Source organism: Miniopterus natalensis, chromosome 9 (assembly GCF_054644295.1).
Source record: "Miniopterus natalensis isolate mMinNat1 chromosome 9, mMinNat1.hap1, whole genome shotgun sequence".
Classification (NCBI taxonomy): Eukaryota; Metazoa; Chordata; class Mammalia; order Chiroptera; family Miniopteridae; genus Miniopterus; species Miniopterus natalensis.
The window spans coordinates 53,019,687-53,149,198 of record NC_142089.1 but is presented as its reverse complement, the minus strand read 5'-3'; the positions used below and the strand labels follow the sequence as shown (position 1 = coordinate 53,149,198).

Sequence of the window (129,512 nt, the reverse complement as noted above, 5' to 3'; positions counted from 1 at the left end):
ACTTTGTTCCAGTTAGGATTCTGTGTGCAAACATCTCACATCTAATTGTTCTGGAGGCAATAATCAGAAGCTTGCACTTAACTGTGGAGGAGCAGCATGGACATGAGCAGCCTAAGTACCCTGTCATTAGGGGCAAAGCTGTCAGTCCTGATGGGAGGGTTAAGGTCTCCAGGGCGCACAAGTTGTCAAAACCCCAGTTCTTCACCCTGGCAAGATCCTCCATTCTCTACTAGAAACCCACTGCCTTAACCAAATCTGAGATAGTAAATGAAAAAGGGTGAGAGAGGGTGCTCAGGAAAACCTCTTCATGGGCTTCTAGTCACCACTCTCCAACCCTCCTGAGAGCCAGTATCTTAACAGTAGGCATGCCTGACCCAGTGGAGGCCGAGGCGCAGAATCTCAGGGTTAGGAAAAGCACAGCAGCCCAGTCTTTCAATCTAGGGGCAAATAGCCTGTCACCCTCTAGTGCCTGAGGGCCTCCCCATAAAAGAAGCCCAGCACTGTTGAAATTCAGGGGGTCCTACAGCCATTGGGGAAGTATGTTCAATGAAATGCTACGATGGCCTTGGCCACAGATCACTCCTGTCAATATAAAGAGCTGTGATGCGTAAAGATATGATTCCATTTGGGTGGTGAACACACAATGCAATATATAGACCATGTGTCATAGAAATGTACACTTGAAACCTATGTGATCCTATTAATGTTACCCCAATAAATTCAATTAAAAAAGATATGATTCCAAATATCTGAACAATTAACTTGTGGCTACTACTTACTCTAGTAAAATTAGATGACTGGGCCCCATTTTACTGCTAAATGTTTTCCCCTATTTTCATATAACTTGAGCAAATTTTATTTTGCTACCCCTGACTTGAAATTTGAACATCTCAAGCACAGTTTTCCAGTAACGCTGAGTCTTTCTCTACCGAACATCTAGAATTTCACACTACTTGTAAAAAAATGCATGAAGTCGCTCTTCTGAGGCAGGTGACTGAGGCCCTCACACATGAAACCCCTAAGCACCCCATTCAGATTTCAGGATGTAAGGAAGACAGTGACCTATAGGCATGGGGATAGGAAACAGGTGATTCGACATGTTGGAATAAATACACCATTTTTCTCACAAATAAGTTGCTGTGGAGTTACTGTGGAGCTGCTGCTTATCTCACAAAGTTGGAGATATTGGTCAATATTGTTTCCATGTGGCACACATGGGGAGGTTGCAGGCTGGGAGGCTCACCTTTTCCCCTGTGTCCTACCCCACAGTATCACTTTCTGGTTTTCTATTTAATGTTTTTCCCTTGACAGAGAATCAGCTACAGGTGGTTCATCTCCTAAACTCAAGCATGTTTGCCCAGTTGCCATGTGACCTGCGACCTTGCACGGTGAAGTCCTTGGGGGCCTGCTCCACACACTGCACATTCCAGCGCTGTCTCCCAGCTCTCTGCAGACATTTGCTTTCAGCATGAAAGGCCGGCCTTTGAGTGGGAACCTGTAGAATTGCTCAACATGCTGTGTATTGGAGAAAATAGTGGATTAACGCTGGGAGACTTCAAATCAACCAGATCTCAAAACAGACACTCAAGTTGTTCGGGAAAGCAATACGATTCACGGCTGTCCGACCATGGGCTCATTTACAGCAAATGCTGCTGCAAACCAGTGGGTAAAAGTAATGGCAAATGTTTCTCCTGCCATCTGTCTGTGCCAGAGAACCAGGGAGAGAATGAGCAGTTAAATGAGTTACATACAAACATTTGCTCTCCACCTCACATAACAACGGCAGCAAAACTCTGACTTTTTAAAGACCCCTGGGAGCTATTGACCGTGGTGAATGGGAGAGACAGTTTATTAGTGTGATGTATGTTTCTTAGTTTCTAATGATACGTAAATTATCCCATGAGCCATGATACATATGGTTTAAAGAGAATTTTAAATGAAAGCAATTTTTTTCCCCCAGCAACACTAATTGCCTAGCAGCAGTAAGTTACTCATCCCCCGCCGCCTGTGGGCTGCGGTCATTACTCTCTCCTGGAGGTTGAGTGGATGTCCCCCAAGAGGAATGTTTGCTCTGACAAAGTGAATTTACATCCTCACTGTGAGCCCGCCGTGCTAGGTCTACGAGGGAGAGGGAGCTAATAATGCCTGTCAGACCCAGCACCTTGCGTTCGTGCCACCTTGCGAGTGTCGTCTGTGGTAACAGGACAGGGAGCTGGGTCTTCGCTCTCGGTTGCCTTTGGGAGGAATTAGCTCCTGCCTGCCTGGAGTATAAATTGAGGCCTCTCGAAGAGAACCAGACAATGCTAGAAATAAGATTTGAATAAGATATTGTATTTGACCAGATGACCAAGGTGTGGGTGGGGGCAGGGCTTTCTGGATAAAGGGAACACTGTGGCAAAGGCTTGGACATCCGAGAGAGAACCGGGTCAGTTAAGAAGACGATGCTTTGGGATGGTTACAATACAGATTGTTATAATTTGGGGAAATGATAGAAAACTAGAGAAATGACCAAGGCAGGCCACAAGGACTGTGAATACCGTGGGAGGGCTTTAGACCTGGGAGCTACATGACCAGAAAAGGCAGAACTGTGAAGGGTGGATGGGGTGGAATGAGCTAAACACAGGAGCATCAGTTACAAAGCTGCTGCAATCATCCAGATTAAAAAAAAAAAAAAAAAAGACCGATGTTACAGCTCTGTAAGTAAATACAATAACAAACAATGAAAAATTTGCCTGAAAACTCTCTCTAAGGAGTGTACCAGATCTGACATATATGTTTTATCTATCTGCACATACATATTTTTTCTTTATCAAAAGATTTTTCTTCTAAATACCCTGTCATTTTCTTGGGAGTTCATACTTTTGGACTATGCATTGGGGGGGGAGGGGTGTCTCTTTTCATCAGTTTTATTAATGAGAATTATATGTATTAGGATGAATGGAGTAAATGCGTATTTCTATCGCACGAGCAGTTCTCCATCCCACATATTTCAAAGAAGCTTATCCAAAACTTTCTGCTTCTGCAGCATCCCTCCCCACCTACCCTACCCATGCACATATTCTGAAGAACTGGCGTTGGCCAAAGTCATGCAATAGCAACCACCAGAGCTGGGGCTCAGGCCCAAGCAGTCCATCTTTAGAACTGGACAGTTCACAAGGTTGATGTAATGTCCAGGGGATGATGGATGTAAGTAAACTCTGAAAGTTATAAACTGGAAGTACTGGTGAATGGAGATGAAGTTATAAGCCTGGGTTTTTTTAATGGGAGAATTGTGAAAGCCAGAGGTTGATAGGGGCGTCTCAGATGTCTGGGTATGTCCTCCTTGACCTACTATCTGGTTTTAATTTCTATAGCTTAAAATGTGTACTAGCAGATTCCTTTTGCCCCCTTTGTGTAAGCCAGCCTGGTAGTGCTGATTAATAAATCAAAGTCAACATGCCCACAATTAAAATCTTATCTAGTCTGCTTCTTAAGAAAGGGAAAGGAAAATAAACCCAGATAATTGCATCCACTGGGGTGGAGTTTCTGGCATGTGCAATAATGAATCACCAAATGGTTGTGATTGAAGAAAGATAGCCACCCCATAAAACTTCAGCCCAGCACCTCTTTCAGCTCACTGGCTAGAAGCCAGGAGAGTGGGTGTTAATAATGTGTTTTAATATTGCTCATGTACTTTTCATGCCTCAGTGCAGTATTTGATCATTGACAAAGTCAGCAATTGTATGCGCATCTCAATTAGTGCACCTTTTGGAAAATGCCCTTCGTATTCTGTTTCTCTAATGTATTTACTTTATTTTTCTGAACCATTTGAAAGTAGGTTGAATATATTTTACCCCTTTATGCCTTACTACTTCAGTTTGTTATTTCCTAAGATCAAGAATAGTCTTATAAAATCACAGTGCAATAATCAAATTTAGGGAATTTAACATTGATTCAATGCCTATTTATTTATTTATTTATTTATTTATTTATTTTTTAATCAAATCTACAGCCCGGAATCCAATTTCATCAATTGTCTCAATAATTCCCTTTGTAGCATTCTTTCCTCTCTGGTACAGGACCCAATTCAGGGCCACTGCTCAATTTAGTTGTCACGCCTCCTTCGTTTCCTTTCGTCTGGAATACTTCCTCAGCCTTTCTTTGTCTTTTCACCCTGAGATTTTTGACTCAGGTAATGCATTTCTGGCCAGAATCCCACAGAAACCTTGTGGTGTCCTTCTCAGGGTATCATATCCAGAGGCACATGACATTGGTGCCCCTCATGGGTGATATTTCTTCTGATTGCCCAGTCAAGATCTTGTCTGGTTTTTCCATCATTGTGGTGTCCATGAAAGCGCATGGCTCCGATTTCCTGCAGGGAGAAGCATGACTGCTGGCTGCCCAGCTGCTGTGCTCTAATCCTGCGTGGAGAGCCCACTCCCACTGGCTGCTCTCAGCCAGCAAGTGACGCAACAGCCGTCCTAAGGCAGGCCCGCGATGGACTCCCCATCAATCTGGCTGAATCCTTCTGAGCACTGTGCTGCATCTAAGACTCTCCTACCCAGTGCTTCATCTTTTACTCTTTCCTTTGTAATCAGATCTGCATCGCAGTCTGACAGCCCTCCCTGCCTCCCCTGCTCACTCCCCTTTTTCCCTCACGGGTCCCCCCCAAAAAATTCTCTTGCATTTCCAATCCTGTCTTGGCATTTGTTTCTTGGAGGGTCTGAACCAAAAGAGGGAGGAGGAAACAAGTGGTAAAACAGAAACTTGGGACTGGTTTACTCGTTGCTGGTGGGCAAAGAGGATGCCGTCCTGAGTGGCAGGTGCTGTACAGATACAAGGTGGTGGCCCAGTTGCCAAAGATTTCACTGGCGGTGACCTGGGAAAGTGTCCTTGTGGTAGGAGTGCCAGTGCAGTTCTGATGATCCTGGATGATTCCGGCATTTAGAAGATATGGGTAAAGGGATGCGTACAAAGACAGGAGAGTTGGCTCATTACTTGTAAGGTGATTGACATTCTGCGGAGGTCTGAGAAACTGAGGGCTGGGAACAAGTAGTTATAGGTGAAGTGTGAGAACCAGAGGCCGCAGTGGTAGCTTACAAGGAGGTCCTGACCTCCTGCAGTGCCAGAGCGGACAGACCGAGCAGGAGACTGAAGACTCCGGTTAGTAGACTTTCTTACCTGTATTTCATAGATGGGAAGATGGAGGCTCCGAGGGATGAAGGAACTTGCCTTTATTCACTCAGCTTTCTGACAGGTCTGCCCACCTCCAGAGCCCTTGCTCTTTCTGCAGATACATTTGCGTGGGGCCATGGATTCTCCAGGCGAAGGAGGCCATGGCCTTGGAGCGAGCGTTGCTGTATCAGGTTCACTGCATATTCTTTTTCATCCCCTTTACACTGCAATTTTGACTTATTTTTTTTTCCAGATTCATTGTCTCCATCTCAAGAATTCAGGGTTACCTAAATAAGAGTAATGGATCACACTGTAGCAAAGTATGGCAAGACTTTCTAGTCATCTTTACAAAAGCTAGAAAAGCCATTACTAAGAAAATACATTTCTTTAAGCTAAACACTGAAATGAGTTTCCTCCGCTTTGGTCATATATACAGCTTTCGTCATGTGTGTGTCCCATGAGAGAAAGGCGAATGGTGAGAGCTGTTTTACTGGGCCGTGATTTGCTAATATTTGTGTAAATATATAAAATGGGAATAATTTTACTTTGAAGATTAGATAAAGCACAATAACAGGTAATTGAGATTTTGCAGGCTTGTTCAAGAAATGGTGGGGAAAGCTTTTTAATACTAACAGTTCATCGTATGACCATGGATGCATAATACCTTACATCTGATGGTACTAAAAAGTTTGCAAAGGGCTTTCACATGCATTATTTTGTTTTATTCTCACAATAATCCTGCACTAGATAGAGCAAGTTTTATTGCCTCTATTTTATATATAGTGAAATTATATTCTTTCACAAACAGAAAAACTAAAGTTAATTGTATTGTACGTGCATTATAAGAAATGTATCTGAAACCTGGCATAGAGGAATGCAGTTTCTGAAACAACCTACTGTTCTGCCTGGAAACGTCCATTTTATAATAGTTAATATTTAATATAATTGCTAATACGCTGGAATCAGTGTTCCCAACCTGCAAACAACCCCCACTTAAATCTATAATTCCTTTTGCTGCTCTTTGCAATCGAATTTAATAACTAGAATAACACGAGCACTCAACATGGATCCGTTTCCTTTGACACTGTTAACATTTTCAAGTGTCCTTAAACCCTTTCGATGGCCGTGGGGTTAATGAAAAAGGAGAGATGAAAGAACCACACCTAGTAATTCTAGAGGTGATCTATTTGGGAGGTGGGATAGGAAGGTGTTATTATCTTTTTCTAGTAGGGCTACTTCTTTGAAGGGTGCAATTGAAGTTTGGAGAAAAGCTTTATAGACAAAACTCTGCTTTTTAGCAAAATAGCTTCTTAGAGAATTATTTCTTTTATATATATGTTGTGATTCTCTTTATCCCAAATAGCGCTTTTTGCCTTAAGGGTCTCTTTGGTTTGATATTAATAGAGTTACACAGGCTTTCTTTTGGTATTTGCTTAGTCTTTATTTCTTGTCATTATGATTTAAATATATCTCATGCACATGGTATGGAGCTGGATTTGTTGGTTCAATTACAGTACAGTATCTCTTTTGGAATAGAATCATTTATTTTGTTTACATTGTTGTGATAACAGATATATGGACTTATTTCTACAGTCCTAATTTGTGTTTTCCATGTATCATGCTCTTTTTTTCTTGTCTCTTTCTCTACTTTCTTCCTTCTATTGGGTTAATACAGTTTTTCTTTATTCCCTAAATTTGAAAAAAACCAAAGTTAATAAAGAACCTTAGATCTTCTGCCTCAGGTCATCCTCATTCTCGATTTATTGTCTGTCTTACACGTTTTTGTCTAGTATTTTAGTTCCTTTTTTGCATCTCCTTTTCCTCATAAGTTGTTGTTTTTACTCAGTGTCTGGTATGGGTAATGTTTATTTAGATGTACTCGTGTTTTTACCACTTTAGTCAAAATGCTTTTTGCAAACCACTTCTTCTTTGTGGGTTCAATTTCCTTCTTTCTTTAGTAGCTCTTTTATTGAGCCTCAGTCTCAATCTGAAAAAGAGTTTATTTCACCCTCAGGTTTCAGCAATTTTTTAGCTAAAAATTAAATCCTGGGCTGCCTACTATTTTCCTCCATCGCTTCGGTAATGGCACTTCATCCCTGTTGGGCTCCGCTGTCGTCGAGGAGTGTTATCAGTCGAGCGACCTGTCTGTTCTTGCCGGTTGCTTTTCAGATTTATTCATTTTTAATACTTCATCGTGGGTGTGTGTATATTTTGAAAATTTAATTGTTCGAGGTCATTGTAGTTCTTGAATCAAAAAATTCATGTCTTTCTTCAATTCTGAAAAATACTGTCATTTGTTTTTTAAAAAATATTATTTCCTTCTGCCCATTCTCTCGTCTTGATTTCTGAAAGGGATTCAAACATGTTGAATGGTCTCACTCCCTTGTCCCTATCTTGTACTCTTTCATATTTGCAATTCCCTTTTCTCTTTCTGCTACAGTTTAATGAATTCTTTAGCTATATCTTTCAGCTCATTCATTTTCTCTTCAGTTTCTGTTTTTAAATTTTTGTGTAAAAGGTTCATTGAGGTTTTTTTGTTTTTTTAATTTCAATGACAATCTTTTATTTCTAGACGTTCTTTTTGGTTCTCTTTTTGTGCTAACCTCTTTCCCTTTTAAAGTGTCTTACTTATATTTTCAACTTTTTGCATGAGCTGGACTCACTAAGATGTAAACAGAATATAAATTTAATTTTCCCCCCCCAATTGCCCATTTAAACTTGATATATGATTGGCCTTTTTCCTGCCTTTTGGGTGAAAGCTTAGCCAAGTCACAAATGCTCTAGCTAGTGTTAGATAGTTAAGTATCTTGTGATGACTTTTAGACACACAAACAGCTCTGTTTCATTAACTCTAATTTCCTACCTGGTACATTCATTAAATTTCTGAATTTCATTCGAAATTAAAATTTTTCTCCTTCCAAGGCTTGAGTGTTTCCAGCTGGAAAACCCGAAGTGGGAGGATGGAGCCTGGTTGTCACTGGTGTTTCTTTTCCTTCCCGTGCCCCTCTCTTCAGCTGTCCCTGCTCCTGACCTCTCGGGAGAGGTAAAGAAGGGTCACGTGTGTATGGCTGTACCATCTTCATCTGGCGTTGGGACCCTCTGCACAGCAAATGTTCAATAGCAGCCTCTTTCCCTCATAGGATGCTTTTCTGGGGTTTTCAGAGATTACCCACCCCCCGCCCCCAAACACCTTTAGGGAATTATAGCTGCAGCTACCATGAGTGGGCAAAGCCTCACCTGCAGCCAAGTCTTCCTTCTCCTGGTTTTCATAACGTTTTATTATATGTTTATTCCTACACACATGGACCATTATTTTTTTTACTGATACTCATACCTTTTCCCCCTCATTGTCATTTGCCTCCACAACATCTGTTCCCACCACAGCAACATAAAGTAAGCCACGTCCCCGTCATTAAACGGAAACTGAGATTGGAGCCTCCTAGATAATCTTCTACTGTATTTATTAATGTTTGCAACACATATAAAATTATCTGATGTAATTATTACAATATGCTTCTTTCATAAAATTATAGAATCTTATTTTAGTTTATATTATTTTTTGGTTTCAAATTTTAGTACATTAAAAAGAAGGCTGAAAACTCAGCTCTTGGTCTTCCCTTTTAAAGGAATCAACCTTCTGGTTTATGTAGACTAAAGGTTAAGAGCTCAGATTGTTTTTATCTCCCATTTGTGTCTTAGTCTACTGTGTTAGTATCCAAAATACAATATCCATTAAATATTAATCTGGTCAGTATTCATCAAATCCAATTGAAAAAATCAATCTGGGAGATGAGATGTTAGTGTCCTATGATAGCTTTCTTTTGCAAAACAAGGAAAAAAGTTTAGTGCATACAATGCAGAAAATTCTAACATGATTTATTTACAACTCCTTCCTTTCTTTATCAGGTTTACCAGAATAAATATTTGTACAGCTGAAAGTGTTGCTCATAGCGGGTTGTTGGTGGCTGCCTCAGGCAAGGCAGACATCTAGGCATAGTTGGAGCATCAGGCTTCGGAGAAGTTGGCCTATTCCACGAGGAAATCAATGGAAAAATATATAAAAATAATTTAGTTACCATTGTCCACAGGCGGCTCTAGCTAGGCCTCTGTGGACCCTCAGCGCCCACATGGTTGACTATATGTAACCTCCGTGACACTCTCTTAAAGTTTGCTGGTCTAGTATGTACACATTTCTCAGGCTGCAAACTTTGCTAGCAAACATAGAGTAGCTATTTATCTAAAAATGGGCCTAAATTCTATCTTGAACCCCCTATTTCTATCACTGACCAACAATTTAACTGTTTTACTTTCCAGGTAAGCTCATGCAAGTTCAGCATGAGTCTTGGTCACTTGTTGTTTACACTTAGCCTTCTGCCACCCGTGTTTTCTCTGCTGTGAGATCTGAGTACTGAATGGACGTGGTCGTGCTCAGGTGTTGGGGTGGGGTGGGTAGGCGATTCACTCCTGCTCCACCACATCCTTTTGAGAAGTGACCCCCCCTCCTAATCATGCTGACCTCTGTTCCTGCTGCATCCACAGCCAATACGGCCTTTTAGGTACTTTTTCACAGGGAACTGACTTTAGTGCTGTTCTCACTACTTTGGGGCCCAAAGAAAAGTCAGGATTCAGTTCCTCCTATGTCTAGCTATGCCCTGTCACCACTTCAATATTGCTGTTCCCATAGCACCGTGGCATGGAGCACTTCCGCGTGAATGTTTCCCATCAGACCGACAGCCTGGTACAGTACTTTTTGTTTGTTTATTTTTATATATTTTTCCATTGATTTTAAGAGAGAGTGGGGGGGGAGGGAGAGAGAGAGAGAGAAACGTCAATGTGAGAGAGGCACATCTTTTGGTTGTCTCTTGCACCAGCCCCAAACTGTAACCCAGGTATATGTCGTGACAGGGAATCGAACCCATGACCCTTTGGTGCTCGGGCTGACACTCTAACCACTGAGTCACGGGCTATGGTACATTTTTGTTTTGGCTAGAATAGGCTAAGTTCTGCTGTGGTGACAAATGCTCCCCAAATCTCAGAGGCTTCGAAGAACAAAGGTTTACTTGTCGCTTGCATGTCATTCCTGGGTCAGCCATGGTGCCGTTCCATGCCCTCCTTATTCCTGGAACCAGGCTGGTGGAGCCGCCTCCATCTGGGACATTGCTGATATCAGGGTAGAGGGAAAGAGAACAGAGTAAACTTTGTGCTGGATAGTACAGCCCACACTTTTTGGCCAAAGGAAGTCAAATGGACAAGCAGAGAAGTATAATTCTCCCTGAGGGAGGGGCAGCTTATATTTTCAAATAACACAGTCCTCCACACTGTTTCTGGGTTTCTAGCCTGAGGGAGGGTGCATGTTTCTCTAGGAACAGCCTGAGGAGTGGTGAGGGGTCAGAAACCTCTTGCCCGTGTCTGTTGTTTCTTCTCTAGATCCAATTCTCCTGCGTAGTCGGGAAACCTTATCTGGTCTTCAGGGAAGGTGGTCTGGTTCTTCATCTGTTTTCTTCTGGTTGATTGTTTATGGGAAAATAAAGTGTGTTCAGCTTCTTTCAGCATTTAGACATTTAGAGCTCCAGAGAACTCACCTTTTGGAAATCACAAACCTTGGTGTTTAGATAATTTTTGTGTGTGTTTTGTTTTGTTTTGTTTTTTAACTGCTATGAGCTTCAGAAAATCTATAAGAACCCAGGAGCTGAAAACTGTTTTACTTTTTTGGGATTTTTTTCTCTTAAAGATTTGTTGTTTGTTTGGTTTGTGTCTTCCTTTATTAAATGCTCCCCAGAACAATGAATGCTGAGGGATCAGAGGGGTAAAATAAGAAAAAGTAGTACAAGAAAACTGCAATTATTATCTCCAAATGCAATTCTATCCCGGTTGTAAAGAAAGTGAAATGGTTGCTAAAATAAAGCCTGCTTGGGAGAGGAGAGATTGTGTGAATATCTAAAGCGTGCTTTCCTTGGTGGTGGCAGATTACCATTTCCCACCCATCATCTCCAAGGCTCATTGTCAAAGGTGTTTGTAAGCGATGTACAGGGCTAGCTTCCTAGCTTTTGCTTGGGGTCTTTCCTCTGAGAAGCACAAATGTTGTGCCTGTGGTAGGAAGCTAATCCTCTCCACATGGATTCTGGTTTCTTGGACCATCTAAAATTGAACAAACTCTCAAATCTCAATTTGACTGTATACATTTTTTTTATAATTATTTGTTTGGAAAGTCATGTGATCCAATAATAAAAGTATTATTTTTAGAAAATTTGGGGTATAAATGTTATACATGTTCATTGTTGAAAAATTTGAAATTATGGAAAGTATATGAAAAATAAAAATATGATAATCCCACCTTCTCATAATATCTACAGTTAACATATATAGGGGTATTTATTTGTGGTATTTTTTTTCTTTTATACAAAGACATGTTTTGTTTTGTTTTAAATACGTCTTTATTGATTTCAAAAAGAGGAAGGGAGAGAGAGAGACAGAAACATCAATGATGAGAGAGTCATTGATCAGCTGCCTCCTGCACGCCACTGGCTGGGGATGGAACCCGAAACCCGGGCATGTGCCCTGACAGGAAATGGAACTGGGATCTCCTGGGTCTTAGGTCGGTGCTCAACCGCTGAGCCACACAGGCAGGGGCAAAGACATGTTTTTTTAATTAGAAAAAAAAAAGGAAACAGATTTAGTTATATACTTTTGTATTCTACTTTATATAAAAATTTAATATGAAATCAGTTTGTTCCTATCATTATATATTTTTTGAAAACATGACTGTTAAGGCTGCAAGACATCCAATCCTATAGATGTATAATAATTTATTTGATCTATTTCTTATTGGATTTTTAGGTTATACTTATAAGTTTTCAATTTGTATAAATAATACTGAAATATTGATATTTATATTAAAATCTTTGTATACCTTCAGTGGCATCTCTAGGATAACTTTCTAGATGTGAATTTACTTGGTCAAATGGTATGAACATTTTTAAGGCTCTTGATATTTCACAGTACATTATGCCCAAGATCTCATACATTGTAAGGTGCACCAATATTTTATGTAACACTAAGAAAGAAAATGATGCCAATTAAACATAATACTATCTTATCACATATACCTTTTATTTTATAATTATTGAAAGAGGTTTGGGACTTACATAAACATATGATCAACTTATATTTTATTCTTCTGTATCCACAAAGGAGAAGCAAAAACGATGGCTACGGTATTCACCCCTGAACTTTCTCATTTTTTGGAGTCACCTTTTGACTCTATGTGGTCCTTGACCTGAGTGCCATCAGGAGCATTTGGACTTGGCATTTAAAAAAAAAAAAAAAAAAAAGTGCTCTACTTTTTGCTCCACGATTTTCTACCAGAAGCCAACACCCATTCTTTAAATATCAGTATATGTGGGCAGGCAATGACAACTAAATCACAACTGCTGCCTGGTTGACAGTGATCACAAAATGTACCTCAACTTAGATATTAGCATGTAATAAATTTTTTAAAAAGTACTTCTGAGAATGAATGAAAGCTGCTATACTGCAAATTGCCCACCAGGGAATTTTACCAACGTGTATTCCCACCAGCACCACATGAAATTACCCATTTCCCTTAAACTTTAGTCAGTTTTGGGAATTTCTATAATCAGACACCTTTGCCAATTTCATAGGTGACAAGTAGTATCTCATTTTAATTTACACTTGTTTTTACCAACTTACACTTGTATTTCTTCTTTTGCTAATTCTTTATATACTTATTTTTCTGTTTTGATGTTAATCTTTTAAATATTAAGAGGTCTCTACATGCCTCTCAATAAGTAATGTAGGACAGGTGTTCATCTTTTACCTATTATATGCTGCAAATAGTTTTCTCCCCTAGATTTTAGTTTTTTTATTTTATTTAAATTTGCATTATGTACAGAAATATCTAATTGACATACAGTCAAGAAACTAACATTTTTTCCCTTGCTCTTATGTTAAAACTGTTCACCCTCAAATTTAAATAAATATTCATCTTTATTTTCTTCTAATTGTTTTATGTTTTTTTTTTCTCTTTTTAAACAAATTAACTCTTTAATGCATATGAAAATTACTTTGGTAAGAATCTAACCTTATTTCTCCCTAAAAGTAAAGGAATTGGACTGAATAAGCCTTCCTGTTCCTACTGATTTAAGATGCCAACTTATTTAAATATAAACATTTTTATACTCACTATATAATTTATCAACCAAACTAGGATGCTTTTGCAAGTGAATTATGCCTGAATGACAGGCACAAATCTGGGCCCTGGGTCCCCTAGTTATTATGGTTTTATAATAAATTGTTATACTGGCTACAATAAGAGTTCCATCATGACTTTTATTTTCAAAATTGGTCACTCTTTTCTCAAGCACAAAATACGCAGAATTAAGTAGTGATGGGATGAATATCTCAGAAGTATTGTTGAATGATTTATGCATGTCATTTGTGATGTTTGTTCAATGTAAATGAAATTAAGCTTGTTTTTATTTTTCATTTTTTGGTATTTGCTGACTCTTTCTGTGACTTCCCGCTGCTTTCCACTTGAAGTTACATGCAATTGAAACATACTCTACAGGCCGTCACCTGGCTTAATATCATCTCTTTTTCTCTGATTTTTATAGTTAACCTTTTGCTCTGTCTTTCCTCAGAACCTTCTAGCGCAACAATTTTCAACCTTTTTCATCTCATGGCACACATAAACTAATTATTAAAATGCTGAGGCACACCAAAAAATATATTTTTTGCCAATCTGACCAAAAAAGGGCATAATTTTGATTCATTCACACTGGACAGCTATTGTTGTGTTGGCTCTTGTCATTTTTTTGTTTGAAGATCTAAGGGAAAAGAGGTCAGTGCCTCGACCAAATAGTCAGGCATTGCATGTTTTAAAAACTCTTGCAGCACACTGGTTGAAAATCGCTGTTCTAGTTGTCATTTCAGGTGCCACTTACATCTCTCACTTAATAGTTGCCATTCCACTTTCTCACATTATTCACCTGCTGTAGGCATCCTCATGGCTAATTGGTACAGATGAACAAAATGTAACAGTTTTATAACATTTCAGTTCAGATATTACAGTTCAGTTATTTCCCAAAGTTAAGAATGCAAAAATCTATGAATTCCCGTCCATGTGATCAGCGGTCCAAGCCAAGCTGGGGGGGCAGAGGAACATGGGCCTCTTTCCACAAACCCAGAAAGGAAGAAGTTGCCTGTGTCCCACAGTGCTTCTCCCTGTGGCAGGAGGCAGGCCTGTTTTTAATTTAATTTAATTTGTTTGTTTATTTATTTATCGCGCTGCATTTATTCCCTGCCAAGTAAAATGCTGGCTGACACTGGGTCTCCAAGGCCATCACAGTTCTTTTCCATCAAGCACTGTGGAATGCTCCCTTTTTCCCTTATAGAAACAATGTTATAATCTGTATCCCCAAGAGCACAGAACACAGCACTATGCAGGGAGCTGATCCCCAAATATTAGTTGAAAAATTTTTGAATGACTTTCCAGCCAGTGAACTTTAAGGCGAAGTATACCCTTGGACTTTGAGTTTGCCATTTTTGATATTAATTTTAACTTAGTTTTACTACTGAAAACTGGTAGAGTAAGACCCTACAATGACTTAAAGAAGGTTCTGGTGGGTTACAGGCATTAATCCTTCAGCCTTTCTTTAATAACTAGGATTTGCGGGTCACACCTTTATTCGTACTTATCTTCTGCCTCTTATCTTTTTCCTGTCCTTGCCTGTAGACCTATGTGGAAGCCTGGTGTCCTCCCTGCCCTCTTCCCTCTACATCTTTTTCCTAGATCACTTCCTTGCCTTCTGCTCAGGTATGACCCACATTTATTTAAAAAAACCTGCCTTTGTCTTTTTGCAGCACAGCTCCTCATATTCCCTTCTCCTTTCTCCCCTTTTTAAGGATTCACATGTTAAAGGCAGTGACATCCGGCTTTATAGACTCCCTGTTCTACTTCGCAGTGCTCAGGCGCAGGAAGTTCCCAAGCTACAATGATGTGTTTCCAAACTGCCTTTGCTAATGAGTTGTTTGAAACTTGGAACACATTTTTCCAGCAAAAGTAGTCTCTAACTGGGGCTTACAGTTCCCAGTCCAGCCTGCAACAGCTTACTCCACATAGGACACATTTGTCAAGTCAGGCATTTGCTGAGCGCCCGCAGTTGAGACTTTTTTGTGTTTACCAGGTTGCCCTTCAGCACCTTGCTATTGGTTGAGCGTTCACTCCCCTGCCCTCGTTCTCACAGGTCCTCTGCAAGGTTTTTGCTTGTTCTGCTAAACACGATCTTTCTTTAGTACTTGCTTTGCAAGTTGTAGCCCTCTGCACACAGTTCATCTGTAAGACACCACAGTAATTTTCTGAACACTCAGGGGAAGCAACAATAATTTGTACATGTTAATCAAAATGAAGCCACATCACTGTGAAGGTCTGAGGCGCACCAGGCTGTCATGGCCTCTGGGATGAGGTCCACTGCATTATCCAAACACGATCTTCAGAGACAGCAGAATTCCTTCGATGGTAGGGGCAGGCGATCATTTCAGGTTGTTTCCTGGAATATGGTTCCTCCACGGCATATAAAAGTTGAATGAAGAATGAATGACTGAATGGCAAAGGGTTACAGGCAGTCACCTGAGCATATGCACTCAGTGTTGCCCAAGGTTTTGAAGCCGGAGTAAGAAGGACCTCACATTACAGCACTTCCCTTCCGTGCGGTCACCAGGGAGGCCCAATTTCTAGCACTTCTGTGATCTCATTTTGCTTTCTTCAGAGAGAACAGTCTTCATGACATTGTTTTACTTTGCATCTTTCTTCTTTACCAAAGATGGGTCAGTGGAGACTTTATATTTCAGCTTTAAAAAACAAAGTATCCAGGACTATTTACCCCAGGAGGCCAAGAAGCCTCTCATAACTTTAAATATTTTTTGTTTCCTGTTTCAATCAAAAGGTGCTTAGGACCATCCTCAGACTCTGGGGCTGCCTGCACCCTCGGGTTTGAATTTTAGAACAAATGTTCCCGCTTGGCAGTGAGCCTGCTCCCCACGGGGTTGAATGGGTGTGGGCTGCACTTCTCAGAAGCCTCTTCAAACAGATCTGAAGGACAGAGGGGCAGCACTTAATACGCAACTCCGAGGTACGGCTCTGCAAGGCCTGTGGGTGCTCGCGGTCCTTTAGTGGGCTCCTTCTCCAGGCGCGCCACCCTCCTGGGGACAGTCCCAGGTAGGGGAGCCTGGGCAGAAGAACCTGATCCGTGCCTCGCCGGTGGGGGGCGCTCTCCCGTGGGAACGGTAGGGCTCCTCGAGCAGGGCGGGGCAGGGCGGGGACGCGGCCCCTCCGCCCCCTCGGCGCCACCCCTAGCTCCGCCAAACTTTCCTTGGGCTGCGGACGCGTCGCAGCGGCTGCTGGAGAGGAGGCGCGCCGCCGCCACCCGCCGAGTCCTCCGCTGCTTCTCGCGCCCGGCGGGAGCCTGGCGCCCGGTCGCCCCGTCGCGCACGGCCCGAGGGCATGCGGCAGCCGCAGGGGCCCCCGCTCCCGGGCTCGGCGGTGCGGGCGAGCGTGAGTGGTGAGTGGGGCGCCTGGCACCGGGAGGGTTCCCGGAGCCTCAGCCGGCCGGGGCGCGCGCGGGGAGGCTGGCATGCAGGGGCCTCCGCAGGGCCCGACGTTTCGGGGATGTCTGACGGCCAGCCCCGAACCCGAACCCGCTCCGTGCACCTGGGACAGGCCCCTCGGGGCGGTGCGTGGCGCATCTTGCGCTTTCTCACTTTTTCTCCCCGAGGAGTAAAAAGCAATCCGGACGCCAAAGCCGCCGCTGCGGTGGGCTGGTGGGCTGGGCGCAGGGCGCCTAGAGCGCAGCGAGGCCCCGCTTTGCTTTGGCACAGCCCTGCTTTGGCACAGCTCCGCTTTTGCACGGCTCCGCTTTGGCACAGGTGCTTCTTACCGGGAATCAAACTCCGTCTTACCGCCGTCGGTGGGGAACGTAGGTTCTCCCGCGGAGCCCGGGGAAATAACATTTTACAGCCTCCAGTTCCTCCTGGTACAATGGTGTGTCAGGGAACAGCTTGAACCATGCAAGGCATCTATAAGTTCGGGAAATAGTTATTATTAAGTAGTAACACTGTTGGGGGGTTGTGCTTTGTAAGTGAAGGTCCCCGTGGTAGACAAAAGTGCTTTGTTCTGCAGCAATGTTACTTTATTGCTTTCCCCCAGCAAGCCGCGACTACTCAAAACTGCTTAGAAATTTCTCAAGCATGTAATTTGAGGAGTGACAGTGAATATTGCAAACAATTTAATCTTCTTAAGGTAATCATTCAGACGCTCTGCCAAAGCATTTGTAGGTGAGTTGTTTTTATTTTTTGTTAATCCTTACCCTAGGATATTTTTTCCCATTGATTTTTAGAGAGAGTGGTAGGGAGGGAGGAGGAGGAGAGATAAGCCTGATGTGAGAACATCATTTGGTTGCCTCCGGAAGGCGCCCCCCACTGGGCGGGATCCAACCTGCAACCCAAGTACATGCCCTTGACCCTGAATCAAACCTGAGACCCTTTGGTCCACACGCGGATGCTCTAACCACTGAGCAAAAACAGCCAGGGCTGTAGGTCAACTTTTAAGAGAGTAATTTCCACGAAATGCCTCCCCCCCCCCAATTTGTTGTCATTGCAACATATTTACTTCCTCACTCCTTTGCCACCCAGAGTATTACTTAGAAGTTAAGGGCCCCCTAGCTTCTCATGGTTCCTACTTGTTTTTGTTTTTATAAATTGGAGAATAAAGTAAATGTTAGCCACAAACAGATTATTCCTTTATAAGTAGGTTATTATTCCATGCACTGCACCACATTTCATTAATGCATGAACTTTCATATTGCTCAGGTTGCTGGTTTTTCCAGTGAACTCTCTATCAGTAGTTGCTAACCCTGCTTCCCATGAGTCAGTGGATCCCCTTTTGTGAGGTCCCTCCAGTGAGTAGAATTTTCCTCACCACCAACCACCCCACCCCCACCCCCACAGAAGTGATACAGTTAGAAGCACACAACCTTGGCTCTGTTAACACCATGCTTGTCTAAACAAACTGGGCTATTCTAAAAAAAACAGCAAGCAAACCCTGCCAGTGAGGCTTATAGATTTGAGATAAGCTTCCAGAGTTGTCTTTTGTGCCTTAAGTATGGGACCCAGTACCATGACCCAGTATCTGGACATCTAACCATCTGGACATAACTTACATCAATTGTCACTACCATATAACTAGAAAAATAGATCATTTGGACACATTTTTCTTGTTTTATTTTTGTCTTTAGAATTCAAAACGTTGTAGCTTTGATTTGACTACAAATGGCATATCCTCTCTTCTAAATCTGACAAATGCGTAAATCAACTATCAGACTATCAAATCAGATGTATTTTAGGTATCTGGCTATTTTACAAGATGTTTGATACAACAGATCTGTATATGTTTTCTATGAATGAAGGCTGAAACAAGTACACTAAACTACATGATTGTTTTTCATGTATGTTCATCAGAACCTGTTTGAGAGTCTACAACATGTTCATTCTCTAATTTTTCCAAAACACACATGCACACAGGAACAAATGCGCACACAGCATTGTAGCCAAGGCACACACTCTCAAAGTCACGTCCACGTGCCTAGGGCTGGCTAGTTCTCTCCCAGGTTTTCCATCTTCCTGCTGAGGAGCAGAAATCCACCATAACTTAAGCCTAACCTCTTATTTCTTTGGACTGGAGCAAAGGGAATCACTGTAACTGGAATGGGAATTACTATAGCTCAAATGACCCATTAGCCATTCTCCTGGGAGTATACATTAGTTCAAAATGCTTTCTGGCCTGTGATTATACCCAACAGCGTGGTTAAGTCTGATTGCAAGCTTCTAAATGGCAGAGCCCAGGGCATTATGCATGTGGTGCAAAGGGAAGGGAAGGGCTTTGCAGTCAGACCAGCCTTTGTTCCAGGCCAGGCTTTGTGACCTGGGATACATTGATTCACTTCTCTAAGCCTTCATTTCCTTGTCTGCAAAAATGAAGATTATACCCACCTCCCAAGATTAAAAAAGAAAAGCACCTAGCAGGCTCTCTGGTACACAGGAAGTATTCCTTAAATGCCCGTTGCCTTCTCTTCCTTCTAGATAAACATTAAAGTATTGACATTTCTGGAAACATGGACACAAGTGTACATTGTTCCGGAAAAGTGCAAAGGTAGATCCCCAAGCTGTAGGTGACTTTGAAAAATTCTGCACACTTTCCTTGCTTGGTTCCCCCCTTCCTGGCTGTGGTCCTTTGCTCTTTCCTTCGTCACCCCTCCTGCAGGTACTGAGCCGCCTCCTCTCTGACCTTGCAGAGCCTAGGTTCCTCGTACAGGATTCTGTATGTATATGGAGGAGTCCCCTGGAACTTAGTCCTGCTGTGGATGAGAGAGGTGTCTGCAGAAGCCCTGAGAGTTTAGAGGGTTCGAGGGGCAGCTGCAGTCCAGGAGCCTGGGTTCTAATCCCAGCCCCACTTTTGTGAGTTCTTGTGGTCTTGACTAAACGGCTTGTTATCCTTGAATTAATTTTCTCATTTACACAATGGGGATAATAATTCCTTTCCTACCTACCTGTGTGGATGGTTGTTGGGTCTCAATAAGTCATGTATGTGAAAGAGTTTTGTACATACAAAGGGCCATATAAACATTGGAATGAAAGAGACAGGGCCTCCATGTGTGGGACACCCCAGGCAGGCTGTATGGGGTGGTAGGATCTCCATGTGGGTGTCAGGTGTGCTGAGTGGCCATGGCTGTAGTCCCCCCACACCCCTCTCTCATACTCTGATGTCAAATGAGACATCAAGGATAAAATCCTGCCGAAGGTTGAGAAATTGTTCTACAGGGAATACAAGAGGAAGATAAATTTCAGGATTGAGATTATCTGATACTGTGCAATCGAAGACACAGGGCAACATTCCAAAAAAGCTTTATTTCCTTCTTAGAATTACCTGCACTGTCTACTCATCTCAGATCTTAGTGGACAAAGCAAAGTGCTAACCAGCCAATATGCCAGAGGAGGGGGTGAAGGCAGGCCTCAGACTCTGCAGTGGGACGCCCTAGGCTGTTCTCACTGCCCTGGGCCTTCTTGCTAACTTGGGTCTCTGAGGGTCGCTCTGCAAAGCACTAAACTGACTCAAGGCATTTCCCCTTCTCAAACAAACTAATAATGCCATTCAGTGTGAAAGGTGTGTATTGCCGTCTGCCTGACCTGCCTGGTAAGCCAGGTGAGTAGTAGCCAGCGAGAGGAAGGTTCTGATTTACTGAGTTGTAGCTCCCCCTTTTTACTCCCTGGGCCAATGTCCTCCTCACTCCCCTTCTCTCCTGGCCTGAGCTCTGCAGCACCTGGCCCCTAGCCTCCTGCTCTGTTTGCCTACTGCCTTGAACTCCTCCCTTGCCTGTGATCCTGACACAGTCTGAGCCCCATGGACCTTGCCTTGTCTCAGATGTGAATCATTCATATACTTCAGGCTGGGCCAGATTGGGTGTCACTCTGGAAAACAACCCCCCCCCCCCGAGTACAGCCTACCTCACCCCTTCCAAAGGATATTCGTCAGTCCCCCCTCCCCCCCTATTACTCATCAGCTAGTCCTGTGTCTTCATTGTTTCCTGGGACTTTAGGTTGCAGTGTTACTAGCCCTGGCCTCGACTCGGCCATGTGCAAATTCAGTAGTATCATCAAGGGATGGCTTGGCAGGTGGCAGAGCTGGGTTGGAGGGCATTTTAGCCCCTCCATAAGCTGTACTGGTTTGCCCAAAGGCCCTCCAAACAAACGTGAGATCTAAAAGGCAGTATGCTTGCTTTGTAAACGCAGCTTTAAGGCAGCCACCTAGGGCCCCTTTCTCTAAGACTGCTCCAAAGCCCCTCCTCTACAGAGATTCTGGAGCTGCCCCAAGATGAACTCAGGCTAGGTTAGTCAAAGGTGGGCTGAGAAGTTGGTCAGAGTCTTTCACTCCCCAAGGAGAGCTAGAAATCCAAACATAAGGCTCAGAGTCCTTGGGAGTAACTAGTAATGGAAGACCCAAGCAAGGGATCAGGTATAGAACATCATTGTATCATTTGCCTCCTGCCTTGGTTGATTTTTAATAGGTCAATCCTTGGATGGGTTTTTTCCCCCCATCCTGGACTAGGCTGTCACATGGATCTAGCAAAAAGAAAATAAATATAATCTTTTTCTGTATCCCCGTGGCATTTAGATTAGTTGGTGTTCATCAAAGAAACAGAACCAATAGAATATACATATAAGGAGATTTATTATAGAAATTGGCTCCTGAGATCATGGAAGCCAAGAAGTCCCATAATCTGTCATCTGCCAGCTGCAGACCCAGGAAAGCCGGTTATGTAGTTTAGTCTGAGCCTGAAGGCCTGAGAACCAAGCACTGATGTCCAAGGGCAGGGGAAGATAGACTTCCCAGCTCAAGCCACAGGGCAAATTTGCCCGGCTCCTTTTGCTCTGTTCTGGCCCTCAGTGTATCACGTGAGGCCCACCCACATTGGGGAGGGTGATCTTCTTTGTCTACTGCTAATTAGACAGATAGGAGTGATAGAAATAAATATCACTATTTGGCAGCCTTCATAGAGGTGGCTGATTCAGTAATTAGATTCAAATGCTAATCTCCTCTAGAAACACCCTCAGACACACCCAGATAATGTTTTACCATCTACCTGGGCATCCCTTAGCCTAGCCAAGTTGACATAAAATTAATCATTGCACTAGTAAATCAGGAAGTTGAGTTGGTACAACACTATCACCCAATCCACAGAGCCCATTCCTGTTTCATCAGTTGTCCCCCAAATGTCTTTTTTCATGTCTGATCTAGGATCCATGTTAAATCTGTCACGTCTCTTCTGAATAGTTCCCCAGACTTTCCCTGTTCCTAAAGTCCTTGCAGCTCTTACATTCTGTAGGATGACTCAACCTGCGTCTAGCAGGTATTTCTTCAGAACCTGACTCTGGTCGTGGGTTCTTGGCAGGAATACAGACTCTGCTCTTCTCAAAGCATAGCATTAGATGGTACAAAATGCCAGCTGGTCCCACCACTGGAATATTGGCCTCGGTCACCTGGCTATGTTGGTGTCTGCCAGATCTTCTCACTTTAAATTCACCATTTTTCCCTTTGAAATGTATCGGTGGGGAAGTATTCTATCTAAGGTTATGCCAACAGTCTGTTCCTCATTAAATCTCCACCTGCAGCCTTATCATATTGATGACTTTTGCCTGAATCAGCCAGTTCTATGAAGGCTGCCAAATAGTGATACTTATGTCTATCAGCCCTACATTTATTAGTTGGCATTCTACTATAAGGAAGAACTTTTTTCTCCCTAATTTATTTATTAATTTATATTAGGAAGAATTCATGGATTTCCTTTGTATGTAATATGTTGAAATCTGTTACTATCATTTTGATGCTATCATTACTCTCTGTCTTGATGCCCAAATGGTCCTCGGTTTTGGACTCCCTTTGAACTGGCCTTTTGAGTCCTGTATCCTTTTGACATCCTTACCATTCATGGAGCACTTAAACAATTTCTGCCACTATGTGATATTCCAGGCTCATCTTGTACTTTCTCTGACTTAGTTATTCATCCTTTTTGGTAGAGAATGATATTTAGAAACCAAGGTTGGGAAGGTTGATGTGCCCATTGTTACTGGGGTGTCATTGCTTTAGGTCTTTGAGAGAACAGAACTAGGAAATATAAACGGAAACATTTATAAATTTTTCTACATTAGGCCATGCATTATAAAATCATTCATTCATAGTAATACCTCCAATTCCAGTCCAACACCCAAGGATCTTTCTATTCTTTCCCCTTTATATCTTTGTACATATCTTCTCTGGCAGTTAGAAACTTAATCCCATGATCTTTAATATTGGTACTTATTTGCTCAAAGTAGCCCACCCTCCAATCACAAAGGCCATCCTGTCTGCTCCACCTCCCTTCCCCCTGCCTCTTGTCTTTGCCAGGCCTGGGAGCCCTTGTGACTCGGCAGCTTCATTATCAGCCTCCAGTCCCTCCAGCTCCCTGCTCTATGTGGCTTCCCAGCCAAGTTGCCCAAGCCCGTGTGCAATTCCCCAAATACCCTCTCATCGTATTGCATCAGGCTTATCCCTCAGTCCTGGGGAGGGAAGGAAAGAGAAGGCAAAGGAAGAGAGAAGATGGGAATGAAAAGGAAGCAAAGATAGAAATAGTATATATCTACATGTTTAAAACTTTTAATACATATCGCCACATTGCCCTCCCCCAAAGTTGTATCAATTTCCCTGCTCACCAACATATTATGAGAGTGCCATTTTCCCTGTACCCTTTCCAACGCTGAATTTTATTCACCTGTTTAAATGTTGTCAATCTGATGGCACTTTACTTTTGTCTCTATTACAGCTCATGCCATACTCAACCCTGATAGGATGGCCTTCATTCTATGTCTCATCTTACCTTTAGATCAGGGTTGCTCAGCCTTGGCACCACTGGCAGTAGGCTGGATGATTCTTTGTTGTGGGGCTGTCCTGTGCTTTGTAGCATGTGTGGCAACATCCCTGGCCTCTACCCTCCACGTGCAGTAGCATCCCTCAGTCATGTTTACCACAAATATCTCCAGATATTGGGAGATGTCCCTGGGGAGGGTGGAAGCTTAGCCCTGGCTGAATATCTGCTGCTCAAGATTACGATCTTGCTGAGTGCATTTTACGTCTGTAAACATGTTTGTGTGTATCTGTCTTTCCCCTGCATCTGGTGAACAGTGGGGAAATGTGAACTGCACAGGGATGAGAGGAACCAGTGGTTGGGGAGAATCCACTATTCATGGCACCAATGGATCTTGCCCACGGCATGTATGCAACTCTCCACATATGCAGATCTATGAACATCTGACAGGGAAAGGACAGGGAATGTCAGCAAGGATGCTACCAGGTCATTACTGGTCTTTCTTAGTTAATTTCCATCTAATTTCTTATAGGCAGATCATTAAAGTCTGTGGCCTAGTTCAACTGGTAGACTGTTTGTTTGATGGGAAAGTAACATGCTTTAAGAGAAGGTGTTTCTTAGATAACATCATTCGACATGTTAGAAGTAAACCGGTTACTTGCTCTTCTGAGCTTTCTCTGAAACAGGAAAACTGACCGATCATTGTTATTTCCTATCATGTATTTAGAGTTTTGTTCTGTCGTTTTCATTTGATTATATGAACTTTTCCCCATAAACGTCTGTCAGAAATTCTAAGTAGAGATACACTTACAAATTTTTATTGATGTTTACCATAATCATAATGCATTTCTTCTAGAATCAGTAAATGTTTGTAAAAAGCATTAATGTTGTTATAGAGGACAAATCTGCATATTTTATCTCTCAGGGGGGCGTAGAATTAACCACTGAAAAAATGCCGCAGTGGTTGGTGTGACACGAACGATGGCAGCTGGTGAGAGTGAATCGTCTCCCAGGTTTGGTTTTCTTCTCTGTAGAACAGAGAAGGCTACACTGCCCGTCTCGCCACAGAGCAGATGGGAAAAGAGGTGTGCATTCACTTTGAAATTCATTCAGTGGATATCGTTGAAAATATTTGGATGGATTACTCTAAGATCTAGATTGAGTGAGTGGTCTAGAAGTAAAATAATAATAGAATCAGAAGGTTAAACATGAGGCTTTCAACCCAGCTGGCTGGCTAGCCCTCTCTTGCACATATTCATCTAGTACTAAGTGTTTTCCGTCATAGTGAGAAACTCCAGCTGATGGCTCTGGACTGGGTGGTAGAGGAAGAAAGGTCCTAGCTTTGGGGTGGTCATGTCAGGGACCCACCCAGCCTGAGGGAGGGGGTTTCCCTCTTTGATCTCCCTCCCTGGTAACTCTGTCGGGACCCTTTCTTCTGTACCTCTTGAGAACAGGTTTGCTCTGTTGCTTACCGGACTTGGCTGACTGCCCTGGACCCAGAAGTGAGCCGGGGTCTTACGTTGGTTTTGTCATTCACTTTGTCCCAATAACCCAACAAGTTAGTCCATCTCCCTTTTGCAACAGCGGAAATTGAGTCTCAAAGAGGTTAAGTAACTTTCCTCAGTCCCCACTGATAAATAGCAGTAAGGAAATTAATACTATGTGTCAGAAGGCACTGTTGTTCTTCCCATTTTATAGATGAGGAAATTAAGGCACAGAGAGGTTCACTGACCTGCTGGTAGGCAAGGATTCAGACTCAGGCCACCTGTCTTCAGAGGTCGTGCGCTTTTGCATGTGGATAGCTAGTTCTCCCCAAACCATTTGTTCAAGAGACTGTCTTTTCCCTGTCGTGTATTCCTGGCACCCTTGCTGAAGATCAGTTGACTGTCCATGCGTGGGTTTATTTCTGGGCTGTCTGTTCTGTTTCATTGGCCTATATGTCTCTCTTTATGCCAGGACCATATTATTTTGATTACTGTAGCTTCGTAATAATACATTTTAAAATTAGGAAGTATGAAGCCTCCAAATTTCTCCTTTCTCAAAATTGTTTTGGCCCTTTGGGATCCTTTGTAGTTTTATATTAAGTTTAGGATTGTTTTTTTTCTATTTCCGTAAAAGATTTTGTTATTTAACTTTCTTGGGAAATATTAGCTACTATTTATTGAGTCCTTCCTAGGTGCTGTGCATCTTGCTGGACACTTTATAAACATACATTTAATTTGATCCTTTCGACGATCCCATGTGGTAAGGGTAGTTATTATGCCATTTTTAGAGAGGGAGGAAAGGGCTCTGGCTGGATCAGCAATGTGCCAAGTTGGAGTCATTGCTGAAAGTGATGAACCTACATCTGATTCAGGCCCAGCTGATGCAAAGCATCTGCTCCCTTCCCCTCACCACCCTGCCCTCTTATGTGTTACAGGCCACCAGGCTTTCCTTGGGAGGGTTTAGTTTACCAGAACGCCTTTCCTTCTCTAATGCTTTAAATACCCATGTTCATTATTTCTTTATTCTGACTGAGAAACATCCATTATACAACGGAGGAATAGAAACAAGAAAACCACAAAAACAAAAACAAAATACACCCATTTAGAAGAACGGGAGATAGGTGTGTAGCAGCCACAGGCGCCTAAAAATGATGAAGGCCCCTGAGCAGGAATTACTCAGACCTCTCCGTCCTGGCTGTGGAGTCTGTTTTGTGGTTGATCCCTGCTTCTGCCCTCGGGGAGAAGCCTGTCAGGGTCCCTGGCTTTGACTGTGTCCCCTGGGAAGTTCTTCCTTGTTCATTACCCTCTGTGGCCGTATCTGAAATTGCTGTTGGAAAGTGTGTGCTTCTTGGGGGAGAATGAACACGGACCTTTCCAAGCCAAGCCGTGGCTTCCATGGCAATATAATTCCGTAGAAATGTCACAGGCTTCTTTCTGGTCTATTTGCATCCAGCCCATTCCTCTTGCCAGGTACCACATCCAAATTCTTAGTGGCCTCTGCTTTGAGGTCCTCTAAAACAGGGACTAGGGCTGGGAGCTTGATCTTGACATAGGCCTGTGTTTCTTTTGTTCCACGGCAGCATCTCACTGAGAGGCCCGTGAGAGCTGTCAGGGCTGATACTGTTTCCTGCTCTTTGGATTTACAGAAGCAGTTAACTTCTCTAATCTCCCGGGCCCCCCAGCTCCTGGATGCTGTCTGTTCGTTTCCACCTTTGCATACAAAACTTACAAACAGCTCTGGCCCGAGCTCATTGCTTCCTTGAAATGCCTCGCTAACAGCCGCACCGAGCCGCCAACACACCCACACTGTTTCTTTCCAACACCTTCACTGAGAGCTACCGGCTTCTTAGGCAGAGGGGCCCCAAAACACTGTGGCTTGAGAAAAACAAAAACAAAAGTTGATTTTTCTCTCGTTAACCGTCCTGAGGTTAAGTGGCTCAGGTTCCAAGGGTCCCTTGCCTCTTGTTTCTCCATGGCAAGGGCCGTGCATCTAAACTCCCATGTTTAAAGACTGGTTTCCTTATTTTCAGTGTGTCTAAGACCCATACTTCTGGTTTATACTCCACGGATCATCCACTTGTATTTTAAAGTAATGTCAAGGTGCTGTAAACATTTATAAGTGCTTATGAACGATTTCTGTACTTATCGCCTCGTTGGTGGAAACTAGTTTGTGCACTCCTTTGAGTCATGCACTGGGCTTTGCCTGGGCTGAGCGATCCATGCCCGACCACGGGCCTGTCTGTGTTCCAGCTTGCAGGAGCGCCAAAGAGCTCGGGGGAACGCACACTCAGTGTTTGAGCGCTCGCCTGGAAGTGGCACACTTCAATTATGCTCACCTTCAGGGCCGCAGGACTTAGTCACGTGCCACCCTAGCTATGAAGTCTGGAAAATGGAGTTTATTGCGCTATAAGAAAAGGAAAACACAATTTAGCAGTCTGTGCCATAGAACATAAAGCTAAATGATACAAAAAATAATGACAAGAGAAGTTGCAAGGCAATATACAATATACAATTATTAATGAGTTAGAAGAAGAGCTGAGCTTGGTGTCACACCACCCAGAGCAGGATTCCTTAGAAGAGGGAATCTGGGTTCCTGCTGGACCTTCTGTTTGGCCTGAAGTCCCAGAGGCTGGTGGTGTGGTGAGGTTAACAAAGGGAAGTTCACATGAAGAGAGACTGAGAGCCACTGGGCGGGGGGAGTCCAGACACCACACACCCGGGTTTGGAACTGAGTTAGAACCCACAAGAGTGCTGGGGCAGGAGCGTCTCTGCAGGCCTCGAGCACTCCAGTAGTCAGGCCCTGGTGGGGCATCAGAGAAGCGAGCCCCATGCTCTGCCCTGAGCCCAAGCAAAGCACCAGGAAGAGGGAGACTGAAAGGTTCCGACCAGGTGAGAGGGATGGAGCCTCTCCAGTTCCAAACCTCTGTGCCCACTTGTGGATGCTGTACTGCAGACACCTGCTGAGGCCTGAGGCCAGCATCCTCTCAGTCTCCTGCATTAAAAACCTGCTGTTTAAACTTGCAACTTTATTCCTTATTGTGGCCTTTTCATCTCTGACGGCAGAGCTGAGGGAGACGGAGAGTTCTAATCTGCATACCTGCTACCCTCAGGGCGACTTTCTTCTTGTTTATCTTGAAGGCAGTTTGGGAGCTTAGCCTGAGAGGAAGAGGACCTGAGATAGTTATTTGGGAGTCATCACGTAGAGGCCATAATTGAAGCAATAGTAGTTCTAGTGGAAGAAAGTTTAAAGGAAAAAAGAGAGGGCTGAGATCCGAGTCCAGGATATGCATACCCCAAGGCCATGGAAGGACTGGAGACGGAATTGCTGAGCAGAGTGGGACGAAGTCCAGGAGGGGACAGAGCCACACAGGCTTGGGAGGGGAGTTTCAAGAAGGAACTAACTATTTGTCAATTTCCACAGTGAAACCAAAGAAAAAGAGGACTGGACACTGGGTTTGGGAATTAGTCAATCAAATTGAACCCATGTTTATTCTGTGCCAATTACAAGCAAGATTCTGCGTTTGAACAGGGAGACAGAAGGATACCAGTTCTGCTCCTGACAGGTTCAGAAGTGAGGTTAAGACAAATAAATATTTAATAAAGTAAGTTGAATACCATAGGAGAGGTTCCAAGAATTTATCAGATTTCTTGAAAGAATAGCCTATACTTTCTTCCTACTTCCGTCTCACCCAAGCGTTACCCAGTACAGTGTGATCAGGTTTCCGTCTCCTCTGCTTCCAACCAGCTAACTGAAACTAACCACCATGTGCACCGAGCACTCGTTGGGCATCGACTGCATGCCCCTCTGTTGGGCATTGGTTGCACAAATGTAAGAGACTCTTCTGGCCCTTAAGAAGCTCAGCTGACACTGAGGTAAAGAACCCTTCTGCAGTGCACGGTCAGGGGATTTCCCTTCTCCCAGTGGTTGAGAGAGAGTCTGAATTTAGTAAATAAAAAGCCACTTTAGGGAAATCAGTGGATGCATGTGTGAAAGGTCCAATTGTATAGCCTTGTATAGGACCCGGGTTCATCCAGGTCTTGTATCGCCCCTCATGTTTGTATTCCCACTGTAAGGCTCCGGTGGAAGAGCAGAGGTGAAAATGCTAGAATAAAATGAGGCTATGGATGGAAGAGGGATGAGCTATTCCTGAGCCCCTGAGCTTTTTTGTCCACTCAGGGACTATGCCTGGCTTGTGTTCCCAGCATCTAAAGACCTGCTGCGTTTATAGCATCTCCACCAGGGCTGCAGACTACAGAGCTCCCGGGAGAGCGGCACTTGCCCAGCATCCCCCACGGCTAGTCCTGCCACTGGAAGTGCCACTCAGGAGGATGCATCAGTAGTGCCACCCAAATGCAACCCTTGTAGCTAAATCTGTGTTGGGTTTGCTTCGCTCCAGGCTGCAGGGCCCCCTTGGCTCAGATTGTCGGTTACCCCCACCCCCACCCCCCTTGCCCTCCTCACAGGCCTCTTAAGGAAAAGTCTACTTCTTCCTTCTCTGCAGTGTCTTGTTTTGAGCCTGGCTAATCCTTAGGCCCAAATTAACATTTAAATCCATGTCACTTATTTCCATGGTACACAAGACTAGGAACACAGAGAATTGGAACTGATCCTGGCTTGCTCTGGGCTTTGGAGGTGGACTGCACTGTGCAGGGATCTGCTGGAATCCAATGTAGTCATCTTTGTTTTATGTAACCCCTATAAGTCACTCATTTAGTGAATCACTATGTATAGAGATATTTGCTAGGGTTCTGGTATGTGTAAGGGGACATGGAGGACATCAGAAGAATTGTGCTACTGGTGCATGCCAGACAGAGGATTTCTTCCACTTTCCTTCTCTGAGAGTTGCTATGTTTATAACCAGAAAATGTTATGTGTTTTAGATCTTAGTGAAAGATTTAAGAAAATCCATAACATATTAAAACCTTGCAAATAACGCTTTTTGTTGTATTACTATGTGCTTTAAATGACATCTGTATTACCCAGAGTTCCACAGGAAAGAGATGATCCAGTCAAACTGGTCATTGGAGTGGGGGATGGTGACTCGGTAACTGAGGGAGGGCAGATTCATGTAAACCAGCAAGAGAAGATGCAGTTGCAGCGCCCCAGAGCTAGAAACAGTTAAGAGCGAACTCCCCTTAACCTGAAAGACTGGGGAATGGAGTAGGAGAGGCTACCTGACAGGAGCTAACCCAGCCAACCTACAGCAACCAGGCGGGGAGGGAGCCGGGGAAATCATTATCTCAGCCTCCGCCCTCCAGATCTCTAGCTATACCTCTCACTGGTACCTCTCATTGGTAGGAGCTGGAAGGCGAAGAAGCCTGCAGGGTAAAGAGCGGATGGAAAGATGGAGAGTGGAGCTGGAGGGGCCAACAGTGAGATCAGACACAGCACTCACATGCCTTTTACATGCGTTTCCATGACCTGGCTGTCTTTACACACATGTGCTATTTTGCTACCAGTCTGGCCCAGGGTGAGAGAGGGAGGCAAGAGGCTGTGAGCCCCCTGCTCTAGTGATGAACCTGCGTTCTGGCCAGTGCAGAATTCCTGCCCGGACCCTGACTCGCTTGTTTAGCAATAGCACCACTCTCCTTTCCAACCTCTGAAGCCTTGATTAAAACAACGGTTTCCCATTACAGCCACACGCTTCGGAAATATGATTCCCCTTCCTGTGCAGAGCTTCGGGATTTAGTGAGGCACTAACCTGGGCTGGTGTGGTGTCCAGAAGCATGGAGGGGTCACTGCAGATCACTACTGACCTGTCGCTGGTAACGGGGGGGTTATTTGGAACAAACCACGTAGAGCGAGAGACTCTTGAACGTTGTCAGAGCTGGAGGCAGGAGGTGAAATGGAGTGAGCAAGGGGATGCGGTGCCACAGTTAGGTTAGCACAAACAGCTTGGAGCAACATTTTGCCTGTTGTCAGTTTTGCAACATGAAGAAATCTAATTGTCTTCTCATGGGGAGTTATTTGCTGTGAGCAAGCACTTTGAAATTTCCCAAAATGCAGTTTCATTGAGTGACAACATTCTTTGTACAAGAAGACCATCTCTATAAATTTTGGCATTTTGCCTTCCTTCAAAACTACTGGCATATGATTACACAACAGTCTAAGGATATTATAGAGCCTATGCAGTTATGTTATTATGCATATTAATTTTGAGCATTTTGATTAGCAACTTTACTTTTAAGAGGGTCAGAGGACAAAAATGTACCTGTCATCTTTCTAGCCTAATGAATTAGATGACATTAAAATTGTATAATTGGGGTGATGAACACGCAAGACAATATACAGAAACCTGTATAATTTTATTAACTGTTACCCCAATAAATTCAATGAAAAAGTAAGAGAAATTGTATAATAGAGAAAGCAAACAATGAAAGATTTACGTTACATTTGGATAAACTAAGCCAGGAATTTGCTCACTCATATAAAATCTTGGTCTCACCTCTTTTATTTGGTTTAGTTCTCTGTGTTTTCAAGTTTGCTTTCCTGTTTAATCAAGGGGTTTAAGGCAGCCCTTAGTCATCAGTGACATCCAGGGAACAATAAACTTGATTATAGTTGTTTATTAAACAAGTCCCAGGGTGGAAGTTGTGCGCGTACACCGTGGCCTCCTGTAGATCCACCCACTCAGTGGAAAGAAGCAGCAGCGGTTGAACCAGCTGACACACGGCGGGCTGTCCTCCCCACTTAAAGGGCTCGCCAACGTGCGCTGACACAGAACCTGTTTATTCCGAGAAGCTCAGGTGCAGTTTGCCTGTGTGTCGCCACTTCTGAGCTGAAGATGACTTGAGGCATGGAAGTTTCTTGTTTCTCAAGCACGCCCCACGTGTGTCTGCCTCTCTGTGTGGCTGCTGTGCTTACCGTCAGGTGGAGTGTGCTGTGGAGACCTGTTTTTCTGTAGAGAACAGAGGATCTAAATCAGAACAGTTTTGTGCCTGAGACGACCATTTGTTCTTAAGAAACAAAGTAATGCAACTTTCACAACGTTGAGTTTGGCTTTCTTAAGAGAAATGATCTAGCATGTTAAGATAGGGGAGCGGATTTGTAACACCCCTACACTAAACACGCCATCCCCAAAGTGAAAATGTGAGCTTTACCCAGTCATGTCAGAGGCTTCCAATGCTCTGATTATAGACAATATCCTTTTCAACTGAATCTCAAACAAATTGCTACCCCTCTGTGTATTTTACCAAAGCAAAGAGTAAAGTAACTGCTTATGAGACATACGGGCTTTATTTATTTTAAAATTACCGGAGTATGGTAGAGTTGATAATATCTTCTTCCCCAACCCCATCTTTTTAAAAAAAGTTTAAAAATTATTTATTTATAGAACAGTTTTGTATTTATAGAAAAATTGAGCAAATAGTATAGAGTTCCCACATTACACCCCCACTTCTGCACACAATTTCTCCTATTATTAACATCTTACATGAATGTACGTTTGTTACAATTAATGAACCAATGTGGATACATTATTATTAACTTACATCCATACTTCATTCAGATTTCCTTGGTTTTTACCTAATGTCCCTTTTCTGGTCCAGGATCTAGGATACATATTGTATTTAGATGTCTTGTCTCCTTAGGTTCCTCTGAGCTGCTACAGTACCACAGATTTTACTTAATTTTGATGACTGATGGGTTTTGAGGAGTCCAGGTCAGGAATTTTGTAGGTTGTCTCCGAATTGGGATTTGTCTGAGGTTTTTCTCACGATCCGGCCAGGGTTACGGGTTTGGGGAGGAAGATAACAGAGTAAAGTGCCGTTCTTAACATATTCTATTAAGATGACAGACTAGCAACATGACTTACCATTGTTGATGTTGACCTTGAGCACCTTGCTGACGTCGTGTTTGCCAAGTTTCTCCACTGAAAAGTGACTCTCTCCTCCCCCCCCTTTTCATACTGCCCTCCTTGGGGGGAAGTCACTGTGCACAGACCACACTTAAGGAGTGGGAGTTACGCTCCCCTCCTTTAGAGTGCAGTAGCTACATCATTTATTTGGAGTTTTTCTGCAGGGGAGATTTGCCTCTCCTTTCTCACTTACTTGTTATTATTATTGTTATTTTAAAATATGTTTTGATTGATTTCAGAGAGGGGGGGAGAGAGAGATAGAAACATCAGTGATGAGAGAGAGTCATTGATGGGCTGCCTCTTGCATGCCCCCTACTGGGGACCGAGCCCGCAACCCGGGCATGTGCCCTGACTGGGAATTGAACCTCGATCTCCTGGATCATAGGTTGATGCTCAACCTCTGAGCCACGCCGGCCAGGCTCACTTATTTATTATTTTATTCATTCATTTACTTATATTACTATGGACTCTTGGATGTTTATTTTATACTTTGGCTTATAATGCTTTGATTTTGTTGCCTAAATTGTTCTAGTTTTAGCCATTGGGTCCCCCTCTCTTTTGAAGTTTTGTTCCAAAGAGGAGCCATAGTTTCTGATGTGTGTACTGACAAGGGAGGGGTCTCACTGTGGCACTGCCCTTCAGATCACCCTGTCTTGTTTGCTCTGATGAAGCCACTGTTCAAGGGTGGCAAATGCCCCTCCTCACCCATCTCAGCCAGCAGGGCTTGGCGCCAAGTCTCTAGAGGGAAATGAAAGAGTTGTAAGACCCAAATTAGAAAGTGTGCAGTAGAAGAAAGTAATATTGCTCAGTGTGGGTAAACGGTTGGGGTGCACGTGGGCACATGTACACAGGACTTTTCATTTTATTCTACATTTAACAATTGTTTACTGAGTGCCTGCTCTGTGCTGGGCATCATTCCAGGTACAGAGGATGTGTCATAACAACACAATATCCCTGATGTCCTCAGCACCCAGGGAGATGGACCTTTACCCCGAGTAGACAGGGTCAGGTAGTGAGAAATGCTGTGAGGACAATAAAGCACTAAAGGGCAAAAGCGCAGGAAGGTGGGGTGAGGCGCTCTTTTAGAGAGTGGAAGGGAAGGGATCTCTGATAAAGTGACATTTGAGCAGGAATGAGGTGGAGACACATGCCCTTTGGGTATCTTGGGAAGAGGCTTCTGGGAAGAGGGACCAGTAAGACCAAAGGCCCTGAGATTAATGGCTGAAATGAACCTCAGGGGTCATGTGGGTTTAAATCTCCCATGCTATCCTGGATTTTGCCATTAGCATGAATTATTAAAAAGAATTCAGTGAGCAGACATGGCTGCTTTTATGCAGGAGTGGTCTCTTTCCTGGCTGTGAGCATGCCCACTAACCTAGCCTTCAACTCCCGTGTGGCTGGGGTTTCCAGAACGGAGAGGACTAGTCTACATTTGTGGACCACAAGGAAAAAAAATATGCCTAGCACCGAGTGACCTTGTTGGGCTGCACCCCCATTCTTCCTAGGAGGAAGAGGAGAGTGGCAGTGAAAGCCAGCTGAAGGGCCAGCAGCCACTTGTCTCGTAAGATGTAGCTAGAAATAAAAGCTGTTTGAGTGGTTTTCAAATGTCTTAATTTTCATAATTGTTTCCACATTATGGGCTGGCTGGACATTTTTTTAGAGAATCAAGTTTGGGAGAGTCTAAATGAAAGCTTTGCTCATGAAGTTTTCATTTGGATTCCACATATAGACTTTCCAAACCTTCATTTTATGAAGTCTTAAATTACTGAAGTTTAAAGTTGTGGTAATAGCTCCAGAGTTTAACATCTCTTGTTTCTGGATCAGAACAATTCAAGTCCTTTATACTATTAGTATAAAAGAAAAGAAAAACCAACACAGCTTGGGATTTGGCAGAATAAAAGTTTAGCAAAGTTAAAGTTGTCTTGATATTGACCATTTTGTGTGGCCTATTATAAAACTTGAAAATATATTTACAGAAAAGTGACTTTTCTGTGCTTCTTAGGGCTATTCAAACAAAACAAACAAACAAACGAAAACCCCAAAGACCATTAAACTTCCTCTAAGTCAGGCTTTATTCTAAGCAATCTACATATATTAATCTATTAATTTCTTTTATTTTTATTTTTAATTTAAAAAAAATATATCCTTATTGATCTCAGAGAGAAGAAAGGAGAGGGAGAGAGATAGAAACATCAATAATGAGAGAGTCATTGATCGGCTAGCCCGAAACCTGGGCATGTGCCCTGGCCAGGAATCAAACCCTGATCGCCTGGATCCTAAGTTGATGCTCAACCGCTGAGCCATGCCCGGCCAGGCTATTTTTAATTTTTTTATTATCATTGTTGTTGAAAGTATTACAGGTGTAGTCCCCTCCCCTCCTTATTTCTCCCATATTGTCCAATTTTTAAAAAATAATGCAAGACAGTCTTTGAATGTCATTTGATTGGGTCATTCTGTTTTGGTAATTCTATAGTTATTTTAAGTATGACGCTTGGTCTGTCTGATGTTTTGTCTGTGGAGAGATGGTGTTGTGTTGTAGAAAAACATGTGTGCCTGGGAGCACAGCTACCTGAGTAGAATCGGGTCTTCCACGCACTAGTTGTGTGACCTCAGGGAAGGCCGCATCAGTTTTTCCATCTGCGAAGTGACTGTGCTAAGAGCATCTACGTCACTGCTGGGGGAATTAAATGAGATGACCTATGCAACATGCTTAGTCCAGCACCAGGCACGAAATAATCACTCAAATATTAGCAATTAAAAATACAGTGGTAATAACGAAGTAGAGATAGTAAATAACTGACCCAAGAAAGCGTAGTTAATAGGTAAGGAGTTCACTCGTTGGCGTATTTAGTGGGTGACGTGTAAGTCAGCTAAGGCATTTAATTGAACCCTTTCATTTTAGTGGGGGAAGAGATAGTGCAGGATGCAGATTCATTCATTCATTCCACAAATCTTGATGCTCTCCACAGGAGCATAAAAGGCATGGTGCCCGCTCCCCTGGAGCAGACTGGTCTAGGGTGAGGATGGACTATAAGTGCATAAACACAAAAGAAAATATGGAACAGACAATAGGTGCTCTGGTGAAGATATAACAGGGCTCTCTGGTCGTGAGAGCTGTGGGTTACTTTTCACCCTCTCCCTTTTGTCCACCATGAGCTTGTTCTCAATATCTATGCATTTGTTTTGATTTTTTAGATTCTGCATATAATTTGTCTTCCTCTGTCTGACTTATTTCACTTAGCACTATACCCTCTACGTCCGTCCATGTTGTCGTGAATGGTAAGATTTCATTCTTTTTTATCGCTGAATAAGTTCCATTCTATTTATACAGGGTGAAGCAAAAGTAGGTTTATAATTGTTCATATGGAAAATATTATAATTAATAAATTATTAAAGAATAAACTCTGTGTCTTGCATATTCACAACTGTAAACCTGCTTCTTTATTTATTCATCTACTGATGGATATCTAGGTTGCTTCCATATCTTGACTATTACTAGCAATGTTGCAATGAATACAGGGGTGCATATATCATTTTGAATTAGTGTTTTTCTTTTCTTTTCTTTTTTTGGGTAAATACCCAGAAATGGAATTGTTAGATTGTGTGGCAGCTCTATTTTTAATTTTTTGAGGCATCTCTGTACTGTTTTCCATAGTGGCTGCACCCATTTATAACTCCAGCAACAGTGCACAAGGGTTCCCCTCTCCACATCCTCATCAGCACTTGTTATTTATTGATTTATCGATGATAGCCATTCTGACAGATGTGAGGTGATATATCATTGTGGTTTGAATTTCCCTGATGATTAGTGATGCTGAGTATCTTTTCATATGTCCGTTGGCCATGTGCATGTCCTCTTTAGAGAAATATCTCTTCAGGTTCTCTGCCCATTTTTTATTTGAATTGTTTGGGTTTTTTGGTGTTAAGTTGTATGAGTTCCTTATATATTTTGGTTATTGATTCCTTATTAGATATTTATCATTTGTGAATATCTCCTCTCATTTTGTAGATTGTCTTTTCATTTTGTTTATACTTTTCTTTGCTGTACAAGCCTTTTTATTTTGATGTAGTCACAATTATTTAATTTTTCTTTTATTGACCTTGCCCGAGGAGACATGTCCAAAAAGATATTGCTAAGAGAAATGTCAAAGAGTTTACTGCCTGTGTTTTCTTTTAGGAGTTTTATAGCTTTGAAGTGGTCAGAGAAGGTATCTCTCTGAAGGGGATGTTTAGGCTAGGATCACGAGTCATATTTTAAAGTTTGGGAGGGGTCAAGAGATGATAAATCCATTTGTTATGAGTTCACCAAAGTTTTTGGTAATTTCCAGGTAAGAAAATACGGTGATCTGTAGTTGGAGTATACTGAGGACCGTCAGCAAGTTTAGCAGCATATGGCAGAGAGAAAATAATCGAAAGTACTAATTCACAAAACTTCCAGTTATTAATTTTTGGAGCTCTGGGGTGATCTTGTTAGGAAATGTTTAATAGGAGAGTTGGGGGAAATGATATCCTGATTTGGTTAGTTGTCAGCATATAAGGTTTTCTGGTTACGTGAAACTTTAAACAGAAAACCATTTTATTTTCATTATTACTGAAAAACTCTAAAGTGTGCTTTGCTGATAAATGTAGTAATAATGAACTGTGTGAGGTTTTCCTTTGGACATTAATTTTAATGTTTCAGACTGTAGTTGTCAAAGAAAGGTATTCATTAAGTAGTATGTGTGCTTCTTAGACAGAATTTGTAAAGTAGCATTTAAAAGTCTATTTATTTATTACAGAAAATGTGGAACAGAAAACTCTGGAAAGAATTTTTTTAAAATGACCCACAATCCCACCATCTTAATATTACACTTCAAGATTTTTTTCTTATCTTTATTCTGCATCTTTAAAAAATAGTTAAGACATCACACATATTTATGTGTGTATATGTGTCTATATATGTATACAAATATATGTATACAGGTATATACATGTGTAATTATTTGTAATTAAAATAATGGCATATGTTTTTTCTTATATAACCACAACTTCATGGTAAATGTAATTTTTAATGGCTGCATAATTTCTATCCTGTGGAATATTTTTTACAAATTCCCTATGTGAACATTTTTTGCTCTTCTTTATTTCGCCCTAAAGTAGAATTCGAGGCTGAGAAGTAGGGAGCTGTGTGGTGGAAGTGCTGGCTAATCATGATTTCTCTACTTTGTAGGACAAAACTACTCAGTCTCAAGACAATTTTTGTTAAAATATGTCTAAGAATGTGCCATTTTACTTTTTATGGGGGAAAGTTAAATTTGAAGATTTTTTAAGTAAAAATCATTGAGGTTTTAAGACATCATATAATTACAAATTCAATCAAATTTATGAACCAAAACTGTAATGTTAACACTCTTTAGAAAGGAAATTAAGAAATCTTAACTTTTTTTGGTAGTATTATAATGCCAACAACTTTCTGACATATTACTCTTGATATTGCAGGTGAATTAATCAAGGATAATATAATTTTAAATTAGAAATGTGTTTCTCTTAGGTATCTAGAGCATATAGCAAAATAAAATGTTATTTTTCATTAGTGAAAGGACACATATTAATTGTATCATTAAAATTTCTCGTGTGATTTCTTTTTTAATGTTTGTCTTGAATTTCTATATACTTTTGATATTGTTGAAAGCTGAATTTTCTCCTTGGATATTTAAATTGAATTTTACTATATTAGTATCTTTTATTCAGCTCTAATTCACTGCTAGTAAGATTAGAAATACAATCTCTCTCAAGGGCAGTTCTACAATATGTATCAGAAACCTTTAAATAAATTTACATCCTTTACTTCATCAACTTGAAGTCTATAGATTAATCTCAAGGAAATAATTGGCCAAGTATGTAAAGATTAATGCACAGAAATGTAACCTTGCTTACAAAAGCAAAATATTGGAAACAACCTAAGTGTCCAGCATTTAAAGATTGGTTAAATAGTGTGGTATATTCATATACTGGAATATTAGGAAGCTATTAAAATAATCAAATATGCCTATATTTTTAATTTGGGAAAATTATCACAAGAAAGTGTAGTTATATTGGCCTGTTGTATGGAGTTATCTGATATTGGCAATTAAATACTGGTGAATTCTGTGAAAGAGAGTAATTTTTGTTTTGTTATTATTAAAATTGAGACCCCTTTCCTTGTAATTGAAAGGCACTAGAACTATTTGTCTCTTGAGACCACTCTCAGTTGTTTATTTTAAGCGTAGAAAGTGATATTCTTACCTTCCATTTGCTATGACAGAGAGGCATGTGTCTAATTCACTTAAAAATATCATGTCATTAAAACGTAAATAAAAAAGAAGACTGCCTAAGATACATTTCTGTTTTGTATTACTTCAAATTGATATCTGATATGCTTGTCCTGATTCTGTATGTGGTATTGGATTACAGAATTTAGAAGAACCTTCAAAGCTGGGGATTTCTATTAAGCTTTTGCTGTTAGAGCCACTCGTTCCCAGCACTGAACTGCTCAGGGCCTGAGTTTACTGGATCTCCAGCATAAAATGCAGCCTCACCCCTTGTGAGGGAGCTAGGTTTCCTGGCCTTCGACCCCTGGCCCCTTTAATAGGACCTTTCATGCTGTACCCAGACCCTGTGAGGCAGAACACCTGGTCATCCCACCACGCATAGATGTGCCCACCCCTCCTTGGCCACAATCCCTCATTTTGGGGGTCCGAGAGATCTTGTCCTGAGATTAGTATCTTCCTTGTCTGCCTGATGCCCACTTTGGGATCTACTTTCAGGCATGTGTCCTGAGGACTTGCCCTTGCTTGGCAGGTATGTTCTCGTATCCTTGGATGTCTGCCCAAACTCCAGAGCTCAGTCTTGCCCATGGAGGCCTGTTCTTCCACTACTTAGTGCACTGAAGAGAGTCTGGGAAAGGAAACTGACCCGAAGTGATTGAGTTAGAAAATCCAATAAACAAATTCAATTGGTACGATTTGGATTAGGGGAATAATAAAGAAGTAAACAAAAGAGGTTAGGAAGGAGTATTGAGACCCGTCTCCAGCCCTGCACCCCATGCCTAACAAGTGGGTGTTGTCACTGTAGCTTGAAACCAAAAGATGGCAAAAGCAGGATCAGGAGTGGAATCAGAGTGGAGGAAACTTGATCTCTTGGGGAAGCCATTTGGTCATGTGAAAAGTAACTCAGCACCCGTTATCTTGGCAAGAATATGCCTGGCATTGCCAACCTACCTTTGATTAATGAACAGAACCCATAAATAAGAAATTAGCTGGAAACCACCAGGAGAAAGCATTAATATGTTGTGCTGTAGTCATTACCAGTGCAGAGTGGATATTGCAGGGCTCAGAATGTTTTACTTACTGCTGCCTCCATGATCGTTTTTTCATTGATTTATTCAGCCAGTCGGCCAGCCAGCATTCACCAAAGACCTGCCATGAGGCAGCCAGGGCAAATGGGTCCAGAGGTTATAATGATGACACATACCCTCCCTCACTGAGCTCCCACCTAGCCTGGGAAACAGACGACAATTACCAATGTGAGATAAATGCTATGATAGGAGGAGATCAGGGCTAGGGTCCTGGAGCAAGGGATCAGAAAGATTGATAGGAGCTGGCCAGACAAGGGGGTTGCAGTGGCAATTTGTGGTTTATTGATTGATTATGCAAAGAGTGATATTTGTTTCTTCTTTAATTTTCCAGGATGTTCAGCTCTTCTCCACAATGAATGAGTGTCACTATGATAAGCAGATGGACTTTTTTTATAACAGGAGCAACACTGACACGGCCGATGACTGGACAGGAACGAAGCTTGTGATTGTGTTATGCGTTGGAACATTTTTCTGCCTGTTTATTTTCTTTTCTAATTCTCTGGTCATCGCAGCCGTGATTAAAAACAGAAAGTTTCATTTCCCCTTCTACTACCTGCTGGCTAACCTAGCCGCTGCTGATTTCTTTGCTGGAATTGCCTATGTCTTCCTGATGTTCAACACTGGCCCCGTTTCAAGAACTTTGACCGTCAACCGCTGGTTTCTCCGCCAGGGCCTTCTGGACACCAGCTTGACCGCCTCCCTGACCAATTTGCTGGTGATTGCGGTGGAGAGGCACATGTCAATCATGAGGATGCGGGTCCACAGCAACCTGACCAAAAAGAGGGTGACGTTGCTCATTTTGTTTGTCTGGGCCATTGCCATTTTTATGGGGGCAGTCCCCACACTAGGCTGGAATTGCCTCTGTGACATCTCCGCCTGCTCTTCCCTGGCCCCCATTTACAGCAGGAGTTACCTCATTTTCTGGACTGTGTCCAACCTCGTGGCCTTCTTCATCATGGTCGTGGTGTACCTGCGCATCTACATGTACGTCAAGAGGAAAACTAACGTCTTGTCTCCACACACCAGTGGCTCCATCAGCCGCCGAAGGACACCCATGAAGCTCATGAAGACAGTGATGACTGTTTTAGGTAAGAGGAGCCAAGTGAGCCATTATTCCCATTCACTCGGCAAGTATTTATTGAGCTTCTGTTATATACAAAGCACTTACTAGGTGGTAGGGATGCAGTAGTAAACAATAGACATAAATCCCCACCCGCCTCCAGCTTATACTCTGGTAGGGGAGGAAGACAAAATAATTTGAAAATAAAGTATTCTAATAGGGAGAAACAAAGTAATTCTATAATACATTTTATTATAAAATTTATAAAATACGAAGTTGATGAATCTTATTGGAAAAAATAAAGCAAGGAAGGGAGATGAATGCTAGGCAGGTATACTTTGCAGTTTTAAAAAGTGCTGTGAGGAATAGCTTTAGCTAGGGGATGACTTTTTTTGTTTAATACATCTTTATTGATTTCAAGAGAGGAACTGAGAGGGAGACAGAGAGATAGAAACATCAATGATGAGAGAGTCATTGATCGGCTTCTTCTTGCACTCCCCCGACTGGGGATCTAGCCCACAGCCCGGGCATGTGCCCTGACCGGGAATCGAACCTCGATCTCCTGGATCCTAGGTCGACGCTCAACCACTGAGCCACGCCCGGCTGGGCTAGAGGATGAGTTTTGAGCAGAGATGTGAAGGTGGCAAGAGAACCAAGCACATGGGTGTCTGGGGAAAGGTGTTCCAGGCAGAAGATGCAATAACCTCAGGGGCCCTGAACAGAAGGAGCCAGTGTGGCTGGAGTGGAGTGAGCAGGGGGAGAGCAGGAGGAGATGAGGTCAGAGATCTGAGGGTAGGATGAGATAACTCAGATTATGGAGGGTTATGCACTTATCATAAAGACTTTGGCTTCTCTGAGTGAAATGAGAAACCATTGGAAGTTTTTGAACAAAGGAGTGGCATGATCCAACTTAGGTTTTAATGGCCTCTCTCTGGCTGCTGTTTTGAGAAAATACTATAGTGGGGCAAGGGCGAGAGGGAGAGAATTTCTTGCAAGGGTATTTCAGTACTTAGGAAGGATGACAGTGCTGGGGACCAGAGGGCAGTTTGGAGATGATGAAGTGTGGTCATATTCTGGATGTTTCTAACGGTAGAGTTGATAAGATTTGCTAACTGGTAGGTGTGAAGGAAAGTGCAAGGAAGAGGGGTGGTGGGGAGTGTTATTTACTGAGATGGGGAAGACAGAAGAGGGGGGCTTGGGGTTAAGGTCAGGAGTTTGGTTTTGGACAAGCTAAGTTTAGGATCCTATTAGACATTTCAGTGGAATCACTGAGTAGGCAGTTCCATGTATGAATTAGGAGTTAGGAGGAGGTATGGGCTGGAGATCTATATTTGAGAGTCACTGAGGGAAGAAATGGTATTTTAAGCCACAAAAACAGATGAGCTCGTCATGGAGAAGAGAAGAGGACCCAGGAATGAGTCTTAGGACACTGACGCGAGGAGGAGGGGAAGGCAGGGAACAGCCAGCAAAGGAGCCCAGAAGGAGTAGCCAGAAATCCCAGGAGAGTGTGGTGGCCCAGAAGCCAAGAGCTGGGAGCCCTGGAGGAAAGGCAGTGTGGGCAGTGGTAATCCTGAGAGACGGCATCCGATGAGCCTATGGGGTCTGTAGAGCGGTCGGTCGGATTTTAGTGACCTTGAGGAGACTGAATTTAGTGTAGCCAAGAGCCCAAGCCGAGCAAAATGAAGAAGGAAAGTGAAGAGAGGCTTGAGGACAGCTTCTGAGAAGTTTGCTTTGCCCCCGTGAGCCCTGTACCAAGAAGACACATTTGATGCAAAGAATGTTCTCTTCATTTTGTTTTCTCTATGGTAGGGGGTCTGCTGTCCCCCAATTCCAGTCCTGGGTCACAGGTAGAATTTGTAATGTGTGTGCAGGCAGGAACTTTTGTGGTTTCACAGGCCTTGTCTTCGACGTCCAGAGACCTTTCCTCCCCATGTGTGGCGGCTACAGCAGTGGGGACTGTTAGTGAGAGACCCAGGAGAGACCAGGAGTATATTCTGTTCAAGCCGCAATGTAAAGGAACTATAAAATGAATTCTCGAGAAACAGTCCACATTAGGGGATGTAGGCTGTCTGCGGTGTGGTATGGGAGAACCATCACGATGTCTCTAAATCCTGAAACTGCTGATAAGATTTGCAGATAAGCAGACACACAGCATGATTGTTAAAATAATTTCCAACTCAGGATTCATTTTAGTTAGCAGATATTTATGTATTGTTTCATATGTGTCAAACATTGTCCTAAGTATTTTACGTATGTTAGTTAATGCTCATGGCAGCCCTGTGAGGTAGGTACTACTGTTCCCCCCATTTACCAGATGGAGAAACTGAGTAGAGTTCAAGCAGGATGCCCAGGGTCACTCTGCTGTTACTGGTGGAACCAAGACTGGCCAGTTGGCCTTTGGAGTCCACATGTTTAACACCATACCCTGTAGCTACTTGGATTGGTTTGGATTTTTCGCTGGTCTCATCTTTTTCCTATCTCCTGCTTTGACCACCCACCTCATTTTTCTCTGAGTGCCTTGACAAGAGCATAGACAAGAATAAGACAAGGAGGGTCAGTAACCAATGTTTCTGCTCTTGAGCTAGAGACTATATTTTTGGTAAAGAGTAGTTTGTTATTTATTGGTAGTGTGAATGATTTCTGCTACTTTCCCTGCTTAACTTGCAAACATAATTGTCTGCTTGGCTATGTGTCTTGAGAAATTACTTGCCTGATGAAGGAGAAAACTTTCTTTTTTTCAGCATATTATATTCACACATAGCATGAGATAGAGAAGGCTTCTGTAACCCCAGGTGGAGAGAATCGGACTCTGTGAGGCAGTCATGGTCACTAGCTTCGGTTTCGTATGTAACTATGTCTGGACCATATGGAAGGATTTAAAATAAAGCAGCTGTGTGGTTTGGGTAGGTGAGGTATTGGATAAGGGAAGAACTGGAATAAACAATGAAATGCCAGGTAGGATAAGAGAAGTTGTGGCATTGAGATGGAACAACATCAGGGAACTGATTGATGAGAGGAAGACAGTTTGGTGTTGAGGATGTGGGGAAGCTGCTCAGTGGTGAGCCAGAGGGATCTCCTGGAAGACAGGAAGTTTGGGGACAGGGGAAATGAAACTGAAAAGCTAGGTGGTCTGAGGTTTTTAGACTTCTAGTTCCTGATTTCTTTGGATAACAGAAGATTTGGGGTTTTAGCCCCAACTCTGTCACTTTCTACAAGGGTGATCTGAGGCACATTAGCTCACGTTTTTTTTGTTTTGTTAAATAGATAATCTTTAAGCTCTTTCAAAGTTATAAAATTCAATGATCCTATTATAACAAAAAGTAACCAAAGCCAGCACAGTCTCCGTGGATTGACTGTGCATCAAAGCACAGAGTCCGTTTCCATGAGAACATCTACCATAGTATTGGCTCAGGGAGGAAGCCCCTTAGTTGCTCTGTCTGATACATGTAAGAATTCAGTTGCCTGAGACAGGTATCTCCCATGTGATAATATATCAGAAAAATCAACAGTGCTGGCATCTACCATCATTGTTGTCACTGGTTCTGAGTATATGGAAATTAATAGCTTAATGCTTATTTCTATAATGATTTTTTGATTTAAATATCTTCATAACAAAATTCTAAACCTTTCTATTTATTCCTTGCTATGTATGTTGTAAGAAAAGTTAGTTTAAGATTAAAGATTCTTTTAAACACACCTTTTAAATATTAGAAAGTCAATGACTATATATTAACTGTTTGTCAAACAGCATCTAAGAGGCAAAGGTTGCATGAATTCAGTGAGCTGAATCTCATTTCAGAGAAGGAGAAAGGGATAGATAGGTCTGTAGAGTTTGGGAAAGGCTTCTTAGAGAGCTTGGGTTGTGATCTGAAAGAATGTGTGGGATTTGTATGGGCAGGAGGGAGAAACATTCTAAGTAGGAGAAAAAGTATAATTAAAAGTGTGATGGTAGAAACATCGAAAGCTTTTGCAGTACCACGAGGAAAGCCCTGTGGAGCACAGATGCATGTTGTGGCACAAAGGGAAATAGTTCGGCTGTGAGCTGGAAAAATTTAGTTGGCTGTCCTCTTTGGGAGGCGAGAGGTAGACCAGGTGACCTTTGTGTTTCTTTCCAGCTTTAGGATTTTGGTTGGACACAGAAGCATGCAGAGCTGGATGGGGTGCAGATTCTTTCCTTGCTGATGGAGGTGGTAGTAGTGATGACGGTGCTGTGAATTTTAAATCTGTGCATGATTGGAAAGGCATATAGTCATCATGTTCCCATTTCAGCAGCCCTGAGGCAGAGTGCTTGCTCACACCGGGTTATGATGCGTGATGGGCCTTTTACGTGAAAGAAGCGCTTATTGAATATTCTCATCGAAAAGATACTGGGGACATATGATCTTACTTTCCACAGGGCACTAAAGCCCTGCCAGGAGAGAGTCCTGTGTTTTGAAATTCTATTTGTCAACATGCTTAATCATCTGCAGCAACCAAACACACAAGAAACCCCATGTGGAAACCTCTCATTTACCGTCAGACAACACACCATTCAAACTGTGCACACAGGGATGTCTTGTTTCCCAGAAAATGGGCTTGACTTGCTTCTATTTTGCAATGTCTTGAAATACAAAAGAAAAGAAAGGTTGAAGGGATTTGTGAACCATACTTATGAAATCTTCCATGAACCTTCCTGTCTCCTGGGGTGGTGTTTTTCAGACTGCAGGTTGTGACCTGCTAGCAAGTACTGAAATCAATTAGGAGACCGTAACTGACACTTTTTAAAATGACATAAAATAAAAGAGAAAATATCTGAATGCATTGCATGTAGTAGGTATTAAGTACTGTTTTATAACGTGTGTGTGTGTGTGTAATGGATTATGGTATAAAGCATATTTCTTACTATGGGTTATGGTCAAGAAGATTTAAAAAGTCATGGTTTTAGGGTCAAGGTTTCTTTTTTGCCAATAAGAACTGAACCCTTTTAAAATATGAGGGACATTATAGTTAAGGGACTTTCTAAAGGTTTGTGGTAATTGAAACAAAGAGCTGGATGTTTTTCTTCTCATTCTTCCCTCCCACCTCTCCACTTAGATGAACCCTAAATCCTGTCTGCCTTCTCCCAGGGGAGAGAGGAAGGAGGCAAGGCGGTGGCCACAGAAGAAACAATACTCGGAGTTCTCATGCTAGGAAATGGGTGAAATTAGTACCATAATGAGCCTTGCTAGAGCACTCCTAACAATCATACATGACATTTCTGCAACACCGTGTCCTTCTCAGTGTCTTAATACATTGTTCTCATCTGGTCTCATGGAAATCCTGCAAGGTAAGTGGGGGTGATGTTTTCCTATTTTCCTGCCACTCCCCTAGATGCACCCTGTACTCAGCTATAATTAATTATTTACAGTTCTTCGTCTTGCATCCCTAAGCCTTTGTACTTGCTGGAATATTTTCCCCCTGATCTGCAGGGAAACTCCCATTCATCTCGTAAGATTCAACTCCAGGGCCTGTCTACTCTGACTCTTTCCCTGTCCTACGTAGGTAAATCTGATGGCTGCCTCCTTGGGGCCACCTCTATCTAGTCCTTACCTTAATCAATGCACTTAATTGTTTACATGCCTTTGTTTTGAACTAGCATGTGCATTCTTTGAAGTCAGGGACTTTACCTTATCTACCTTTGCTTATCTGCTCTGTAACACATTGGTTGAGACTATAATAGAATAAATAAAAAATGAAATGGAGGTTTAGGGAGGTTAAGTGCCTTTTCAAAAGCTGGAGCTATAAGTAGGACCCAGGTTTCCTCACCTCCAGCCTGGCCTTTGGCACGCTCTGATTGTGACCTGCCGAGGAGGTCGCAGTGGCTGGGGAATGAGTGGCTATCTCACTTTATAATATGGAAGACTGAGGTCTCAGAAGAATAAGTGATAGTGCTCCATTGGAAAGAGGAAAACAAATGAACATTTTTGAGTGCCTACTACGAGGGGGTCTGCATGGGACATGCTTTTAGGGTTTTATTTCACCTAATCCTCATAACAGTTCTGCAGGTCTGTTTTATAGATGAGGAAACCCAAGTGGACTAAAGCATCTTGACCATAGACCACACTGGTACAAATAATTATAGTCAGTACTCATTGTGGGCCAAATGTGGCTCTGAGCATTTTACATGTTTCATTTCACTTAATCTTCATGACAGCCCTATGAGGAGGTTCTGTTATTGCTGAGATTAAAGTCCAAGCAGATTGGCTCCAGGACCCCACTTTTCAAGGTTAGTTAGCAGCCTCTTGTAAGTGATGGGGCTGGAACAGCACCAACCCGAGTGATGAGGTATATAGCCTGTATATCCCTCGATTTCTCGTTGAGTTTATTTCTGTAAAGTCACTTGATCTCTCAAAGTTTAGCTTGCTCTTGATTAGTTTTAAAGAGTTTGTAGCATGTTAGCCATGGTAGTAACAGTTATGACAATATCTCCCAGAATGATATCTTCACAGTCTTCAAATTCTATGTCCATTAAAGTAAATGGCAAGGGTAGGGGCTTGGGAATAGGAAGGGAACCAGATTTAAATTCTGGCTTTGCTACTTCCCAGTGGTATGACCCCAAGCAATGTAGCTAACTGCTCTGTGACTTAGTTTCCCCACCCATAAGGTGCTGTTGATATCAGTACTGCTGGCATGGCCAGGTTTTGAGGATGCAATGAGATAATGCATTCATAATATCTAGCGCCGTGCTTGGCACATAGTACTAAGCAACTTTTTTAATAAGCACTAAGTACTAAGGAGAGTAAACTACTCTTCTCAGGCCTTACTTTGACCCTGAAGAGCCTTGTCCAGTGTATTCCAGCAGAGTGCCCTTTCCCCCCAGTAATGTCACAGGTACTGTAGAGATGGGGACTGGAAACCTGTTGGTGCCATCATGATGGCAGGTTTTATAATGTGGACAAGTAGCCGGGAGGAAGCTAACTGGGTATGCTTTGCAGAGGCTACGTGACAGCTGGTGAATGGCACTAGCTTGGTTCCAGGGGACCAGGGCCAGTCTGAACATGTGCTCAAGACAGAACTGCAAAGCTCTGCCCTTGCATTGCTAGTCCTTATACCCTCCCCCTGCCCTGGTGAAATTCTGTTAATGATTCCTGTCTCTGACAGATGATCTTTGCATTAATAATTCATTTTACTTTTGCAACATTTATGAATAAAACATTATAAGTGAGACCCTGACCATCAAACGTTAGCTTAATAAGAATCCTGTAATACAGCACCAACATCTTGTGTGTAGATCTTCAAGACAGTCCTCAGAGGAGACTGTCCTCATCTTGCTAACGCATCCTCCCAGGTGCCTGGTTAGTCAGGTACTATGACCATCTTTGCTAGGATTGGAAATTTGCCCTTTGTCTGGAAAGAATGGGGACCAGAACCCAGACCTTTGATACTGTTTCTGTTTCTGGCCTTCATCAATGAACTGTCCTTGCTCCATTTAAAAAAGGGGGCCACACACACACACACACACACACACACACACACACACACACACACTCACACCTGCCCACACGTGCTCCCCCCCACATATGAAGAAACTAGGAGTCCAAAGTAGCTAACAAGAGCCCCTGGGAATTCTGAAGCATTTGTTTTCAGCTTCTGTGGCCTTATAGTGGCTTCTGTATCACAAAAGCCTGCTCTCAGTGTTTGCTGCCTTGCATGCCTTAATAATGAAATATCTGTTTTTAAAAAAAAAGAAAAAGTTAAAGCTCTGCCTTAAAAAGTGCTGAGTGAAACGATCAGGTCGTTGCCCCGCAGGAGCTCTGCTGCTGTGCAGTCATGTCAGAATGCCTCATTCTTGTCGCCGCCAAGCCACCAGGCACCCATACTGAGGACACTGAGTCCAGGTGTTCATACTTCTGTCTTGAAACAGCGAATTCAAGAAGCACCTTTGTGCAGATGCTATTCCTATGTGCTCCAGGACATTGCAACAGGGTTCTGCAGGGAGAGGCCTTTATTCCAGGGCAAACTGTCAGTGAGCGAGTGCAAAGTATAATCTCCTCCCAGCTGTGCTCCCGGTGCCGATGGCCAGGCCCCTCCCTTCCGAGGGGGAGGGTGGTGACTGAGAAGCCTCAGTGTCTGACGTTAGAAGGAAGACAGCTTCAACTTAACAAACAAAACCCCATGGCTAAACGCTGCTCCATCCCACCTTTCACGTTGTCTCCACGTCTTGACACCTGTTCCGCCACCCGGTCTTCCTTCTGTCCCTCGCCCTCTCAGCTGCTGTCTGAGGCCTTTGCTGTCTCACGTGTGGCTCTTGTTCCCTCAGTTTCCTCCTGTGTCGCTGCCGCCGGTGCCCCCTGAGTCGGGGCAGAGGTCCTTTTTCCGAATTCTGTCTTGTCCGGCGTAGTCACTGCTCTGCCGTCCCCCACCTCCTCCGCGTGCCCCTCCCCTCCTGCTCATCTCAGTCCACTCGGCTCTTTCACTCCCCACCACACTGCCTCCTTCAGAACTTTTTTCTGGTTTTTCTTCTTTTTGGAAACCCAAAACCCTCCTTTTCAGCTGGAACCAACAGTTATTGAACATTTCCCGAGTGCAGGGTACAGGAACACTTCTCAAATTCTACCTCTTTTCCCCCCAGCATTACAGAAATAATTGACAAATTAAATTGTACATATTTAAAGTGTACAATGTGGTGATTTGATGTACATGTGCATTGTGGAATGACGACCGAGATGAAGATAATTAACACATCCATCACCTCACATAGTTAATTCTGTGTGTGGGGTGTGTGTGTGTGTGTGGGTGGTGAGAATACTTAATTTGTACTCTCACTAGCTTGCAAGTAAACAATATCATAATTAACTATGGTCCTCATGTCGTACATTAGATCCTCAGAATTTATAACTGAAATTTTGTGCCTTTTGGCCTACATGTCCGTTTCCCATCCCTAACAACCACCACTCTGTTCTCGAAAACTCTACTCTGCATTTAGCAGCTCCCACCTTCCTCTCAGTACCCTCAAGACCCTCAAGGTGCTCTCATTCCGTTTTTTTTTAATTGGCTTTTTTTTTTTTTAAACTCCACATATAAGCGATAGCATAACAGTAGTTGTCTTTCTCTGGCTATGTCACTTAGCAGAGACATTCCATGACCCAACTACATCTAAACCTTCTGCCAACAGCCAGCCTCCTGGGAGGCTTAGAGCTCCAAGACTCTGGAATGGCCTCTTTTAGGGCTTCGATTTCTGCCAGAGGAGAATGTGATTATCACTTGTCACACCTCCAGACTAACACCTAGAATAGCAAGGTGTGTGCTTGCCTGTGCTAGAATTTTATGAAATCCGTGCTAATGTTGTTTGTACTTTTAAAATCTCCACTGGGCACTGTTTCATCTAGTGTGTAGCTAAAGCAAACAGGTTGGGTGTGAACAGGGAGTAAAGGGTGTTTGCTGGAATCCCAGCCTGTCACAGACCTAGGGATCCACATAGAAGCTGGGAGAAAGGGCAGGTGAACCTGTAGTATTGCCTGGGGACGCCCTTCCCCCTGTTCTGACAGTTGTCCCTCCAGTCCAGACACCCATTCTCCCTCCCCACCAGATGCCTATTATAACTCTGCAGAGTGTGAGAAGGAAGGATCCCATTACCTTGAGGGATCAATAGCTGTTGAGAGATTTGCCCAAGTTCACCTTGTAAATCATTGCTAGTGTCGTGGCCAGAGCTCTGCTTTTCCTAGTTCCTGCTGCTTCTAGTGGCTCTCCCCTCCAGCCTCATGAAACACACCTGGCCTCGGATGCTGCGTGACAGTGATACACAACAGGGGCTGTTTGTTTCCATCAAGTCAGAGTTTACTGCCCACCGGCGGGCCTGTTTTAGACTTTATGTTTTACCAACAAGAAGAGATTTCTGTTTTTTATGAAAACTCATCATAAACATTTATTGAGTACCTACCAGGTTTTAGGCAGTATGCACACTAAAGATGTGGCCTCTGCCCCAAAGGCACTGTGAATCTGGGCTTGCTCTGATGTTTGACGTCTCTCGGGAGATGACTGAGATCCGTGAGTCAGTGGTTGGCTCATGTGCCAGATAGATTACCCGGTGTCGGAGCTGCTCTGGGTGGCTTTTCATATGTGCAACTATGAGGGATCCTTTTTATAGGCTTATCTGAGGAAATAAAAAAGGTAACAGAGAAATTTACACAAGGATCAAGTGATGGGGTGTCCACGCACAACATGCTGTGGATGGTCTATAGAGGCCTCCTTGAAGGGGTAGGATTTGAGCCGGATCTCAGTATGACATGTGGAGAGGAGACGACACTGCAGATAGGAGGAGAGGCAGGGCGGGAGACAGGCATGCACATATCTAGGGAGACCCGACCAGGGCCAGGAGTGGGAAGGGGAGACGGCAGACTGATTTCTGGAATAAGGGATTTGCATAGTAATAGCAATCTGGTTTGAGAAGCATCCTGGAGCCAGAGAATAGATGACCTTGAGTCCTAAGATTGTGTGGATTTTATTGTCAAACACCTGTGGAGAGCAGGTAGATATCATGGGTGTGTGAACTGGGCCTGGGGTGGGTATGATGCAATAGGGAAGAGTGGCACCTATGGCTAACCGGATAGACTCAATTTTTGTTCAAACACTATGCAGGCCAAATTCAATAGGTCCGTGGCCAGTCTTCAGCCCACAACTAGATTGCCCCATCTCAGTCCTGGGGCTCCTTATAGTTAGCCCTGATGTTCCATCGAAGGCTCCGGGCTCCAGAGGAATTATACTTAGTTTATTTCTGAGGGTTTGGACACTGGAAAGCATGTAGCGAAGTTCCCAGGATCTGTGTGGCCACTTGTATGTCTCTGCATGCTGTCTCAGAGTGGAGTTCAGTGTCTTCTACTGGGCCTGGGAATCATGAGGATGCTGAGGTGCACAGCAGACCTGAGTCATTCTGGACATGCTGATTCAATCTTTATGCAGCTTAGAAGCTAAAACTGTGGCTCTTCAGTAGCGTGGGATGGACCCTCAGGAGGACATAGAGGTGGTCCTACCAGAGGTTAAAATTAATTTCTGGGACAGTAACTGGACTCTCCTCCATGTTCTAGCTTGGAGGAAAAATATCGTTCCTCTGCTTTGAGGCCATGGGCAGTTCAGGGAGGAAGGAACCTGGAGAATCCTCGGGTGTCCTGATTCTTCCTTACCTGCTTCTGTGTAATGAGGGATGGTGCAGCCCCTCCTGACTCAGGGACCCTTTCTGAATGTGATCCCCAGGGACAGTGCCAGGAACCAGCCTCTGGATTCTGGACTCTTGTCATCTGGGAAGGGACAGCGGGTAGCCTGGGACCCCACAGGGACAGTCTGGAAGTTCTTAAATTGAAGGCTTTCTTGGATTTCCTCAAGCTCAGGAATGGGGTAATGAGGAGAGTACTCTGCTGAGGGGAGGGGAAGAATCAGGTCTGAGCCCGCCCCAGATGGAAACTCGACGGTCAGGCTCAGCCTGAGGGGCTGCACTGATTGTGGAGTGGATGGGCCATGGTCTTCAGCATCTGGCAAAGAAGGATGGGATCTCTAAATTGAAGAATTCACTGGGACCTGGCTCTGCAGCCCTATGAAGGCTCTAGGGTTAGGCTCTGGGGACCTGGGGATTTAAGGACAACCGCAGGAGGCCTCAGGGCCTCAGGAGAGAGGAGACTTCATGGACCATTTGGAGACTGGTTTCACTAGGCACCAGACATTCAGAGAACACAGCTGAGCCAGGTGCATGGGGCTCATCAGCCAGAGTCAGCCTCGGACAAAGGAAAAGAGAGTGGACTAAGGTCGGAGGATTCTGTAAGGCCTCATTCTCTTAAGGTCCTTAAAGATGTATTGGAGCACAGTGATGCCTGTTTTATGTTTATCAGTTAGGGAGCAGGTAGGCTGAGACAGCTTTTCATAAGCTGAGCAAGAAAGGTTAGATGCAAAGCTCACAGCAATCATGTCTCCAGAGGAGATACGTTCTCTAGCATCCTGGGCTCCTCTTGAGTTTCCTAGAAAGCTCTCTGAGTATTCCCTTGGCATGTGAGGTCATTCTCTGACCTCTCACAAAGGCTTGTGCCTGCTGTTTAAGGTGGTGCTGGGGGAGTGCCCCAGACATATCACTGTAAAGTGGCAGATCCTAGAATAGTGCCCAAGAACCACCAAGGAAGGATTGGGGTCCAGGCAGGAGATCTGGGGACAACAGATGCCACTTCCTCTAACAACCAAGTATAGGAGGCCACCTTGAGATCATCCAGAAGTCAGGGTCAGGGGAGCCTGGCTGGAGGTAGTAGGAACCTGGTTACTGACCTGGGCTAGGCTGGGGATCAGGATGTGCGGATGCATCCTCTGAAGGGCCAGCAGGTCCCTAAGAGAATGACAGGAGCTGGGGAGAGGCCCAGCCTCAGCAGACCTGGAGTGCCAAGGGGGTTACCATGAAGACCCAATTAGCAGAGTGAAGAGGGAGCAGACACCAGTGTTAGAGCTAAACTGAGGCTTGGGGCTCCTTGGATTCCTCCGATCACAGATGCGCTCTTGCTGGCTCCAAGGGCTTGGTTTGGAGGGCTGCGGAACGAGGGCCCAGACAGTTCATTACAGAAGTGTGGTTTCTGGAGGTGGTGTGGCGCTTTGTGTCAGGATCCCCGGGCAGCATTTTCAACATGTGCTTGAGTTCTTACCCCTCGGTACGCACAGACCAGTTCCTAAGTCAGAAGTCTGCTGGGAGAACCCTAACGTGCTGTTTTGAAGAAACCACCAAGGTATTCTGAACACCGTCCTCCATGTGGAAACCCTTGAGAGGCAAGAGTTACTGTGAAAACAGAAAGGGAAAGGAAAAATGGATTTAAAAGACATTGAAACGATAGATGCCTCAGGAGCTGGAGACACACTGAGCATGAATCCAGCTTCAGACTTTTATACTTGGATGACTGGAAGAAGGAAGAAAATTATGGTTTAGAAACAGAAGAAGTTCGATGAAATAGAGAGACCCCAAGCAGAATCTCTGATCTTCCTAGAGAACATAAGATACCATTTCTTTCAAAACCTTTGGAAAATACTCCCCCAGCCCCAATCTCTAGGAGAATAAAACACAGGGTAGCCCCTCAAAACTCTCAGCACATTGAAACTCCTAATTGCTCTGATAGGGCCCATCTGTTTAATACATGTCCTCTCTTCTGCCTGTCTATCATAAATAGACTTAACACATTTTTGTCATCGCCTTGTTCTTTCAGTTATTAGGAATATACTATTTTGTTAGGTTGGAATGAGCCAGTTTGAATTTGTTTCACATCTCATTTGCTCTGACACCGATAATTCCTTTGTGGGTAATGAAAACAATTTAATGGTGTGGTCTGAAGGAGAAAACAATATTACTCAAGCTATTAACACCAGGGGACTTTCTCGCTGACCTCTCACAATGACCCGCAAATTGTGCTTCCAGTATTATTGCCCTCTTGAGGAAGCAGGGAATGAAATCTTGCCCAAAAATATGTTAGAGAATGCTTAATATGGAAAAGCCATTAAAAGAGAAGGCAGAGAAATGTAAGTTGCTATAAATGAGAGGGGAGAAGGGACTTCTAAAATTAACCTGATGACAAGGTTTACTTATATTTTGAGCAGCATATCTGCAGCACCAGTGTGTCTGAATGGGGCACAGGAGCCTGCAGTTATAGCATCTGGAAAATAAAAATTGCATGGGGACTAGAACTTTCAAAGAAGTGCAAATGAGGCCTATCTTTTCTAACTTTAATGCTCTGTGTTAGGTGAACTTTTTTGAGTCAGGGAGTAGTACATCTCGTTTATCTTCATATTGTACAATGGGCTCCAGCAATGTTTGTTGAATTGAATTATCTAAGCAAAGAAGTCTTTAAGAAGACAGTCGTTGGCACTCCCAAGGAAGAGAGAATAATAATTATCACTTAAGAAATATGTCTAGGGGCAGGGTAATTGGTAGTGGCCTACTGTTTCAGCTACATACCTGCAACATCTTTAAAATGGCTTTTTCAATACTAGGAAAGTTTATCTGGGAAGTCTTTTTGATAATCTTTTATTATCAATAAATTCACATTCTTGGTTATTGTCTTAGTAGACCCCTGCTGCTAGGAAATTAGTAGAATTTGGGGCTAAAATGTGTTTGCTTGAAGCTGGGGGAATTGGAGCCCAGCTGCCTTATTTAGAAATGGGCCCTCTTATTCAAAGCGTTGGTAAGAGTAATAACTTTTAGGATTATGGCCATGTGGGACAGGTAGAACATGCCCTCCAGCCCTCTTGTTTTTTATGCCTTGTTTGTATATAATAGTAGCATTGTTGTAACAAGCAAACCTTTAGAAATTCCCAGTGGATAAAGTCTCCCTTTCTGCTGCTTGTCAGAGTGAATCATTACCTGTGTTTTCTACAAGGCTCCTATTTCCTCCAAGTAAAGACATGTTTATTTCATCAAAGCCTGTATTTTTTCATCTCTTAAAAAAATCCTGAATATTCTAAAGAAGTTTTTCCTAAACTCTTCTGATTTCTGGTTTTAGATGCACCAAAGCATTTATTTGAGCATAATTAAAAGATTAACTGTGATGATGGACCAACAGGCTTTGCAGAATAAGAAACATACAGATTTTTCCCTGAAGTTTTAATCTGTTTCGTAGTTACAGGGGTGCTGATTTCTGCTCCCGACTCTATCCCGTCCCTTTTGACTTGGAGGGGTCATAGTTCACAGAGCCTTGTCACCTACCTCTGCTCTGGGTGGCAAATGGGATGGCGTGAGGGGTTCAAGTCTGAGTGTTTGATTCCACTTCTGCTATCTGAGGGAGAAGCTTAATTTCTCTCCTCCCAACTTTCCTCACCTGTACAAGTCATCACACAAATGCCTCCCAGAGTGTATTCTTAGAGTAAACGAAATATAATGCTAACAGATGGCTTAACAGTAACATAATGGCTTCTTGGAATTCATGGTTTTAAATTGTTTTCAAAATTTGTCCTATGAATTTGATTTAGCCACCCAGTAACCCCGACAGTAGACAGGACAAGAATTCCTAGCCTCATTTTATGGATTAGAAATAAATAAAGCCTGGAGAGGTGACAGAATTTGTTTATCTGAACTTTGAGACTAGAGCTCAGAAGTTAAATAGTTTTATAAATATAAAAATGCTTTAGCTCCAGAATGATGTTGAAGACCCTTATTGTTTTTGTTGTTATGAATGTAATACTTGCTTGTTGCTAAAATTTACACATTACAGAAATGTATGATTTAGACACTAGAAGTCCCCTCAGTCCTTTCTCTTTAGAAAGATCAGAACCACTGTTAATAGTTTGATGCACCATCTTGCAGACACTTTCCCTGCAAATAATAAAAGCATGTATGTGCCACTACACACATAGTAATATTTTTGTACAGAAATGTGTTCTTAATATTCATACTAGTTGTCCAGCACTCTCTTTTCATCTTGGATATTTTTTTTTTAGTCACGCCAAAAATTTGACATGCCAAATTTTCTTCAGTGACTACAATACAAAAAGATTACTTTGTATTTCACACTGAATTATTGATATTTTATGGGCTACTTCTAATTTTTCACCATTACAAATAATGCTACAACGGGCATCTTTGCATATACATCTTTGAGCATTTTGGGACTCTTTTTATGGACTGTATTATTCAAGAATTAGTAGGTCAAGAAAAGCCCCTTTTAAAATTTTTGTTAGATATTTCTAAACTGTCCCCCAACAGGTTTTATCCGTCCTTGCTCCCACAAACACTACAGTGCTCTGGCCCATGCTTTCTACCAACACCAGGTCTTTATCATTCACCTACCTTTAAATGAAGCATTTCTGCTTTAGCACAGACATTTGAAAGCGTGAGAGCTGTTTATCTATCAACCCCTGTCAGCAAACCCAAGGCAGGAAGCATAGAGGAGTATATTAAAGCCGACAGGGAGGTGAGCGCTTGTTAACTGGAAATTGAGATATTTGGCTTCCATTCCTGTCCATTCATTCAAATAGGATTGACTGCGGGCCGGGCCCTCGTGAGGCCCTGGGAATAGAGTGGTACAGAGAGCAAAGTCCTGCCTTCAGGAGCTTACATTCCAGTGTGGGTGAACCATGCACAAGTGACTGAGAATAGAATGGCAAATAGTGTTAAGATCTCTGATGAAAAATAAAGGAAGGACGGGATATACTGTGACTGGCAGAGCTGGTAGGAGGGGCAGCTACTTTAAATCAGGTGGTTTCAGGTGTTTCCCTGCTGACATGAAGCCTGGAGAGAAACTCAGAGTCTGTAGGGCTGAGCTCAGGGATGATCTGGAGGGAAAGTTCCATCTAGAGCAAAAGCCCTGAGAAAGGAGCAATTTGGAGGGCTTCAGGAATAGCCCCAAAGCTTCACTGACTTGATCTGCCAGAAGAGAGTGACCGAGCTGCTTGCTTTAAAGAAGGCCATATTCAGGTGAACGAACATGTGGAATGCTTATTATGTCTCTTTAGAAGAGCCATGCTGTTGGTGTAGACTAAGATTTTAACCGGTAGGATCCATCGTGAGTGCCTGCCAGGGTTCCGCAGGCGTGAGTGTCACACAGCCTCTCCCCAGCAACCCGACTGCCTGCGGTGAGCTCAGGCCCGTGCAGCGCAGGCCCCCCGCCCTGCAGCAGGGAGAAGGCGCGATGGCACACCCCTACCATGGATGGGTCCTTCCTCTGTCTTGGCTTCGTGAGAGCCCAGTTCCTTATTAAGTGCGTTTTCATACAACTGGAGAGAAGAAGCCACAATTGAAAAGGAGGTTTTTAGAAGGTGGTCACAGAGAGAAGCTGCCACTCAGCAGGCCCGGGGAGTCACTCCTGTGTCTAAGGGCGGGTCGCCCCCACCTTCCCGCTGACTCGGGGACTCCGGCACAGGCTGAGAGCAGCAGCTAGGAGACTGAGGGGTGGCCGAGTGGAGGGGGAAAGGGGACATGGTGAAGGGAAAAGGGCAGTTCTGAACGTGAGGGTGAAGGCGGGAGTTGGAATGTACGCAGCCCTGGACGTTGGCTGAGGCCTGTCCCTGACCCAGGCTTGGCTCACTTGGACCAGAGTGACGACCGAGACAGGAGTTTACGTTCCCTTCAGCGCCTGGTCCCCTCCTGAGCCCTCATCTTTTAAGGAAGGGGTGAAGTGGACTTGATATAAAGCTACAGAGGCTGAAGCAGTGCTTACTTACTGGGTGGATTACCTTTCCTGCACACTAATTCCTCCATGTCTCAACATGCAGTGCATCTCTTTTCTTTCCTCTCCTCCGAGAGTCTTATGCAATAGGGCTCAAACGAGAAAAACCTCCTTGTGAACAAAACAGCACCCCTGGAAGACTTTGAAATCCATGCCAAATGTGATATTGAACTTGAAATTCAAACATAGAACTGTTGTTCTTCTGCTTCTACGAGGAACTCCCAAAGCTACCTTCATTTACCTACATAAAGAAAAATGTGCTTACTCACAAGAACTTTAACAGATAATTTTTTAAAAGACGGTTTTTAAAGAGTGTTATGAATAAACAGACTGGTGGGGTTTATAATCTGCACAAATACTCTTCATTCTATTAAAAAGAGAACTAATCTACTTAAGAGTGTTTCTTTAATACGTCTCTTCAAAGCTGTGACTTTGGAAGCTAATGGGAATGCAAGGAAAATGATTTCTGCTAGTTCATTTGCATAGCCATATATTATGGGTTGTTTTTTGTTTGTTTTTTGTTTTGTTTTTTAAACTCTCTGGGAACTTTTTCGGTTTGAACCAGTGACTGAACTCCTTTAGTCTGAGACTCTAAAATTACAGTAAATGATCGATATGATAGTGGTGGTTATATCATATCTGGAAGAAACTATATATTTCAGTTTTTGTCCTGTACTTAAATGTAGAGTTCCATTCGTGTATTAACTATTCTTTTTATTGCAAAAACAGGAAACAACTTACGCTGCTTAAATGAAAAGGGGGAGAGAAACGGGAATGTCTGGGTGTGTTCAGTAGAACCAAAGAGTGTGTGTACATCACCATGTCTAAGGAATGGCCTGGAGGTAGGGGTTGGAAAGCCCCATGTCATCCAGGAAATCCTATTCACTTTTCACCTGAATCTCCCCAGGTGTGCTTATTTTATTCAGATCTCCCTCTGCAAACTGCTTTTTCCCCTCCCTGGTGGTTCTGTTTATATGATACAAAATATGATAGCCAGTAGTTCCTAAGTGTGCATGTCAAGGTCTCTCTCTCATTTACAAATTTTCTGGGAAAGAACCCAACTGGCCCAGCCTGGAATTAGATGCCAACCCTTAGACTGTTCACATCTGGCCAGAAGCTGAGGTCTAGGGAGGGGATTTTGATTGGTCCATTCTGGGTCAGGGCCTTCGTGAAGGAACCAGTATTGGTCAGGAGTGGAATCAGGTGTGCCAGGAGCTTCACCTGTGTAACCATGTGGCTGGAGGGTGTGTGTGTGCTTGCACATGAAAGAGAGAGAAGGGGGGGGGGGTGAAAAGGAGGGAGAGAGAGGGACAGAAACTGAGAGACAGAGTCAGAAGCAAGGGATGTGACACTTAATTACTCCAAATCTGAGACACAGACAGAGAGACAGAGATTAATTGAGAGGGGTGCAGGTAGAAGCAGTCACCAGCAAAGAGAGAATCCTGATTGTAGGTGTCCGTTCCAGTCCCCAAACACGAAGCTGTACACACAGAATGCCCTGAAAGTGCAAAGGTTGAAGCTTGGAGAGTGACCTTGAGAGGAGTCCTTGAGAATATTCTAGACTCTCATAGGAGCTTTAGCTCCCCCACCACCACCCCACTAACGGACAAACTCCACTTCAGCAAAATCCAAGGACTCTCTAGCCTTTTAGTTGTTTCAAAATGTTTTTATTAAGTTAATGAATAAAACATTATTTGTCATAAGGCACCATTGTCTGCAAACCTCTCAGGCAACTAAAAATTTTTATGACTATGCTTTATTTTAAGGAGTTTAATCTCTGTCACAGAAATGAGAAATAGGGTTTTGGTCATTCGTTTTGACCTGTGATCTCAAAAGAAAAGATGAACTTCAGTGGCTACTCTGTTATTTTTGTCACTAAGCATTTCCAAAGTATGGGGTCACTGTTGAGAACTGAAGAATAATGTTTATGGTAAAAGTTCTGTTTGCTGTTTCTTCACAGGGAAATTCCAGTGGGTATTTAAATGGGTGAAGGCTTTGGATTGCTCAACAGAGGGTCAACTTTGAATAAAAGTTTTCTATTATCTCTATGTCTCCAGCCACTGTTTTCAGCAAATGGGGTCTTCATTTCAATAATCTCTGAGCAAGAAGAATGCTCCTAACAAAATCCTGGCCTGGTTTTCACTCCTTTGGTTATATCTTTTCCTAAACAAAATTGTTTTAATAAGACATCTGCTTTGCCTTTAAGAGCTCACAACTAACTTCCCTGTCGAAGTCTGAGGATGCATGTTTTTTACTCTTGGTAAATCATACAGGAAATTTCCCCATAAAATGGAACTTCTTTGGTCCTAAAGATTCTCACAAATCTGAGATCTTACCTTTAGTCTTAGGAAATGTTTCTTTGTAACTTTCTTGTGAATGTGGTTTCACATGTAAGAGTTTATCCTTTATATAAGTAAGTGGTATGCCCTGAAACTTCTGGATCATTTCCTCTTCAGAGTGGGCAAGGAGCCTGCTCATTCATCTGCTGGTTTTGTTGTTGTTTGTTAAAGAGTCTACTGCTAGGATATATTGTAAGGAACCATTAAGCTATTTCTCCAATGCTTTGGCAATATTTAATTCTAGGGCTAGCATATATTTGAGGATTGTCACTTTCTCTTAGTTCCTCTTGCCTGCAAAGTTGAGCTAATGATATTCATTCCACTTTACAAGTGCTTCTAGTTCCTTCATTAGCATTAGTGCTAGTACCAGCAAACGTATAGTCCTTGTAAGTGCCAGGAACTCATCGAAGCACTCTACAGATGGGAACTTATTTAACTCTTCTGCGAATTATGTGTTATCATTGTCCTCATTCCAGACAGAGAAGTTAAGTAACTTGGTCAAGGCCACATGGTTAGTAATCGGAAGAGCTAAGATTTGAACACAGGCACATTTGTTCTAGAGTGTGCTCTTAAACCATATTCCTGAGCTTTGTCTTCACTTATTAATTCAGTAAACATTCATTGGCCTTCCATCTCCTAGATGACCACCAAAAATCAAACATTCTTTTCCCTTCAAGACCTGCGGTTTGTGGTACAGAAAACTGGGAAAATAGATAATGGTACGTGTTATGATAAACACAGGCGCTCTGGGCGCACTTAGGAGGCACATAACCTACCTTTGAGAGATCATGCAAGCTCATCTATAAAAGGGGAACATGATAATACCTACCCCAAAGGGTTGATATGAGGATTAAATGACCAAATGCATAAAAATGCTTTAAACAGAATCCCTCACGGTAAGTATAAGCTGCTATTTTTTATTAAACCAAGCCCTGGAAGCTGTGGAGTTGTGTGAGGAACTGGGTTGTGGATCTATAAAGCATGCTGAAGGCAGAGGGAGCTGTAGGGACAAAGACCCAGAAATGAAAGCTGGCGTGGCCAGTTTAGGGCAATTCAAATAACACAGAAGACAGGAACAAGGTGTCAGAGGAGCAAGGAGGCTGGCAGGTCAGTTGGGGGTGAGGTCATGAAGGACCTGCCTTTCAGGCTGTGGACTTTGGGATAGTCCTGAAGACGTCTAAGCAAGGAGGTGGCTCTGTCAGACTTGCTTTCTATAGAGATCACTGACTAACTTTGGAGAATAAATTAGAGGGAGTAAGACTGGAGGCAGGAATGCCATTTGGAAGGCTATTAAAAATTAATCCAGCTCCGGCCAGTGTGGCTCAGTGGCTGAGCATTGACCTAGGATCCTGGAGATCAAGGTTCGATTTCCAGTGAAGGCACAAGCCCGGGTTGTGGGTTCGATCCCCAGCAGGGAGCGTGCAGGAGGCAGCCCATCCATGACTCTCTCTCATCATTGATGTTTCTGTCTTTCTCCCTCTCCTTTGCTCTCTCTGAAATAAAAGAAAAAATTTTTAAAAATTAATCCAGACTAGAGATTACAGGAATCTGATCTAAGGGAAGGATAGGATGGTTGGAAAGAAATGAGTGGGTTAGAGAGATATTAAGGAAGTAGAATGGACAGTACCTGGAGAGTGTTCCCATGTGAAGGTAGGAGAGGAAGAAGTGAAGGATGACATCCAGATTTCTGGCCTGGACAACTGAGTGGACAGTGATCCTGTTCCTGTAGCTCAGGACATGTCATCCATACGTAAAAGGGCAGGTCCTGGAATCGCTGAGAATGGGACTACGAGACGTGGTGGTGTAGACGGTGAAAGAGGGCCACCTACAAAGGAGTCACCACAGGCCTGGCGCCACTACCGGGTGGCACAGAATCCTTCGCATTCGAGCGAGCGGCTAATACCCAGTCTGTTCTCAACACTGAGCCTCATCCTCAGATACCTTTTGCTTCAAGGACCCCCAGCTTTTCTTCCAGCCTCCAGGCCCTTCCCTGGTGGGAGGTAAGTGCAACTTGCTTCTCCAGGAGTTGGCCTGTTGCTGTTTGTGCCCCAATACATCCTAGAGCTCTGGTGTTCTAGGGAGATTTAAAAAAATCACAGTGCATTTCTTTAAATAGGGACCTTAGAGGCCGTCTACCTCAACCATCCCAAGAGCGTATTGGACAAGTACATGTGATAATACCGAATTATATGTATTGTAAGAATATCATTTCTGAATGACATAATTTTTCTTCTGGCTACAAATAATAATTCTTTTTACTCTTGTTTTTGGGCATATAAGAATAAATGCTTCTACCCAGAGGAGGAAGCCATATCCCCTTTGATTTTACTGTGGCCCAGAAAAACGAAGGGGTATGTAAAGGAAAGTGAAGTTTGATTACAATCTGCACAAACGCTCCGCAGTCTTTCTGCCCTCCTATTTCTGTCTCTCATTTCTATCGTTAGTATTTCAGCTTTCCTTTCCAGTGGCAACACACTGATACGACTTATTATATCATTTGTGTGTGTGTATAATACACATAATCAAGATTTTGCTAATGGACCTCATTTCCATGACTTATGATGAGTAACTCCTGCCAGTTTGGCATTTCATCCACCCTGTGTTGACTCCACAGGAGTTGATGTCACCTTGGTTTCTTTCATTGGGAAAGGAGCCCATATTCCCCTTGCTGGCCTCAGACTGGCTCCCTACAGGAAAGCACCTCTGCTGACGATGTGGAATCAGCCTGGAGGAATGTTCTGTTTTCCTTTAAATAATTAAAGAGCTGTGTTCACATCAAGTGAGGTTTTTTTTTAAATTAATAAGTGATAAAGTAAGTGATTTTCTTTCAGTGATAGAATTATTTTTAAGAATATAGGGCTTTTAATTTGCAGGAGAGATCAGCCTTAATTGTATCATTTGCTAATGAGATTCCCTTAACAGCTCTGTGTCTCAGTTTCTTCATCTAAAAAATGAGGCAATTAGATAGCACAGAAATGGCTGTTCACTTGGAGACCTGTAGTTTTAAGATTTTGTTCTAATTTTCTAAATTGAATCCCAAATAAGCTCTTATGGTTGATTGAAAATGAAATGTTATTATTCTTTCTTAGTACATAATAATATAAGTTTAAAAAAAAAGAATATAATCGTTTTGAACTTTAACACTTTACATTTCATATTCTGACCATCTTTAGAGAATTTTTGAATATTTTATGATTATGAGTGGTTTTATATGAAGTCATAAAATAAGTCATGCGTTTATATTACTTAACTATTTTAATGTTTGATGAAGAACCTTACATGCTCAGCAAAATTGTAGAATAGATTTTTAAGTGAAAAAACAAGTGGTGTTCATAATACATCACAAAATTAAATAACAAGTTAACCACCCAATTTACATTTTGTGATCAGGTTTCAAGGCAAGTAGATAAAGGGGATGTTTAAACAGTATAGATGTGGATGCCACGTAGACCGTTGATAATTGGACATAGTATTCTGGTGATCAAGAAGAGCTGTGGTCAGGGTGGTAGAACAGTCAGGAAGATTCACCAACAACTGAACAATTACACCAGAAGGGTGGAGATTAGGGATAGGACTGATGTCAACTTAGCAAGAACCTCCAGGACTGCCAGAGAACTCTGCACTTGCTCTGTATTTCCTCAGCAAAACAGCCATGACTTGGAGAAGATGTAAAGAGCATTGCTTGTAGGTGGCAAAATATGTAGGTGGCAAATAGAGGAAAGAACTAATATGTTAGATGGGAGGTTCCAGATTCAAACAGCTGTCAACAGAGTAGAATGACATGCCAAAACAAGCAAGAACAGCATTTTGTAGGAATAGATATGGTCATTAGGTTTAGATAGAACACACATGTGTGCACACATGCACACTGCAACTACACAACCACAAAGATAAGGAAGACCTCCTTAAAAACAGTGCATGTGTAGTAAGAAGAGGACAGTTTTTGCTGACCAGAACTACTATGGGGTGGGGGACGTCATGCTGTGCAATTGGCAGAATGTAGACTGCACAGGCGGAGTCATCGAACATGAAGAACCCAGAGTTAGAGAAGAAGTAGTTCTGCTTTCTGTAGACACAGGTAAGCCCCCGGTGGCACTGTAAGGCAAGCTCTGGACATGACATTTTGAGAGGAATATTGTCAGTGCAGTATGCAGCTATAAGAAGGTGACTGGGGTTTTGAAAGATCCAGAACATGAAGGAATTAAGGAAGTGCCACCAAAGAAGAGAATGAGAACCTACGAGTTATCTTAAAAATAATTTAAGAATTGTCACCTGAAGAAGGAATTATATTACAGAGGTTTGGAAGTTAAAGCTAGGATCAAGTTGTAGAAATTACAGAATGGATATTTTAACTTATCAGAAAAAATTTCTAAAAACTAGAGCTGGTCTCCAATGGATCTGGCTATCTAGTGCAAGGGGCTGAGCTCCGCCTTGTTGGAGGTGGTAGGTAGATGTTAGATGACCCTCGTGTGTAGAGATTCTTCACATGAATTAGAGATTCTTCCACAGGGTGGGAAGATAGATAGAGAAACTAAGAGTTCTTGCAAGTCTTAGAGTCTGTGAGTGTACAAAAAAATGTTTTATTCGATTTATTGATAAGATTTTTTATAAGCATGGGAAGATGACTTAATCTCATTTGAGCATTAAATATTTTAATTGCATGGGTGTGTATCAGCTACATAAAGCAATCTTGCCAAAGGCCCCATGCAGTATATTAGCTCTGGCTGGGCTAATTGGAATTGCCAAACAAACAAGATGATTCATAATAAAAGTTAAAAACTAGGGACCATGAAACTGAGGTTCCAGGTTATGGGAACATCATTCCTGCTCATCTGTCTTCTCGTTTGCTATTGGTTCCTACCTGGTGACCCAAGAGTCAAATTCTGCTCTGTTAGTATTAAAAGGTCTTCTTGCACTTGGACAAATATCTACATGTATCTTTATTCTTTTATTCACTCATTTGATCACTCACTCATGAAGAAATGTTGACTAAGTGCCTGCTTTATGTCAGGCAATATGCTAAGAATTGGGAATGCAAAGTAAGTCAGCTGTGTGTAGTCCTGGCCCATGAGGCACATATGGTCTGGTAGAAAAAACAGGCATGAAATTAAAAAATATTTGCAGCATTTCTAGTGCTGTAATAAAGATAAGCTGAATGGAGACGGCTTAGCTTGCTGTTCTTGCCACTCAGGTCTTTTTCTCTTAGTTCCATCTATATAGCTACAGCTAGGTCCTAACGGACTAAATTTATTTTAAAAATCATTATCCCTCTGGGATTACATAAAAAACAACAGGTAGTTTTTGCATCTTGAATAGCATTGGTTACTTAGTCTTTTCCCACCCCTTGCCAGACTCTTGATTTTGACGTTGACCGTCTTTAAACATGAGGAGCAGAAGCAGCAGCAGGAATGGCTGACACACCGAGTCTTCTGTGCCGAGCGCTGCCCTGGGTACTTTATGCATCATCAGTCACGTAGCCCTTACAGCAATCCCAGGAGCTAAGTATTCTTATTATTTCCATGTTACAGATGAGGTAACTGAGGTACAGGTGGGCTCAACAGGTTAAGTGCCCAGGGGTACCCCCAAGTAAGTAATAAATCTGGGATTTGAACCCAGCAGTCTGGCCCTTGAGGCCAAGGTGTCCAAACACTGTACCCTACTGCCCCCCTGACCAATGCCGTTGTAGGTTTTCCAAATCACAGAAGCCTTTCTTGGAATAGTAAGAGGTCATGATCGTGATGATGACCCCATATGCTAAATGCTGCCCTGAAGAACCTTAGATCCGTCTCTCACTCAGGCCTCACCAACCCCAAGAGGGGGATTTTTACTGTCTGTGTACAGATGGGGAAGAAAGGCTTAGTGTTTAAGTAAATCACGCAAGTTTACCTAACTAGTAAATCCTTCAGGATATGTGTATCATTAGGTAAAAATACCAAATTAGTCACCGTACACAGTAATAAATAAACACAGTTGCTTAAGGAAAAATAAAAATTGATATGTTGAAAGAGGAAGTGTTTTATGTTTTTCCTGTGGGTGAGAGGCGAAGGGATAAGATGAGCTTTTTGTTATTTGAGTATCGTGTCTTCAGCCCCACGGCGTGAGACTGTCCTAGACTCCATTTATTCACCCCTTATTAAATTTAGGGTGTTTGATTTGCCTAATATCCTGGACTATGGTCTCAAATTCAGAGACTTACTCCTCTGAACTAGCTTTCTCAGCATCTGTATCTGCATGATTTAGATGTTTCTTCCTCGATGATTAGCAATTTACAAATTATTTATTGTTGTTTACATGTATTGATTTACTAATCTCATTTGGTTACTAGGACAGTAAAAGTAACTTTTTAAACAGTGGATTCTTTCAAACTATGATATAATGTGGTTTAAATGTGTTTGATTAACCGAAATGTGGAAGCACATGGACTGTAAGAAGAGCCTCAAACTCTCTGTTCTAAATGATAATAAATGATCCTTCATTAAAAGAGGAGCCCTCGGCTTCCCAGGTACCTGTGATGGTTTGCAGTTCCTTTGGCTGAAACGCACAGGCGTTGCCCCAGCTCACTGTTATTACAGCCCTGAGGTGTGGTGCCTGATCCTAAAGGTGCCTGGTGTATTTATATGTTACGTGCTTGGCCAGGGGGTCAAGGGACAAAGTGAATGTTTTCCTACCTAATAACTCAGTTCCTGCGTTTCTTTCATGACCTCCCTCCAACCCTGTCTTCTCCGTCAGTTCTTCATTCACCCTAACCTGCAGAAACTTCTTCTCTGCGTTACTTTGTCATTCGCTCATGCTGTTCATTTGATACGTGTCATTTACTGCCTGCCGATAGTTATTTTTATGTGTGTGCCCTTTTGCTGTACTAGAGGGCAAACACTTGAGGGCAGGAACTGTCCCGTAAGCCATCTTGTATCCCCAACACTTGTTCCGGAGATCAATAAATGTGTCGATGTCGATGGGAAGAAAGCAATCGCCCTCGCGCATCGGAGAGTGTGGCGGGCGGGCCTCGTGTTGACGCCCGCTGCTTGTTTCCAGGATAAAGTGATGGGACCTATGTTCAATCTAATTTTCAGTACAAACAATGTCTTAAAAGGGAACTCTGTTCCCACCCAAGGGCCTGGAATGTTTGTTTTCTCTCTGAAGGAAATTTTTACCAATTCTCTATTTTATCAACTCTAAGTAAAACATTTGTATATAACACAAAGCATGTGCATGCATTTAAAGTGTGCATATGTGTGTGTGTATATGTATATGAATTACACAGGGTAAACAGAGTAAGCAATTGTATGTTTTAAGATTCAATTTAGTTTATTTTCAAATACAGATGTATAAGAGGTACCCGGAGTTCTGGGTAAGGGCTGAGGGGTCTTGAAGAAATAACCAGAAGAAACAAACAGACCTCTAATGCCCTTTGCAAGAGGTAGCGGGCCTTAGGCAAGGTAAGGCTCACAATTTGGGAGCAGACTGTTGGAAGTTATTTCAAATATTAGCAAGGGGTAGAAAGAGTATAACTGACCAAGAGTAAATCAATGGAAAGTCACTGCAAATTAAATTCTTGTGAGTCCAGAATTGCCTATAAAGTAATCAACTGTACATGGGGGAATAGGCTTTTACAGATGATGTAGAGCCCCATGTACCACTTGTGTTCATGACAAAGTGTATTTTGAATCCCACCTAACCATCTTACAGAGTTTGCAAACAGAATAACCTGTTGAGTAAGTTCATGAGGTGGGTCTTCTGCGGTGCCGTGGCCTTGCACTTACCTTGATGGCATAGAAAAGTGATCAGGGCCTGTAGCTCGAGAAATATTCTCTGACACCAGTGCATTGGAATGAATCATTCTAAGTGAAAATCCAGCAAGGGTCACTTTTAATTTTCTTTTGTTACCTCTGTGTTTCCTGTCCCTGACATTTCAGTTTTCCTTTTCTGCTTACTTGAAAATTGAGCACCTGCTAAGCATATAACCCCAATCAGGTGTCAGGGATCCAAGGTGAACATGGCAGCATTTCTGCCCTCAGGTGCTCTCAGTCTAGCTGCCAGATAGAGGGATAAGCCACTAATGGTGTCTGGTTTGACAGTGTGTAGAGTGTGCCATGGAAGCATGGAATGGGGAGCAGCCGACTCAACCTAAGGGGAGTGACTGGGGAAAGCTTTGCAGAGAAGGTGACACATGAGCTGGCCTTCAAAGAGTGAGGAAGAGATCACCAGACAGTGAAGAGAGCAGGGGGAAGGACGGGAATAATGTGTGGGCGTCAGAACTAATTTGCCTCTTTCCTTCCTCCGTTTGGCCTGCCCGTGTGTGTGTGTGTGTGTGTGTGTGCGTGCGCGCGCGCGCGCAATTAACTAGAATGGCAGCGTATTTATTTGGACTAAGGAAATATAATTACCAAGGGGTTCGGATACTCAATACATGACAAGTCCAGTTACAGTCAGAGGCTGCCATTTGAACACAATCAGAACAATAGAGAAATGCCCCTTGAGAACAGACTGACCTTGACTAAGAGCTTTTCTCTCTGGGAATTGCACAGGGTCCTTCTAGACATCCTGGCTCTTATGACATTCTTTCTTCTAAGACGTTATTGCCTTCAGCAAATTTCAGTAAAGGTGTCGTAGGTCTGGGGACTGGCAAGATCTCTTTTGGGTGACTTTGGTTTGGAGCTTAACCTTTTTTCTCTCATTTCCAGGTTCCTATGAGACACTTTAATGGCATCTCCTTTATTGCTCGCAGTGTCCATCTTTCTTTCCATCGTTATCTTTTACATGTATTCTGTTTGTGTTTTCCAACCTTATTTTACCTTCTTCTGTTTTCATCCTTACTATAGACTTAAGCCATCCATTTTCTCATATTTCTTCTATCAGACTTTGAAAGTTTGCTTAAAGCAAACTAAGAATAGCTTTCCAAATAGCATGATATTTTTTCGTTTTCAGATTGCCTCGTTTGTGTATCATAGTAAATTATTAACCGGGTTGTATTTTACCAATAATTTTCTTTTTCTTGAGTATGAGCCTGACTGATAACACTCAGATTCTTGTGGCCCATTCCAGATTCCTAGAATCAGAACTTCTGGAAGGGACCTAGAAAGCGCTGTATACATGGAAGATACCTGTAGGAGAATTAAATGGGCAAAGTTCCCACTTTTATGCTTACTTTCCAACTGGGGTGATGTGAATTAGCAAATCAATCAATTAACCCATCAACCAATAAACAAGTGAGAAGAGTGATACAAGGAAATCAAGCAGAATGATGTTTTAAGGAATGGCTGGGCTGGGTGCTACATTATATGGTACAAAGGAAGACCTCTGCCAAGGGCACTTTTGGGTTGCGACCTAAACTATGTGAAGGAACTGGTGAAGTCAGGAATGGGGAACGAACTTGTATCTAACTTGTTTACCTCCGTGTCCTGGGTGATCAGCACTATCATTGGCTCCTCATAGGAGGTCAATAAATATTTGTTGAATGATGCATAAAATCCTGGGACAGAATCTGAACAAGGGAATCAAACGAGTGCTTTTAAGTTTGAAGGGGTCACTAAGTTAGGTGAGGTTATCATCCCAAATAAGATACAAGCAGAATTCCTGGAAGAAAAGAGAAAATGAAGGAAACTGGATGACAAAGAACATTTGAGAGTAATAGGACATGGTGGGGAGAGGGTGACAACAGGGCAGCTAAGGGGTTGAGCAATAAAGAGAAGATGAAAACAAGTCCATGTTTGCACCTCTCACATCAATGTACTGCTGGTTCGTAGGTAAATCAGTAAATACTGACCTATTCTTGGGATTTGAGTAGTAGGCTCTTACCAGTGTTGCTTTGTATGTTACAAAGTAAACAAAAAGGTCTTTAGAAAACAAAGATGGTGTCTCATTGCATTCCTTTAAAGCAAATTATGGTAAGTACCAGTTGCAACTAGCTTAGGGAAAAGTTAATATGAGCAGAGGTAACAAGTGGAAGATATTTCCACAGAGTTTGAACGGTGCTCTGACTCATACTCTTGCCAAGTTAAAACTGTAGATGTTTGTCACTTGGATTTCTTTTCCCCTCTTGGCAGCAGAAAGCATAAACAATGCAAACTGAGTTATTAGAGAAGAAGGTGGCTGTTTAAAAATTAGCAGGGTGTATTCACAACAGAATATCTCCACATCTGTGTGTTTGTGTCCAAAGCTTGCTCACCTTGCTTTCAGAGTGAGTGCTTGAAATGGAAAAGAAGATGTGAATCTGTTTTCCTGTGTCCTTGTACCAGTTCTCAGACCTCAGGCGAAACTTTGGAACTGAGCTATAAACGACTTGCTTAATAACCATTTTTATTATTTGCTTAAAAAACAAATAAATGTAATGGTGGTGAGCTAGTTTTCATATTTCATGGGAGTGAATTTTTAAAATTCACCTATATAAATTGTGTTTTCTGGGTGTCCCTGAATTTTTTAAATCTATAAAACAATCTCTGACACAGACTCCCATAGTGGAAAATGTTTTCTGAGCACAAATAGTTGTCTCAAAGCCTTTTAATGTGCCCTCCCCCTAGTGCCATCCATTGACTTGACTCAACTGCCGTTCTCACTGCACTTTCTAAGCCCACAGTACGTTATAAGCAGCAAACTGAAGGGCAGCTGGGCTTGTCGGAGGCACAGGGGCTTCTGGCAGTGGATACCTGATGGCCTCCACCACGAGGGCAGCTGGCAAACGATGCCACCCACCCTGGGGTAACGATGTGCACGGTAGTGACATAAGTATTAAGAAAAGGCAGAGCCCAGCCGGGCGTGGCTCAGCGGTTGAGCATCGACCTAGGATCCAGAGATCGCAGTTCGATTCCCGGTCAGGGCTCATGCCCGGGTTGGGGCCTGATCCCCAGCTGGGGGCGTGCAGGAGGCAGCCGATCAGTGACGACTCTCTCATCATTGATGTTTCTCTCCCTCTCTCTCCCTCTCCCTCTCTCTCTCTGAAATCAGTAAAGATATATTAAAAAAAAAAAAAGGCAAAAGTGAAGCTGGCTGTGCTTCATGAGGAAGGGAGGAAAGGCTTGTGTTTAAAGGTATTTAAGCTTCCAAAATAAAAATAAAAAATAAAGGTATTTAAGCTTTAGTTAAGTGGAAGGTGGAGTATGTGACACTCATTCTCTGACAATAGATAAATGAGGGAATCTACGCAGTCTTGCCCCCATAATATGCAGTCTGTGGTGGCTTCCATCTCCCTAGCCCCTGTTTCCAAGTGGAGACCAGCCAGAGTTATGCTCTGTGGGGAGGGGGAAGTGATCGTTTGGCGCCTTTAGGCTCAGTGTGCAGCACAGTGTATTTCCCTTTCTTTACCTTTGTGCTTTTGTGATTAATGTACAACCAGTGGGAAATAATTTAAATTAATATTGCAGTAACAAACCTCACATTTTACACAAGTGATTTTTATTGATACCATTTCGAGGGCTAGGGGCATGGTTTTACGATTTAATGACTTTTTCTATTTTGTAAACTACCTGTAGGTAAAAGGGAGTGAAATTGCCTTTAACAGATTTATTGGGAAAGGCAATCTTGTCCTCATTTCTCAACTATGTGGGATCAGTTTTATGGTGCTTTTTTGCAGTAGAAATTTGGTGCATGCAAGTATATTTGTTCCCAAAATAAAAACAAAAATAGCTTTAGTGAGCATTTATTATATATATATATATATATATATATAAAAGACATGTTCATGGTAAAAAATTAAGACAACAATAAAAGATACAAGGAAGAAGGATACATCAGTTGGATCATGCTGCCTGTATCTGCTAGGATATTTGGATATATGTTTTGAGATCTTTTCTAAGTGTGCACATGTACACACACAAATGCCTGCTTAATTTATTCTTTTTAATCAGAATGGAATCGTACTGTTTATAGTATTTTGTAACCTTTTTCAGTAAACTCAGCAATATATTATGAACATCTTTTATAGAATATTATTGTTTTTAATAGCTGTTTTTATAATCTATATTATAATTGTTTTCTATATTATTTTCAATCGGTATTGATTTCAATATTATTATTGTTTTCAAAGATTTCGGTATTATTTCAAAAATATTATTTATATTGAAAACAGTGTAATAGTAGCTGCTATTCTTAACATCTCTACCCTGTTAACACTCAATCCCTGGTGATCCTTTAGAGGACATGTAGTAATTCTGCGTGTTGCTGAGACCATCAGGCCGTATGCCCTGTGGTCGCGTGTGCACCCTGCATGGTAACCGTTAGCTCCTCTGTCTCCTTTGTCTGTTATTCCCAGTAATTAGCACAGTGACTAACACTTAACAAATGCTCACTGTATGTTAGTTCAATAAATACCAAATATCTGAGAGCATTCTGGATGCCCCATCTCCAGACACCAGTTTCTGCTGGAATTGCATCACAAGCATTTTAAATTTGCCACAAAATTCTCTCTCTCACTTGGCACCATACAGACCATCTCTTTTTGCCTTTCTGCTCTGTTACGTGGACTATACATTGGCCATGACTAAAGGAAGCTATGAGTGAAACACGGAATCAGCAAAAGGAACCTCGCAGGTCATTCAGTCCAACCTCATTAATACATGGCTGGAGAAACTGAGAGCAGAGAAAGAGAATAGACTTTTAAAAAGCTTACTCTAGTCCAAGGGTCTGGATTTGAATCAAGATCACTTCTTCATTGAACAAGCTTTTATTAAGTACCTTCTATTTGCATAGGACACTTGGCTAATCACTGGGTATCCCAAGTTAAATAAGATATAAAAGGGGTCTCTCCTGAGGCTGTCAGTCTAACAGAGCAGCCACATGCATAAAGAAATAGGATACAGTGTAATAAATTGTGCGTGCGTTGTGTGCGTGTGCATGCACGTGTGGGCACACAGCAGCAACTGAAGCACCTAACGGAGGGGTTTATAAATTGCTTACAGAAATGCAGCAGGGGAAGTAAGCAACACTATCTGGGCAGTCGGAACTAACATTTTCTGAGTGTTTTCTGTGTTGGGCACTCTCCACATGTTATCTCATTAAATTCTCGCAAAAATCTAGTTGGGTCAGTATCTACATGCTCATTCCCTAGCTAAGAGAATGGTGGGAGGCCCAGGAGGAGGAAATGATTTGCCCCTGGGCCCAAACCAGGATTTCATCCAGGGCCTGCTCAATCGCAAGGCTACGCTTTCTACTGCACAGGAATGGGAAGTGGGTTTCATCTCAAAGGCAAACTCCAGCTGATGGGCAGAGGCCGCTCAGAGCACTGTGCTATAAAGGGTTCCAGGCATGTCTGGGTTCAGAGGCAAGTAGTGTGGTGATTTCACCGTGACCACCTTGGCATAAGACGAAAGTGGTAACCCTTATGTCAGGACTCGGTAATTCCTGACCTATATACCATGCAGTCACTTTGCCAGGCCCAACTGTCTCTAACTCACGCCCCCCAGCTCCTACTCCTTTCTGTTTCCTCCTGAGCTTAGAATGGTGTTTTGTGCCTTCTGGGTGTCCCAGAATCTCGTCTCCTATTGAGGGCACCATGCAGTGTCCTATGCTGTAACCCTTTTCAAAATGTTCAGCACCCCAAAGATACCTTTTACATTGCCCCAGGGCACTACTCTGTGCTAATGGCAGTTCATGTGATAAAATAGTACATGCTTACAGCTTAATGTTAATGTTTTTAGGTAAAGGACAGCATAGACCTTTGTAATTTGAAGGAGTGATTCTGGGCAGGCTAGTTGGGATCTGTCAGTCATGAGGATTATACCAGACAATAGACCAATACACACAGCTGACCTCACACCTTTCCTTAGATGCCAGAGAGCCCTCGATATAACATTTAGTGAGGTGCTGAGGTATCATTGGTCCAGGCCTACGATGCTTAAAGAGGAATCTAGAGGAGGAGATGGTGTTTTTTATGTACTTTATGACTTCCAGCTGTTGCCCAGAGTTAAACACTAGAATTAGGTTTAGGCTGTGGTCCTGACTGGTATGCCTCTGCTTTAAATTTTATCTCATAACCACTTGGCACCGAGATTTTCAATTTTCCAAAGCTGGCCGTAAATTTAAAACAAGTGTCTAAAAGCAGTTGCCAGAATCAGAAGATCCAGCCGTGGTAACAATAGTGTCAAATGAATCATTTGTGGAATGCTTAACTGCCCATCATCTATTTGAAGTGTCTTAGTGTTTGCTTGTTTTCTGCAGTAAAAATAAGTCAGGTTTACCAAAGGTATATATTTTCATTCCTTTCACATATGTGACAATCTATTTTCTGAGTTATTGGACTTCTAAAACACTGTGGGTAAATGAGCATGCATTTGAATGCAAGCCACATGTGCAAGTGTTATTTTTAAATTATCGAATAAATTCTTAGTATGGAAAGAGCATTTTCACTTGAATATTCTATTAGCGTGTAACTTACACGTAATGCTTCTAACCAAGAGCCATTTACTTTTAAATTTCAGTTTTAAAATTCTTTTCAAATAAGAAGAGAGCTCCCCTAAGATGAGGTCCACAACGTGATTCTTATGTAAAGTTGTAATTTTCTATTTTGGTAAATCAGACAGCCCTGTGGCTTACTAAGTTAGCATCCTTGCCTGTGCCCTGCCACTTTTTCCTGGACTAAACACAAAGAATAACAGAGTGAACATGTCTAAAATATACCCTCCTCGCTGATGAAATGAGTAGTCCGTGTGCCAGAGCAAAACTATTTCTTGCGGGTGATTGCTTTTGTTATGGACGCTTTATTTGGGTGCCACTCACATGTCAAGATTTCACTTTAATTGCATGTGTGCATTTTTAAGCAGGTGAAAATATGTCTAACTAGTTGGAATAGTAGCTAGGCAGGAAAGTATTAGCCTTGAAGAACAGGCTTCATGCAACTTGAGGCCTCGGCCTTCTCTGTATCCTGTCACTAGAATCCCAAGAATGCCGAACTATCTTAAATACATTCCAGTGAGGGGCCCTTCTCCCGGAGGGGCTGGTGTTCTTCTTTCTCATTTCTTATAATGTGGAAATGGGGTATTAACCAGAGCATTGTTTGAGATATTTTGAAAACTTCCAAGTAAGGGGGGTGGCAGTTATAGGTTATTTAAACATAATATGGACTGTGGATTTTGAAAAATCTTTTATTTCACTCATCACCAGTATTTTCATTTGTAATTGTATCTTCCAGAGTGTTAGACATTTCTTAAGTTGATGTTTCTGATTACTTTAAATTGCAGTCATTAAATATCATTTGAGTACTTAATTGAATATTCTAGTATATGATTCACTATACTTTAAAAATGAATATTGAACTCATAATATTGGTTTTTGAGTATAGCACTGAAGCTGGTTTATTTAATTACCAGAGGAAACTCGTTTATAGTCTATTTGGACTATTAGAGAGCCTCTTAAACAAGTAATGAAAGAACACAGAACATCATTAAAATAAAAAATAATTGTTTCTTATCAATATCACTGACCTGTTACTTGGCAATAGAAGGAAATGAGAATTGTTATCCAAATGCAATCATCATGAAGACATTCACTCTTAGTAGCTGGCACCTGGTAGGTGGTTGCTTAGTAAAAATTTATTTATGGAAGGACATGTGGACTCCAAAGGCAGCATTTCCATTTGGAGCTCTCAGAGTTCTGACATACACCTGGCTGCCTTCTCCATGTCTCTGGCTGGAGGAGCCACAGATCCTCTAAATGCCCAGTGCCTAAAACTGAACCACTTTCTCCTCCCAAACCTGCCCCTCCGTCTCTCCCACTTAGTTGGCAGAACTACATGCTATCCAGTCACCCTGGATTTCCCCCTCTCCCTCGCTTCCTAGATCCAGGTCTTCATCAAGGGTTAACGTTTTTCCTACTTATTGACTCTCTCACCCATCCCCTTCTCCACGACCACTACTTTTTCAAATCCTTATAATTTCACCCGAATTTTAGTCAGTCTTCAGATGAATCTTCCTGCCTAGGCCAGTGGTTCTTACACTTTAACGACACTAAAGCACTTCCCAGGGAGCTAGTTAAAACTGGAGATTCCTGGGTCATACCTTCATCGGTTTCTCATTTGGTAGGTCTGGATGGGGCCCAGAAATCTGACTTTTAAGCAGGCACCCCAGGTGATTCTGATGCAGGTGGGAGCAGACTGTGAGCTTCACCCTCCTCCAGTCCATCCTGAGCACTCAGCTAATGCTTCACTCTGAAATGGAAGACTTAGCTATGCCCCTGATCAAAAGTCTTCAAAGAACTGCTATTCTGTAGCAGTAGTTTTCAAATTATGCTTCGTGGGGTTGCCAAGGGTTCCTCAGAGGTTTGTATGAGTCTGGGGCGGTTGCCGTATGAACGTGAGAGTGAATTTTGCTGCAGAGGGCTTTAGTCAACCCTCCCCCGCCTTTTCTTTCTTTAGTCAGAGCAGCTCTGATTTTGAAGTTTAACAAGAGGTTTCCTTTTGGAAGTATTTATTTTTTTAAAGAATGATTTGAAAAACCACTGATCTATAGAAGTGGATTTCCAACTTAAAACAAAACGTGGAACACACAATAAGAAGTCATATGTATTGTGTATCATGGCTTAATATGCACACATAGTTTTGTGTGTTACTGAGACAAATTTCATGAAACATACCTGTACTGTACTTGATGTACTCTGATGTTTTTTGCTCTGTTCTAGTTTATTTTTCAGAAAATTGCTGGTTGCAATTTTTCAGAAATTGCAAATGTGCAAAATTGATTTCACAACTTGCTCTGAGTTGCAACTGAGCCTGCAAAACCTCTGATCTAGGCTTTTTCACTGGGATTCCTAGGAACCATGGAACTTAGAAATATTTTCTTTCTTTTTTTGAACTTTTTATAATTTTTATTTTTGTTTAAAGTATTACAAATGTCCCTTTTTCTCCCCAATGACCCATTCCCCCTGTTCCTTACCCCTCCCCAGCCACTCTCCCCACCATTGTCCGTGTCCTTGGGTTGTGTATATATGCACATAAATTCTTTGGTTACTCTCTCCCCCTCCACCCCTCCGCCCCCCTCCATCCCTCTGACCTTTGGTCAGTTTCAACTATGCTTCCATGTCATTGAATCTATTCTGCTCGTCAATTTATTAAGTTCTTTAGGTTCCACGTATAAGCGAGATCATGTGATATTTTTCTTTTGCTGCCTGGCTTATTTCACTCAGCATAATATTCTCCAGGACCATCCATACTGTCCCAAAGGGTACGAGCTTCTTCTTCTTTACAGCTGCGTAGTATTCCACGGTGTAAATGTCCCACAGCTTTTTTATCCCCTCATCTACTGATGGGCACTTGGGCTGTTTCCAGATCTTAGCTATTGTAAACTGTGCTGCTATAAACATCGGGGTACATATATCCTTTCTGATGAATGTTTCAGGATTCTTAGGGTACATTCCTAAGAGTGGAATCACTGGGTCAAACGGCAGCTCCATTTTTAATTTTTTGAGGAACCTCCATACTGTTTTCCATAGTGGTTGCACTAGTCTGCATTCCCACCAGCACTGTACTAGGGCTCCCCTTTCTCCACACCCTCACCAGCACATGTCGTTTGTTGATTTGTTGATGGCAGTCATTCTGACAGGTGTGAAGTGATACTTCATTGTGCTTTTAATTTGCATCTCTCGGATGATTAGCGACATCGAGCATTTTCTCATGTGTCTCTTGGCCATCCGTATGTCCTCTTTGGAGAAGTGTCTATTTAAGTCCTTTGCCCATTTCTTAATTGGGTTGTTTGTCTTCCTCTTGCTGAGTGCTATGACTTCTTTGTACACTTTGGAAATTAACCCTTTATCAGATTCATCCTTGGCAAATATGTTTTCCCAGACTGTGGGGTTCCTTTGTATTTTGAGGCTGTTTTCTTTTGCTGTGCAGAACCTTTTTAGTTTGATGTAGTCCCATATGTTTATTTTTTCCTTTGTATCTCTTGCCCTAGGAGTTGTATGAGTGAAAAGTCCACTACGTGGGATGTCTGTGACTTTACTGCCTGTGTTTTCTTCCAGGATTTTTATGGTTTCATGCCTTACATTTAAGTCTTTTATCCATTTTGAGTTTATTTTTGTGTATGAAGAAAGTTGGTGGTCTAGTTTCATTCTTTTGCATGTATCTGTCCAATTTTCCCAGCACCACTTATTGAAGAGACTGCCTTTACTCCATTGGATACTCTTGCCTCCTTTGTCAAATATTAACTGACCATAGTGGCGTGGGTCTATTTCTGGGGTCTCTGTTCTGTTCCATTGATCTATATGCCTGTTGTTGTACCAATACCAGGCCGTTTTGACTACAGTGGCTTTGTAATACAGTTTAAAGTCTGGTAATGTGATCCCTCCCACTCTGTTCTTTTTTCTCAAGATGGCTGCAGCTATTCGGGGTCTTTTTTGGTTCCATATAAATTTTCGAAATGCTTGTTCTAGGTCTGTGAAATATGCTACTGGTATTTTCATAGGAATTGCATTAAATTTATAAATTGCTTTGGGTAGTATAGACATTTTAATGATATGAATTCTTCCAATCCATGAGCATGGTATGTTCTTCCACTTGTTTAAATCTTCCTCTATTTCTTTTTTCAGTGTCACGTAGTTTTCTGAGTACAGGTCTTTTACATCCTTGGTTAAATTTATTCCTAGGTATCTTATTTTTTTAGTTGCGATGGTAAATGGTATTGCTTTTTTAGTTTCTCTCTCTGAAAGTTCATTGTTGGTGTATAAGAATGCCACTGATTTCCGGATGTTGATTTTGTATCCAGCTACCTTGCCAAATTCGTTTATCAAATCTAGTAGTACTTTGATGGAGTCTCTAGGGTTTTCTGTGTACAGTATCATGTCATCTGCAAATAATGACAGTTTTACTTCCTCCTTTCCAATTTGGATACCTTTTATGTTTTCTTCCTGTCTGATGGCTATGGTGAGGACTTCCAGTACTATGTTGAATAAGAGTGGTGAAAGTGGACACCCCTGTCTTGTTCCGGTTTTTAATGGAAATGGTTTTAGCTTTTTCCCATTGAGTATGATGGTGGCTGTAGGTCTGTCATATATGGCCTTTATTATGTTGAGGTGTGATCCCATTATTCCCACTTTGCTGAGAGTTTTTATCAGAAATGGGTGCTGGATTTTGTCGAATGCTTTTTCTGCGTCTGTTGATATGATCATATGATTTTTGTCCTTCATTTTGTTTATGTGATGTATCACATTTATTGATTTGCGGATGTTGTACCAGCCTTGCATCCCTGGAATAAATCCCACTTGGTCATGGTGTATGATCTTTTTAATGTATTGCTGGATCCGGTTTGCTAGTATCTTTGTGAGGATTTTAGTATCTATGTTCATCAGCGATATTGGCCTGTAATTTTCTTTCTTTGTAGTATCTTTATTTGGTTTTGGGATTAGGATGATGCTGGCCTCATAAAAAGAGTTTGGGAGTTTTCCCTCCTCTTGAATTTTCTGGAATAGTATGAATAGAATAGGTGTTAATTCTTGTTTGAATGTTTGGTAGAACTCACCTGTAAATCCGTCTGGTCCAGGACTTTTGTTTGCTGGGAGTTTTTTGATTACTGCTTTGATTTCATTAGTTGTTATCGGCCTATTCAGGTTTTCTGCCTCTTCTTGATTCAGCTTTGGAAGGTTGTATGCTTCTAGGAATTTGTCCATTTCCCCCATGTTGTCCAATTTGTTGGCATATAGTTGCTCATAATATTTTCTTACAATGCTTTGTATTTCTGTTGGGTCAGTTGTTATATTGCTTCTTTCATTTCTGATTTTATTTATTTGGGTCCTCTCTCTTTGTTTCTTAGTGAGTCTGGCTAAAGGTGCATCAATCTTATTTACCTTTTCAAAGAACCAGCTCTTGGTTTCATTGATTTTTTGTATTGTTTCTTTAGTCTCTATGTCATTAATTTCTGCTCTGATTTTTATTATTTCCTTCCTTCTGCTTCCTTGGGGCTTTTCTTGCTGTTCTCGTTCTAGTTCTTTTAGTTGTTGTGTTAGATGGTTCATTAGATCTTTTTCTTGTTTCTTGAGATGTGCCTGTAATGCTATGAATTTTCCTCTCAGGACTGCTTTCGCCCTGTCCCATAGGTTTTGGGTTGTTGTCTGTTCATTTTCGTTGCTTTCCATGAAGTGTTTGATTTCTTCCTTGATCTCCTTGGTAACCCATTCATTGTTTAATAACATGCTATTTAGCCTCCATGTGCTTGAATATTTTTTAGTTTTTTTATAGTGGTTGATTTCTAGTTTCATGGCATTGTGATCCGAGAAGATGCTTGCTATGATTTCAATCTTCTTATATTTGTAGAGACTTGCCTTGTGCCCTAACGTGGTCTATTTTTGAGAATGTTCCATGTGCACTTGAGAAGAATGTGTATTCTGCTGTTTTGGGGTGAAATGTTCTGTAAATGTCAATTAAATCCATTAGGTCTAGTGTTTCATTTAAGGTCTGCGTTTCCCTGTTGATTTTTTGTCTTGATGACCTGTCCAGTGCTGACAGTGGGGTATTAAAGTCTCCCACTATGATTGTGTTGCTGTCAATCTCCCCTTTAAAGTCCCCCAAGAAATTTTTTATATATTTAGGTGCTCCTGTATTGGGTGCATAAATGTTTATAAGGGTTATTTCCTCCTGATGGATTGATCCCTTTAGTAATATGTAGTGACCATCTTTGTCTCTCGTTATGGTCTTTATTTTGAAGTCTGTTTTGTCTGAAATAAGAATTGCTACTCCAGCTTTCTTTTCCTTTCCATTTGCATGGAATATTTTACTCCACCCCTTCACTTTTAGCCTGTGTGAGTCTTTTGCTCTCAGGTGGGTCTGTTGTAGACAGCATATATTTGGGTCTTGTTTTCTTATCCATTCAGCTACCCTATGTCTTTTGACTGGACTGTTTATTCCGTTTACATTTAAGGTTACTATTGATATCAATTTATTTGATGCCATTTTCCCCCTTTATGCTGATGTACCTTTCTCTCACTGTTCCTTCTTTTTTCTTATAGCAGTCCTTTTAACATTTCTTGCAATGCTGGTTTCATGGAACTGAACTCCTTTAGCCTTTTTTTGTCGGGGAAGCTTTTTATTTCACCTTCAAATTAAAATGATAGCCTTGCTGGGTAAAGCAGTCTTGGTTGCATGTTCTGGCTTTTCATTACTTGCAGAACTTCATGCCACTCCCTTCTGGCCTGAAGAGTCTCTGTTGAGAAATCAGCTGTCAGCCTTATGGGGGTTCCCTGCTTGTAGGTCACTGCTTGTCTTTCTCTTGCAGCCCTTAATATTTTCTCTTTGTCCTTGCCATTTGCCATTTTAATTACAATGTGTCTTGGAGTGGGTCTCTTTGGATCCCTCTTGTTTGGGACCCTCTGTGCTTCCTGAATTGGTGTGGCTTTCTCCTTCAACAGCTTAGGGAAGTTTTTTATGATTATTTCCTCCACCAAGTTCTCTATCCCTTGTTCTCTTTCCTCCCCCTCTGGCACTCTTATAATGCGAATGTTGTTTCGTTTAATGTTATCCCAAAGTTCCCTAAGATTGTCCTCATGTTTTTTAAGTGTTTTTGCTTTTTGCTGCTCTGATTGTGTGATTTGTTCTACCTTGTCTTCTAAGTCACTTATTCTGTCTTCTGCTTCATTGAGCCTGCTTTTAATTCCTTCCAGTGCATTCTTGAAATCAGATACAGCATTCTTTATCTCTGTCTGAGTTTTATTTATGGTATGTATCTCCTTTTTCATATTTTCACTAAGGTCCTCGATCTTATCATCTAGGGTCTTCTTAAGTTCCTTGAACATCTTCATCATCCATACTCTGAACTCCATTTCTGATAGCTTGCTTAACTCCATCTCATCAAAGTCTTTTTCTGGCGATGTTTCCTTGTCTTTAATTTGGGGGTTCTTTGTCTCCCCATTTTGGTAGGTCTTAGTGTTTGTATCTATATATTAGATATATTTGCTGACCCCCAGCCTTGTGGGATGGGATTTTGTCTTGTGGGTCTAGTGGAGCCCAGAGGTGTGTTTTGCTTATACCTCTGAGCTCTTTGCTCTAGTTGTGACCCTCTTGTGGGTGCTCCTTTTGTGGTTTCTTTATGTTCTCCTGTTGTGGTTGGGTCTAGATTGTTGTTGCTCAGTCCTTGGAAGGACCCTTCTCTCAGGTTGGCTAACTGTGTCACAGCCCCCACCTCGATGTGTAAGCTGTTGTATGGGTGCTGGTAAGGCAGGCCAATGCACAACTAAAATTCCAGGAAACAGGAGGTATTTTACAAAATATCTTGACAGTAACAATGAAAATAACTCACGTGAAAATAGAACTGGGAGAGTGAAGGGAGAACACAACACTCCCACCCCTGCACACACACATACAGAGAGAAAAAAAGAAAAAAGAAAAAAAAGGTGCTTAACAAAAACAAAAACAAAAAAAGAAAAGTAACACTTAGAGAGAGAGAGATGTATATAGTTGTTGATACTGGTGAAAATTTAGAAACTAATAATAAACTAAAATGTAAAAAATAGAGAAGCTACTGGGAGATAATAGAAGCAGAGAAAATATTCTGAAAGAAGGGCAAGCAAAGAATTAAGAGAGAATAGAAATAGGATAGTTGAAAATGAGAAAACAAAAATACAATAAAGAGAATAGGAGAAACTAACAATCAGACAGGAAGACAGAAGGGAGCTTAATGAAAGAATGAAAGAAAAGTAGGAAAAGAAAAAAGAAACAGAAGAAAAACGTTATGCCAATGGATTGAGAGGAGAGAGAGAGATAAAACCGGGCAGGGAGGGAGTCCAGTAAGAGATTTGGGGGAAACTATAGAGGGAAGCAGTAAACTTGGATATAATGATAAAGTCCCAGTCGTTGAGCAGGGATATCAAGAAAGTCTTGATATTGGAGGCAAGGATACAAGAAAACAAAGCAACTATGCAAAACAAAACTGAAAAACAAGCAAAGCAAAACAAAATTCGGACTCCGTGATGTGTCTTCAGTGCTCCCCACTTGCACTCCGTCCATTCAGGTGTGTTTCTCTGGGTTTTTCAAGCTGGTTGTGTAGGATTTTAGGATTCAATCGAGTCCGTGGCTGGGAGCGGGATGGCTCTGCCGCTTCTCACAGTGCCGCCATCTTCCGAGCCCTAGAAATATTTTCTTAATCTTCCCAAATAAGGTATATGACTCATACCAGACCATCCCATATGCTTGGGAGAGAGGTTAACCCATTACATACAATGGATACCTGAGAGCATTCAGGCTTCATTCTCTCGGTAAAGTCCTGGTTTAAAAAAGGCTTATGGGGTCTGGTCTATACAACAAATCCAAACTCCTCAGTACCACCCACAGGGTCCTTCCAAATCTAACCTGGGTTCATCTCTTAGGCTTCATCTTACTTCCTCAGTTCCCTCCCTGGATTAAAACCATCCTGAACTAGCTGGCATTCCCCAAATGCATCCTGCTGTTTCTTACTTCTGCACAGTCATTCTTGACCTTCAGCAATCAGCCCAGCTGTCATTTCACCCGAGACCTTCCTTGACAGTAGTCAGAGTCATCACCTCTAGCTTCCATGCCTGTCAGCGCCTGGGCAGGACTGTGCACTGTTAGCATTATTTAGCAGGTACCACAGCTAGTGAAGTACCTGACCCCGTGTGGGCACTTCATAAACTTCAGTTCCATTTAGCCCACTCATCTCCTCTGCTATGAGTGTGGGGCTCCATACTTAGTTCTAGGCATATGGACAGGTATGAGGCACAGCCTGCGTGCTTAGGGAGCTTAGCCTATGAGAGACAGGACATATGTCTTTAAAAACTACCTCCAGTATAGCACAAGGCTCAAGAGGTTGTCTGGGGGAGTCAGGCCTGGGTTCAAATTATGACTTTTCTGTTTGTTGGCTTCTGAACTGAGGACAAACTCTTGAGCCACTCTAACCTTCCAACCCATCATGTGTAAGACTGGAATGATAACAAGAGTAGCAACCTCGTTGGGCTGGGGGTTTTAAATGACGGATACATGGAAAGCCCTGAGCACACTGTCTGGCCCAGAGCTCTCAGAAACGTTAGAGGGAATTGAGCAGATAATGTGCCCAGTGCCACGTGGATGTTGTAGGTGGAAAGCGCCGTCGGGGTTGAAAGGAGGTAGTGGTGACTGTGGGCTGGGCAGATGGGAGAGGTCCGGTGGAGGAGGCGGAATGTGAGCTAAGCTTAGAAAGAAAAGTAGATCTTAGATTAGGAGGTGGGAAGGCGTTCCTGGGTGAACCAGGGAACCAGCCAAGGCAGAGGAGGACTGTGTATGCCTTGTCTGTAGACTAGTTTTGCTACTAGTGTTTGTGCATTTATTTATGTGTATGATGTGTTCGAACATTTGTCCAAATGGAAGCTGAAAGTGTTGATCTCGAGAGATGTTTGCTTTTTTACTTTTGAAGAATTCTGCCTCCTTTCTTTTCTCCAAGACTTTTCGCTAAGTCTATGTAGAGTATATTTTGCTGATGGAATTAGCTTGATTAAACCATTTTGGGTCAGCATAGAGAAATGGTTTATAAAACTGTCTGTACATCATAAATAGCCAGGGAACTTTTGAGTCTTGTACATTTCCACGTCCCATCTCAGAGCTTATGACTATTGGGTCTGATGTGGGACCAGGGAACCTGCATTATTAAAAGCTTCCCTCATAGTTTTGATAGCCAACCAGGTTTGGGCACTTCGAGCTCAGAGAGTTCACTTTAATCAGTGTTTAGCCAGACTGTCTTATAATTAAGCTTGGGGAAAAAGCCAAGTTTGAATTTTATGGGAAATGGGAACTTATAATTTTATAGAATTTAGCCATTTTCTACCTGGAAAAGAGTTCAGAAGGTACTTCCTTTCTCTCCTTTAGGAAAAATCGCTTTCCTTTGAACATCTCAGGATAATCCAGACAAGGAAATACCCTGCTCAAGGGAGGCTCTCTGACCTCTGAACAACCAGCTCCTCTCCTAAGTAGCTTCATTACTTAAAAGAGGTTTTACATCCAAACCCTGCCTCTTTGTGCTGTTCATTTGTTTCAGGTGACCTCGACCGGGGCAAGCCTGTACCTCCCCTTTCTATGTGATGTGACGTTTTTCCTTAGCAAGAGAAACATACCTGATTTCCACTCTTATCTGTTAATGCCTGATTTAAAAAAAAAAAAGTGATCTGGACTTGGCATGCTCTCTTTGAAAACTCCACTTGTTTCCAGTTGTCATTGTCTGAGCATTGAGTCTACTCACAAAAATTGGATTAGCTTTTTATTCTAAAATTTATTGGAAATTGAGGGGGGACTGACTGATACACATTTCCCAGGATCCATCATCTGCTGCTCTTTTAAGAAATAGCCCAGGCCCTGGCCAGATCGCTCAGTTAATTAGAGCATCATCCTGACACTCCAAGGTTGCGAGTTTCATCTCTGGTCAGGGCACATACAAGAATCAACTAATGAACACATCAGTAAGTGGAACAGCAAACCGATGTTTCTCTCTCTCTCTTCCCTCTTCCTCTCTCTCTTCCTAAAAATCTATAAATAAAAAGAAAGAAAGAAAGAAAGAAAAAGAAAGAAAGAAAGAGCCCATTTGTATTTTTCTGACATCTCACATGTTCTTCAAGAATTATCCAAGATTACAGTTTCCAAGGCCAAACCATTCCTGACATATTCTTCTCCTTTGAAATGTGTCGGGCAGCCTCATATCTGGCTGCTGACATACAGTAAAATTCCCAGAAGAATGAGCTGTTAGATAAAACGTGCACCTGCTCTGAGATGTGCGGGTGGAGGAGTCACGGAGCAGAGTGTGCTGCGCAGGGTTACTGCCCTAAGTGTAATCATCATCTCGGCCGACACCCTCTCCAGCTTAGCAGTTAGCGATTGGGGCTGTTCCATCAGACTTGCCTTTTGTTCTTGGAAACAGTATAAAGGAAAGGTCAGATTTGTGTTCCTCCTCTTGCTCCCATGGTTCCCTTCCCTTCCCTTCCCTTCCCTTCCCTTCCCTTCCCTTCCCTTCCCTTCCCTTCCCTTCCCTTCCCTTCCCTTCCCTTCCCTTCCCTTCCCTTCCCTTCCCTTCCCTCCCCTCCCCTCCCCTCCCCTCCCCTCCCCTCCCCTCCCCTCCCCTCCCCTCCCCTCCCCTCCCCTCCCCTCCCCTCCCCTCCCCTCCCCTCCCCTCCCCTCCCCTCCCCTCCCCTCCCCTCCCTCTCTTCCTTCCTTCTCTTTCCGGACCAGAAAATCTTTCTGTTAGCACACCAGAGAGTGACTTAATAGTGATATATGCAGCTTCACAGTCAGATACAACATACCATGAACGGGACTTTAAAGGCCATAAGTACCTTCCCCTCCCCCCCTCTCCTGTCACTCACTTTAGTAATAGGATCCTTTCTGGCCCACTGCTGAGCAGCCATGTGGACCGGAGCACAGGCTCCGGTTGCCTGGGTTCAAACCCTGACTCTTCCACTTAGCAACTGCGTGGCTTGGAGCATATTACATAACTTCTCTGTGCTTCATTGTCCTCAGGTTTAAAATGAGGGAAGTATCAGTACCTATTTCCAAGGGTTGCTATGGAGATTAAGTGGTTAATTTATATAAATGCTTAGAACAGTGCCTAGGCATTGTAATCTGCCTGGCATGTAATCATTGCTCAATGAAAAGTTTGTCAGATGTTGATTGAATGAATTATGTAATTCAATTCAAAGGGAAAAGATGTATGAATTACTATATATGACCAACAGCATAGATTTGAAAGTTTAGAGTTTTTCAGTTCTCTGACTAACCCAAACTAGAGTATCATGCTGGAGGGGGGAAAACCTTTTATGATTAAAAAAAAAAATCCCATTTTAAAACATAGTTTTTAGGAAAATATATTGTCAATCTAATCTTTTTTTGATGGGTATATGTGGGTGTGTGAAATATATCAAATGAAATTACAGAAGATATAGGTATAGTTTAAAGAATAAAACGTTTTAAAAATGTGTACTTGCCACTCAGTTTAATAGAAACTACGATTATCTCCAGCACCCCCTATGTGCCCCATCCCAGTGGCCCTCTCTCTCCTTCAGAAATAACCATATCGTAAACCTTGCTTTTCCTCATGGTTTTACTATGTATGTTGTGAGATATCAGATTGCTCAGATTCACCTGCTTTTTAAAGCTAATAATTAACACTAAGTTTGGTTTTCGGGATATTTGGACTCATTTCCAGCATCTTATTTTGTCTTTTATTTCTCCCACACTTCCATGATGTGCTCCCCATCCTCCTTTTTTAAATTTTTATTTTTTATTTGAGGTCTTTTTTCCCCTTTCCTTTAGTTCCATTCTTCCCCTCCCATTGGTTTGAAAGTTATATATTCTCTATTGAATTTGACCTTTGTATTTAACAAAGAGTAAAGTTAATTAATATTTTTTTCCTCCTCATTAACACAAGGACCTTAAACACTCCTAAAGGAATTTCTTTGGAAATACGCAGTTTCACATGGAAGGGACTCTTGACATCAAAGTTGGTAGCTGCAGCTGCTGATGTCTGGTTCTCTTGGTTCTTCCCCCTTGACGACGTAGTCACCCTCTCTTGGGGACAGCAGACGGAATAAGAGTGCTACTGTTATGGGAAATACAGGCCATTGGAGCTGGATGGAGCCTTACAGATGATCTAAACTAGTATTTTAAAAGCTTTTGACTTAGCCCAACAGTAAGAAATGATGTTTTACTTCACACCCAATACACACACAAATATAGTTTGTAAAACGGAAACAAAAGTTTAATGAAACAGTACTTTCTTTAGTCTACGTAATACGATATGAGCCTTTTCATTCCATTCCTTTCTTTCATTAAAGAAAAAAAACCAAACCCATTAAATTGATTGTATACCCACCAAGGGGTCCTGACCCACAATATAAAAAACCCAGAACTAGCCTGAAGTCCTTAATTTACAGCTTAGGGAGCTGAAGCCCAGACCAGTGGCATGGGTCTCCCACAGAAAGTGAAGGGTTGGGACCCAAATCTCAGAACTCTTATCTCTGCATCCATTTCTACTTTCACATATGTCAGTCAGGCCAAAAATAATACAGGATGGAGGAAAGAGGGGCCACTGGTGAGCTGTATCTGTGAAATGGGAAATCAAGTCTTCTGACACCTCCCAGACACCTACTCTCGGCATTGCAGGATGGCCCCTGCTTAGTGAACCCAGCTCGGAGTTGGGCCCCGCTTCCCGTCACCTCTGGCCCCCACGGCCACCCTGCACAGCTGAGATTACCCATCCTTATTTTATAAGTGAGGGAATGAAGGCTCAGATAGCTGATCTGCCTCCTTCATTAGCTCATAACATGAGGAGCTGGGCAGAGCTGTCTGACCCGGTGAGTTTCATGGCCTCACCCTGATTCTGTATAATTCTTGACTTGACTTGCATATTACTATCCCTCTCAGAAAGAAGGTGAAGCAACGAGAGGACTGCTGTCCAGGACTGGTTTTAACCAATAAGAGTAACTAGCTGGTGATGTGGTTTGCAGATCTGCTGGCTTGTCTTCTCTCCCCGTGAGCCCTTCGGCTCCTGGAGCGCGTGGTCTTCACCCCCTTCACTGTCTAGTACAGCTCCTCGCACCTTGTGCGCTCACGGTGCATGTTTATGGAGTCGGTAAACAAGGGCATTTAGAAATGATGAGGGCTTGGGGAGAAGCCACATCACAGGATGAAGGCCCGTCACACAGTGGCCGGGAGCACAGCCTGTGGTCCAAGACTGCCTAGGTTCAAAATCAGGTGTCCCTTGCAAGCTATTTCATGATGAGCAAGTCAGTTCGCTTCTCTTGTGCCTCACTTTCCTGGGGATGCTAATGATGCCACCTCATAATGTGGTTCTGTGAGTTACTAGAGGAGAGCACTTACTGCAGTGCCTGGCTCCTAGTAAGTACTATGTAAGCACTGTGACCTGAGGTGATGATGACTGAGTAGGTGAATATTGAAACTATGTCTCGTATTTTAGGAAAAACACATCAGAAGGTAAGCTGAATATAACCGATAGCTAGAGACTCAGAGAGACTACCTTTCATGTGCAATTGGTGCTAAAATTGTGCTTAAATAAATAAATGTGCTAAAAAGCACATCCCTGTCTCATCGTGAAAGAGATTTATTTCTGACCCAAAAAAACACCCAAATCTCAGTCTAGAGCAGATTATTAACCAGATGGCCTATGAATATGTTAGTGCTTGCTAAGCACCAACATGGAATTATAAAGAATAAAATTTTTGAGCAGGCGACTTAGTTAAGAGTAGGAGAATGCCATAGTTGCAGTGTGTCTTACTTTCAGGAAAGCATTTCGAAAATCTGCTTTAGAGAACAGCCGTGTTTGGTTAAGTGGGAGGCCTCCCCGTATATGCCCCTGGATTTGGGCCTCAGTTTTCTCATTTGCAAAATGTGGGTAATGACAGCAGAGGCCTCCTAGCGAGTTTCTAAGAACTAACAGAGATAAGGCATGTGTAGTGCTTAGTAAGCAGGAGGCAAATGTCAGCCCCTAATTACCAGGCCTGAGTAAGCAGATAAGAAGATGCAGTAGAATGTGGAATAGTCGGAGGGAGCTCAGCTGTTTGCCTCTAACAAGCCAGGTTTCACACGCTCAGGTGAAAGGTGGAAGTTTGCTTTGCACTTGTCAACACAAATTCTTAAGGTCCCTGGGTGCCACTGACAGGAGGCCGGTCCAGAAGAAACCTAAAGGAGCAGCCTGAGGTCTGAGCACCTGTTGCTTGTTTCTCTCTCCCTCCAGGGGCCTTCGTGGTTTGCTGGACCCCGGGCCTGGTGGTTCTGCTGCTCGACGGCCTGAATTGCAAGGAATGCGGCCTGCAGCACGTGAAAAGGTGGTTCCTGCTGCTGGCGTTGCTCAATTCCCTCATGAACCCCGTCATCTACTCCTACAAAGACGAGGAGATGTACAGCACCATGAAGAAGATGATCTGCTGCCTCTCTCAGGAGAAGAACCCGGAGAGGCGGCCCTCCCGCGTCACCTCCACGGTCCTCAGCAGGAGCGACACGGGCAGCCAGTACACGGAGGACGGCATCAGCCAAAGCACCGTCTGCAACAAGAGCAGCTCCTAGCCCCCGACGCCCCCTGCCCCCGGCCTCCACGGGGGGGCGCTGTTGAGAATGGTGGCCCGTCTCCAACAAAGCCCATGTACAGTGTTATTTGAGGTCTGAATTAACCACTGCTAGATTAAAAAAAGAATTGTTTTACATAGTTTAAAAGCATGGGCGGTAAAGGGAGGACACGGTGCATTTAGAGGAGATGCACAGGAAGAGGGAGGATCTCACAGTGGAGTCCTGCTGCAGCCCTGTGAACCGCTCGGAGCCCGCGGGCCTGGACGCGCACTCTGGGCTCTGCCGCCGCCTTGTAGCCATTCCCGTTGTGTTTTAAAAGATGTTGGTAAAGGGCTTAGGCCAAAATAAATAATACTGTTACTTGAGCCACTTTACGTAGCTGCTTGGAAAGCCTGTGTAGTTCTTTCTGCATGCATTTACAGTTTTTAAAAAATGCTTCAGCATTGACCTCTATTTTGCCCAAAGAAACCATGGCCAGTAGCTAGGCATTCAATAGGAATCTCCGAATAACAATTCGGTAAGAGCTCCAGGTAAAACTTGATTTTTAACTTACAGAACATTCTGAGAAGAGGGTTTTACTGTAAAGTTAATAACAAAAAAGGTCAACATTGAAAACTTCTCTTGAAAAAAAAAAAGGCCTGTTGTGGTCCTCTAATCGTGCATGGGTGTGTAAGTACACTTGTATATTCATACATTTCAATTTTGTATTTAAAGACATCAAGAGCAGTGATGATGAAATAAATTCACTGGCCATCTAGACTTCCCTGTCTAGGATTATAGCTGTAGAAATGACCTGTTATGTTCTAAAAGAAAAAAGAAAGAGGTGAGCTATTTGAAAACAGACTTACAGCAGAAAAAAAGGTATATTGACAAGCGGGCTGAAGTCCTTCTATCTAGGATGAAGTAGGAGCCCGACTCAAGTCCTCATTTTCAGTTACCTCCATGCCATTGGTGGCTTGTCAGAGTTAGTATGTGGAATAATTTTTGTGTCTCATATTTTGCCCACCGTTATCAACATGCTTCCGGTCCTTGTCTTACTTGTGGACTGATGTGGGTCCTATTTAAAATGTTTCTCCTTCAAAGACCTAAGTAGGCAACATGAAAGGCAAGTCAATAAGAAGAAAAAAAAATGTTTCATACACATAAGCTACTGACCAAAGTTTTCTGTGTAAAGCATTTAGAGTATATTCTGATTTTAATGTAACAGTAACTTCAAGGCAGATATATAGTATTTATGTAGTTTGCAAAAGAAGTTTACATTTTTTTTGGCTATTGTGATGTAACATTTATGTGCAAGAACTACTTGTAATAAAAGGATTTGAAGAAAAGGATTTGTAAAGTCATGCTTTTAGAGATAATGGCCTAAAATAGAGAGTGTTATGATTTGAAGGTATAGATTTCACAAACTCTGTGTAGTAAGTGGGTCTATCTGAAGCTTATATCAAAGCTACCTATAAAATAAAATTTAAGAAAGAATCTCTTCTCTTTTGTTAAGGTGCGTTATTGCTTTGCCTATTTTCTTTTTCTTTTTTTTTTCTTTTTTAATGTTTTTATTGATTTTCAAGAAAGGGGAAGGGAGAGAGAGAGAAAAACATGGATGTGAGAGAGAAACATTGATCGATTGCTTCTTGCATGTGCACCCACTGGGGATCGAACCCACAACCTGGGTATATGCCCTTACCAGGAAACGAACTGACGACCCCTCAATGCACGGGACAACTCCCAACCAACAGAGCCACACCGGGCAGGGCTGCTTTGTGTATTTTCTAAGTAAAAATATAGTTTGTGGTAACTGTAGCACACATTTTTATTGCAGAGGAAACTTCGCATTTGCCATGAAGCACATACTCTTTCTGTTTTATGTGAGCATTTTGAATCTACAGCTGGTGAAAGGGTGGGGAATTGAAATTGAATTTCAGTCCCCAAATAGCTACAAAGGAAGGGATCTTTAAAGGTTTTGTTTTGAGGAAAGCACCATTTTTAGTACCCTGCAGCAGAGTGTCATTCAGAATGGTGTCTGGAGGGGATCCAAGGGTGAAAACTTGTGGTGGGAATATATAGCTTTTGTTTCTATGTACACACATCTCAGAAGGTGCAAGCATAGAGAAGTCACGTATATTTGGAAATGACAAATGGCAGTGGTCACAGGGCTCACCGAGAACACAGCAAATCCTTCTCTTGGGGAAAAAAAATGAAAAAGAATGTTTCTTCTCAAATTCTAGGACTCCAAGCTTCTGCAAGTCATTGAGAGAACGGTTGTACAACTTTGATTTAGACCTTTCAGGCCAGTTCTTGACTGACAGCCTGGGCTACTCCCTAGCAGAACAAGATTTAATTTTCTTTGATTCATAGCACTGTGCAAAGTGTTCTGACAAATCTGTATTGGTGAGAGAATTTAGCCCTTCATGAAGACTGCCTGCTTGGAAAGACAGATATTTTTTTGAAATAAATGGTTCACATTTCTTGGTGAAATTGTGTTAAAAGTGGGTGGTAGCCATGGGGCCCTAATATGACCCTGCCCCAATCTGTGTAATTCCAAATAAGAACAACACTAAATGTGAGCCTCCATCAAAGCGCTGATGTCCCGCACAATCAGCACTTGGATGCTTTTGATAAATACTAAAAATAAAAATTTAGAAATTTCAGTGCCCCTGCTTCTCTGGTACTGAGCGTGTGCGCAGCCCATGGTTGACTGGCCCGGGGCCACAGACGGGGTGAAGTCAGCAGCAGCAGTTTCAGGCTGGGGGTGGGGGGCAGCTCTGTTCGCCTGCTGATGCCGCCCCAAGTAGACTACAGGACCTGCCCCGCCCATGACTGTAAGCTAATTTCCTCTTGAGGTAGAAAGTATTTTGAGCTTATTAGCTCATTAACTCTCTAATCATTCAGGAAGGGGCCAATACAAGTGCTTGGCCCTCTTTTTTAATTGAATGAATAAGCATAATGAAAGTAAGCCCTGTAGACACCCATGAAGGTGACTTAGCACCAAACTCAAGCATTGTTAGCGCCTGGAGTAAAAACCAAAGCGCTATTCTGCACAGTGACTCCTCTCATCATGTACTAAAAAGAATGAAAAACACGCAGAAACAGATCTGACTTCAGGGATGCTTAGCAGAGAATTACATCCCCTTGGTCAACCACTAAAGGTGATATTAAATTGCAAACCCTCAGGGATCCTTCCAGTTTTACACATTGTCTTTCAGGCTTAGGAGTTGGGGATTAGAATCACTTCAAGACATGAAGAATTTTTAAAAGGAAGCTGCATTTTGTGTGAGTGGTGATCTCCTAAGCACATCACATAGAATATGTATCGTTTAAGACTGGTTATCACAGAGGAATAATGTTAGGATGGGAGATGCTGTTGCTGTGGGGAGTTTTTTGGGGGTGGGGTGGTTAGTCTACATTTTATTTTTATAGCATCCTCTCCAGTGCTGTGTAAAGTGTGCTCTCTCCCAAATTAGCAAGTGGCAAATTACTGATGACAGTGGTTAGGGGTTAGGAGTGCCTTATTATATATAACTTCAGAGCTAAAGGCTCATAGTGCAAACAATACTATATAATGTGGCACCTCGTGTGCCAGTCCATGAACATGGTTTACAAATCACTGAGTCAGCCAGCTTTGAAATTTGCAGTTCTTGACAGCTTTTAGAGAGTTTTATGCAGCAAAACTTGATACATTTTTTTCTATATCTGTGACTTCAAGTTTGCATAATTTAAATTTCCATAAACTGCCTCTGTATTGTATTTGTTACTAAAATTAGAGCCTGCACATTCTATGTTAACCATAACGTTGCAGTGAAGGTACAGTGTTGGGGGGGGGGCGGGCTGCCTGTCACAAGCCATGTCATATCTATGTGAATATTAGAAAACGGTATCCCTTCCTCAAGACACTTTACTTGCATCTAGTGGAAAATCATCTAATGCACTATTTTTTTTAGAATTTTACTGCTACCTTTCAGAAAGCTGTGCCAATATATATGCATGTCCTCAGTATGACTGACACAGATTTGTTCAGTTCACCACTCACGCAAATGCGCATGACAGCCTTCTTGATGAAAGTGATAGATTGAACCCTGGCGGGGTAGCTCAGTCGGTTATAGCATCATCCCAGTGTGCTATGGTTGTGGGTTCGATCCCCTTTCAGTGTGCATACAAGAATCAACCAATGAATACATAAATAAGTGGAACAACAAACCGACCTCTCTCTCTCCCCCTTCCTCTCTCTCTAAAATCAATAGATGAAAATAAAAAATAATTTTTAAAAGCACTAGATTGAAATTGAGAATACCTGGGTTCTGATTTACGTTCTGTCCTAAACTGCCTCTGAAACTCTAGATACAATTGCTGATTTTGCCAATGAGGGTCTCACGTTAAGTGATCTATAAGGACCTTTCCAGCTCCCAAATTCTGTGATTCTATACATCACCTCCCAGATGTGAGTCCTAGAAATAACCCTAAGTCTTTAAATTCTTTGAATTCCACTCCTTGCATAGGGATTTCAAAGAAAAGGTACTCTGTGTTCATGGATTGTAGCAGTTCTCAAGCTTTAGTGCGTAAGAATCACCTAGGGAGCCCAACCAGGGTGGCTCAGTGGCTGAGCATTGACCCAAGAACCAAGAGATCTAGGATTCGATTCCCTGTCAGAGCACATGCCTGGTTTGTGGGTTTGATCCCCAGCAGGGCGCATGCAGGAGGGAGCCTATTAATGTTTCTATCTCTCTAGCCCTCTCCCTACCCTTCTCTCTAAAATCAATAAAAACATATCTTTTTTAAAAAAAGAATCACCTAGATCACCTAGGGAGACCACCTAAAATCTATGAGATTAAGGCAGGTGTGAAATGTGTAATCATAAATCCATCATCAATATCAGAAGGGGAGGGATTTCTGAAATAAAATGGAACCGCTGATCAAAATGGAGAACCTAAGAGGCTCAGTGATCTGCTTATGTTTGTTAAAGTTAATTTGAATTTGAAATATGTAAGCTGCTGTTTACTGCAGCAAGGCAAACAGAAAAACACACTTATTTTTATTTAATTTAATCAACATCTTTGAACATTTCCTAGGTCCTAGGGAACAAACAAATAAAAAGGCCTTGCTGTTAAATGATTAAGAAAATCATAAATCAAATGTATATATAGCTCTGGCCAGTTGGTTGGAGCTTCCTCCTGTACAACAATTCCCTGTCAGGGCACCTACTGAAGTTGTGGGTTCGATTCCAAGTTGGGGTGCATATGGGAGGCAACCAGTCGATATTTCTCTCTCACATTGATGTTTCTCTCTCTCTCTCTCTCAAATCAATAAAAATATAATTTAAAAATAAATAAATAAATAAAATGAAGCAAGGGCTCCATATAATTTTTAAAAAGAAGAAGAAATAAGGGCCTCATTTATGCATCCTTGTGAGGAAGTATGTAGGGATTATCTTAATTTTACAGTTGAGGAAACTGAAGTCCATAATATTGAATGAGTCTTTAAGTGACTGAATCAAGAATCATACTTAGATAGCATCTTCTGTATTCTGAAAAGTTTCCCTAATAACTCTATATAACTTCAGATTTCAAAATGCCAATGTTTACTAATACTAGGTTAGCCATTTTAGGGATTAAGAGTGTTTATGCTCTTTGAACAATTCAGTTTCTGAGAATATATGCTAAAGAAGCGATTCTAAATTAGGAACAGGCTTTGCACTCGGAGATGGTCAAAACAACATGATTGATAACACTGGAAGCTTCTAGGCAATGTAAACATTCAAGCGCATGATAAATGTAAAGCATTTTCAAGCCCATGACTCTGGAATCGAGTGCCTAGGTTTGTATCTCAGCTCTCTCACTCGGTAGCTGTGTGGCTCTGGACAAGCACCTCTGAGCCTTAGTTTTGAGATTGTAAAATGGGGATAGAACTCTGCCTATCTCGTAGGGTTGTTGTGGAGATTAAATGATGTATGTCAGGCACTTAGAAAAGTGTTGTATGTGTAGTTATTGTTATTGACAGAATGCTATTTAGCCACTTAAGATTATGGGCATGGATAATCTAATAATATTGAAAAACCTGTATGATGTACACATCAATGTGCTGATGGATTGGATGTGGTAGCAAGAGAGGTGTCTTAAGGTCACTTCCAGGGTTTTGGTCCAAATTACTACAAAAGTGAAATTTCTTTTTACTGAGATAGAGAAGGTGGAAGACATGGCCAATCTGTGGGGTGGTTGGGTGGGGGTGTCAGGAATTCTGTTTTACTTATTTTTATTTATTTATTTTGACTTAAACAACAGAAATTTATTTCTCAGAGTTCTGGAGACCGGAAGTCTGAGATCAGAGTGCCAGCAAGGTTGGTTTTTGGGTGAGGGCTCTCTTCTTGGTTTCTAGATGGCTGATTTCTTGCTCTGTCTTCACATATCAGATTGAGAGAGAGAGAGAGAGAGAAAGAAAGAAAGAGGGGGAGAGAGAAGGAATTCTGTCTTGGTGCAACGTTTGCTGCTGCAGAGACACAACCAGGTGGAGAAGTCGAGAAAGCTGCTGGATAAACACATCTGCAGCTCAGGGGAGAGGCCCAGGCTGGAGGTATTTAGCTTGGAGTCAGCAGGATGGGAATGGCATTTAAAGCCACAAGGCTAGACTAAGTCATGTGGCCAGTCAGTGCAGATAGAGAGAATAACACGTCGGAGAACTGACCCCTGGGCATTTGTAATGTTTGAGGTCAGAGAGATGAGGAGTCAGTTGAGGAGACAGACGGAGCAGCCTGTGGTGTGAGAACCAAGGGTCAGAGGTGACCAGAGCCATCAGCTCTATCAAATGCTGCAACTTGAGGCTTGAGAATTGACAGTTGACTTGACCTTGGAGGTTTTCAGTGACTTTGACAAAGCTGTTTCAGTGCAGGGGTGGAGATGAAAGCCTGATTGGAGAGGGTTTAAGTGGAACTGGGAGGAGAGAATTGGAGACAGTGAGGGCTAGCTATTTTTAAATTGTCTTCTTTTCCTAAAAAGGGACCAGAGAAATGGGGGAGGGGGAATTTATTTCATGATCAGAATTATTACAATATATGAGCAGTTGGTGGGAATGATCCAGTAGAGAGGGGGTAAGCAACGATTTGGGAGTCATGGTGATCGGCCCTGGGAGGAACGGGCTCCAGGGTGTAGGCAGAGGATCTGGCCTTCGACAGCAGAGACAATTTCGTCAGAAGTAAGAGAAGGGAGGGCAGGGTGCGCTGCAGGGAGCTGGAAGTGTGCCGATGGGGGGTGTTTACTTTTTTTCTCCTATCTTATTAGAGAGTGAGTGTTTAGATTCTTAGCGGAGAGTACTGATAAGGCAAGAGGAGTTAAAGGTTTGAGGAGAGAAGAGGGGGGTGAAAAATCAGGCACCGGACAGTTTGTGGACCAGGGGACTTAGTAGGGCTGCCAGACCAAGGCCCATAGGCACCAAGTTAGGACAATTCCGAAAATTCATATGTCTCTCTTCAGCCCGTCTGGCTCCCTGGCTGCAGTCGAGGTGTAGACAGAGCTGAATTGTTTGTCAAGCAATGTCTGGGCTCCATCCCAACCAATTAAGTCAGAATCTCTAGGTCCCAGCCTGCAGTGGGCATATCCAAAGTGCTTACAGCGTTTAGCTGGGGTTCAGAGCCATGGATTAAATAAAGCTAAAGGTGAATGGAGGATTCGCAGAACGCCCGAGACTCAGGGCATCTGCTGTGAAAAATCTAGTATCTATTAAATTACTTTAAAGTAATTTACATTTACATGGGCTGTGAATTTAAGGAGAAAAGGAGCCAAAGAGGAGAAACTAGCATTGCTTGAGTGCCTGCTATGGGTTAGAAATTGTGCTGTGAACTTTATACTCTTAGCCCTGAATAAAATAAGAATTATAACCCCTACTTTAGAGTAAATAAGCTGACACCCAGAAAAGGTGATGGGAGTTGCCCTCTGCTCTACCATGAACAAGTAGCAAAGCCAGGATTTAGATCCAGAACCAATTTACTCTAAAGCTTTTGCTTAAGACTTTGTGGAAGACAGGAGACGTGAGCTGTGTGTTAAAGGCACAGTAGGATTTTGATTTTGGAGATTCAGGAGGGCTTCCCAGCAGGAGGGATACCCTGAGAAGAAAGACATGGGGCCCTAGGCGGTGTGGCTCAGCAGTTAGAGTGTTGGCCCTCGGACGGAAGGGGACTCAGTTCCATTCCTGTCAAGGGCCTGTGCTTGGGTTGCAGGCTCCGTCCCCAGCCCAGTCAGGGCATGTGCGGGAGGCAACAAATCGATGTGTCTGTCTCACATTGAGGTTTCTCTCTCTCTCCCTTCCACTCTCTCTGAAAAGCAAGGGAAAAAATATCCTCCGGTGAGGATTTTAAAAAAAAAAGAAAGAAAGAAAGGCATGGGGGCGAGAAGGAACATGAGGAATACAAGGAATTTTCAGGGCAAAGGGTGCCTCCGGTGGCCAGGTGGGTTGAAGGAAATGAAGGAATAAACGACTCAGCCAACCAACAAATAAATGAATTGGGAGAGTGTCTGTCCTCAGTGGCGGGAGCGGGCTGCCTGCCAATATACTTGGGGCCCGAGGAAGCTGCATTGCCACACTGCTGAGCAAATGTCCCCCGCATTGTGTGTACAATTCATTGTTTTCAAAAAAGGAGAGCTCTTGGGCCCCATTGAGATAAAAGATGGCCCCTGAGCATAATCTCATTATCACCTGTCACCGGGCTGGGGAGCTTTATGTGTCCGCAGAATCTTAGAATCTGTATTTCTCTAGCTTTAATCTCAGGGTCGATATCCCAACACGGCACTGCTCACAATAAATAGCCAGTAGTAAATGATAAAGAAGGCTACTGTGTTTTATTTTATTTAGCTTTCAAGCCAATCAATTTTAGAGTCGTCTGTTTGAGTGCTGGGGGAAAAAATTCTGGAGATAGCAAAGAATAATATGAAAACATGACAAAATGAATCTCTGTCCCCGCCTCCCCCATGGAAAGAGGCCCTAAGTAGACTGTTGATTATGCATCTAATAAGTGGCTGCTCCCGAAACGGCCCTTTTGATTGGCTTGCAAAGAACCGCGTGTTACGCCTCTTTGGCTTCTCAGCCGCCCGTGTGGTGTACCAAGCGATAACCCCGGGTTGCCTGTCTTCCCACAGAGATTTTTCTGTTTTGTTTTACTTTGAGAAAATGGACAACTAAAATTACTGAAATGGCAGCAAAAAAAGAGAGAGGTAGGAAAAATAAAGTAGCATCTGTCCTCACCAGCAGTGCTGCTTAGAAAGCTGGATCCCCCACCCTCACCCCGCCTAGTGATTCCTTTTGGAAATATATGTGGTCCAAAGAGGGAGGAAAGTGTCCTGCCTGTCCTGTGGTAGAAAGACTACACTTGTGAGTTTTTGTTTATAGAAAAAAAGTATAAATGATCCAATCAAAAAGTTTGCAATAAATTCAACATAAAAGGTAACTTATAAGTATGGTTGTTATACTTGTCTGAGTTTCTGACTGAGGAAGTTTTTTTAGTTCAAGTAATTCATTAATGCAACAGGCTCTACTCATTTATTCACTGAGAAAACTTTTATAGAGTGCCTACCCTGAGCCAGACAGCTGGGCACTGAGAAAGAGACCAAGAAAAATAAGATGGACCCTGAGATCAAAAAGGCTTTACACTAGTGACTAAGGCTTTTCCACTAGATGTTCATGGGGCACAAAAGGGGCTAACAGTCAGAGGTTGCCCACACTGTCCAAATGCATGACCAGATTTGTGACTGTCTGAAATTGCCATTTGGGTCACCTTTTTACAACTTGCAGGGGATGGTGTAAAATTTACTACTGCTATGGGACCAACTGGAATTTTCCTAAGAACCAATGACCTCAAGAGCATTTGCGTCTGAAGTGCACATTTTTTGGAGATTATGTGAATTAGTTATAAGCATACATTTAAAAAATTATTCTAGGTGCACGTCTTGATTTTTATTTTCTTTATTATTTTTTAATTATTAAAATCCATTTGATTCCCCTACAGAAGTCTGTGCAGGAAGGCAAAAGATGTTCTGTTAGAGAGAAAAAGTTAGGGGAAACTGGGAGGGATAGGGTAAATGTCACCCGGACTGCTAAGGGGCTGCTGTCATCACACGGAGGACATTCCAGAGTTTAAATACAGACTCCAGCACCATAAAAGATACAGCTCCTTGGCTGCCAGACTCCACATTATCTTTTTTTTTTTAAGTGTGTCTTTATTGATTTCAGAGAGGGAGAGAGAGAAACATCAATGATGAGAGAGTCATTGACTGGCTGCCCCCTGCATGGCCCCTGATGGGGATCAAGCCCACAACCCGGGCATGTGCCCTGACTGGGAATTGAACCTTGATCTCTTGGATCATAGGTCGATGCTCCACCACTGAGCAACACCAGCTGGGCCAGACACTGCATTATCTTGGTTGCCACATCTCAGCCTCTTTTGCTGGTTTCATTCTTCTCCCTGGCTTCTTAGGCTGGAGGATTCTGCACTGGTCCAGTTCTCTGTTCCATCTACCTTCACTCTCTTGGTCATCTCATCAAGTCACATGGTTCTGAATACCATGTATATACTGACAATTCCCAAATTTCTGTCTATAGTCAAGACCTCTCTTTCTTGCTCTCAAACTCTAAACTCATATAGAAAATTCCCCTTAACTATCTAGTATTTATTCCCTCCCACCTAAAACCCTCTCTACTCACAGCCCCACCTATCTCAGTTGATGGTAACACACTCCTTCAGCTCGCTTAGGTCTCAATCTAAGTGCCTTCCTTCACTTCTCTTTTCCTCACACCCCACATGCAATAGGTCAACAGATTGTCTTAGCTCTTTTCAACATAAAGGCAAAATCCAACCACTTTTCACCAGCTCCAGGGGTACCTGCTGGTCTAAGCTACCTTCATCTCTTGCCTGGATTCCTGCATACCATCTGATCGGTCTCCCTGCTTCTACCCTTACCCATCTACAGTCTATTCTTCACACTGTAGCCAGAGTGAGCCTTTTAAAATTCAAGTAAATTCATGCCATCCCTCTGCTCTTCACCTTGCAATGGCATCCTATCTTATTAAAGTGTTGCCAGTGTCCTTCATGATCCATACTGTCACCTCTCTACCTCTTTCCCTTCTATCTCCCCCTCACTCACACCACTCCAGCTACATCATCTTCTTGCTTGTCCCTGTACATGTTAGAGATGCTCCCACCTCAGGGCCTTTGCACTGTTGGTTCCTTTGCCTGAAATGTTGTCTCCCCATATATCTACATATAGCTCACTCTCTCACCTACTTGAAGTCTTTACTCAAATGTCTCCTCCTTTATAAAAGAAGGAAATCTTACCTTTCATGAGAACATGGATGGACCTAGAGGGTATTATGCTAAGTGAAATAAACCAATCAGAGAAAGACAAATACCATATGACTTCACTTATATGTGGAACCCAATGAACAAAAACCCCCAAACAAAATAGAAACAAACTCATAGATACAGAAAACAGACTAATAGCTGTTTAGAGGTTGGGAGGCTGGGTGAAATAGGTGAAGAGATTAAGCGAAAACCAAACACACACACAAAAAAACTCATAGACACAAGACATCAGTATGGTGATTACCAGAGGGAAGGGGGGACTAAATGGTGACAGAAGGAGGCTAGACTATGGGTGGTGAACACATAATATATAGTTGAAGTATTATAGAATTGTACACTTGAGACCTATTTAATTAACCAATGTAATCCCAATAAATTCAGTAAAAAAATTGATTTAAAAAATATCTCCTCCATTTGATCTCTCCTGACCATCCCATCTAAATTGCAACCTACCCCATTCTTGGCACTTAGAGTGGGTTGAATGGTGCCCCGGCCCCAAAAGATATGTCCATGTCCAAATCCCTGGAACCTGTGTTACCTTATTGGGGGGGAAGAAAAAAAAAAAAAAGACCTTTGCAGATGTAATAAAATTATCTTAAAATAAAATCTTCCTGTCTGGATTACCCAAGTGGGCCCTTCTTATATGACACAGAAGAGGAGGCACAGAGAGAGGGTGATGTGTAGCTGGAGACAGAGATTGGAGTGACGTGGCCACAAGCCAAGGAAGCCAAGGAAAGCCAACAGCCACCACAGTGGGAAGAGTGGAAGGAATCTCCTCACGAGGCTCCAGAAGGAGCAGGGCCCTACTGACACCTTGGTTTCGGACTTCCAGCCTCCAGAACAGTGAGCGAATAAATTTCTGTTGCTTTAAGCCAACCAGTTTGTAGTACTTTGTTATGGCAGCCCTAAGAAACCAATACAGTGGATAAGTATCACTCAGCCCCAAGCTAGTTTAGATTTAAGTACTGAGGTGCTTAAGGAAATCAACCTGTTGTATATTAATGTTTGTGTGAAGGAGAAGCACATATTTGTTATTTTATGTGCCTATAATGTTTAAGACAATTTGGCCTAATATTAAAATTAACGTATTTGTTTATTTTTAATCCTTACCTGAAGACATGTTTTTATTGCTTTTTTAGAGAGAGAGAAAGAGGAAGAGAGAGAGAGAGAGAAACATCAATTGGTTGCCTCCCGGGGATTGAACCCGAAACCCCTTTTTTTTTTTTTTGGTGTACAGGAATGACGCTCGAATCAACTGAGCCGCCTGGCCAGGGCTAAAAATTAACATGTTTTAAAATTCCTATTTATAATGTGTGAACAATTGCTTTGGATTTTCAAGTTACAATTTTCTTAGTTTATATATAGTATTAAAATACTTAAAAGAAGCTAGGTTTAACCCTATTTATAAGTTTGATTTTTTTAGTTATTGTGTGAGTAGTCAGGAAGTTATGTTAGTTCAATCAAAACACTGAAATAATAATAAAATTAAAAAAGAAATAGAATACATTGATACATAAATGCAATTTAAAATGCTTAAGTTATTAACTTAGTTAAGCTAGAAACAGGATCACATATTAGTCAAAATTGTTTGATAGAGCTTTAAAAAATATGACAGGCTGTATCTAATATTCAAAGAACAATAAGATTTGATGCAGAACTTAAAACCTTCAGGAAAAGTTGTTTTTTAATCTGTAACTTTAATAAATTAAATATTAATTTTTAAAAGCAACATTAACCTTTGAATAGTTTTTACTGCTTCCAAACCACCCAGGGGCACCAAAAAGCTCACATTTAATGGAAGCAACATAAAAGAAACTTTCTAACTATGCCAGGGGAGGCAGTCAGCAGAAATGAATCAGTGTTGGGACAGTGTGGAGGTGATCTGTGCTGTGGGGGGAGCAGCAGCAGGTCATGAACCTCCCTGGTGGGGGCCTCTGTTCTGAGTCAATGCATTTCTTGGCACAGAAGGAACATCAGGTCCAAAGGCCTCTAGTGACCTGACAGATAACACTGTGAGTTCCATCAAAGCTCTACTCTGCTCACCTCTGCCTCTCCTCCCCAACGCAGTGCCGTAAGTGTGGCATTCAGGGAAGTGTCTGACTTTCTATTTCTTTATTAGTTTAATTTGAGGTACCAACTCTGCCCACACTGAGAAAACCACAGAAGGATCATTTTGAAGTGGTAGCCGTTTCTGAGTTTAGTGCTTTACTTCCCATTCATTGCTGCAGGTATTGGTGGTTCCTTTAGATATGGTTTCTGGTTCTAAAATTTCCATCTGCTTCCAAGTTGGCCCATTGGTCAGGTCTGAGTGAGACAGGGAATGACTTAAGTCCTATAACATGGAAACCGTAAAGACACTCTAAAGAAACAAAAATGGTTTTATATGAAGAGAAACCCAAAAAGAGACTCGACAATGATTTTAAAATATACAGAGTGAGACAAAAATGGGTTTATAGTTGTTTGTATGGAAAATAGTACAGTAAATAATAAGAAGAATGTACTCATAACTATAAACTACTCATAACTACTTTTGCCCCATCCTTTGTAACCAGTTTTAATAGCGTCCTTAGTTCTGTACACTTCCATATTTATTGACTCAGAGCTCTCAGGGTCTCACTTCAAGGGCTTATAGTGGGGCAGTGAAGGAACAGGGGTGGTGGGGAGGAGCACGTGGCTGGCACTGTGGGATGGCATCCCTCAGCCAGCCCTGCAGAGAGGTGCGCCCAGGGTTGGATGCTGTTCCAACCTGGGCTGCAGGGAACTTAGCTCCTTTTTTCTGCTCTGGGGCCAACTTGCCAGTTCCAGAAAAATAAGAAACACCCCACTTACTACTTCCCATGATCACATTAAGAGAACAAGGAGACTGGTTTTAACTGGATTGAATCAACAAGGTGTTTTTGTGTTTATCTCCATGGAGATTATTCAGTAGGAAACCAAAACACAATAAACCAAGGTTTTTATTATATCTCGTTGAAAATTCTTCCCTTTATTATATCTCATTGGAGGTTCAGTGTCCAGCTGGAGCTGAGTGACAGGGATGAGCACTACTCGTACCTGCTCTGTGACAGAGTCCCCACACATCTTCTTTGCTAATCCAAGTGAGCTAGCTGCGCTGTCTTCTATTTGTCTGACAAACACTTGCTTGGCGCCTGCTAAACTGGGGCTATAAAAATAAAAGTTCAATCTCTGATGGTTGCCAGAGGCGGGGGCTGTTGGGGGACTAGGTGAAAAAGGTGAAGGGAACCCGGTGCGTGTGGCTCAGTGGTTGAGCATGGACCTAGGAATGAAGAGATCACGGTTCGATTCCAGGTCTGGGCACATGCTCAGGTTGCGGGCTCAATCCCCAGTAGGGGGTGTGCAAGAGGCAGCTGATCCATGATGTCTCTCTCTCATTGATGTTTCTATCTCTCTATCCCTCTCCCTTCCTCTCTCTCTCTAAAAATCAAGAAAAACATATATTTTTTAAAAACGGTGAAGGGATTAAGAAGTACAAATTAGTAGTTGCAAATAGTCACTGGGATGTAAAGTACATCATAGGGAATATAGTCAATAATATTGTAATAACTATGTATGGTGCCAGGCGGGTACTGGAAATATTGGGGAAGAGCACTTTGTGAAGTGTATGACTGTGTAACCACTATGCTTAGTTCGGTACACTAAGCATAGTGTACACCTGAAACCAATACAAAGCATAGTGTACACCTGAAACCAATGCAAAATTATTTGGAATGTCAACTGTAATTGAAAAATAAAATAAAAACAAAAACAATGCTTACAATAAATAAATAAATAAATAAATAAATAAATAAATAAATAAATAAATAATAAATATTCCAGTCTCCAACTTCGAGGAGATTTCAGTAGACTGAAGAAAGGGAAAAGCAAACAGCTAATCACAATGTATTATTTTGAACGCTGGTGGAAGTGGCAGGGCTGCTGTGTAGGGGTATGGAAGTGGGGTACTACACAACTCCAGGTGGGGCAGGGTCCTTTCATGCAGCAGTCAGGTGAATGCACAGCCACCTGCGGCAGCCTTGGTAGCTCTGGAGGCAAATGGGAGGGTCAGCTAATCTGGGTACATGAAGGAGGGCAAAGGGTGGTGGATGGACAGACCCTAAAGCAGTCTCTATGCTTTCCAACCTCTGTATTCACATCCTTTGCTGCCTCTTTCCCCTGGACTGTGGCCAGACCTGTGATTTCATTTTAACCAATATCATATGGAAAAGGTGATAGGATGTCCCTTTTAGATTACATGAGACTTTATGCCCCTCTTGCTAGGAGACCCACTCCTTTGCTGGCTTTGAAGAAGTGCACTGCCATCAGCTCCCCTATGGAGAGAGCAACATAGCAAGGAATCAAGGCAGCTGACGGCTGACAGCCAGCAAGAATCTGAGGCCTTCAGTCTGACAGCCCACAAGGAACTGAATTCCGTCAGCAACTATAGGAGCTTGAACGTGTATCCTTCCCCAGTCAAGCTTTCAGATGAGAACCCAGCTATGGCTGATACCTTGATTGTGAGAAACCTTGAAGCAGAGAATCCAGCTAAACCATGCCTGGAACCCTGATTCCATAGATACTATGAGAAAGTAAATGTGTGTTGTTTTAAACTGCTTGATGGATGGTGATGTTGTTATGTAGCAGTAGCTAACTAATACAGGTGGTTAGGGACATTATCTCAGGTCACATATACACTATGCTTCCACGGTACTATGGAAAATCCTCAGAATGGTGTATTGCCCACCTCCCCTCTTGAAGCTGTTGACAATGTCTAATTCAGCTCTGAGTTTCTTCATCTGTAAAATAGGATAACAGTAGTACCTGCTGCTTCAGGCTGTAAAGTAGGTATTTAAACAATGTGCTTAATATTATGCCCAATTTAGTAAGTACTTATTAAATACTACTTCTAAATGTTTAGGGCTTAGCACAGTACCTGGAACATGCTTTATAAATGTTTATTGAATGATTGGCTAGATGCAAGGATTGATGGGGGAGGCCAGTACCTTATGAAAAAAGAAAATGTGTTAGAAGTTTGGCTATCATCTCTCAAGGAGATGGAACCAAAAATGTATAAAAGAGTGGTGCCAGAGTGACTAAGCAAACCCAGGAAGAAAGCAGGCCTAGTTAAGGTGGTACCTCTTAGGAATATCTGCTAGGAATAGCTGCTTCTTTGGTTCTGCTCTCTCTGGACATATAGAAGACAATCAAAAGATTCTGCTGTGATTGTTTAATTCCTCCTTTCTAAGGATCTGATAATAACCTTTAATACTCTGTGTAATACTTCATTTTTATCATTTATTTTAATTTTTAAAAATTTATCTTTATTGTTGAAAGTATTACAAGTGTCCCATTTTCCCCCCAATTGACCCCCTCCACTTCAGTCCCACCCCCTCCCCAGGCCTTCACCCCATTATTGTCTGTGTCCATGGGTTATGCGTATATGCGTATAACTCCTTTAGTTAATCTCTTCCCATCCTCCACCCCCCTTCCCTCTTCCCTCTGAAATATGATCGTCTGTGGCATGCTTCAATGTCTCTGGATCCATTTAGTCTGTCAGGTTCTTTTGTTCATTAGCTTCTTAAAGAAAACCCTTCAACAGTTCATGTAGTACTGGTCTGGTGGTGATGAACTCCTTTAGCTTTTTCTTATCTGAGAAGCTCTTTATCTGACCTTCAATTCTAAATGATAGCTCTGCTGGGTAGAGTAACCTTGGTTGTAGATTCTTGCTTTTCATCACTTTGAATATTTCTTGCCACTCCCTTCTGGCCTGCAAGGTTTCTGTTGAGAAATCAGCTGACAGTTGTATGGGTGCTCCCTTGTAGGTAATTAATTGCTTTTCTCTTGCTGCTTTTGAGATTCTCTCTTTGTCTTTAACCTTTGGCATTTTAATTATGATGTGTCTTGCTGTGGCCTCTTTGGGTTCCTCTTGTTTGGGACCCTCTGTGCTTCCTGGACTTGTGAGTCTATTTCTTTCCCCAGATAGGGGACGTTTTCTGTAATTATTTTTTCAAATAGGTTTTCAATTTCTTGCTGTCTTTCTCCTCTTTCTGGCACCCCAATAATACGAATGTTGGACTGCTTGAAGTTGTCCCAGAGGCTCCTTATGCTATCTTCATATTTCTGGATTCTTTTTTCTTTTTGCTCTTCTGGTTGGGTGTTTTTTGTTTCCTCATGTTCCAAATTGCTGATTTGATTCTCAGTGTTCTCTACTGTTGATTCCCTGTAAATTATTCTTCATTTCAGTTCCTGTAGCCTTCATTTCTGATTGGTATTTTGTTATGTCATTGATGGTCTCACTAATTTCCTTAGTAGTCTTACTAAGATCCTTGAGCATCCTTATAACCATTATTCTGAACTCTATATCTGTTAGCTTGCTTGGCTCTATTTCATTTAGTTCCTTTTCTGGAGATTTCTTCTGTTCTTTCCTTTGTGACATTTTCTTTGCTTCCTCATTTTGGCTGCTTCCAGGTGTTTCTTTCTATGTATTAGGAAGAGCTGCTATGTCTCCTGGTTTTCACAGCCGGAAGTTGTGGGACTTCTCTTCCCAGCCCTGAAGCCCTGGGCTGGGGGGCCTGTTGTGGGGCTGGGACCCCTCGCTCCTCCAGGAAACCTCCACCACCGAGATGTCCCTCCAGGGTTTAAACCATGGCCGAGTGTCCAGGATTCAGCCCCAATCAGCCCTCATGTCCGCCCCTCCTACTGCTCTCGATGTTCAGTTCCCTGTTGTAGGGCTTCTGTTCAGCCAGACTTCGGAAGGTTCTGAGTGATGGTGGTTCTGTATTTTAGTTGTAATGCTGATGTGGTTGTGGGAGGCGGGGGGGAGGGGGGCCCATGGTCACCTACACCGCCAGCTTGTTGTCTCTCCTCTGGAGGCGCTCCCTTTACTACTTCTTTCATTCATTATGCATTCATGCATTCCACCCACAAACATTTATTGAGGACAAGTCTATGCCAGCAATGCAGTAAGCACAGGGAATACAACATGAATAACACAGAGCTGCTCACACTCCTGGGGCTCGTAAGTGGCATATCTAGTCAGCATCTCTTCCGTACATCCCGAGCAGCCCCCATTTCCCACTCCTTGCTGTTTGTGCTATGCTAGAATTCCCTACTCTGGTTTTGGGGCTCTCAGTATTCTTTGCAAAGTCTTTACCCTCTGTTTATGCACTTGTTTCAAGTAGAGTCTTTAGATATTGAGTCTTCACCAATTAAACGTTATGGAAGGCTTTTCTCCCTTCAGTAAACTCCTTCCCATGGGATTAGGCAAGTGATTTTGCAACTAATAGCCTCTTTAATCTGGGTGTTCTTGGTGATCTCTTTTCTGATGTTTTCCTGAGGATTTGGGAGGATAGGAGGGCCCTTTGATGGTTACAAAATATTTATGGCTTAGAACATGAGCTTAAAATGGATCTTGCATTGCAGAACACCTAGCACTTCCAGACACTATAAAAGGTGGGATAGCCTATCTAACTGATCCCAACAGCTGCTGTTTGGTTGTGGGGTGGGTGAAGTAATCACCAGCAGAAGCACAGAGAGAGCAACAAGGAGAAAGCCCAGCCACAAGCAATTCGATACATCCCCAGGTGGCCAGGGAGGACCAGCCCCTGACACCCCAGTGCAGCCTACAGCTACTGCTGATTGCTTAGCAAAAACTTTGGATCCACCAAGTAGAATTATAAACAATGACAGACTTGCTTTAATGTTTGCTTGTTTGTTTCTTTTTAAAATAAAACAATAAGCCCGGCCGGGCGTGGCTCAGCGGTTGAGCGTCGACCTGGGATCCAGGCGATCTGGGTTCGATTCCGGGTCAGGGCACATGCCCGGGTTGTGGGCTCGATCAATGACTCTCTCATCATTGATGTTTCTGTCTTTCTCTCCCTCTCCTTTCCTCCCTCTGAAATCAATAAAGATATATTTTAAAAATAAATAAATAAATAAATAAATAAATAAATAAATAAATAAATAAAATAAAATAAAATAAAATAAAACAATAAAAAGAGCAGCCATGCACCTACCACCCAACTTAAGAAATAGTGTTCTTTTTTTAAAAATTTTGTTTATTGATATTTAAAGAGAGATGGAGGGAGGGAGGAGGAGAGGGAGGGAGGGAGAGAAAAACATCGATTGGCTGCTCCACTCACTTAGGTTGATTCTTGTATATGCCTTGACTGGGACAATGCTCTAACCAACTGAGCTACCCAGCCAGGGCTGAGATAGAACGTTCTAAACATCACTGAAGCTCCTGTGAGCATGATTGCCAGATGTAGCAAAACCAAACAACAATGAAAAAATATGCCCAATTAACTTTAAATTTCAGATAAGTAAAAAATAAGTTTTCATTTAAGTATGTCCTATGCAAATATATGGGACATATTTATACTAAAAACGTTATTTATTGTCCAGATTAAAAGTTATCCGGGCCCCCGTATTTTATCCGGCACCACTCCCTGTGACAGCCTCGCCAGTCACAGCCCGAGTTCCCCCCTAACAGATAGCCATTGCCTTGAAATTATCTTTATCATCCTTTTGCTATCATTGTTTTTCTTGCTTGCTTCCCAAGTTTATTAAAATATCCTATTTCATGTATTGTTTTCCTCTTAACATTCTATTTCTGAGGTTCCGTTGTGTAGTCGATTCATTTTCACGGTTACAGCCATTTTATGAATATATCGCAATGGGTTTGTCCATTCCCCTGTTGGTGAGCATTTGAGTGGCGTTCAGGTGTTTGTTAGTATAAGCAGTGCTGCCTCAGACGTATCGCCTGGTGCTCACAGGCACACTCCTAGGGGGCATAGGAGATATGCATTGTCAACTGTACAAGATCACCTCGAATTACTTTCCAGAGTGATTGCTATCACCCATCACCAGTGTTTAGGAGACCCCATTATATTGCAGTCTTTCCAACACATACAATTGTCTGACTTCAAATATATACCAGTTTTGTAGATGTGAATATATTTTTCATTGAGGTTTTATTTTGCTTTTGCTTGATTACAAACGGCATTAAGCTACATTTTGTGTGTGTATATATATATTTTTTAAAAAAATAGATTTTTATTGATTTCAGAGAGAGAGGAAGAGAGAGGGAGAGAGAGATAGAAATATCAATAATGCGAGAGTCATCATTGATCGGCTGCCTCCTGCACGCCCCCGACTGGGGATCGAGCCCCCAACCCAGGCCCGAACCCCAATTGCCTGGATCCTAGGTCGACGCTCAACCGCTGAGCCAGGCCTGGCCGGGCTACATTTTGTATATTGATTGGTCACTCATGTTTCCTCTTCTGTGAAAAGCCTTTTCATTCTTGTTATCTATTTTCTTTTTCTTTTTGGGGGGAGGGGGTATTTTTAGGAGTTCTTCATGAATTTTGTATATTAATCTTTTGTTAATTATATGCATGGCAAATATGTTCTCCAAATTTTTGGCTTATCTCTTTTTATGATATCTTTTAATAATAAAAATAAATTCATAATTTAAATTTCTCTAAGTTATCAACCTTTTCCATTATGGTTTGTATTTTCTGGGTGTCTTGTTTAGAAAATACTCCTTATCCTAAATCATAAAATATTCTTCTATATTGACATGTATAAATTTTAAAGCTTTTCTTTTCATGTTTAAGTTTTTATTTCACCCCGACTTTATTTCATATATGGTGTGAGGAAGGAATACAGTATCATTTCCCCCCAATGTGGATAAACTCTTGTTCCCACACTATCCATTGCACAATGCATTCCCTGTCACCCCTTCTCATATGCGTACACACACACACACACACACACACACACACACACTGCTCTACAGTGCCAGTTAATATTTTCATGAATCCATTTATGGGCTCACTATTCTTTCCTTTAGTCTATTTGTCTGTCCCTGTTTCATTACTACATTGTCTTATGTACATAGATATATCAATCTTGCTATTTGTCAGGGCAACGCCCCTCTGCTCCATCACACACACACCCTGTCCTATTCCTTAAGAGTGTCTTGACTATTTGTGGGCCTTTGTTCTCCCATATAAATCCTGGAATCAGATTATTAAGGTCTATCACAAACTATTGAGATATTGGTTGAAATTACATTGAATTTAGGGAGAGCTGACATACTTATGATATTGAGTCTTTCTACCTATGAATATAATATATCTCTTAGTTTAGGTCTTTAACATTTTCCAATAAAATTTTTCTTCATTAAAGGTCTTGCCCTTATTTTATTATAGTCTTGTTTCTATTATAATATCTTTTAAAAATTATATTACTATAATTTTTATGACTACTGTGTGGAAAGGCAATTGGTTTTTGTATACTCAGCCACTTTGCTAAATGATTTTCTTAATTCTCATAATTTGACTGTAGATTCTTTTGGATATTTTTTATAAGCAATTATATCATCTGCTAATAATGATAATTTAATTCCTTCCTTTCCAATTTGTATGCCTTTTGTTTATTTTTCTTTTTAAACTTTACTAATGAGAATCATTAGAATAATGTTGAATAGAATGATGATATTAAGCGTTGTCAACTTGTTTCTGATTTTAAAGGGAATGCTTGGAAGTTTTACCATTAATAATATCTGTCATAAGCTTTTGTTGTGAGCTTTTATCCTGTTAAAGAGGCTACATTCTTAATTATTATTTTCAGAGTTTTATCACAGATTAGTTTGTTTTTCTCAAGTGTTTTTTCTGCATCTATTAATATGACCAAATGGTCTGCTTTCTTTAATCTGTTAATGTAATGAGTTACATTAATTGCTTGTATAATGCTAATCCATTTTTTCATTCCTGGTATAGACCCAATTTAATATGATGGATTTTTTTTTCATATTCTACTGGATTTGGTTGATAACAGTTTATTTTAAATTGTTTTTGCAACTTTGGTTATGAATAAGATTGGCCTATACTTTTCCCTTTTGGTCCTATTTTATTTTATTTTAATATCCATGTTACACTAATCTCATAGGTTGAACTGGAAGAACTTAAGATTAGTGCAAGAAGGTGTTCAGTTAAGTTTCATCTGAAGCATGAAGACTTAAGAGATATAAACTTACAAAGTGAGATGGTAGGCCAAGGAGCCTTTTCAAAGATAATAGCCAGGAATTTGTTCCTGGACATTGTCAACTCCTCACTAATGTAATGGCTTGAGAGCAGTGGAGTTTGATGGAGGCTTTGCAATATTTTTTTGGACAGTGTTACTGGTATGAATTGAGCAAGATGGGATTCAGTAGTTCCCCTTGGAGAACCCACATGTGTCCTCTGCAGCTAGGTAGGTCCAATGGGCTTGTGTCTGGCTCTCATCTAGAACATAAGAGGCAAGAACCGGCTGGCTAGCTCCTTTGGTGATGGAGGGAAAGAAAGTTGCTGCTGGACTTGAATCAGCTTCCATTCCTCAAATTTGCCTGGGCAAAGAGTGCATGAGTGTTTCTTTGGCTCAGATACAACCAGAAATGCACAAAAGAGCTGGCATGGGGTCATCTTAGATTGCACCAAATAGAGTCAAGTCAGTTGGAGAGGTGAATAAATTTCATTACGGGGAAGCTGGAGGTGAAGGCTGCTTTTTTGGCATTAAATGTGGGGTTAACAGGCAACTTCCGAATACAGTACATTCATTCAGGTCAGAGGAGATCAGCCGTGTTGGGTAAGAACAGAGATGCACACAAGCGCACTTCATGAGAGAAAGCAGCAGCTTCAACAACCCACCAGGTCCAGAGAGAGCAAAGCACCCAGATAACAGATAGTAGCAGTTAAGTAAGGACTTTCTGTGCCCCTACCTTCCCCACCTCCCAAACCAGGAGAGGAGCAGAAACAACAGTGGGTGAATGGGAGGGTGTCAGCTAGGAAGCTGTTGTCTTTCAGTTCCAAGCCCGCCCTTTTATTCTCTGCTCTGTGATGTTAGGGCCACGACCCCACAAACCACATCTCTGCTTCGCCAGCCATTTCCTGTGGACCTCTGGCAATCAGGGTGCTAAAGGGGGGCTGCAAGTCTGGAGGAGCAGAAGGGATGTGCCCTCCCCGCTTCTCTCCTGTGCGCGGACTCCCTGTCCGCTGGTGGTCCCTGTGAGTGCCACTCCGGCGTTATTTCTTCACTCCATCCGTGACAGCTCCTTCCAGAGCAGCAGCCAATCCAATTTGCAGTTTCTATAAAACTTGCAGGCCCAGGCACGTGGCATCCAGCCCTTCGTCCTGAGATAGGGCTGCATGAGGCCAGCACCTCCTTTTCAGAGCCTGGGTCCCGACCTCACGGGCTCAGAGACACCAGCACCAGCCGAGCATCACTTCCCCCTCCGCGTCAGGATCCTTTGAGCTGGGAAGTGCTAAGAACTTAAACTTATCTTTCTCTTATTCCCTCGGCCCTGGGGATGGTAGCTGCTTCTTGAAATCGCTGTGTTTATGATACCATAGAATTCTCTTCCTGTCTCCTCAGGTACCTGGTCAGTTACTTTACATTTAGTTAATAATTCTTCATATAAACTATGTCCTCAAATCACTGGTGTGTCTTCCGTCTCCCGGCTGGACCCTGACTGATGGAGGGGAGGGGTGACTGAGAAGGTGGGAGAGGAGAAGGGAAGATGCTGAGTCCATGTCCTTCCCCCCAAACAGGTGGTCAGCCTGCCGCAGCCCTGGTTGGGGGTAGAGAAGGCAGGGAGGCCTCCACTTTGACATCGAAAGCCTAGCTTATTATATTGCACTGGACATTTTAAATTACTAATTTGAGACTGGGTTTATGTCTAAAAGTAAACAAAAAGCATTTTTATTACTCAGTAATAACCATAAAAGTCAAGGGGCTTGCCTGAGTGTTCATCTAATGCCAGGGAAGGGATTACCTTTGCTGAGAAGATTTAAAGGGACAGTAGGAGACAAAAGCGTGGTAACTTTCTTGATTGCATCCCATGAATTCCGCTTATTTCATATACTGGTTATAATCTGAAGGTATAATTGAAATGTCTTGTAAACCCACAAAGAACTCTCAAAGCCTTGGGTTTCTTTTGGGGGAAGATTATTTTTTACTGTTGATTATGTTGGCTTTCTGTTTCTTTTTTAGTCAATTTTGGTAATGTATATTTTTCTAGGAATATTTCCATTTAAAATGCACATTTTCAAACTTATTGGCATAGGTTTTGCATCTAATATTTCTATTATCTTTTTGATCTTTGTATTATTTTCTTATTCAGTGTTTCTAGGGATTAGTCTCTTCAAAGAGCCAAGGTTTGACTTTACTGATCATCTTTATTATATCTATTATTTGTTTCATTATTTTAAGGTTATTTCCTTCTTTTTACTATATTTGAGGATATTCTATTTTATTCCTATCTTCTTTTTTATTTCTACCTTCTTATGTTTTATACTTAGCTTATTAATTTTAAGCCTTTCCCCCTGCCCCAAATAAACATTTAAAGCTGAAAATTTCTTTTCATGTGTACATTGGACAACTCATCCTCCTCTATATGGCTGATTTCCTTAGATCTAAATGAATTCACTGCACACCATAAATTTTGAGTGTGGTGTCCTGTCGTTCTTGTTTTTTATATTTTACAGTACGATTTTTCTTTTTGATCTATGAGTTAAGTAATGTGTTTTAAATTTTAAACCCTTTATTGAAGCATAAGATAGAAAATATACACACATGCACATATAATACAGAAATGTGCCTATGTCATAGTGTAAAGCTTGAAAAAATTTCACAAACTGCATACCTGTGTTCCTAAAGATTAAGATTTAAACACAGAGATAGGAGCACTTTTTAACTGAGGTGACATTCAGTTAACAGGAAGTTAACCATACTGAAGTGTACAACTTAGTACACTCGCTATGTGCTGAAACCACCACCTCTATCTAGTTCTAACTCATATTCATTACCCCAAAAGAAAATCCCATACCCATTAAGCAGCCGCTCCACACCCTCTCTCCTCCCAGCCCCTGGCAACCACAAATTTCTGTCTCTGGATTTTTAAGTAATGTGCTTTTAAATTTCAAAATGTATGGAGGTTTGAACTTATCATTTCACTGGTTTCTAACTTAATTGTATGCAGTCTTATGATAGTGATTCTTTGACATTTGTTGAGATTTTTATTTGCTTTGTGCCCTAACACATCATCAGTTTTCATCAACGTAACGAATGATTTTTGGAGACTGTGTATTCGCCAGTGGTTGAGTGCAGTGCTCTACATAAGTCCCATACCTCAAACTTGTTAATCATGTTGTTCAAAACCTTTATAACTTCACTGAATATTTTGGCTGTTTGATCTATCAATTACTAAGAAAAATGTGCTAAATCTCCCACTCTGATCATGGATTTGTCAATTACTCCTTGAAGTACTGTCAGTTTTTGCTTTAGTGATAGACTTTTCAGGCAACACAGAGAGGCACCAATCAAAGCAGAAACTTCAAATGTGTTCTATGTGCAAAAAAAATATTGGCTGCTTCCGTTTTTTCTGCCACATTAACCCAGTTTGGTCAAAGTCTTCCCAGAACAAGGTGATCCTTGCTCTTGCTCTATCTACACCCCCCTCCCCTTTTCCTTCCTCTCATTCCAGAAACACGTATATTCAAAATAAAAAGAATGGGCTAAGAAGATGTTGAATAAAAATACTCTAGATCCTTGGAATTTCCTTATTTCATTTCAGCAATAGAGCCAAAAATATCTCTAAATTTTTGTTTCACTAACTACCCTACAAACTTGTAATTTTTCATTTTCTGCAAAGGTCGCTGTGCACCTAGGGCAGTACTCGACCGAGGGATGTGTGGTCTCAGGGCTGTGGTGAATTGTGATCCAGTGCACGGGGGGGGGGGGGGGGGCAGGGGGAGCCCTATCATCCCACATCTGCTTCACTCTGTGTTTATTTGCCATGTTAGCTAGAATGGGAAAGAGAAGCACATGTAGTAAATCATTGGTTTGAGCCCAGCATCTTTATTCCTCATTACTTTCTGCATCTAATACAATTGCTAATTGAAATAATTACCATCTTTGCCTGACAGCAAAATTCTATTTTGCTTAGGAGACAGGTTGACTGATGAGCTTTGGAAAAGCAGCAAAGTATCTTTCACTGAGCTCGAGTTCATTTCCTTTAGCAGATGATTTCATAACTTCACATCATTTCTCATCTGGCAAGTCAAGGGGAGCCAAGTTTTGAGAGAAATAAAGCTTGTTCCTTTGAGAGGAACAATGCCTCGGAAGGTGAAACAACTCTATTTTCATGCAGACCTATGTGCCCTTCTTGTGTCTGCAGGGAGAGAGGGGCCTGGGTTTGCTCACATTAACTGTGGTGTCCGTACTAATTGGCTGCTTGAAATGGGCCGCCAGGCTGGCAGCCATCTGGGCGCTGGAATGGCTCTGGGGATGCTGACTCATGTCTCTCCCCAAGACTGAATGGCCTATTCTTTGAAAGGGAAAATGGAGCCAACCCAGTTTGCCCCAACTTGCTGTGGAGAACCTGGGAAGGTGGCAGCCTCTCCAGTGCCTCTCTTCACTTTGAAGAAGTCATTTGCACCTCAGTACAATAAACAGCCTGGGGAACAGGTGCTAAATCTGGTTCCCTTGAGCCTGGAGGTCAGAGGAGGTCATGATGATAAGTTGGGGTGAAGGGTCAGCAGGCATAGTTTACACTATTTTGCGTTAGTTACCCTACCCCAAAGCCCTCATCCTGCTCCTTTTCCTGGCAAAGGAAAGAACTGTGGAACAGATAATTACTTGCCAGGTACTGTGGTGATTGATAATTTAATATTCATTTACAGAGCCTTGTATGCATCTAGTCAATCTAGATATATTTCTGGGATCATCTACTACTAATACTTCCTGTGGGCTAACCTTCATCCCCACCAGAGAGGCATGTCCTACTCTTGGGGTTGGAGGGAAGGTAGACCTAAACCCAGCCCTCTCCCCACATTGGAGAAGGGTAAGAATGAGAGGAGGTGTTACCGATGGGGAAGTAGGAAGGATGGAGGTTTGAGTCACAATCCAAGATGTTATGGCTGGTCGTGTGAGGACGTGTATCGTGATTACCGTCAGGAAGCCCAGTGTGGGACTCAAGAGGGACAGAATCCCCCCAATCTTGTGGCCCACTGCCTGCCAGTGGTTAGCAATCACAGCACCACGAAAATGGTAAATCAGGGCTTACTGTAAGCAAGGCATTGTTCTGAGCACTTGACATAATCATCTAACAGGAATAGCCAGGAGGAAGAGACGTCCAGGTCTATGCAAGAGGCCCCCTGAAACATGCTGACTTTGCAGAGAAGATGGAATTGGCTCGGTTTCATGCACCTCCTCAGGGGAGGTCCAGATTAGAGCAAAGGAGAGTGTGTGTCACCCTGAGGTTAGCCTTGAAAAATTAGAGAAGCCACTGGCCTGTGCCCCTAACCTGGCCCAGCAGCCAAGCCTCTAGTGGTGGTGGTGGGCAGGCTCTGGGAGCCTCCTCTCTGCAGCCTTTTTTGGCTGCACATCTCAGTGAGCTCAGGGAGGCCCTGCCAGCCCTGGTCCCTGGAATCTTCCCGTCAGTATTACACTCCCTGCTGGGAGGAATATAAATATGGATGAAGCTTGGCATCTTTAAACAGTGTACAAGAGCAAAGGGACAACCGGATCCGAAGGATAATATTTTGAAAAGCCACAGGGAGCCTCTGCTGCTGCTGAGTTAGAATTGCTCCTGTTTCTGTGATTAAAGAAGCCCTCCTGGGTTTCTCTCTTCCTTAGAGGCAAACCAAGGTTTCTCCACTCCTGCAATGGTGCCGAGTGCTTTTTAAGGTTTCTGAGTGCACTGCATTCACATTTACTACCCATTCCCTAAATGAAAGGCAGGGTGAACACATTAATGAGCCTCCTGAAGTAGCCCTTAGGAAATTAATTAAGGACAATGCAGCATGCACTTGGCATTCCTCCTGCTCCCTGTGGCTGGAGAGGCCAGGAGCTGTGCTCACCTCCCCACCCAACCAAGAGCCCCAGTGTGTCCTTGGCCAAGGAGCGACTTCTCCTGGGCACGTTTTTGGATCACTTTTCCCACAGAATACCGTTCCCTGCATACTGAAGAGATGGAATCTTTCTCATGGCCGGGAATTGTTTTCCCCTAAATCAACTGGTTTTAGCTGGAAGATCCTTGAGCTTGTCTTTCCCGCCTCAGCTTCTCTTTTGTTTGTTTATTTGTTTGTTTGTTTTTAGTCACCAGTATCAAGCACCAGCACCTACCTGGTCCTTTCCTTATAATAATAGCCGACACTTAAACGTTGCTTAATTTGTCAGGGACTGTGTGTGTGTGTGTGTGTGTGTGTGTGTGTGTGTGTGTGTACACATTTACTTATTAAATCTCACAATAACCCTGGGGTAAGTGCTATTATTATACAAAGGGTGAAATAAAGGTACAGAGACGTCCACTAAGTCACTTAAGGTGACATAGCTAGTAGGCGGCAGAGCCACAATCTGAACTCAAAGTGTGGCTCAACCTCCATACCTCAACCATTAACCACACCTAGAGCCACCCATTCATATATTTGTATTTTGGGTCATTTGGGGTTTTCTAAATCCAAAATGCATTTATTGAGATGACTTCCTACTCATCCTGACTCAAAGTACTTTCCATGCTGCTTCTGCCTAAAGCGACATCCTTCAGTGACCTCGCTTTTCCTCCCGACAACAGTCGAAGAGTCAGCCCCCGCTCAGAACTGCCGTCTGAGCATGAATTACTGCCGGGTGCTTGCACAGCAGCCAGGCCTTGCACAGCTGGGGGAAGGAACCGGCCCTGGGCCAGGTGTTCCGTCTGTCTCCTCTTCTGGGGAGGGAGGCAGGGGCACCCTTAGGGAGAGCGTTTCTCTTCGGGCTCTTGCCACTACTGAAAAGGGTGGAAGACAGTGGCTCGATTATCCCCATTTCTCAGATGAGGACCCTGAGGCCCAGGGAGGATTCCTCACTCATTCGCTCAGGATCACGCAGACTTTTTTTTTTTTTTTTGTCTGACTCTGCAAAACTGCAAACTTACTGATTCCAAATTGCTTTCTTTTTGCCACACAGCACTGTGTCCTCCTGGTTCTGCTGGGGGACGTTTTCATCAAGAAGGCTCTCCTTTGATAGTTGTTTCTGATCTCGAGGCTAACATAAGAAGGAAGAAACCCATCAAATGTGAGTCCAGATTCCAGGTTCTTGAAAGAGCTGGGTAACTTGTTGGCACCACCAGGCATCTCTGAAATAAAGCTGAGGACCAGAGTGGCATCCCTGGGCATCCTGGCAGCGACGGCATTTACATCATAAATCAGTGAAGCAGCAAAGACTCAGGAAGCCGCCGGAGAAGCAGCTTTGGTGGGACAATGTTTCCAAGTGAGGGGGGCGGGGGGAATCCCCAAAGAAAGCAATTTGCATAGTGAGCAAGCACCTTCCCGGCACCACGCAGCCTGGAAATGCTCTTCCTTCCACACAAAGCCCTGGGCCTGGGCATGTTCTCTGATAGGCAACACCAGGCACTTGTTCTTAGAGGTCAGGGACTTGATGGCTTGGAATCAGACTAGACCAGGCTCAAGCCTCACTGCCTTGTCCTAACTACAAGATCTGAGGCCAACCGGGTCATCCTTCGGCCTCTGGTTCATCATCTATAAAATGGGAGAAAACTGTACCTGAGCCACAGGGCTGTCGTGACAACGAAAGGAAACAATGTATGTCAGGAGCACAATGTATACAACCTGCTCCATGTACACATAGTAAGCACTTAACAATAGCAGCTGCTTTTAGTGTCCACAGTGCTCTTGGCCAGATTCCTCCCTCCACTAAGTGCCTAGTGCTCCCTCTGAAAGTCGCTCCCTTCAGGACTCTGCTCAAAGGCAGCCCATCCGCAGACCTTCCCTGCCTACCGCGCCCGGAGCAGCTCCGATCCTCCCACCCTGCTTTATGCTTTCATGGCAAGATCACTACCAGATACTATCCTACATATTACTGTTCTTCTTTGTTCATTGTCTGTCTCCTTCCAAAGGACATTAGCCCCAGGATAACAGCAACTGTGCTGGGCTTTTGGTGCCTAGAGCAGTGTCTGCCATATGGGGGGTACCAAGTAACTACATATTGAAGGCATGCGAGCACAAGGCCTCGCCTCTGAATAGGTTATGCTTCCACTCAGTGACGGCCTAAAATTGGACACTGGGCGCAGGAGCTATTATATATCTGGGACAAGCCTTGAGTTTCAGAGCTGCCAACAGAGTGCCGAGAAAACCTGACCCACTGAGGTCCCGTGAGCCCTACAGCCCCGAAGTGCAAAGCACCCATTGCACCAGGCTCGAGGCGGAGGGGATCCACCCACTCACCGTTTTCTTTGCTGGGAAAGTTACAGCCTGAAGTGACTTTGTGGGAGCTCCCCTCCTGGGCATGCTTCCCGTCCTCCCGCCCACTCTCCCTCCAGGATTGTTAGATTGTTACTGCATGGTGAGTGTAACTTCCCCAAGGACAAAAATCAGGTCTTAAAAGCAGCCTGTGGCAATGGATAGGTTACTGCTTTTAAACCCAGGAATTATTTTTTAAATGACAGCACATAGCACAGATCATGATTTTCAATTAGTAAAAGCAAAAGTGAGGTTTGCTCCTGGCTCTACCTGGCTGCCACTCAGGGGCAGCTACCTGTGTTGCTCATGGCAGGCCTTGAGGATTGCACCTGGTGGGACTGGCCTGGGGCATCGTGGACAAAGCGCTGCCTCCTTCCTGCTGCTGCCTGGGGAAGGCCAGAGGAACAGGGGCTCAGGGGGCAATAAACATGCGGGCACCTCCTGCTAGGGCTCCTGGTTTCACCACCATCCCCACTGAAATCCAGAGAGAAGGTGAACTGGGCACAAGAATGCACCCAGAGCCATCAGTGGAGATTGGCTTAGAGGTGCCTCCAAAGGGCATGGAGTTTCTCCAACGTGCAAGGCTTGTACATTCTAAGCATTTTTAGAGGTTGTAATAAAGGATGTGTGGCTTCCCCAAGCCTGCAGAGAGCAGAGAAATCCAACAAGAGGAAAAAAAATGAATGAAACAAAATAACAAACAGCCAAAAGGAGAGCATGCTCCTTGAACTCCAGCAATTGCCATAGTTCATGTTAGAATTTAGTTTCTCTGTTTCCATGCTGAGCCGTGGCAGTGGCAAGGGAAGAAAGGAGCTGCTTTTGGATCCTAGCTGAGAATTATTGTCTATGATGTAGACAGTTTCCATGGTAATACACACATGCTATATAACGAAACTATGACAGTAACTCTACTGGATAGGGCACGTGGATGGATGCAATCATTAAGAGCTATAATACCCCAAATCATGAATTTGGATTTGGATGCGGAGAGAACCCAGTCCGTCATGATGGTCAGGTGGGGCAGGCCAGAAGCGTGCACGGAACATGTTTTTCCTTAGTCATTCCACAGACATCGCAAGTTTGTGGCTCACTAGCTAACTTTCCTGGGCAATGTTCAGGTCTCTGGCCATGGGTGGGTTATTTCTTCTGTTTCTTCTATTTACTTATTTTCTCATGTGGAGTGTTTCTTAGATAAATATAGCTCTTAATGAAGAAAACCTCTATTTGGGAGATCCTGGGCAAGGCTTTGTCAGAGGAGTGGCCCCTCTCTGGACAGCTATACTCTCTTATGGACAAATAGAGCTCCCACTGTGGGAAATTAGGATCCTGAAAACCTGTTGTCCTAACTGTCTCCTGGGTGCTTAGAGAACTTGATCCATGCCCCAGATGCTGGTCCCCACCAGACTGGACAAAAAGCCGTGACCACCAGGGCCTGGCAAGCAGATCTGAGGGCGTATGGAACAGCTCCATGTTGTCACTTTTATTTCCAAAATTACTGCAGGTGGTGGGAAGCCTCCCCTGCTCCTCCAACTCCTTCCCCATGGAGGAAATAATGGCTCCTACTTTGCGCCCCTCCCCCCTCCTGCCCAGCCCCACCTGGGCTCCGAACTCATGACACCCATTTTGTACTGTTTGGGTTTTTTTCCATGTATGAAAGCCTCTTGAAGACCCATGCGGGACCCTGAGCCTGGCCCAGTGCCTGGAACGTAGTGGGTACTCAGTACATGCTTGCTCACTTACTCGTCTTAAGACTCTTCCTGCTGAGGGTGGCAGGGAGTGTATTTATACACAGAGGCAGCCTCTGCCCACAATAAAATGCAGAGAAACACATGTGGATCTGAACACGAAATGGGGCCAGGTGCATACAGAAACCCAACAAGATGTCTTGGGTCGGGAATGCTTACAAAAATCTCCTGATCCTATTCCAAGGGCAAGGACGGCTCAGTTAGCGGGGACTCAGTTTAGCCTGAACAATGGAATGTTTCTTCTCCCCTCTGGGTACTTGTGGAGCCCTTGGAGACCGAAACGTAGCCCCAGGTCGCAGCTGACAGATAACAGGTGTACCTTTTTTAAAAATATATGTTTTTATTGGTTTCAGAGGGAAGAGGTGAGAGGGAGAGAGAAATAGAAACATCAGTGATGAGAGTATCAACTATCAGCTGCCTCCTGCACCCCCCTTACTGGGGATTGAGCCTGCGGCTGGGGCATGCAAGTTCACCTTTGACAGTGATTTAAGGTCCCTCAGGAACCAAATCAGCTTGGTTTTGAACCCTGTGGTGATAATCACTGTATGGAAATCAACACGCCGGCCTCTCAGGGTTTCCTTGATTGAGGAATATGTGCTGATGGTGGCAAAAAAAGGAATAGCCCTGCAGAAGAAAAGCAAGGCCCCATGGAGAGTCAGTGGCAACTGGGTCTCTTTGCTCTTGGCCTTCCTGGCGGGTCAGCATCAGGGCTTGGGACGGCTGTTACTTTGTTAGATCAGGATCTGGCGGGAGGTGGGGAGGCCCTGAGTGCGATGGAGGGGGAGAGGGTGGAGGGCCTTGCCCCAGGCGCTGACTGGAAGGCACAGTGCTTCAGAAAAGAAAGGCCTTTCCCAAACCTAAAGCCGGACTGGAATCCTTTCTCTGCTGGCTCAGAGACTTGGATTGGGTCATTCCTCGCTCTGGAATCACCCGTCTTTGGAGGGAGGGGAGTGTGTTGGGGGAATCCCCTCCACGCTAAGCCAGGCCCAGGCCTTCCCTGGAGAGGGGTCACGGCCCAGGGAGCTTGAGGAATTCCTCCCCAGCAGCATGTCACCTGCACTCCTTTTACTTGGGGTTTTATTTCATTGCACACAGAAGGGCATTCAGGCTCCAGGGCCCTGGAGGGGTGCCAGCGTCCCCCAGGCCAGGAACCTAGGCTGCTTTCCCCACCCAGCAGCACTCTCCCTCCTGAGCCTGGTGGAAGGCTCCCTGCACACACTGCGGGCACCGCACCGCCTCCCAGGTGAAGGAGAGAAAGACAGACGGACCGGATCGCCGCAGGCACGCCTGCTCTGTGGGAACACGCAGCCCGGCATCTGCTCGGGGCAGAAGCTCCGGGGTGCCCCGTGAGAAAGCCGCCGGGGCCCTGGGTGTGCAGTCAGGGGCGGCTGATGGACTGGCACTCGCTGCCAGCTGGGGAACACAGAACGTTCCTTCACAGTACAGCGAGCCCATCTGGGCCGGAGCCCTCAGCGGCCAGCCTCTGTGCCTGCCGTTTGGAAGGCCACAAGCCATCACTGTTCATTCAGATGCTCCTGGGGAGACAAGAAGGCTGGCCTCGTTGCCTGCCCCCCCCTCCGTCCTCCCACCCGCAGCCTGGGAGGCTCTCTCCCTGCTGCCACCTGCCCGCTGTACAGGCATATCTGTGAGGAGTCTTTCTCGGGACTGGCCAGGAGGAGAAAGGCCTATTTTAATGGGGACATGAGTCTTCAGGGCATTCATTAAAGTCACCCGGCAAGCTCCTGCCAAGTGTTAAGGCTTTCTGTCCAGAAAGGAAGACACGCATCTGTAGGGTGCGCATTGTTTCTCAGAGAGAGCAGGCAGAGAGCCTGTGCCACAGAGCCATTAAATTCACCATCATTGTCATTGTCATCGTCATCATCATCGTCATCGTCGTCATCACCAAGCACCTTCTAAGCCCCTGACTGCTGACACCCAACAAGAGGAAGACTCGGGAGGGAGGCGGCTGACCTTGCAGGGTGGAGGCCTGGGTTCCCGTCTCTTCTCTGCTTCTCAGTAGCCCTGTGCCTTTGAGCAAGGCCTGGTCTCCCTCGCCCCGCTCTCATTCCACCCTGGCCTTCCGCTGTTACCCAGCCCGCGCCCACGGCAGACGCGGCTAATCAGTCACTCTCCCAGGGAGCCTCAGAACATTGCCTCGGAAATGTTAGCCGAGAGCTCCCAGCCGCCAGTGCTCACTGATTTGAAGGGCACAGGTAACTCCGAGAAAGGAAGGGGGGGCGGGAGGGGGGAGAGAGAGGGAGCGAGGGAGCGAGGGAGCGAGGGAGGGAGGGAGCGAGGGAGGGAGGGAGGGAAAACAAGAGCTAAGCAATGATATCCTCACTGAATCATTTCATTTGGATAGATCAGGGTTACCAGCATTGAAAGGCACAGATCAGAAATGCCCTTTCCTTATATACAAGGACTGTTGGAAGACAAGGAACCTTTGTCCAGCCTCTTTCACAGATGAAGAAACACAAGCCTCAATGGCTGTGATTTCCTGGCCCCTCACCTTGGTGGTGGCCACGTGGAAAAAGAATGCATGCTTTCCAGTCCCCAGTCCTGTGCTCTTTCCAAGCACTGACCATATTGTTTTGCTTGGCAAGAAAAAACAAAAACAAAAATCAGCTATTTAAGTCACAGGCAATTGATGGTTTTCAATAGTGTTTGTGGTGAAAATTAACTAACCAATGGCCCCTCACTGAGATCATAAAAAAATAAATTCTCAAACACTCCATAATTGAACAGGGAGTCAGAAATCCTTCATTCTATTGTAATTCAACCACTCCCTGTTTGCATACCTGGGGAGAGTCACCTAGCCTGCTTTTGACCTTGGTTTTCTTGCCTGTGCAATGGGCACCAATAATGCTGTCTCTACTTGCCTCACCAGGATAGAGAAACTAAAAGCAAGACCTGGAATTTCCGGCTCCAGGAAAGCAGCAGTCATCATGAGAGGGTGAGCAATCAGGTGGTGGCTGTCATTCTGGGATTGGTGGCAACATTGGGCAAATGCCAGGATGTGCGGGATAATGTACTATAGCTCAGGGATGACTCTGGTGATTCACAGTGAGGGCTGGGCAGGCTTCAGAAGTGCTCTTTATTCAGATGGGAATGTCAGGGAAAGGAAAAACCCAGGTGGACCTTCCAAATGATGAAGGATTGCTCCAGGGTCAGCAGGAGGCCCACAGGGTCCCTCCTCCTCTTTCTGCTCAGATGTCTGGGGGAGGGCCTGACAGCGGGGGAGGGCCCGGGATGGAAGAATTGCATGCATGCTTAATGAGTGTTAACTGGGGAGCAGCTGAAAGCATTAAGGACCAGCAGGTAACAGATTAGCATGCAGGGAATAACCCAAACATATCGCCTCCTGATTGCATTTATCAGGGCACCTCGCTGGGTGCTCCTGACATCGGGAGCCTGGCATTGTAACCACATGCCCACCGCACTGAGGCCTTTGCCGTAGGAAGTGGCAGCGTGTTCACAGAAAGTATCTTTCTAGGACATGAATTAAACATGTGTTTCTGCCAGGTCTGGCAGTTTGCCGCACTCCTGCGAAGGGAGGGCTGAGCGGGCTTTGTTCTCTTGCTTCAGCTGAGCCCGGGCCTGGGAGCAGAAGCCATTCTAGGGAGAAAGAGGCCTCTGAGTTTGGCCACTAGGTGGCGCAAGAGTTCTACCAATGAGACTGCCACAGGCCCAAGGCCCTTTTTAGGGAAATTCTGGAAAGGAATTTGAAGCTTCCAAGAATTTTAAACAAAGCAGGACAGGGCCTTAGAGGTTATTTAGTCCAAACTTATCGCTTTAAGGCCAGGTAAGTGATGCTCAGAAAGAGGAAAGATTTTGCCTGGTGTAATCTCAGTTTTGCGCCAGCTGTGCTAACTCCGCCACCTCCTGCAGTCAAGACACAGTGTTTTTCTCTCTAGTTTTGTGTGTCTTAGGTTCTTAGCCATTCCTGAAGCAGGAGGCAGCTTTGGCGTTGAGGATTAAACACAGAGAACAGGAAGGGAGCGGAATCGTTAGGTGTCTTCCCCTATTTATAACAAATGAGGCATCACACCAGTGGAGAGGTTCAGCGTGCAGGATGTACCCTGGTTTGAACTTTTTCTGCCACTTGTGACCTGGGTCACATTGGGCAATCATGTAACCTCGCTAATGTCTCATCTCTGAAACTGGAACCACATTTTGATTCTCAGCCATCTTACAATGCTATAGAATTCCACCTAGCATGCAGATCTTGTTTTCTAAATACCCTTCTCCAATAAAAGGAATCAGGGCCCCTTTGGGAAAGTGGATGATTATAGGACCAAGGCGGGGAAAATCCAGGATAAATTTGGAGTCTTTGGGTGGTTCCAGAAAGTAAGGAAGTGTCATCCCCCCTCTCCCCAAGGACAATGGCATATCAAAAGGAGCTAATCTAAAAAGGTTCACATTGGCCAGAGCTGGAACAATTTGAGCAGAAAAATAATGATAACATTAGATTATAATTCATAGAATAAAAGAAATATCCCTGAGTCAATACTGATATAAATAGTTGAATAAATAAATAGATAAATAGAGGAGAAGGGGCAGATATTGTTTACAGAAGAATTACAATTAATAAATGAAGGAGTGAGAGACAGATAAAAATCACCTTTAGAACATCACAGGCAAGATCCACAGACGGATGCTGAAATCAGTGGGAAGACATTTGAAGGGCATAGGCTATTTGAAGGAGGTTGGTGTCAAAGTATCTCCACCAAGACACTTATTAATTGCAAGGGGGAAAATTAGTAAGTTTACAGTGGGAAAACCAAGCAGCCGCCACCCTAACCCAATGATCTTGGTCAACGTCACCAGTGATAAGACATACTGGCCTCATGTCACCCTGGGTATTAGGCACTGAGACGGGCACATGCCATTCTTGACATTCTTGATAAAAATGCTGCAATGAACATAGAGGTGAATATATCTTCAAGTTAGTGTTTTGGATTTCTTCAGATAAATATCCAGAACTGGAAATAATTCTATTCTTGTTTTAACTAACCTGTGAACTTAAACTTTGACCTTTCCAGTAAGGTAAGGTAATCCTCTGATTACCCGCTGAAGGACTGAGGAAGGAATGCTCATGTATCCAGACCACTAGTCATCTAGAGGATGACCTTAGAATAATTCAGAGGCTAAGAATGCAGGACTGATTCTTCTCAAGAATGTACTTTTTATTATAAGAACTCTTAGCTTTTCTTTCTTTTTCAGGGCACTCTGGGTACTGTCTAGATGTGTTTCCAGTTTGGAAACCCTAAGAGCCTTAAATAAATCTTTATCATTTCTTTCTAGCCAAAGCCTCCAGACTCTCTCTGAGTTCATTGGACATACCCAACCTAGAGGTGAGCAGCTCCAGAGCTGGTTCAGTTGTCAATGATACCAGGGCCCTGGGTGAGCACCTCCACATTCTCTTGGCCTTCCTTTCATGGTGACATGGTTATGGCAGTCCTAAACATCACATTCTCACATGATAGCATCCAAAGCAGAAAGAGAGGAAAGAGGAATCTCTTCCCATACTTTTAAACATTTTTTTGTTTTCATTTATTTTTTTAGACAGAGAGGAAGGGAGAGGGAGAGAGAAAGAGAAACATCAATGAGAGAGAAATATCCATTGGCTGCCTCCTGTACACCCCCTAACCAGAGTCAAGCCCGTAACCGGGCAGGTGCCCTGACATGAATCGAACCAGCAACCTTCTGGTGCGAAAGATAACACCCAACCAACTGAGCCACACCTGCCAGAGCTCCTCCCATGCATTTTATTATAGAGGGAACTACTTTCCTAAGTTCCCCGGCAGGCTTCCACTTTCAGCCCATTGCCAGAACAGTGTTATTTCTATCTGCAAAAGAGAATGGGAAAGCATGTGTCTGGTATACTCAACTTCTAGCTTGAGGCAGGCAAGGAAGATGGGGTTGGGCCTGTACTATTTTTATCTCCCATTTAAAGACAAGCTAGACACGAGGAAGTTACAGATATACTTGCCCAAGTCACACAGTTGGAAATGACAGAATTCAGATTAAAATTCAGCAAGGTCTGATCTTGAGCCCAGGCTCAAGGACCTCTGGCTACTTCCCTCATCTGCTGTACAAGACTGTGTCAAGTTTAACAACTTGCCCATTCGTTGCATTTGCCTGCTCTTCCCATTAACCTTGCATTGAGGTTCAATGTTGTAAATTCTTTCTGTAAGGCAAAGAGCCATGTGCAGTGTCTCCTCAGCATGGCAAGAGACCTGAAGCTACCACTGAAATAATAAAACTCCTAGGAAAGAAAAAATCTAACAGAGTGGTGATGGAGGCATTTGTGTGGACTGCGCAATGCAGTG

The 129,512-nt window shown here is 42.9% G+C and overlaps 1 protein-coding gene across 1 annotated transcript; it reads left to right on the top strand.

The window, feature by feature from the left end:
* Window positions 1-16,685: 16,685 nt before the first annotated feature.
* Window positions 16,686-90,829, top strand: LPAR3 (lysophosphatidic acid receptor 3). Its single transcript, XM_087820012.1, has 3 exons — window positions 16,686-16,733; window positions 40,671-41,427; window positions 90,501-90,829. The coding sequence occupies exons 2-3, from the start codon at window positions 40,692-40,694 to the stop codon at window positions 90,827-90,829; spliced, it is 1,065 nt and encodes a 354-aa protein (XP_087676138.1). The 5' UTR covers window positions 16,686-16,733; window positions 40,671-40,691.
* Window positions 90,830-129,512: the final 38,683 nt, after the last annotated feature.

Excerpts from the sequence above, each read along its gene's own strand:
- LPAR3 (XM_087820012.1), top strand. The coding sequence starts at position 40,692 with ATGAATGAGTGTCACTATGATAAGCAGATGGACTTTTTTTATAACAGG. Across the intron at positions 41,428-90,500 it reads GACAGTGATGACTGTTTTAG|GGGCCTTCGTGGTTTGCTGG; the intron begins GTAAGAGGAGCC and ends CTCTCCCTCCAG.